The 144,179-nt window shown below is 43.3% G+C and overlaps 2 protein-coding genes across 2 annotated transcripts; one reads left to right on the forward strand and one right to left on the reverse strand.

Moving 5' to 3' along the window:
• The first annotated feature begins 12,688 nt into the window (after nucleotides 1–12,688).
• Nucleotides 12,689–97,829, forward strand: CPXM2 (carboxypeptidase X, M14 family member 2). Its single transcript, XM_077258469.1, has 15 exons — nucleotides 12,689–13,287; nucleotides 13,573–13,906; nucleotides 29,565–29,663; nucleotides 49,962–50,071; nucleotides 52,212–52,351; nucleotides 65,327–65,411; nucleotides 67,727–67,877; nucleotides 69,664–69,752; nucleotides 70,015–70,138; nucleotides 75,200–75,396; nucleotides 75,681–75,860; nucleotides 77,063–77,360; nucleotides 87,461–87,600; nucleotides 93,053–93,152; nucleotides 97,546–97,829. The coding sequence occupies exons 2-15, from the start codon at nucleotides 13,591–13,593 to the stop codon at nucleotides 97,794–97,796; spliced, it is 2,280 nt and encodes a 759-aa protein (XP_077114584.1). The 5' UTR covers nucleotides 12,689–13,287; nucleotides 13,573–13,590; the 3' UTR covers nucleotides 97,797–97,829.
• Nucleotides 97,830–120,411: 22,582 nt separating this feature from the next.
• GPR26 (G protein-coupled receptor 26) lies at nucleotides 120,412–129,318 on the reverse strand. Its single transcript, XM_077257055.1, has 3 exons — nucleotides 128,291–129,318; nucleotides 126,144–126,257; nucleotides 120,412–121,260 (listed from the first exon to the last, which is right to left on the reverse strand). Exons 1-3 carry the CDS (start codon nucleotides 128,956–128,958, stop codon nucleotides 120,975–120,977), a joined length of 1,068 nt encoding a protein of 355 aa, XP_077113170.1. The 5' UTR covers nucleotides 128,959–129,318; the 3' UTR covers nucleotides 120,412–120,974.
• Nucleotides 129,319–144,179: the final 14,861 nt, after the last annotated feature.

Here is a 144,179-nt window from a genome sequence, read left to right on the forward strand (position 1 = left end):
GCTGCAGCGATAGCGACAACGATGCCGATCGCTGCAGCGTCGCTGTTTGATCGCTGGGGAGCTGTCACACAGACCGCTCTCCAGCGACCAACGATGCCGAGGTCCCCGGGTAACCAGGGTAAACATCGGGTTGCTAAGCGCAGGGCTGCGCTTAGTAACCCGATGTTTACCCTGGTTACCAGCGTAAAAGTAAAAAAAACAAACAGTACATACTCACCTGCGCGTCCCCCAGCTTCTGCTTCCTGACACTGACTGAGCTCCGGCCCTAACAGCACAGCGGCTTTCACTTTCACTTTAGGGCCGGCGCTCAGTCAGTGTCAGGAAGCAGACGCTGGGGGAGGTATGACGCTGGGTGAGTATGTACTGTTTGTTTTTTTTACTTTTACGCTGGTAACCAGGGTAAACATCGGGTTACTAAGCGCGGCCCTGCGCTTGGTAACCCGATGTTTATCCTGGTTACCAGTGTAAAACATCGCTGGTATCGTTGCTTTTGGTGTCAAACACAACGATACACGGCGATCGGACGACCAAATAAAGTTCTGGACTTTATTCAGCGACCAGCGACATCACAGCAGGATCCTGATCGCTGCTGCGTGTCAAATTAAACGATATCGCTAGCGAGGACGCTGCAACGTCACGGATCGCTAGCGATATCGTTTAGTGTGACGGTACCTTAAGACAGTTTTGTAAGTGTTACATTCTTTTTGCCATTTTACAGGTTTCAACTTTTTTTTTTTTTTTACTTGGCAGCACATTTCTATTATATAATGAAGATATAGCAAAATATGCAGGATTCTATCTGTACAAACATCATAAATATATTGGTTACTTGGATGTGTTCTGGTTCATCTATAGAAAGTGACGATATTGTATAGTTGTTGGCTTTGGTCTGGGAGGTGACGTAAAAAAAGATTGCCTAACAAAATGGTCAGAAAGTTGCTATAATCCAAGCTCCTCTTAAAGAGAAACTTTCAACAGTTTACGTATGTGAAACTGCCCACATCATGGAACAGTGACTGCAGAGCTGAGTAACAGATATATATTATTATTATTATTTATTGTTATAGCGCCATTTATTCCATGGCGCTTTACAAGTGAGATATATATATATATATATATATATATATATATATATATATATATATATATATATATATATATACACACACACACAGTACAGACCAAAAGTTTGGACACACCTTCTCATTTAAAGATTTTTCTGTATTTTCATGAATATGAAAATTGTACATTCACACTGAAGGCATCAAAACTATGAATTAACACATTTGGAATTATATAACAAAAAAGTGTGAAACAACTGAAATTATGTCTTATATTCTAGGTTCTTCAAAGTAGCCACCTTTTGCTTTGATGACTGCTGTGCACACTCTTGGCATTCTCTTGATGAGCTTCAAGAGGTAGTCACCAGGAATGGTTTTCACATCACAGGTGTGCCCTGTCAGGTTTAATAAGTGGGATTTCTTGCCTTATAAATGGGGTTGGGACCATCAGTTGTGTTGTGCAGAAGTCTGGTGGATACACAGTTGATAGTCCTACTGAATAGACTGGTAGAATTTGTATTATGGCAAGAAAAAAGCAGCTAAGTAAAGAAAAATGAGTGGCCATCATTACTTTAAGAAATGAAGGTCAGTCAGTCCGAAAAATTGGGAAAACTTTGAAAGTGTCCCCAAGTGCAGTGGCAAAAACCATCAAGCGCTACAAAGAAACTGGCTCACATGAGGACTGCCCCAGGAAAGGAAGACCAAGAGTCACCTCTGCTTCTGAGGATAAGTGTATCCGAGTCACCAGCCTCAGAAATCGCAGGTTAACAGCAGCTCAGATTAGAGATCAGGTCAATGCCACACAGAGTTCTAGCAGCAGACACATCTCTACAACAACTGTTAAGAGGAGACTTTGGGCAGCAGGCCTTCATGGTAAAATAGCTGCTAGGAAACCACTGCTAAGGAAAGGAACAAGCAGAAGGGACTTGTTTGGGCTAAAGAACACAAGGAATGGACATTAGACCAGTGGAAATCTGTGCTTTGGTCTGATGAGTCCAAATTTGAGATCTTTGGTTCCAACCACCGTGTCTCTGTGCGACACAGAAAAGGTGAACGGATGGACTCTACATGCCTGGTTCCCACCGTGAAGCGTGGAGGAGGAGGTGTGATGGTGTGGGGGTGCTTTGCTGGTGACACTGTTGGGGATTTATTCAAAATTGAAGGCATACTGAACCAACATCGCTATAATTCCACATGTGTTGATTCATAGTTTTGATGCCTTCAGTGTGAATGTACAATTTTCATAGTCATCAAAATACAGAAAAATCTTTAAATGAGAAGGTGTGTCTAAACTTTTGGTCTGTACTGTATATACACTGCTCAAAAAATAAAGGGAACACTTAACAGAATATAACTCCAAGTAAATCAAACTTCTGTGAAATCAAACTGTCCACTTAGGAATCAACACTGATTGACAATCAATTTCACATGCTGTTGTGCAAATGGAATAGACAACAGATGGAATTTAAACTAGTCCCACTGAGTGTTAGCAGAGATTCTTTTTTTGGGGGGTGTGTACTTTGTCCCCTGCATGGCATTGACCAATCATAAGCAGGAGTCATGCAGAGGATAAAAGATCATGCCCCCAGAAAGTCAGAAAAACATACTTTATCCTATGAGACATGTAATGATAAACAGCCTTGATCTCAGCATCTTCAGTGTAGAGTACATCTGAGCCGAGAGTGACTGCAATCACTTCCAGCTTTCATTTAATGGCAGTAAGCGCGGGGGAGGAAAAGTAAAGCTTAGCAAATTGTGATTACAAATGGCTCTGCTGCTCTCTTCTCACTCTTCTCCCTTCTTTGTACCCCCCACACTAACTACCATAAGATGAAAGCTACAAGAGGTGTTTGTAATCATACTCAGCTCTGCTGTACTCTACACAGTAGGGAAAGAGATCAGGGAAGTGTATTTTTTCATGTCACACATGTTCTTCTGATCTTCTGGGGGCGTGTTCTTTTTTCACCCTGTATGTTGCAACTTGCTTATGATTGGTCAACGTCATGCAGGCAAATAAGTATATGCCCATAAGAAAGAATCTTTGGTGTCACTTTATTGGGCTTATCATAAATTAAACCTAAACTTTACAAGCTAATACAGAGAGGAGAAATTAAAAAAATATGTTTTATTTCTAAAAATTGGATCCATCGTCCTGGCACTGGTTTTATCTATCCCAATCCAATCATTGACACAAGGAATACTGTCCAATTGCTCTTCCTTCCTAAAAGACAAGAGAGATAGCAGAACTCATTGGGCATTGGTCCTTATTGTTCATGGATGAGGCAGATAGGGAAAACCTGAGTTGGGTCTGAGTGGAACTGCCTAACCCCAAAAAATAGATTAGAATGTAACAAAGTTAACAACGGAAGAAAAAAAAAATCTGATTTGTTTTCTTGGTAGAAAGAATACCCATCAACAATCCTAATTCCAAGATTTAGAGTAATTTAGAGACCATTATGGTCCGTCCAAACTATTGTACGTAAATGATGACTTATTATCTATCCCTGGCTTGATTGACATCCCACTGACCTGGAAGCGCTCATTACCAGCCAACGCCAGACGCATGGGGTGCAGTCACAGTGAAGCGAGTGGCCAGGACTTCCAGGACTTAATATATGCAATGCGCAGATGATATATTATTAAAATAAATAAAAATGTGCATAAATACAAAAGTGAATACTGCTAATCTATATATATATATGCCATATACAATAGGATAAGTCAAAAGTAGGAAGTAGTAATTTGTTACTAAAGATGCCTCAGTCTAAACTATTCTTTACAATATGAAGTATAAAATGTAGCTTGGGCTGTATGTTAATTACCTCTTAGGAATCATGTGGGCGGTCCTTAGGAGTTATTCCGTCCTGGCTTGATTGAAGACTCACAGGTCAGGATATATTAGTACAACTCAACTTTGCGCATGCGCCGTGTAGAGAGGTGGACTGACTGCGCCTTCTTCTGTGCACGATAAATATGGAGGCATATATTGATTTACTTTTATCAATGCTCATAAATAGTGGCAAGATTGTTATGCAGTGCCTTACAGACATTATCAACGCTGTCCCCATTGGGACTCACAATCTATATTCCCTATCAGTATGTCTTTGGAGTGTGGGAGTAAACCGGAGAACCCAGAGGAAACCCACGAAAACACAGACAGATGTTGTCCTTGGTGGGATTTGAACCCAGGACCACTGAGCCACCAAATAAGTCCGTAAAGCTACGTGTCACTTACATAAAAGGATAAGTCAGAACTATATCTAAACTATCACACAGTACCAGCCTTTCTTACATGACCAGATATAAATGGCTGACCTCGCGGCTCTCGCCTCTCTCCCTCCATACAGGGATATGTTCCTTTCCAGCTTCTCAGCAGGAAATTCGTCTGGGGGAGTTTATGTTTTATTTTTCAGAATCTGGAGAATTTTGTTGCGATTGTATTATCAATGGTTTTTGGAGCAGCTGGCTTATCAAAGCCGGAGAGTCTAGTCCGGTAAACGTTTCTTTTGGCTGCGGCCTGCATTTTGGGGTCTTGGAGAGGACCAATCCGTCTAATGAACAGCAGCTGGAAGCAGTCTGCTGGCCCCTGTGTGCTTGCCGCTGTTGTCTCCACATGGTATGTGAGCTGCAGAGGTTTATGTTCTTTGGATCAGGCTCTACTGAAGGATTATGTGTCGGTAGTGCAGTCATCGCTACTGTAGCGCCAAGCCTCCCACGTGTAAAGTATTCACTGTCACTCCTGGATACTTTACGTCCTATCTGCATATTCCTTTAGCTTTAGTTGTTAAAGTCACTTTGTCAATGTGCTTATTCCTCCAAGAAACTGCAAAGTGGCTCAATCACTCCATTGCATCAAATATACAACTAAATAGCTGACGAGTCTTCCGAATTAAGTAGAAACTTTGGCAGAATGACCAAATCATGGCATACCATACTTGGTGGGAACATGACTACATTGACACATTATCCATCCACTGGGAACCACTTCATAGATTGAAAAAACTGCTGATTTGTGTTGGGTATCAAGGGGTCTTGTCCAACCTCCAACCTTGGTGGAGTCCATCCACCATCCAACCTTGGTGGGGTCCTACCTTTGGGATCCCAGTTGATCTTCTCTAAACAGCAACAATCCCTGGTGGCTGATGGGCAGAGAATTGCACCAGTGTTTCCTTCAAGTGTATCGGGCTTGGGTTATAATATACTTGCGTGATATTACTGACTATCTGAAGATCGGTGGAGGTCCAAGGAGTTGGATCCTTCCCAACCGATCTGCCATCGGTGACACATCATCACTTTTCCTAATGAAAATAAAATGTACAATTCTCCTCATCTGTATACTAGAAACAATTTTAATTTATTTATTTATTCTTTGGTTGGTTTTTAACTAGAAACTTATTCTCCAGGTCTTATTTTCCCAGAATAAATGGGTAGGTAACAAGAAAAACTAATAGTAAGGCCTCCTTCACCTTTCCGGTACTTGTGGCATCCAATTTTTACCGATACATACCACACTTACCTATTATAACCTATGCTGCTATGCACATGGAGCGGCCCCCAAACGCATGGCAGCGGGGTACTCGGTACCGGGTCCCTCGGTCTCGGTTCAAGGGGTGTCACGGTGGCCCAACCCGGTCCGTGACCCTGCTAAGGGGTGCCCAAACAAAGGTGTAGGTGAGAGTTTGTCAAGTGTTCGTGACGCCACCTGTGGTATTCGGTCAGGGTGACCGACGCTGCTAGGGGTCCGCTGGGGTGATGGAATGGCAGCTAGATGTTGTAACTTCCCACAGGTGAAGTATGTCCCCAGGGCGTCCCTTGATGAGTAGATGGTAATGGTGTAGGTCGCAGTAAATGACGAGGACACAGGGTTGCAGTCTCTTTACCTCTTTACTGAAGGCTTCGGCATCCGCAATCCAGAGCACTGCTAACAGGGCTGGCTGAGAACGGCCGGTCCAAAGGCACATCCAGAGTTCCCTTTGCAGGTGGAAATCAGTAGCCTACCTACTAGCGCCTGTGTGTTGTAGTACTTCCCTGCTGAGCACCACGGGATAGTCCTCACAACTGTCGTGTATGTTTCTGTTCTTTCTCTCCGTCCCCCAGATGGTTTGGATAGGACGCACCCGTATGACGGGGTAGGCCTGGAGTTATTTTATAGGGACCCTAGAGATGCCCCTCTCCCACAATTGCCTCCGTTGTCTTCATTAGGTGTAAAGGTAAGACAGCCAACCTAGAGTTAACTGCCCTGCCGTAGTTCAAAGTAAGGTAAAGATAGGTAAAAAAAAATTGGCGCGCACTCAGGATAATGGGGGAGCGAGGTGCTGGTGTACTGGGCTGTGGTAGCCCCACGTATATAGAGAATATAGTACACCGCACACTCTGTATGTATATTGCAAATGGTGAAGATACAGCTACTAGCGCCAATATTATTTCAGCAGTAACTGGTTCTACTGAGTTTCTCAGAACACCCGTAACCGACCTAAGAACCAGGGATTATGAAAAGATTAAGCGTAAGCTAGTCTCATATGACTTACATTGTACTACACTTGCCGAATATTATCGCCAGAGCAAAATTCCTAGAGGATTGAGATGCAATTTGCGACCTACATTATTCGCAGACAATCCCGAATTTTGTGAAAGATACAAACAGATCCTTAATAAATGCTCATTGGACATTATTGTCCTCACTATTGAATACCTCCAGAAGGAAATTATTGACGTTAAAAAAAACATTCAGGCCATCGAGACCCAGCTGACGACCACTCTCACGTCTACCGATTGGACTGCACTCAAAACGAAGACTGACAAAGCCATCACTGAATTCGAAAAGAGCCTACAGGAACGCAAGAGACTCAAGTTCCAGAGAGACAGCGAGGACTACGCCAACGACAGGGTATACAGATGGAGCGACTCCACCAACACCACAAATTGGCGACGTCGCAACAATTACAGGCGACCAGGGTCATACAGCTCCGGCAGCGACTCCTCTACCGGTTCCACCAGGCAACATTTTTTAGCCACAAGCCGCAGGGGAGGACGACACCAAACAGACCAACCGGACGAGCGCGGCGAAAGGATGGTGACCCGAAGCCAGGTAAGCCAACCAATCAAGTGGTTAACATCTCCAGCTATTCCCTGTCACCAGCGGAACTGACAGTCCTACAGAAAGGATTATCCTTTTGTCCAACACCCCACTGTGATCCATTCCAACTGGAAAAGGACTTACATCGTTTCTACAGGTCCATTAGACTTAAGACTCACTTTGGCAGTATGCCCACATTGGACCCAGTTCTGAGGTCCTCCAGATCTACTGACACTACTTCGGCACTATCTATCTCTTCTCTGGGGCTTCGTAATGTCAGCACCTTTTCACCTCCACACTCTGATCATTTTGAGTGCAGCCATTGATCTATTTGCTATATGACTTTTTTTGGCTATGCACCAGTTCATATTATATTGTTGTTCAGTCAGTTTTCTTATATTTAGTATATACTATTTTTCTGGCTTGAACGCCTCGCCCTTCACCATGCTGTGATTTTAATTACATCCATACACAGTTGGTTCTGAGCTTCCTATAAAAGCAGGCTTTACCATGTTATTAGCCATAGGTAAGTGTTCACACTAGGCAGTCAGCTCAGTTACCCATCCGATCTGAGATTACCTTGACGTTTGGTGGATGGGCTCACAACGTTTGGCCAAATATTGTGCTAAGAATCTCATGTGTTTTTTCATAAATTTCCCTAGCCATTATGCTATTCACATTTCATATATTGCACATTTTCCTTGTCTTAGCACAGTAAATTTTGAGTGCAGCCATTGATCTATTTGCTATATGACTTTTTTTGGCTATGCACCAGTTCATATTATATTGTTGTTCAGTCAGTTTTCTTATATTTAGTACACACTCTGATCATGCCATCGAAACTTTCATCTCCCTTGTAGATCGTGACATCAAATCCTTGTCACACGAACAGAGATTAGGATTTTTTCCGACACACACTAACATGACACTTGAGGAGAAACAGGCACTCTCTTCCATACGGTCCAATAACACTATTATCATAAAACCTGCTGACAAAGGGGGTGCTACGGTTGTCATGGACCGATCACAATACCGAGGTGAGATACTCAGACAACTTTCGGGCCATACCTAGGGACCCCACTGCAGCCATTACCATGAAAATTAAGGACCTCATTGAAGCGTACCTGGACAACGGAACCATCAATCGCAAGACAGCTACTTTCCTACAGAACCCCCATCCTATTATCCCAGTTTTTTATGTCCTCCCTAAAATTCACAAATCCCTCCATAACCCCCCTGGCAGACCAATCGTGGCCTCCACGGATTCGGTCCTCTCACCACTTTCCATATTCCTTGAAAAAATTCTGACACCTTTAACACAAAACACCAGGTCCTTCGTACTAGACACGAGCCAATTTCTTGAAAAAATTAAACAGATCCATCAGGTACCTCCCCATAGTCTCCTCGTCACTATGGACGTTAACAGCTTGTACACATCTATAACCCACGAGAAGGGCATACGTGCCACCAGAGAGCTTCTGGAGCAAACTGATATGTCTCGGAATGCCATATCCTTCTGTCTCGATCTTTTGAGTACGGTCTTATTCGAAAATTACTTTCTTTACGAGGACACATACTACGTCCAAGCGTGCGAGACCGCTATGGGCTCGAATGTGGCACCGGCTTACGCCAATGCATATATGAATCATTTCGAATTACACCATGTCTATAACAATGAATTCTTTTCCCAACATGTCCTAAATTACTGTAGGTACATAGACGATATCTTCCTAGTTTGGACAGGGTCATCCGGTACCCTTTGATTCATTTTTCTCCACCCTTAACTCAACTTTCCAAGAACTTAAATTCACCATCCACACCCATGAGACACAAATAGCTTTTCTTGATACCCTTGTATTGAAAGACGCCAACAGATTCCTTAAAACGGATCTGTATACAAAACCCACTGACTGCAACAGTTTGCTACTCTATTCAAGCTGCCATCCAACTACCACTAAAAATAGTTTACCCCGGTCTCAATTCAAAAGAGTTTCCCGCATAGTCACGGACCCCAAAACACGACAAATCAGACTAGCATCCATAGCGGAGAAGTTCAGCGACAAGAACTACCCCTCTACCCGTCTGACACAGGAACTCAGTAGGTCCCCTAATCCACCAATGAGTCCTGCACCACGCCAACCCCAGGAGAGGATACCGTTCGTGCACACCCATCATCCGTTCATGACCAAGGTGTATTCCGTCATCAAGAAACATTGGCCCCTCCTGGGTAGAACCCACCCTGAAATCCCGTCCTTCAAGGTGCCAGCGCTCATAAGCACGAGGAGACCCCCCAACATCTGTGATCAATTAGTCAGGGCCGACATGGGTAGTGTACATCGGGTACCAACCCAACAGTTCTTAAGCTCACGCCGCAATGGGACCTTCCCTTGCTTGAACTGCGCCGTCTGTTCGAACGTGATTAAATCTGACAATGTGACCCACCCTAGGACTGGGAAGTCTTACCCTATCCGCGGATTCTACACGTGCGATTCAAATTTTGTGGTCTACATCATTAAGTGCCCCTGCGGCCTGCTTTACATGGGAGAAACCACGCAGCACATACGTGATAGGATCGCAAGCCACAAGTCCACCATCAGATGTAACAAAATCTGGCTCCCCCTTCCTGATCATTTTACGAAGGCGAGACACACAGTGGCCCAACTTAAATTCCAGGTCTTGGAGCAGGTACCTCGTCCCAGACGGGGTGGTAATCACATTAAACTATTGAGGTCCAGGGAAACATATTGGATATACACACTAGATACCCTCGCACCTAGGGGCCTCAATAGGGAAATCGACTGGCTGCTTTAACCATCATTATAGCCTACTAATACTCTCCTCTTTTCTTACAGATCCATTGAATATCTTGGTGAGTGTCTCTAGTTATATGACAGTACCTTTGCCCATATTTGCCCTCCATTATATATACATTGCCTCCAGTCAGTCCTTATGCTAGTGCATTACTCTGGGGCGTTCCCCCATAACATCATATGTATACCTATTATGACGCCACCATTACCACACTATAACAGTCATTTTTACATTTTAGATTAGTTGCCCACACAGTATTGTTTTATTAGGCCGTACATATTTCCTATTATACTCCGCAGCTCCAAGCATCTTCATAGTACCGGACACTTGATTTCTCACTGCCCGCACAGGCGCACTAGTTTGCATCCAGCCGCTGACACTTCGGCAGCGACTGGGTTCCCTAGCAACCAAGCACACACAGGATCGCCGGCAGCGCCGCCGGCATCACTTCCGGTACCGCAGGTCCTACTTCCGGTTCGCGCATTTAAGGCACAACAGCGCCGGCCACGCTACACACCCACAGCAGGGCACGGGAGCGCCGCTTACCAACTTAATTAACAAGGTAATTTCTCCTCCACTACTTTACACGGGCCTTACCGCTGCCATCCCATTATCTTTATGGCCTCATATGCTACATGGCCCTTACCTCCCCATGCCTTACCTCTACACAGACCCCACAAGAGGGCAGCCTTAGCGTGTTCGCACGCATTACTACCTGGCAATTAAGGTACACTATATACCACTCCATCTCCAATACTATATTCTCTATGTACCTTCTTCACCTTACGTACTTCTACTATCTTATCTACAGTGTAAGCCTCCATTTCCAAGGATAATTATCCTCTCCTCTGTGCACATTGAAGGTAAATTACTTCTACTAATTGCTCTATGTACATTGTCATATGTTCTGGCTTTCTGAGCCTCAGTCTATCCCTGTGATCATGCTTTTGTTTATATTTCCTTTTGCGGGCATACGTGGTGTGTCACGAAGCAAGCATATCATGTTGCGATGCAGTTACTATGTTTTATTCCCTTTTTTTACCCGGTCCTTTGTTTCTTTTATCCAGGTTGGGAACTTTATTATTTGTGTCTTTACCCTATCCACCGATTTTGAATATTGTTTATTGTATATACTGTATGTTTATGTATTTTGTTTTTTCTATTTTTCCATAGCGATTGTATGATTAAGGCTCTGGCAGGGCCGAAACGTCATAATAATTACCTCTGGTCGCTTTTCATGTCACATAGTCAATTTGGTAATAAATTCTTCACCATTTGCAATATACATACAGAGGGGCGGGGTACTATATTCTCTATGTAGTTCAAAGTAATGCGTAGAGCCAATTACTTCCTCGGCGTTCCGGCCGCCGGCTACGCGCCTCAGTAGGATGTTGCCGATCTTGGGGCACGACTCCTCCTGGTTCTATCTCCTTTGTGCTGTGATCTCGTTTCTCACTTCTCCACAATATACTTCGCTTCGTGTCCTTTCTTAAGATGCCGCCGCAATGAGGTGCAGGCGCGGCTCCGTAATGATCTGTCTTGTGCTAGGCCACTGCCAGGATCCCACCCCTGACAGGGACCCCCCTGAGTCTTCCCAAGCAACTCTCTCTCTCACTAGATGTTACCTGGGCAAAACCCAGTCAGCTTCTCTCTAACTTCCTATCCGACTCCCAGTTTTACCAGAGTGTGAGGAGTGGCCTAATACATAGAACCTTTTGCTCCCCCTGGTGGCCGGAGTGTGAAGTGTAGTGTGTGACTGTGATACCTGGTCAGGTGAACTCCTTTAGTGCCATCAGACGTACCATCACTCCCCCTTGTGGAAGAGCGACAATACTGCAACGACCAGGACTCTGGGGCGCTGCACACATGTCCATGTTTTTACACGGACCGAACACACGGAGACATGTCCGCTTTTATCCGGCAGCACGGATGACAATGGCCAATACAAGTCTAAGGTTCCATGAAAAACAACTACAGCACACAAATGCAATCTGTATGCTGTACGTAACACAGCAAACTATAGGAGAAGCTTTGTTGCTTCATTCTTCTTTTATCCATACCAACACGGATGGCACACGGATGACACACTGATCCAAAACACTGATGGCACAAGTACTGGTTTTTTTTGGTACCGGGTTTATACAGACATGTGAAGCGTTCCTACCAAGAGAAAATGATACAGAATCTTACTGTATGTACAATTGTTGACATTGTTACTCCAGAAAAAATATTGCATTCTCTTTCAAAATTTTCGGTGAATTTGCAGCAGAAAAAAAACAGTTTGGGTCATAAATCACAAATCATAAGAATGAATCTCAGGGAATATAACTGGCACCAAATAAATACCTGAAAGCGAACCATTTGTGGTATCGTGAATATCCTGTTTGGCACCATAGTCTTCCAGTAGCCCAAATTTTTAATATTGCACATAGTTAGGTCATTAGATTTAGAATATTCCTGAAGTTTAATATAACAGTATAATAAAGAAAAGCTATAAAAGCGATTAATCAGTAACGTCAACGAAGTAAAAATAAAAATAGAAAGTCCTTAATTTTTATCAGTTCTTCCTTCGAAATTGTATTTTGTTGTTCTCCTAGAACTTTTGCTTGCTCTTCGAACTTTTCCTCATTTCCTTATCGGTAGTAACAGAATGTAGTCAGTGATTTGAGCCTCTCCCAGCCCCTGACACAGGAGGAGCAGCCTTCCTTCTCCATAATCAAAACCTAGCAAGTCTGCCTGCAAATAGCTGTGTCCTGTGCACCACTCAGTTAGTAACAGGACAGCCCCTGTGCACATAGTCACACAGACCTGGCACTGCTGGAAACAGTCTATCTGGAAATAATTTGCCACTTTGCAGTCAAGTCTCGTGCTCTGTTCAACAAGTGTCTAGAGGCTTCACAAAGACGTTTGCATAGGAGACAGAGTGGAAGTTAAACTAGGAGGTCTACTGGAAGATGCAGAAGGGTCTCATAAGAGACAGACATTGTGTATATTCAGATTTAGGCCTCCTAAAATGGAACTTACCTATTCTGAAGACCATTCTTGAGCAAGTGACCATTCTGGAGGTCAGAGGACCATTTCTGAGTAAGTAACTTTTCTGTACCTCTGAGGATATCTCTGAGTTAATGACTTCTGGATCTGTGAGGACCATCTGCAAGTGACTGACCTTTTTTGTCCACCTGAGGACCATCTTTAAGTGAGTGACCTCTCTGGATGTCTAAGGACTATCTCTGAGTGAGAGACCTCTTTAGAACTTTGAGGACCATTGCTAAGTGAGAGACCTTTCTGGACCTCTGACGACCATCCTTGATTTAGTGACCTTTCTAGACCTGGCAGTGGGTAAGTCTTTTTGTTTATTATTTTTTTTTCCTTTGCTTATGTGGTTTATATATGATATTGCTTTACTAAGAAATTAGTGGGGTTTTTTTGGTTGGTGCTAGATGGGGTGTCATTAATGCCTACTTGGGACTATTCTTACCAGGTTGTCCCACTGCAGAAGGACTATGTAATAAATTGTATGCAGTTCTGTTATCATGTCCCTGCTGTCAGTTTATTATGCTTTCTGAACTTTTCATCTTGCTTATATACATCTACAGATTTTATAATTTTGTTTGTATTCTATAGAATTATCAAGATCAAGACATGCCAGAAAAACTTGACTTCTTGGTCAGTATTTTGGGGTTCCTGTTGGTTCAGGGTTCTCTGGCAAGACTACCAGATGAGCAGGATTATTATCATCAAGAGATTGCATCAAGGGATCACTATTATTCATATCCGGACCCTGAGGAGGTGCAGACCCCCTTGGAGCCAGAGGGTGAAATGGAAGTGCCCCCAGAACCTATAGTGGAAGTGATCTATGAGAGCCAGGACACTCGGGAAGACATCTATCCAGTGCAGAAAAAAAATACCATTAAATCTAAGAAGATGAATGGAAAGGAGGGAAAAACTCAAAAGCCAGGTATTTACCTATGTCATGACGTGTGATATATACTTCTCCTTGCATATCGAGTCTGGGGTCCTGACACACAGATCATAGAGGTTGTTTTTTTGCGTTATTTCAAAAGTTACACATTTTGACATGACGATGATGATGATGATGATGATGAAGATGAAAGATGAAATAAAAAAAAAATATATATATAATTATTTTTTTATTTAATATTTCATAAACTGTGTAAAAGCATATATATATATATATATATATATATATATATATATATATATATATATATATATATATATATATATATGTTTTTACACAGTTTATATAGATATTTGCAGCTGGTCATGACATTCTTTCATCTGTAAGTTTTCTTTTCTTTTTTTTTTTTAGTTATTAAAGGGTTTAACCCATTAATCATTTTCATACTGAAAGTCCTGCAGGTTTATTAATGACTGGTTTTACCATACACATATGGCAGACAGGTTTTGAGGATTTCAATGGGGAGTGGTGTTAAGACTAAGAAGCTGCTCATAAGAGGATAGGGTTTTGTGCACTAAACTGCTGGTTACTCAGTTACGGTAGGTCACAGAGCAGTAAAGGGTCAGCCCCTTAATAAAAAATAATAAAATCAGCTGCTACTAGTCCCCCTAACCCCTTAGGTCCTATTCTGCAACTCCGCCGCCTTTCCGGTAATTGTGCATGTGCCTCAGTGGTGACATCACATCAACAATGCTGCAGCCAATCATAAGGCTTACTTCTGAGCCCTGGGATTGGCAGCAGCGTTGTTAATGTCGCCACTGTAGCCCGGACACAATTATTGGAGCACTGGAGGTGATGCAGCTTTGTACCCGAGGAAGGTGACTACCAGCTGATTTTATTATTTTTAGCATGGCCTTAATGAAGTAATAAAAATATGTTGAAAGGGAAAACCCCATTTACGAGGACTCACTCCACATGGTGTAGTTCCAAGGAGCAAAAAAGTTTTTGCGTTCTATGACTGTCATTACAGGTCAGACACATAGCAACAAAAAACATAGCAACAAAAGGGGAGAAGCCAGCCCTGTAGCTAGCTAGCAAGTGGGGAAGAGTAGTATTCAGTATAAACATGCACTATACTAGGGCTTAGTGAGGGCAATAGAGGTGTATATAGAAAGCTCTAGCTTTTACTGTTGTGTGTTGTTTATCTCGAATGAGAGACAGCATCCTATCCTAACTACATGAAGGTACCGCCATTTAGAAAGAGGGTGAGGATGATAGGGAGGGAGACACAGTTGAGTAGAGTCGAAAAGGCTTTTCCTGCAAGTGAATTACAAACTGGGTAAGAGATAACCTCCAGACATGGTAAATAGTGTAATAATAGCTGTAATGAGGGCATGGAAATGGCCACCACAGAGAAGTCTGAGGCCTAATGTCCATGTCTTTAAAAGGATTTTTACACCAGAAAGGACTAGGATAGTGAAAAACTGAAAGGTGTGGATATTCACAGACACCATTGCAGGGTATTGCTGCTGAAAGAGGTGACCGGGTTGTGACAAGCTCTGAGAGTGTACTCAGCTGCATGGAGAGTAACACTGAGACTGAGAGAAGGAGGTGTTGGTGAAGAGATTGCCAGCAGACTGCTAAAAGTGTCAGTAAGGGTTCATAAATGGCAGTGAATGGCTGCAAATCTTAGCTCACCATTGTTCTTAACACTTGTCTCCGTTCACATCAAGTGGCTACCCTTGTGAGACTATTGAAACTATAAAGCTGGTTGCCTCATGTGAGACTGTGTAACCATCAAGCTTGCTGCTTCCCTGTGAGTAAAGTTGGTGTGTTGTCATCCTTGGGTGGGGAGACACTCTACGACCAAGGGTCATTACATCCAATAATATTCTTAATGGGGCAGTCACCACCTAACCACCCCTTACACATTACTGACATACAGTAATATATAAGAGTTCTTAAGATAATTTCCTATGAATAATTGCAATTAGCTCATACCAGCTAAACGAGAGACCCATGTATCGTCATCTCGGTTTCAGGGTTATTACCCTTTATCAGTGCAGAGCAGGTCAGTGATTGGCTGAATGAGGCGCCTTAGATGCTGCTCAAGGGAAACAATGGTTCTCAATGATGAGACCAACTCAACATAAAGACTAAGGACTAGTCCTATGTTATATGGAGCTTTATATGGTTTATTATTTCTATTCTAATGGGTACTTTACTGCTTATACATGCCTTGAATGTTACTAGTGGATTATTCAAGAATTAACTATGCCTTTTTGGGTTTCTGGCATTCTCTATAAGTTGGCATACATAAGACATATCTCCTCTTTACATGGTGACTATGTCGATTTATTTCACTAGTTGCTATTTAAACAGTTGTGAGACGCTATAGTCCATTTATTGTAGGGGAGTGCGTGGGTAAGGTCCTTGGCTCATAGCCATATCCTTGTGTAATATAGTGGCAATAAGTACGTTTTAGTTTTTTTTATGTTGCTTTTATATGCTTTTTGGGGGATTTTTTATATGGTATATATGTATATAATCTATCCATCCTGCTATCTAAATATAATATATAGGAATATATATTTGTGGAATCTTCTTGCTCTATACACACGTTTTCCTTTTTTTGAGGTCTACCAGCAAAACTAGCCTGCAATGGTTTGGAGTTCAGCCAACTATGATGAGGGGCACAAACCCCAAAACAGCATTGTCTATAGATGGGTGTCTGGTTTGGCTGGCATAAGCTACTTGGCATTCTTTTCCCCCTTGGAGCATTGCCTTATAAATAAGCCCCATATTGAGTTGGGTCTCTCCAATGAGAACCGGTATATCCATCCCTCTGGTATATTTGTAATGACTTGATTGAATCTGTACATGTTCTGCTGTTGATGAGGTTTTAAATACCTATCTCAAAAAATTGCCAACATTATATAATTAGTAATCGGTGGAATGTGGCAGGCGCCATCATTTACTCAATATGTGTAATTCAAGGTGTCCACAATGTAGAAACCCCCATTATAACCATCGAGACAGTAGCCGATGGAAGTCGTGGAAATTTCCCGTGACCAGAGCTTGCATCCTTCTACCGCTAAAAGAAACATCTTTATCCTCAAGTTGGTACCCAACACCAAAACCAAATGTACTCATGTTTGATGAAGTTCTACTATAGGCACACGGGCTATAAAATATAGGAGCAATGTCCCTGCCCGGTCACATATTCGTGCTGTGGTGCATTGAATATCCATTAATTTAACAAGAAGGGAAACTTTGTCCAGTTTGGCGCTCCAGATCTGTGAAGTATTAATGCTGCGCTGTCTGAACCTGCCATGGAGGCATCTGCTGCACACTTCAGAGAGACTGTCTTAATGAGTTGCCAAGTGAGTCTACAGGTCCAGATGGTGAACACTTTAGAGGATGTCTACTAACGAGCGCGGGAAGTTTCTGCACGCTCTGGTGGCCAGGGACCTGCTCCACTTCTTACATCTATTAGATGTGACTTGTAAATTGATGATTGCACCAGAAATAATTTTTTTTATGGTGTAAAAGAGATAATTAAAACAATAATAATTAATCTATAATAAAAAAATAAGAAAAATATATGGTAACTAAAATATAAATGACATCTTCTTTTGCATAATTACATTTTATTCTTGCATTATTAAAGGGAACCTACCGGATTGAACATGATTTACAACCTGTAGTCTGCGTGTTATAGAACAGGAGGATCTAAGAAGATTGATATATAGTTTTGCAAAAGCATGTTTTGTATTTCGTTTAACTTCCGGTAAACTCTGGAGTGAGGAGTCCGGTGGGTGGAGCTAATCTGCAATCTGTTCTCCAGCTTGGTCTTGAAATATTTTAAATAAGGTCTTTAAATAACATACTTTAAATATTGTGGTATAATTGCTTGGAAGACTGGATATCTATTATTAAATAGAGCTCTTATACCTGATGAAACAGTTGTATTTATTTTGAAAATCCAAGTCCGAATGGCTGAATTAACCTGATGTTAAAATTTATATTTTGAGGTCAGTAATGTAATGAATTAGTGTCGCGCTGTGACTGTACATGATTAGGGAAAGGGGCCCTGCACCGTCCCTAGAGCTGGAGCCCTAACTATCCTTGCTCCCGAAACTACCTCTAATGGTGAGGAGGTTTGGGCCACCAACCTTATTGTTCTCCTGTTATACACTAAGCTGCTTGGGATAGAAATTCTAGTGTATAAACACGTAAGGCAAACAGTGATAGCAGAAAGCAAGAAACATACAAAAACACTCACCAAAGGTAGAGAGGTATACAGGGAAGGTAGGATTGTACAAACCAAATGGGAATGGGACAATGAGGAAAGCATACACCCGAAAACAGCATGCAACAATCTCCAGCAGCAACAACGACCTCCAACTTCAGCACTGCAACTCAGGAAGTAAACTTTCACTGACAAGGAAGAGAAGGTGTGACCGGATTTTATAGAGAGAGGAAATTAGCAGGTCAGGAGCAGCTGTGAGATGGAGCTGCATGTCTCTAACCAGCATAGAAAGGGTCATTAATCCCTTCTGCACTAAAGGAAACTAAATCCATTTAATTTGAGGAACAAAACACACAGACTAAATGTAAGACCTGTGAATCACAATACATAATGATCACCTAACCTCAGATTTCCCAGGAGGACGTGACACAGTCTTGATAATTAGCTCATGAGTCCTTGTCTATGCAGTCTCCAACCCACCCACTCAGCCTGACTGACAATTGCAGCTTGTACTGAGCAGTGGAAGATCTCAGCAGGAAGGAGGGATGCTGAGGAGCTGTCAATCCTTTCATAAAGGATTATGCACACATTCTGACAATAATTTTTACTATAAATGCAACATCTTTATTAGGTCTAAGAGATCCGTGTAAAAATATATATAGTTTGTGTTGTGAAATCTGCTGATCTGGTGTAATACATTACAGATTACCTGTACAGATTGACTTTTTAGGATTGCTATGTTCGGTAGGTGACACTAGAGTTCAAGTCCTCTTCCTCCATGAAGAGGCAATTTGCAGATTCATCTGGATCCTGCATCAAGGTGGATTCACTTAAATCATCTCACAAATGTCCGTTCTGTATTCTTCCAGCTTCAAAACAGTCATGGGTTATGGACACCGACATGGTAGCTTTCCTGGTAATGCCAAATGGCTGAAGGGGGCAATAAAAGTAGAGTTAGCCGCAATACGTGCAGATTAGATTAACATATGTGTCTCTGGCACCTGACTGTACTCCTTCCACCATGATCTAAAATGTGGATTTCAGCATATAAATCTGGGTTTACGTGACATTTGCAGTTGATCTCTGAAAACCTTTGGTTTTCTTATATTAAGTGGCATTTCTGGGGAAAATATTGAGTTTACTGTTCTAGCCTTGTATCTGAGCACCATGATAGAGTGATTGCTGGTGTCCCGTCAACACCTGGTACCTAGGTTACAGATCTCGCCATCCCTCTATAGACCAGGCTACAGGGCCCACCTTTCCTCTACAGACCAGGCTACAGGTCCCGCCGTCCCTCTACAGACCAGGCTACAGGTCCCGCCATCCCTCTACAGACCAGGCTACAGATCCCGCCATCCCTCTACAGACTAGGCTACAGATCCCGCCATCCCTCTACAGACGAGGCTACAGGTCCCGCCATCCCTCTACAGACCAGGCTACAGGTCCCACCATCCCTCTACAGACCAGGCTACAGATCCCGCCATCCCTCTACAGACTAGGCTACAGATCCCGCCATCCCTCTACAGACGAGGCTACAGGTCCCGCCATCTCCCTATAGACCAGGCTACAGGTCCTGCTATCCCTCTACAGACCAGGCTACAGATCTCGCCATCCCTCTACAGACTAGGCTACAGATCTCGCCATCCCTCTACAGACCAGGCTACAGGTCCTGCCATCTCCCTATAGACCAGGCTACAGGTCCTGCCATCCCTCTACAGACCAGGCTACAGATCTCGCCATCCCTCTACAGACCAGGCTACAGGTCCCGCCATCCCTCTACAGACCAGGCTACAGGTCCCGCCATCCCTCTACAGACCAGGCTACAGGTCCCGCCATCCCTCTACAGACCAGGCTACAGATCCCGCCATCCCTCTACAGACTAGGCTACAGATCCCGCCATCCCTCTACAGACCAGGCTACAGATCCTGCCATCTCCCTATAGACCAGGCTACAGGTCCTGCCATCCCTCTACAGACCAGGCTACAGATCCCGCCATCCCTCTACAGACTAGGCTACAGATCCCGCCATCCCTCTACAGACGAGGCTACAGGTCCTGCCATCTCCCTATAGACCAGGCTACAGGTCCTGCTATCCCTCTACAGACCAGGCTACAGATCTCGCCATCCCTCTATAGACCAGGCTACAGATCTCGCCATCCCTCTACAGACCAGGCTACAGGTCCTGCCATCTCCCTATAGACCAGGCTACAGGTCCTGCCATCCCTCTACAGACCAGGCTACAGATCTCGCCATCCCTCTACAGACCAGGCTACAGGTCCCGCCATCCCTCTACAGACCAGGCTACAGGTCCCGCCATCCCTCTACAGACCAGGCTACAGGTCCCGCCATCCCTCTACAGACCAGGCTACAGATCCCGCCATCCCTCTACAGACTAGGCTACAGATCCCGCCATCCCTCTACAGACAAGGCTACAGGTCCTGCCATCTCCCTATAGACCAGGCTACAGGTCCTGCCATCCCTCTACAGACCAGGCTACAGATCTCGCCATCCCTCTACAGACTAGGCTACAGATCTCGCCATCCCTCTACAGACCAGGCTACAGGTCCCGCCATCCCTCTATAAACCAGGCTACAGGTCCCGCCATCCCTCTACAGACCAGAGTACAGGTCCTGCCATCCCTCTACAGACCAGAGTACAGGTCCCGCCATCCCTCTACAGATACAGTATGTCCCACTCTTTACATAAAGACAGGTTTAAATAAAGAACAACTACGCCTTTCCTTATGATTCATCATGTCCTAGATATGAGGTACGAAATGATCTGCTTTGAGAAAATCTTTCATTTTGTGATACTCTGTGGGGTAATGTTTATGCTATATGTGTTTATATGTAGCCATCCATAGCCTATCGCCCATCCAAAATGTTGCTTGTATGTTGGAGTAATCTATTGGGAGTGTAAAGGGTAAAGTTTCTCCTTATAGAGCGCACCTAGTTGGTGTAGGGAGACTTAAAAGCCATACAATGCTCTACTGGGAAATTAAATATGCAAATACCCTACTAAGAGATTAAGAGGACAATTTGTATAATGAAACATTGCAGTCCTTTAAGAACATTTTTCAGTAAGAACGTGCTTAAGAAGCCTGAGGTACAGTAGGAGACATATGCTCTAACAATATCTATTATCTCTTTATCCTGTGCTCCAATGCACTGAAATTCATGTTGATGCACATGCAAATTAGTATATCCGTGCACTCTCAGTCCTTGGCTCCATTTGCTTGTGCTGTCCCCCGCTTTTTGATTGACAGTGGAGAGCAGAGGTGATGTGGTGCAGCAGAGTCAATGTCTCCACTGTCAGTCAAAAAGTAGGGGTGGCATCGGCAGAGAGAATGGAAGAGGAGTTGAGGACTGCAAGTGCATTGATATGCCCAACAGTACACTTGTGAGCCTAATTTGCATATGAATAAACATTAATTTCAGTGCAATGGAGCCACGAATAATGACAGAATAGGTCTCATTGGAGATTTATTTATTTATTATGCATTTCTTATATAGCGCTAACATATTCTGCAGCGCTTTATAGTTTGCACACATTATCATCACTGTCCCCAATGGGGCTCACAATCTCAATTCCCTATCAGTATGTCTTTGGAGTGTGGGAGGAAACCAGAAAATGCGGAGGAAACCCATACAAACACGAGGAGAACATGAGAGATGTGTCTCCTTGTCTGGTAGGAGAGCGCTGGTGCCCCTGCAGGTGTCCCCTTCCCCTGTTTCTTAAAGAGACCGCGCACGCTCACTTCTGAAAATGTCTCCAGCCAATGGCTGGGAGACATTAGGTATTTAAGGCACCTTCCCCAAATGGGAGGTGCCTTCGCAATGTTACTATCAGTGATTTTCCTGTTACCCATTTGTAAGGTCCCTGTACCTGTGCGCTCTGAATCTGATCTTTTCAGTCCCGTTTATCTGACCCTGTCTGCCTTGTCTGCACCTGATCCTGTCCGCCGTGCTGTATCTATACCCTAACCCATCCTGTGCCTAGTCATGTTCCTGATGTGTCTGAACCAGCATTTGTGAACCTGCACCTGGGATCCGTACCTGTGGCCATCCTGTGTTCCTGTACCTGTCGTGCCTGTGCCTGCTTCCGCCTCTATCTACCAGCCTATCCCTCTTGCTAACCAGTTCCTGGCCGGTCCGGCTTCCCTGCCCCTTTTGGGGGATGGCCGCCACAGGTCCAGGGTCTGTTCTGGAGTATCACCTGGTGTCCCCCTGGGCTGAAGTCTAACCCCATCATCAGGGGCTCCAGTGAAGAACCAGGTGTTGGCTTAGTTATGCCCCTCCAGGCTCTCCCCGGACGGTGGCACAGTGGTTCCACAAAAACGAGTGTAACACTGCCCTATCCTGATATCCCTCAGGTTTCTTAGGCATATTCTTACTGACAGCCACCGTTCAACTAGATCCGAGAAAATCTACGGATGGGCACGTCTGCAGCATTCTTTGTGCATTATCTATTAGTTTGATGTCTACATAAACAACATCACATGCTGACTAATCTGGACAAAATGGACCCGATCATAATAGGTTCAGAATGTAAAATTCTTTTGAAGCTTCTTGTTCCGGGACATTAAAAGTTGCATCATTCTCCAAGCCACAATCCTGGCAGAAGACTGAGCTGCAGCCATCCACATCACACTTATTTCCCCCCAATAACCTTCACTCTTCCATAAAACACCTGAATCTATTTAATGAGATACAGATGAGCAAGTCTCACATTTCTTACCTAATGCCATCAAGATAAGTGGAGCATTGACCGAGGAACAGTAAATCACTGCACAGCAATATCAGGACTCGGTCTTGTTAGTTCCTGGTGTGTGAGGAGTATGGTCCACAAGTAAAGCGGAGCGGGATGGATCACTAATATTGATGGAGAAGAGGTTGGCGCAATGTAAAGTTTATCAATAGTTTGAACAATGTCTGCTCTTTATATTATAAACTGTTGAATGGACTCTGGTCTAATATTAACCAGTGAACCACTCTCTACTGTGTAAACCCATGGGAACCGCTTTTCCAACTAGTCTCTTGTGCGACTCAGTCCTCAGCGGCTTTTAAAGAATGTTTTTCTTTAAAATGCCGATGCATTTCAGAGTCGAACATGCATGGCTGAAGTCATTCCGCCAGTGTCTGATACATGCTGTCCATAGAACTTGCAACATGACTCAGCTATCAGGTTCCCAAGTAATTATTTTGTATTCTGTATGAAAGTCATTTGCATTGACGTCGCTCATAATTTGGAACTGCATTGTTCACATTGATGTGTTTGTTCTATGATGGAGCAGGAAAGTTGGCTCTACTAATTGGTAGGTAAATAATTTCATTATAATATCCAATCTTCTTTTACATTAGGAATACTCGTTAAAGGACTGTTTTCAGGTTCTTAAATGGCTGTGTTTTGTTAGCGAGCATGAAAATAAGCAAGTTTGTAATTGACTTGCTTTTTTATCTGTTGTCATTTTCCTGCAATGACAGCTTATCTCTTCTAGTGTATGAAGTAGTTACATTCCAGGAGAGGAGTTAACTCTTAAGGTACCGTCACACATAACGATTTCGTTAACGATATCGTTGCTTTTTGTGATGTAGCAATGATATCGTTAACGAAATCGTTATGCATGACAGCGACCAACGATCAGGCCCCTGCTGGGAGATCGTTGGTCGCTGCTAATGATCAGGACCTTTTTTTGGTCGCTAATCACCCGCTGTCATCGCTGCATCGGCGTGTGTGACACCGATCCAGCGATGTCTTCACTGGTAACCAGGGTAAATATTGGGTTACTAAGCGCAGGGCCGCGCTTAGTAACCCGATGTTTACCCTGGTTACCATTGTAAATGTAAAAAAAAACAAACACTACATACTCACATTCCGGTGTCTGTCACGTCCCTCGCCGTCAGCTTCCCGCACTGACTGTGAGCGCCGGCCGTAAAGCGCATAGCAGTGACGTCACCGCTCTGCTGTGCTTTACGGCCGGCGCTGACACAGTCAGTGCAGGAAGCTGACGGCGAGGGACGTGACAGACACCGGAATGTAAGTATGTAGTGTTTTTTTTTTTTTACATTTACAATGGTAACCAGGGTAAACATCGGGTTACTAAGTGCGGCCCTGCGCTTAGTAACCCGATGGTTACCCTGGTTACCCGGGGACTTCGGCATCGTTGGTCGCTGGAGAGCTGTCTGTGTGACAGCTCCCCAGCGACCACACAACGACTTACCAACAATCACGGCCAGGTCGTATCGCTAGTCGTGATCGTTGGTAAATCGTTAAGTGTAACGGTATCTTTAACATCCCAGTCAGCTCTCTGTAGCCCATTGATTCCTGAATATCAATTATCTGCTGACTTCCCTTCCTCTTCCTCCTCTTCCTCTTAGATTCTGAAGAGATGAGTTATAAATCTTGCAAAATCACCAGCCTGCAGCTTTCAGAGCAGGTCTCCTAAATTTACCTCTCTGCTGTCTGGAACTGTCAGTTTTTTCAAATACTCTGTTATCTCTATGTAAAGCAGTGTACATTCCAGAACAAACTACTCTAAGCTGAATGTGTTACAGCAGATCCTGTGCTGAGCTTTATAGTGCTTCTAATAATACAGCTCTGCTACTCACCAGAACAATCACGCAAGCAGGAGGAAAGCCCACCCTTCCAGAAACCAGGAAGTAAGGAGACTGCTTTGTTCTGAGCTGCTCAAGAGACCACTTGAAAATACCCATTTAATAGATATGAGCAAACTTCCCAAAATTTGTTTGGGGTCTGATAAGTCAGGAAAGTTTGATTTGGACTGAATCAATTCTGCATAAATCAAAGTGTTCCAGAACTTCCAGTTGTCCTGAAAAGACGTGTCTAACACTCTGAGGTCTCCTAGGATCCAACTATTTTCAAGCTCATTAGTAGACAGAGAGCCTAAGTAATGTCAACGTGACATCACATGTGTGGCTACGGGGAAACGGACGGTTACCGGTGATAACAAACAGCCTGTTTAACTTCACTCTGCACTGACAAACTTGTTATGCTTTTTAAAGTGAAAGAAAAAAAAAGGTCCAACAAGTTTCTCATTTTTTTAGCAGCAGATGCCGAAGTTGAGAAAGGCTCAGTCACAGAGCTGAAACGTTGTATACCTTTGGCATGAAATAAATCATCACTTTTTTTCATATTTACATGGAAGCGTAGCTTGTTTTTGCATTCTTATATCTTGGTTTTTTGGGGGTCTGTGGACTTGTTAGCTTGCACCTGTTCTTGCTTCCTTTCCTTCTTTCCTTACCATCCTTCATCCCTTTCTTCTTTCTCTTCCTTCCTCCCTCACTTTTTTCTTCCCTTTTTTCTCTTTCTTTCTTTCTTTCTTTCTTTCTTTCCTTCTTTCCCTTCCTCCCTTACTTCTTCCTTTTTTCCATCCCTTACTTCTTACAGTTACTTTCTTTCCTTTTTTTCTTCCTTCCTACTTTTCCTTCTCTTCTTCTTTCATCCCTTCTTTTTTCCCTCCATCCTTACCTTACTTCCCTTGGTTCTTTCCCTTCCTTCCTTTCTTCTATCCTTACTTTCATTGCTTTCCATCCTTGCTTTCCTTCCTCCTTTCATTCCTTCCCAAAAAAGAAAGCAGAGGTAGCACTGCAACAGTCAAAGGGGTGCAAATCCCAGGATCTTCGATCAAATCCTCTCTCTATTTATCTATCTATTATTATCTATCTATCTATTATCTATATATCTATTTGTCTATCTATTATCTATATATCTATGATCTATTATCTTTCTATTATCTATCTATCTATTATCTATCTATCGCTCTATTTATCTATTATCTATTTTCTGTCTATCATCTACCTATCGATCTATCTATTTATCTATTATCTATCTATCTCTATCTATTATCTATTTATCTATTATCTATTTATTTATCTATCTATTATCTATATATCTATGATCTATTATCTATCTATCTATTATCTATCTATATCTATCTATCTATTATCTATATATCTATTATCTATCTCTCTATTTATCTATTATATATCTATTATCTACACTCACTGGCCACTTTATTAGGTACACCTGTCCAACTTCTTGTTAACACTTAATTTCTAATCAGCCAATCACATGGCGGCAACTCAGTGCATTTAGGCATGTAGACATGGTCAAGACAATCTCCTGCAGTTCAAACCGAGCATCAGTATGGGGAAGAAAGGTGATTTGAGTGCCTTTGAACGTGGCATGGTTGTTGGTGCCAGAAGGGCTGGTCTGAGTATTTCAGAAACTGCTGATCTACTGGGATTTTCACGCACAACCATCTCTAGGGTTTACAGAGAATGGTCCGAAAAAGAAAAAAAATCCAGTGAGCGGCAGTTCTGTGGGCGGAAATGCCTTGTTGATGCCAGAGGTCAGAGGAGAATGGGCAGACTGGTTCGAGCTGATAGAAAGGCAACAGTGACTCAAATCGCCACCCGTTACAACCAAGGTAGGCCTAAGAGCATCTCTGAACGCACAGTGCGTCGAACTTTGAGGCAGATGGGCTACAGCAGCAGAAGACCACACCGGGTACCACTCCTTTCAGCTAAGAACAGGAAACTGAGGCTACAATTTGTACAAGCTCATCGAAATTGGACAGTAGAAGATTGGAAACACGTTGCTTGGTCTGATGAGTCTCGATTTCTGCTGCGACATTCGGATGGTAGGGTCAGAATTTGGCGTAAACAACATGAAAGCATGGATCCATCCTGCCTTGTATGGAGCATCTTTGGGATGTGCAGCCGACAAATCTGCGGCAACTGTGTGATGCCATCATGTCAATATGGACCAAAATCTCTGAGGAATGCTTCCAGCACCTTGTTGAATCTATGCCACGAAGAATTGAGGCAGTTCTGAAGGCAAAAGGGGGTCCAACCCGTTACTAGCATGGTGTACCTAATAAAGTGGCCGGTGAGTGTATCTATCATCTATCAATCAATCAATCTATTATCTATCTATCTATTATCTATATATCTATGATCTATTATCTATCTATTATCTATCTATTATCTATATATCTATTATCTATATTTCTATCTATTATCTATCTATCTATTATCTATCTATCTATCTATCTATCTACATATCATCAGCTGTAATGGAGAACACACTTTTCTGCTTGGAGCTAGACATCTTTTAAGCAGACATAATTCTGGATGACAAAGCATGTGATTAGCGAGAATGACGGTCTCCGAGCGTGTATAATATTTAGCGCACACATTAGAGCTTTGATTGACAGATCTGGTATCAGTGTGTCAGCCCAATGTGATAGAACATTTAAGTATAATATGTTCAAGGGATTAAGTAATAAAGAATTTCCGCTGTAATCTCGGCTCTTCAGCTGCCAACACTATAGTACAATTTATTATGAAATTGTTCAGCGTCTGATCCGTCTCACCCATCGTATAGTGCCAGATAAGTATCACGGTTCATCAGAGATGAAGACTGCTGACCTTCCTGACATAACAACCCTTGTGTACCAGCCCTAATCGTGCACTATACTTATTCACTGTCTGGAAAGTGAAGGGTAAATAACAGGATTGCAGAAAGTTCTGTTCTATACAATGGAACCAACCCCTCCATGATCAGTTCCAGGGTCTATGGGAGGAGAGATTTGAGGGTAAGGTGCTTTGGACTCTACGACCTATCCTTTACCTTTTATGAAAATTATGATAGAGATTGGGTTCCCTATGAATGTGGAGGGTTAGTCTTCCACATCCCATCCCATCCCAAGTCGTTCCCTATGCTTCCAGAATGGATATGGATCGCTCCCATGGGGTACTCGGTACCGGGTCCTGCGGTTCACAGGGGGATGTCACGGTGGCTGGCCCGGTCCGTGGCCCTGGGACGTCCGTGTAAAAGGGAAAGTTCTTTAAAGGGATAAAGTTTGTGTTCATGACGACACCTGTGGTATTCGGTCAGGGTGACCGACGCTGCTTTAAGGGGTCCGCTGGGGTGATGTTATGGCAGCTAGATGGTATACCTTCCCACAAGTGAAGTGTATCCCCAGGGCTTCCCGGTTTATAGATGGTGGATGGTGAGAGGCGCAGAGAAGAACGAGGACACAAGGCTGCAGTCTCTTTACCATTACTGAAGACTTCAGCATCCACAGTCCAGGGCTCCGGATCACAGGGCAGGCAGAGTCCGGCCGGTTTGGAGGCAAGTCCAGAGTCCCCTTGTCCAGGTGGAAATCAGTAGCCTTCCCTTGCGCTGCAGTGTTGTAGTCCCTTACTGCCTATGGCTTCACATAAGGGTCTCACAGATGTAATGTCTTTCTCTCTGTCCCCCATAGTTGGATAGGACAAACCCGTATGACTGGTGGCTTGAGGCTGTTTATAGGTTCTCTAGCATGCCCCGGCCTCCATGAGTTGCCACCGTGCCTCCTGGGTGTAGGGCAGACAGGTAACTTGCAATTAGCTGTCCTGCCGGTCTCTGGAGCAAAGCATAAAGGTCCTTACTCCCTCGGTGTTCAGGCCACCAGGATTCTGCGCCTCAGAAGGAGGCAGCCTGTGTAGGGCTGGTCCCCTTCTGCTATCGTCTCCTTTGCTACGACTTCCTTCATGCTCGCTGCAATACAGTTCTGCCTTCTGAATGTCTTTTTCTGGGAGCTGCAGCTCTGAGGGCATGCACAGCTCCTTTGGACCCTCTGTCCACCTCAGACTACTGTCTGGAACTTTCTAACTCTCCCTACAGACTACCAGTTATATATATATATATATATATATATATATATATATATATATAGACCTAGTAAATAGGAGCAGAAGCTCCCCCTGGTGGTCTGGAGTGTGAAATGTGTTGCATGTTTGTGATACCTGGATGCAGTTATCCTTCTTTTCCTCCAAATGTAATATCACCCTCCCTGAGAGGAAAGCAATACCACTGCGATGACCAGGACCCTGGGGCGCCGCAGATACTAATACTATGTCTTCTCTGAAGTGCCAGATTCATGCCGTCCGCACTATAGGCAGCATGAATTGACTGACAGGTTCCCCTTAACTTTGTATTTTATACCTTTTGGAATGATGCACATTGATTGTGTCGATTTTAGGCCTTCCCAGTGTTGGAATGTAATATTATACATAGGCATTTGCACATGTTCCGCCATATGTGGCTGACACTGTATTTGGGAGATCGTGCCTTCTAGGTAAGGTGATCCCATAATAGGACATGTAATAGAAAATGTTAAAATTCATACAAAATCTAAAAAAAAAAATCCCTTATACCTCATCCAGGTATTCTTGTAGGGACACAGAGGTACCGTATGGCTAATCGGACTTATGTGTGCTGCATTATGGTTTCTGATAACTTGGCTTATATATGTTTATATATGTGTTATATTATAGTAGTGTGAATGAGCCTGCAAAGAGATTCCTGGGCAGAGTATGTGACTGTTCTTATAATCAGTGAAACATATCAAGACGTCCTTTTCTTTTCTCCTCAGCCAAAAACAGTAGCAAGAAGGCAGAGAAAAACAAGAAAACGGCTGACAAGTTTGTTTTTGGAACAGGCGAGGAGAAGATGACCCAAAACGTCAGAGAAAGTGCGTGAGAAAGTCATTTTATTTTTCTTTTCTGCATTGTCCATATCTGTAATATGTATTCTTGACCCTGTAACATTATTGTGAGCCAGTCTTAAGCAACTATTTTCCGAATTTTTACTACTTTTTCTCTTTTGCACCAAAGTCTATCATTAAAAAATTCTAAATTCAAGTAGTTTTTTCTTAGATTTGTGCATTGGAGATGCATGTGATTGCTTTATCAAGTAGCCAAGAATGTTAGAACACATATTTGCTAGTGAAGGTCACATTACAGATGAGTCCATCATAACACTCGCTCATAATAGGTTCCTTGGAGAAACAGTTTTCTTTCCTCTAGAGAAGGTCTAATTTACATGTTTTCTTATGGGTTATTGCATTTTTTTCAAGGGGTTATCCAGGACTATTTAATTTTTTTTACTATGTGCCTAAGAACTAACAGGCATGTAAATGCTTAGTTTCTACCTTCCTGTTGTCCCTGCCGCCGATCTCTGCCGGCACAGAGGCTTCTCTTCCGCTCTGCTCTGTTGATGGCCGTACTTATCAAAGCTGTATTGATTGACAGCTGGCTCCCTGCTGCCTAACTGCAGGGAGCCGCCGGCTATCCATCACCATGACGATGGCAGTTATGCTGCTTCAACAGAGCCGTCTGGTGACCAGTCTTACCCGATGCCGGTACAACAGGCAGTTAGTTGCCTCTGTTAGTAACTGCCTGCCTTTTAGTATTTAGGCCCATAGTTAAAAAAAGGAAAATAGTCCTGGTCTTCCTCTTTAACCAAGGTGAGCCCTCCACTGCTGACGCGTATGTTAATACCATGCCTGCCACACATCGGTGGCTTTTTGTGCCTGCTCGTATTTATAAGCAAAGGATACGCTCAATATACAGAAACATAAACTATTCCTCACTGGGTTTCAGCAATGTGAAATATGGTCATTTCTCCATAAAAGAATGAAGTGTTTTAATATTGGGCTTTAAAGTGGATGTATTCCCCTTTTTTGATCCCGAGTGTAAAGCTTCTCGATAAGACCAGTCCCTGCTTTGTTGCTGACCTTGAGCAATTCATTAATTATACAGATGACAGTCCGTCAGTTGAATGGTCGCCATAAAGTGCTACCTGTGGAATGTTTGGCTTCCAGCTCTTCCTGCAGCAAAAATCAACTGGATCTGCAGAAACCCTTTAGTTGCCATAGTATCAACTGCTTCTGGGCAAATTTTCATAAATCCATGTATTTTTGTTTAAAAAGCAGTTTCGCACTAGTGTTTCATCAAAAAATTGTGTACCGTTTGACTTCTACAGTCTATGTATGTGCCACAGACTGCAGAATGAGTGAACAGTGAACTTGTCAGTGAGCTTGTTCTGGTGGAACAGTTTCTAAACTCTCTTTTTCTGAACTTTCTTCTATGCTGATTAATAACCAAATAAATATTCAAATCAGCTTAGAAGATGCTTTAGATGAAAATAAATAAGGGATTTAGACCTGCTGGAAGGAGGCGCTCACTGACAGATCCACTGTTAAATAGGTGTTTCCCGAAAATCCGAGCCCTGTCTTAAATGGAGTAGAGACGCTTATATCCTACCTGTGCTTCAATTAAAATCAGGACTGTTGGAAAGAGACGAGTAGGGCACCGTCTCCATTTAAGAGCCCAATTCTTAGGATCCCGAGCCCTCAGGTTCACTGTGTGTCCCAGCAATTGGATCCCCAGCAATCAGTAATTTAGCCAATTTAGTAGACAATATTCTTTCGATTCTCAGAACATCCCTTTAAAAGGGTTGCCCAGCCTTAGGCTACAAGTCTGCAGACCACTTGCATGACTGAAGGCTTGTGAATCCTCACAGGTTGTGCTGTCAGGATTCTCCAGTGTCGGCATCTGGAGTGAAGAGAGTGTGACCGGAGGTATGTGATTTGTATATATGCTGTCACATGCCAACTAGACATGAACAACCTCGTTCCATACAAGTGTTCCATACACAGTCTAGTCGGAATGTGACCGAAAGTATTCAAATCACATCTTTGCGGTCAAATTACTGCAGATCCTGACAGCACACACTATAAGGATATGCAAGTACGCAGTCTCAAAAGTGGTCTCCACACTTGTAGCCCAAGACCGACAACCCCTTTAATATCCCTTAAATAAATTTTCTGCACCTGGATATGCAGCGCCCCAGAGTCCTGGTCGTTGCAGTACTGATGCTCCGCTGCTAAGGGGAGTGTTGGTACGTCTGATGGCACTGAAGGAGTTCACCTGACCAGGTATCACAGACACCAATACACTTCACAGTCTGGCCTCCAGGGGGAGCTAAGGGTACTATGTATTAGGCCACTCCTCACAGTCTGGTAAAACTGGGGGTTAGATAGGAAGTTAGACAGAAAGCTGACTGGGTTGGAACCAGGCAACATCCTGTGGCAGAGGGTGTTGCAGGGGAAGATTCAGGGGGGTCCCTGTCAGGGGTGGGATCCTGACAGAGGCCTAGCGAACAGAAAGAACGTTACGGGACCGCGCCTGCACTTCATTGCGGCGGTACCCCAAGAAAGGACAAGAAGCGAGGTTTATTGTGAAGAGTGAGAAACGAGATCAACGCAACAAAACACCAGTAGGAGTCGTGCTGTAAGACCGAGGCAACATCCTACTGAGGCGCGTAGCCGGTGGCCGGAAACGCCGAGGAAGTATTGAGCTCCAGGCCTTACTTCAAACCTACGGCAGGACAGTCAGTTATAGGCGGGCTGTCTCACCCAAATCACCTAAGCAAACATAGGGGGCAACAGTTGGAGAGGGGCGACTCTAGGGTCCCGGAAGAACTCCAGGCCTACCCGTCATACGGGTGCGTCCTAGCCATATCATCTGGGGGACAGAGAAGAACATCAGAATCAGTTGTGAGGGAACTTCAGAAACAGACACAACAGTTGTGAGGACTATCCCGTGGTGCTAAGCAGGGAAGGACTACAACACACAAGCGCTAGAAGGTAGGCACAGATTTCCACCTGCAAAGGGAACTCTGGAAGTGCCATCGGACCGGCCGGTCTCAGACAGCCCTGTTAACCGTACTCCGGATTGAGGATCCTGAAGCCTTCAGTAAAGAGGTAAAGAGACTGCAACCTGGTGTCCTCGTTATTCATCGCGACCTGCACCACACCACATCATTCTCAACTCTCACTGGATGCCCCTCAGCAGGGTCACGGACCGGGTCCAGCCACCGTGACCATCCCAGAACCGAGACAGAGAGGCCCGGTACCGGGTACCCCTCGGCCCTGCGGCAGTGGGGGCACTCCAACTTGGCGTCACGAACAGGATCTACTTAAGCCTGAAGAATCAGGTCATGTGTGCCTTGGAACTGTGATTTATTGTGCTTGGACTGTGACTTATTGCAAAGACTGTGTATTGCCACTTGCCGCCAAAAGTTCCCGCCAAAAATCGCCGCCATTGCAGCGCCACAGGGAGCGCAGAGGAAGAAGAAGGGCATACCATGGGAGGAGACTACCAAAGCGGCGCCAAAAGTAGCGACCGCCCCCTCCGACTTTTGCTGCGAGATGACGACCTGCCCAGAAACAGAGAGGATTCGCCCCCTGGTTTGCAACGGCAAGAGCCGAGACCAGAGTGGCCTCGGCCTCGAAGAAATGGCGGAGTCAGATGCATGCACGGCTGCCGATCTCAAGACAGCGAAGGTGACTAACGAGTGCCTGAGCGATGATGCAGTGACCCCGGATTATCTCCACCGACCGGAGACGGGCCGAAACCCACCGCAGTTGAAGGACCCGAACTCCTTGGAGCCGCCGGCAGAGGAGCCGAGCCCACCTATCCCGACCACGGAGCCAGCAGGTGCGGAGCCATGTCGGGAGGCCGCCTTGGAGTAGCCGCAGTCCGGGCTGCAGCCGATTGCAGTGTCCTTGTCAACGGAACAGATCGACACCGGTGGAATCACATCAGATGCAGGTATGGGAAGCGTCCCTGTTCCCCCGACCAATCCTGCTCTCCTGACCGATACCGCTCTCGCGACCGCTCCTCACCCCGACAATGACCGGTTCCTCTCAGCGGAGCTGGTGGTGCTCACCTCCGACATGATGGGGAAGCTGGTACCTCCGCTACCGACCAAGATGGGGGAACCCCTAGATGTGAGCGCAGAGGGGGTGATCTTCCAGTGGGACACCCCCGGATTGGGCTAGATGGAGCCTGGGAGGAGGGCCTCACCCTTGCTGTGCTCACTTGGGAACAATATAAACAATGCTTGATCCTGCATTGGAAAAACCGAAAGGAGACAGAACAAATTGACCCACCAAAAGTGCAACACCCAAAACCTGCGCACGTCAGGAAAGACGTGGAAAAGCGGGGAACTGTGCTGGCCTTTCACCCAAAGCGGGGTTGGGGCTCCATACAGGAACCGGGACTACCGACTGACGTCTTTGTTACCAGTTACAATGTGAAGACTCCCTTCCGCAACCGATATGGTGATCCATTATTGCAAAGGGGGACCAGGTGACCTACACCCGCCACCGGAGTGCACAAGGATGGTGCGCTCGGTACGTCCAACGATGTGGGCCTATGGAGGTGTCACCTGTGGCCCCGACCATGACCGATCCGGACTTGACAGATCTTGCTACTATCGCCACAGTACGCCTTGTTGCGGCTACCGAGCTAGCAACCAGGGTTAGCCTTCGAATCCAGACACCGGGTGATCTAACTGCACCCGAGAGACCAACCACCGACATTGACACCGCATCAGCCGGAGACCAGGGACCGAAGTCTCTGCGGTCAGGAGACGTCCACTATCGGCTGATGTCCTGCAACTTACTATGAAGCCATAAGTGCTTTACAAACTGTATATACAGTTAGGTCCATATATATTTGGACAGAGACAACATTTTTCTAATTTTGGTTATAGACATTACCACAATGAATTTTAACCAAAACAATTCAGATGCAGTTGAAGTTCAGACTTTCAGCTTTCATTTGAGGGTATCCACATTAAAATTGGATGAAGGGTTAAGGAGTTTCAGCTACTTAACATGTGCCACCCTGTTTTTAAAGGGACCAAAAGTAATTGGACAGATTCAATAATTTTAAATGAAATGTTCATTTTTAATACTTGGTTGAAAACCCTTTGTTGGCAATGACTGCCTGAAGTCTTGAACTCATGGACATCACCAGACGCTGTGTTTCCTCCTTTTTGATGCTCTGCCAGGCCTTCACTGCGGTGGTTTTCAGTTGCTGTTTGTTTGTGGGCCTTTCTGTCTGAAGTTTAGTCTTTAACAAGTGAAATGCATGCTCAATTGGGTTGAGATCAGGTGACTGACTTGGCCATTCAAGAATATTCCACTTCTTTGCTTTAATTAACTCCTGGGTTGCTTTGGCTTTATGTTTTGGGTCATTGTCCATCTGTAGTATGAAACGACGACCAATCAGTTTGGCTGCATTTGGCTGGATCTGAGCACACAGTATGACTCTGAATACTTCAGAATTCATTCGGCTGCTTCTGTCCTGTGTCACATCATCAATAAACACTAGTGACCCAGTGCCACTGGCAGCCATGCATGCCCAAGCCATCACACTGCCTCCGCCATGTTTTACAGATGATGTGATATGCTTTGGATCATGAGCTGTACCAAGCCTTCGCCATACTTTTCTCTTGCCATCATTCTGGTAGAGGTTGATCTTTGTTTCATCTGTCCAAAGAATGTTCTTCCAGAACTGTGCTGGCTTTTTTAGATGTTTTTTAGCAAAGTCCAGTCTAGCCTTTTTATTCTTGATGCTTATGAGTGACTTGCACCGTGCAGTGAACCCTCTGTATTTACTTTTATGCAGTCTTCTCTTTATGGTAGATTTGGATATTGATGCGCCGACCTCCTGGAGAGTGTTGGTCACTTGGTTGGCTGTTGTGAAGGGGTTTCTCTTCACCATGGAGATTATTCTGCGATCATCCACCACTGTTGTCTTCCGTGGGCGCCCAGGTCTTTTTGCATTGTTGAGTTCACCAGTGCTTTCTTTCTTTCTCAGGATGTACCAAACTGTAGATTTTGCCACTCCTAATATTGTAGCAATTTCTCGGATGGGTTTTTTCTGTTTTCGCAGCTTAAGGATGGTTTGCTTCACCTGCATGGAGAGCTCCTTTGACCGCATGTTTACTTCACAGCAAAACCTTCAAAATGCAAGCACCACACCTCAAATCACCTCCAGGCCTTTTATCTGCTTAATTAAGAATGACATAACGAAGGGATTGCCCACACCTGTCCATGAAATAGACTTGGAGTCAATTGTCCAATTACTTTTGGTCCCTTTAAAAACAGGGTGGCACATGTTAAGTAGCTGAAACTCCTTAACCCTTCATCCAATTTTAATGTGGATACCCTCAAATGAAAGCTGAAAGTCTGAACTTCAACTGCATCTGAATTGTTTTGTTTAAAATTCATTGTGGTAATGTCCATAACCAAAATTAGAAAAATGTTGTCTTTGTCCAAATATATATGGACCTAACTGTAGTTAAATGTTCGTCTTTCTATGTGTCTTGCTGCTGCTGCAACCCGACTACGGTTAACTCTTAAAGGGATCCCTTAGTTTACCCGGGATCCCTATTTTCCCTTCTTGTTTTGCTTCCCGTTTATCACTGTTGAAAAGAACTGCTGGATGATGAACACTGCATGATTACAAACTTGTTGTAAATAGTTTGCACCTTCTTAAAGGTGCTCCCTACTGGTTTTACAAGGGAAAGGACTCTTTGCGAAGAAACTGTTCCTGGAAACAGTACAGGAATCCCTGCCTTACACGAACTCGCAGCTTGAGAAGTTGCACTACCTCCAAGAGACTTGGTCCCCTCTTAAAGGGAACGTTCACCAATAGCGCTTAAAGCATAATGTTGCCTTAAAAGAAGTACTGATAGTATTTATATGAAAAAGTTATATGTAGTTAGTTGCTTGTAGGAAATGTTTAACAATGTGTTAAAGAATGAGGACAGGAAGTGAACCCGTACGGGGTTAATTGATGAGTCCTCCGAGGAGCCATACAGAGATGGCTCAGTGGTCTTGTGCTGAGAGAAGGTTGATAAGTCCTATACTGTGTATAGAAAGAGAAAGGCAGTAGGCCCGGATGAGAATGGGGCGGTCCTGCAGAAGAGCGAGAGGCAGTAGGCCTGGGGCAGATAGACAGGCGGTCCTGCGAATGTAAAGTTGGAAAAATGAAGAAAAGTTGATTAGCCTTGTAGTGTTTTATAGTAAGCCTTTAGTGGATTCAGCTTATACGTCCTTAGAGGCAAAGTTAAATTATTGTTCAGAAATTGCACTAAGTAGAATACCCGACTGGGTAATAGAAGTTATTTATTGTATGTTATTTAAAGTATTTAACCATGTTTGTAACGTTCAAGTGTTCTCACCTCCCATAAAGGGAAGCTCTGTTCAAATTTACTTGTTTTTGCATTTCTGAAAATTGTATGTCTTTTTGCTGACATGTATTGTTGTTTTCTTCCCAGTCCAGGAGTACTGGATTTAACCGGGGGGGGAGTGCAGTGCCCCAGAGTCCTGGTCGTTGCAGTACTGATGCTCCGCCGCTAAGGGGAGTGTTGGTACGTCTGATGGCACTGAAGGAGTTCACCTGACCAAGTATCACAGACAGCAATACACTTCATAGTCTGGCCTCCAGGGGGAGCAAAGGGTACTATGTATTAGGCCACTCCTCACAGTCTGGTAAAACTGGGGGTTAGATAGGAAGTTAGACAGAAAGCTGACTGGGTTGGAACCAGGCAACATCCTGTGGCAGAAGGTGTTGCAGGGGAAGATTCAGGGGGGTCCCTGTCAGGGGTGGGATCCTGACAGAGGCCTAGCGAACAGAAAGAACGTTACGGGACCGCGCCTGCACTTCATTGCGGCGGTACCCCAAGAAAGGACAAGAAGCGAGGTTTATTGTGAAGAGTAAGAAACGAGATCAACGCAACAAGGAGAAAACACCGGTAGGAGTCGTGCTGTAAGACCGAGGCAACATCCTACTGAGGCGCGTAGCCGGTGGCCGGAAACGCCGAGGAAGTATTGAGCTCCAGGCCTTACTTCAAACCTACGGCAGGACAGTCAGTTATAGGCGGGCTGTCTCACCTAAATCACCTAAGCAGACATAGGGGGCAACAGTTGGAGAGGGGCGACTCTAGGGTCCCGGAAGAACTCCAGGCCTACCAGTCATACGGGTGCGTCCTAGCCATATCATCTGGGGGACGGAGAAGAACATCAGAATCAGTTGTGAGGGAACTTCAGAAACAGACACAACAGTTGTGAGGACTATCCCGTGGTGCTAAGCAGGGAAGGACTACAACACACAAGCGCTAGAAGGTAGGCACAGATTTCCACCTGCAAAGGGAACTCTGGAAGTACCATCGGACCGGCCGGTCTCAGACAGCCCTGTTAACCATACTCCGGATGGAGGATCCTGAAGCCTTCAGTAAAGAGGTAAAGAGACTGCAACCTGGTGTCCTCGTTATTCATCGCGACCTGCACCACACCACATCATTCTCAACTCTCACTGGACGCCCCTCAGCAGGGTCACGGACCGGGTCCAGCCACCGTGACCATCCCAGAACCGAGACAGAGAGGCCCGGTATCGGGTACCCCTCGGCCCTGCGGCAGTGGGGGCGCTCCAGATATGTACTGTGATACATAGAGGCAGTAGAATCCAAATGGTCCAACATTTTTAATAAAACCCTATTGCAAAAATAAGCTTTAGTCCAAAGTGCATGCATTTAAGTAAAAAAAAAAGATGTTTAGGCCATTTTCTCACGTATTTGGTCAGTATTTTACATCAGTATTTATAAGCCAAAACCAGGAGTGGGTGATAAATACAGAAGTGATGACGTGTTTCTATTCTACTTTTCCTCTGATTGTTCCTCTCCTGGCTTTGACTTTCAAATACTGATGTAAAAAACTGACCAAATACTGAACATGTGAACGTGGCCATAAAGAGAGCGACAACTTATGGTGCAGATGTTAGTTGCCCCATTCTACCTCCATGTTATAAACTTTCATCTATCAGCAGTACAGGGGGCAGAGACTGCTGAGGCTGAAAACTCTGCATTGCATTATCCCCTTCCCATGCTCCGTGGAAGTGATGCCTTGTAGGAGGTTGAGATTAATCGCCCCGTCGTATCGTTAATCTCCCGCACTTTTCCTGCTTATAGTCACAGACTGTTTAATAAATACATCTTCTGCTTCTGGCTGCGGAATCTCTGAATCTTTTCCACAGTTTATCTTACGTATAAGCTGAGATCTGATGTAGAGTGAATGGAAAATGTTACCGTCTCCTAAAAAATGCCTATTGCCGTACACAACATGAATGAGCATGACAGCTTTCTTCTGCGCTAGCATTGCCTAGAGGATTTTGGGTTCTAACTCTGGTTTGGGGGCATTATACGTTACTTTGTGATAATGACTAGTAATCTACAGGGCTGCAGGAATCGTATGAATCTTTTATATATTCCTTCTGCTAGAAAATATATAGTACAGCCATATATTAAAATTCACACTGCCGAGGAGTATAAGAGCGTATTAAAGAAGTATTTCTATGTGAATTAAAGGCATGACTTTTGGATATGGGATGGACCCCACTCCATCTTAAAACCACCATAACAACTGTAAACCTAGGTACTAAAATAAATACACAAAACACATAATTTTGGTTGTCAAAATGGCCACAGCTTTTATTCAAATCACAGGATTAAATAATCACAGTAGGAGTCAGGTGGAGTGCTAGTACATTGGGATTCACAAGTACTGCGATATCCCCAGCTGTCTGACATACAGCACCAGGACAGACAGCCATAAAGGGGCGGCACGCACTGGCTTGCCATTCAAGCAGAGCCAGTAAACTTTCAGGGCACCAATGACCCTATTTTCCTCACTCCTGTGCTTAACCACTGTGCCCGCCCCTGATTGATATTACCATTACAACGTCCTTGAGGCTGGCCACCAAAGCCGAGCCTGCTCACCGCCATGAGGTTTTACTTCCTCCATTAGTTAAAATGAGTCCACCTTAACTTGTCTGCAACTTCCACCTGACTCCTAAACTGCAAAGCCGTGACGGGTTATAAATTCCAAGTCTCATTTGCCGCTTTTCTTTTTTTTTTTTTAATAATTAAATCATTTTTGTAAAATTAAAAACTAGAAGTCCCTGCAAAAGCATTAATGGGACTAAACTTGGCAAACCTCCGACTCACAAAGAGTCATCCTACAGCGCTCAGGAGAGGAAAAAACCCCTGTGGAGGAAACCTCCAGGGAACCATGGCTGAAGGATTGCCCTTCCCTTGGGCTTAGAAGGGTACCACAAATAATAACTCTTTATAGCCAATATACAATTGAACCTGGAACAAGATATTCAATGACAAATTAAAAAATACAATAAAGCATCTATCATTATACAAGCAATAATTAAAAAGTTTTAGGACAGAGATTATAAACAGGGCTGGAGGGCGGGTAATGTTTCCTCCTGTCCATCCTGTGAGAGAAAGAGGGAGAGCCAGAGTTGTTTCCCCTATATAAGCCCCACCCTCCTCACAGTAATACACCAGGCACAAACACCTAAACTCCTTCCTCTTAAAGCAACAACACTCTTGATTAAAATCTACACTGCAGTACAAACAAAAGCTGCAGGAGTTCTCGGTCCACCCATCCCCAAGTCATGTCCACCTCCGTCTATTCTCCGGTGGTTTCTATATTAGATTAGATCCATGAAGTGGATACAGGAGGAGGCCTGTTGTCAGAAACTTGTACTTGGATTATGGCATGTGTATATGTTTTGAACATACCTAAAGCATAGAAAATATGCAAAAAAAAAATTAACAGCATGGTCCATTACATGTCACAGTGGGTGTTTAATATGGTTCCATCTGGTGTTTGGAACCGTAGTTTGGAATTGTTTGGAACTTCATCTGACCCTGTCCTGCCTCCACCTGCATTTGGCCAGTTGCTATTGAAGCGTTCCTTTATTTTTCCGCAAAACCTGCAGAAAAACATTTTCTTGCTGCCCTCAGCCCCACAACCACTTCAAATTACATCTGCTCTTGGTGAACAGACCAGTTTAATATGCCCAAAAATGTTTTAACTCTCTTGCTCTTTAATTTGCCATTCATACTTTTTGAATGAGTGTTTCTCTTTATCTACATTCTGATAGCATTATAGGTGCTGGAACTTCCATTCCTCTCTTTTCCAAGCATGCATTAAACCCCTCATTGTCCAATGGGCTAGCTGCCCAGGACTAAAAGCCCACCTATCTGTTATGCTTGTATGCAGTTTGAAATATAGGAGAGTAGAGAGACAAAGCCTTGCCCAAACTTCCTGTAGGTAGATAAAGCCCCACCCACACTTCCTTTAGATAAAGCCTCACCCACACTTCCTGTAGAGAGACACAGCTCCACTCACACTTTTTGTAGAGATAAAGCCCCACCCATAGTTCCAATGAAGAGATAAACCCCCACGAATACTTTCTGTAGAAAGATAAAGCCGCGCTCGCACTTCATATAGATGGATAAAGCCCAGCCCACACACACTATACATACACAAATCTCCACCCACATTTCCTTTAGATAAATCCTCACCCACACTTCCTACACTGCGTGCAGAATTATTAGGCAAGTTGTATTTTAGAGGATTATTTTTATTATTAATCAACAACTATGTTCTCAATCAACTCAAAAGACTCATAATTATCAAAACTTAATATTTTTGGAAGTTAGAGTGGGTTTTTTTAGATTTGGCTATCTTAGGAGGATATCTGTTTGTGCAGATAACTATTACTGTGCTGAATTATTAGGCAACTTAATAAAAACCAAATATATTCCCATCTCACTTGTTTATTTTCACCAGGTAAACCAATATAACTGCACAAAATTTAGAAATAAACATTTCTGACATGCAAAAACAAAACCCCCCAAAATGAGTGAGTGACCAATATAGCCACCTTTCTTTATAATGACACTCAGCAGCCTCCATCCATAGATTCTGTCAGTTGCTTGATCTGTTTACGATCAACATTGCGTGCAGCAGCCACCACAGCCTCCCAGACACTGTTCCGAGAGGTGGACTGTTTTCCCTCCCTGTAGATCTCACATTTTATGAGGGACCACAGGTTCTCTATGGGGTTCAGATCAGGTGAACAAGGGGGCCATGTCATTATTTTTTCTTCTTTGAGACCATTACTGTCCAGCCACGCTGTGGAGTAGTTGGAGGCATCTGATGGAGCATTGTCCTGCATGAAAATCATGTTTTTCTTGAACGATACCGACTTCTTCCTGTACCACTGCTTGAAGAAGTTGTCTTCCAGAAACTGGCAGTAGGTCTGGGAGTTGAGCTTCACTCCATCCCCAACCCGAAAAGGTCCCACAAGTTCATCTTTGATGATACCAGCCCATTCCAGTACCCCACCTCCACCTTGCTGGCATCTGAGTCGGAGTGGAGCTCTCTGCCCTTTACTGATCCAGCCTCTGGCCCATCCATCTGGCCCATCAAGAGTCACTCTCATTTCATCTGTCCATAAAACCTTTGAAAAGTCAGTCTTAAGATATTTCTTGGCCCAGTCTTGACGTTTTATCTTGTGTTTCTTGTTCAAAGGTGGTCGTTTTTCAGCCTTCCTTACCTTGGCCATGTCCCTGAGTATCGCACACCTTGTGCTTTTTGTTACTCCAGTAACGTTGCAGCTCTGAAATATGGCAAAACTGGTGGCAAATGGCATCTTGGCAGCTACACGCTGGATTTTCCTCAATTCATGGGCAGTTATTTTGTGCCTTTTTTGCCCATCACGCTTCTTGCGACCCTGTTGGCTATTTGCCATGAAATGCTTGATTGTTCGGTGATCACGCTTCAAAAGTTTGGCAAATTCAAGACTGCTGCATCCCTCTGCAAGACATCTCACAATTTTGAACTCTTCAGAGCCCGTCAAATCTCTCTTCTGACCTATTTTGCCAAAGGAAAGGAAGTTGCCTAATAAGTAAGCATACCTTATATAGGGTGTTGATGTCATTTGACAACACCCCTCCTCATTACAGAGATGCACATCGCCTGATTTACTTAATTGGTAATTGGCTCTCAAGCCTGAACAGCTTGGAGTAGGACAACATGTATAAAAAGTACCATGTGATCAAAATACAACTTGCCTAATAATTCTGCACGCAGTGTATATACAATTCTGATCACGCTTCCTGTGGAAATAAAGCCCCAACCACACTTGTTTTAGATAAATCCACACCCACACTTCCTTAGAAGAAGCTCCACCAACACTTCCTTTAGGTAAAGCCACACACACACTTCCTGTAGAGAGACAAAGCTCTACTCACACTTCCTGTAGAGATAAAGCCCCACCTATACTTCCAAAAAAGATATATAGCCAAACCCACACTTCATTTTGGAGGATATAAGCCACACCCTCACTTAAAGGTAAAGCCTAGTCAACACACATTATAGAGAGACGAATCTTCACCCACACTTCATGTAGCTTGATAAAGCCACTCCTACACTTCCTGTAGATGAAGCTCAGCCAACACTTTCTATAAAGATAAAGCCCCACCCATACTTCCTGTAGAGATAAAGCCCCACCCACACTTGTTGTATATCGATAAAGCCCCACCCAGACTTCCTGTAGATTGATAATGCCCCGCCCAGACTTCCTGTAGAGATAAAACTCCACCCACACTTCTTGTATATAGCTAAAGCCCCACCCAGACTTCCTGTAGATTGCTAAAGCCCCACCCAGACTTCCTGTAGTTTAATAATGCCCCGCCCAGACTTCCTGTAGAGATAAAACTCCACCCACACTTCTTGTATATAGCTAAAGCCCCACCCAGACTTCTTGTATATAGCTAAAGCCCCACCCAGACTTCCTGTAGATTGCTAAAGCCCCACCCAGACTTCCTGTAGATTGATAATGCCCCGCCCAGACTTCCTGTAGAGATAAAACTCCACCCACACTTCTTGTATATAGCTAAAGCCCCACCCAGACTTCCTGTAGAGTGATAACGCCCCACCCAGACTTCTTATGTATATATATATATACACTGCTCAAAAAATAAAGGGAACACTTAAACAACAGAATATAACTCCAAGTAAATCAAACTTCTGTGAAATCAAACTGTCCACTTAGGAAGCAGCATTGATTGACAATCAATTTCACATGCTGTGGTGCAAATGGAATAGACAACAGATGGAAATTATTGGCAATTATCAAGACACCCTCAATAAAGGAGTGGTTCTGCAGGTGGGGACCACAGACCACATCTCAGTACCAATGAATTCTGGCTGATGTTTTGGTCACTTTTGAATGTTGGTTGTGATTTCACACTCGTGGTAGCATGAGAAGGACTCTACAACCCAGACAAGTGGCTCAGGTAGTGCAGCTCATCCAAGATGGCACATCAATGAGAGCTGTGGCAAGAAGGTTTGCTGTGTCTGTCAGCGTAGTGTCCAGAGGCTGGAGGCCCTACCAGGAGACAGGCCAGTACACCTGGAGAAGTGGAGGGGGCCATAGGAGGGCAACAACCCAGCAGCAGGACCTGTACCTCCGCCTTTGTGCAAGGAGCAACAGGAGGAGCCCTGCAAAATGACCTCCAGCAGGCCACAAATGTGCATGTGTCTTGTGTCTGCACAAACAGTTAGAAATTGACTCCATGAGGATGGTCTGATGGCCCGACGTCCACAGATGGGGGTTGTGCTCACAGTCCAACACCGTGCAGGATGCTTGGCATTTGCCACAGAACACCAGGATTGGCAAATTCACCACTGGTGCCCTGTGCTCTTCACAGATGAAAGCAGGTTCACACTGAGCACATGTGACAGATGTGAGAGAGTCTGGCGATGTTGTGGAGAGGATCTGCTGCCTGCAACATCCTTCAGCATGACCAGTGTGGCAATGGGTCAGTAATGGTGTGGGGTGGCATTTCTTTGGAGGGCCGCACAGCCCTCCATGTGCTCGCCAGAGGTAGCCTGACTGCCATTAGGTACCGAGATGAGATCCTCAGACACCTTGTGAGACCATATGCTGGTGCGGTTGGCCGTGGGTTCCTTCTAATGCAGGACAATGCCAGACCTCATGTAGCTGGAGTACCTGCAAGATGAAGGCATTGAAGCTATGGACTGGCCCGCCAGTTCCCCAGACCTGAATCCGATTGAGCACATCTGAGACATCATGTCTCACTCCATCCACCAACGTCACGTTGCACCACAGACTGTCCAGGAGTTGGCGGATGCTTTAGTCCAGGTCTGGGAGGAGATCCCTCAGGAGACCATCCAGCACCTCATCAGGAGCATGCCCAGGCTTTGTAGGGAGGTCATACAGGCACGTGGAAGCCACACACACTACTGAGCATCTTTTCCTTGTCATGAGGCATTTCCACTGAAGTTGGATCAGCCTGTAATTTGATTTTCCACTTTGATTTTGAGCATCATTCCAAATCCAGACCTCCATGGGATATTCATTTTGATTTACATTGATAATTGTTATGTTTTACTGTTATGAACACATTTCACTGTGCAATGAATAAAAATTTGCAACCGGAATATTTCATTCAGAGATATCTAGGATGTGGCATTTTAGCGTTCCCTTTATTTTTTTGAGCAGTATATATATATATATATATATATATATATTTAAAGCCCTGCAAAGACTTGCTGAAGGTTGATAGAGCCCCGCCCACACTTCTTGTATGCATATATATATATATATATATATATACAAGAAGTGTGTATATATATAAAGCCCCAACCAGACTTCCTGTAGAATGATAAAGCCCCAACCAGACTTCCTGTAGAATGATAAAGCTCCACCCAGACTTCTTGTAGAATGATAAAGCTCCACCCGGACTTCCTGTAGAATGATAAAGCCCCACCCAGACTTCCTGTAGAATGATAAAGCCCCACCCAGATTTCCTTTAGAATGATAAAGCCCCACCCAGACTTCCTGTAGAATGATAAAGCCCCGCCCAGACTTCCTGTAAAATGATAAAGCCCCACCCAGACTTCCTGTAGATTGCTAAAGCCCTGCCCAGACTTCCTGTAGATTGCTAAAGCCCTGCCCAGACTTCCTGCAGAATGATAAAGCCCTGCCCAGACTTCCTGTAGAATGATAAAGCCCCACCCAGACTTCCTGTAGATTGATAAAGCCCTGCCCAGACTTCCTGTAGAATGATAAAGCCCCACCCAGACTTCCTGTAGAATGATAAAGCCCTGCCCAGACTTCCTGTAGAATGATAAAGCCCCACCCAGACTTCCTGTAGAATGATAAAGCCCTGCCCAGACTTCCTGTAATCCATCTTTATATCACTGCTGATGGCAGAAAGTGAACAGAAAGTTAAACAGAAGGGAGAAGGGATCTGCAGACAATATAAAGTGATTTTCAGATTGTCTCTTTATTGCATTATCTATGAAACTAGATCAATTTGACAGAAAACACAGGGACCATTGAATAAAAACAAGGGAAGAAATTGATACTAGAATTCATAACACTGAAGCCTGCAGCAACAGGTGCTTACATGTTCATTATTTCACTTGATGGAAAAGACTAATCTTTCAATATGTACTGATTTGAGGCAAGATGAAATATCTGCCTCCAGGACTAGCCTACCTTAGACATATGTGTCAGCTTTCACACCACTGAGAATAGCAGGGATACACCAGAGTGAGCGACAGATGTCATACAGAACTCTCCTTGTGATAGCTGAAAACTTTACACAACATTCATTTTCCCATACACGATGCACATTTATAGTGTAAATAAATGTTTGTCTGAATTTTATGATCCCATTGCTTTAAAGGATTCCTTAAAGATACACCTATCACGGGTTGTCACTGAAGATCGCAGAGAAATATAGTGACAAGAATTTAAAGGGGTTGGTTAGTGGATAATATTTTTTCAGATTGCTCAGACTGATAAAATAATTAAATGAAGTGACACTTCCTTTACCGCTCCCCTGCTGTTCCCTTTGCGTTGCTGACCTGGTCCCTACTGGTCTCAACTTCCTGGTCCTGGTCAGGAAATGCTCACTCAGCCAATCACTGGCAGAGGCGTGTCATCCATGTGGCCATTGATTGGCTAAGCAGGTATTTACGGTTATTTTCAATGTGTCAAGACATGACCAGGTAGTAGAGACCAGTAAGGCCAGGGCAAACATAGTAATGGGAATGAGATCAATGAGGGTGAGTATCAATTATTTTAGATTTTAGATTTTTTATACCAGTCTCAGCTCACTGAACAGCTGATCTAACAGAAAGTGCACGTCTGGTCACCCTGACTATTAAGATAGGAAGATTCAATCATAGCTCTTACATAACAAGCACAGAATTCCTCATTAGGGAACTGTATTAGAGATCAGAGGTGAATATTACAGTCATGAAAGATACAGTCATGGCCGAAAGTGCTGGCCCCCTTTAAATTGTTCCAGAAAATGAAGTATTTCTCCAAGAAAATTATTGCAATTACACATGTTTTGCTATGCACAGGTTTATTTCGTTTGTGTGTTTTGAGACAACACAAAAGTAACGGAGAGAAAAAAGGCAAGGTGGATATAATTTCATACAAAACCCCAACAATGGGCAGGACAAAATTGTGGGCACCTTTGTAAAATTGTGTTTCCAAAACTTTGTTTCAAGCACGTGATTGTCGTTCAAACTCACTTATGGCAAGTAACAGGTGTGGGCAATATGAAAATCACACCAGAAACCAGATAAAAAGGGGAGAAGAAGTTGACTCAATCCTTGCATTGTGTGTCTAATTTTGCCACACTAAGAGTGGTGAACAGAAAGAGGAGAAAAGAACTGTCTGACGACTTGAGAACCAAAATTGTTGAAAAATATTAACAATGCCAAGGCTACAAGTCCATCATCGGAGATCTTGATGTTCCTTTTTCTGAAATTTACAAGAAGTTTACAACACATGGCACTGTAGCTAATCTCCCTGGACGTGGACAGCAGAGAAACATTGATAAAAGGTTGCAGGACAGTCTGGTTGATGAATAAGCAGCCCCAAACAAGTACCAAAGAAATTCAAGCTGTCCTTCAGGCTCAGGGTGCATCAGTGTCAGCACGAACTATCCCTTGACATTTGAATGAAATGAAACACTATGGCAGGAGACCCGGGAGGACCTCACTACTGACACAAGGATATAAAAAAGCTAGACTGCGGTTTGCCAAAATGTATGTGAGTAAGCCAAAAGCCTTCTGGAAAAAACGTCTGGTGGACAGATGAGACCAAGAGAAAGCTTTTTGGTAAAGCACATCATTCTTCTATTTACCAAAAATGGAATGAGGCCTACAAAGAATAGAAGACAGTACCTACAGTCAAATATGGTGGAGTTTCAAATTTGTTTTGGGGTTGTATTGCTGCCTCTGCCACTTGGTGCCATGACTCTGTGCAAGGCATCATGAAATCTGAAGGTTACCAATGGATTTTGGGTCGCAATGTAGTGCCCTGTGTCAGAAAGGTGGGTTTGCGTCTTAGGTCATGGGTCTTCCTACACGACAACAACCCCAAACATACTTCAAGAAGCACCCAGAAATGGGTGAAAACAAAGTGCTGGAGAGTTCTGAAGTGTCCAGCAATGAGTCCGGATCTAAATCCCAATGAACACCTGTGGAGAGATCTTAAAATTGCTGTTGGGAGAAGGCGCCTTCACATATGAGAGACCTGGAGCAGTTTGCAAAGGAAGAATGGTCCAAAATTCCAGTTAAGTGGTGTAAGGAGCTTGTTGATGGTTATAGGAAGCGATTGATTGCAGTTATGTATTCCAAAGGGTGTGCAACCAAATATTAAGCTGAGGGTGGCAATCATTTTGTCTGGCTAATTTTTGGAGGCTTTGTGTGTAATTGCAATAATTTTCTTTGAGAAATACTTCATTTTCTGAAACAATTTCAAGGGTGCCAACACTTTCAGCCATGACTGTGTGACACCCATAATATACACACTGATCTTCAGCTTTCAGCTTTGGTCCTGGGTTGGGCAGCTACACTTCTAACTAGAGTTTCCTGTGTTGGCACGCTAAAGGCAATCTGTCAGCAGGTTTATGCTACCTCATCTCAAAGCAGCATAGTGTAGGAAATAGAGACCCTAATTCCAGTGATATATAAGTTTAAAGGCTGCAGCAGTTGTGACACAAAGTTCTCAGATGTAGGATGAAGGAAGGCTCAGAAAGCTGCCCCCTGCCCACACTATGGAGTCACCGCTTTCTATGCACATTGTCTATTCAAAGTAAGCTGCTTATCAGAGGATGGGCGTGCTCGGACTAGCAGTTATGTAAGCAGCAGTGCAGGCAGTGATAATATCCAGCTGATAAAACCTTGATTGTATGGAAACAACTGCACACAACAGCCTAATAAGTGACACATCACTTAATTCAGTGTTTAGCCCCTATATCATGCTGTCCTCAGATTACACAGCAAATACCTGCTAACAGATTATCTTTAAGGGGCTGATTGACTGCTCATTTAAATAATGAAGCCTCATTCTGTATCTATACATCAAGAAAGAAAATGGGGCTGGCTTGGATATTAAATTGAAAAGTCAGAAAAGTCAGCAAGCACCCTACTCATAAGCCTTGATGACATGCCAACACAGGATATGCTTTTATTTGTTGACCAGAAGTAAAGAAAGGACCAAGGCTGAGAGCTGAAGTTTTAAAAGTTCAAAAGTATTTGTCAAGTCTCACCATGTGAGGAGGACCCTCTAAGCACCAGGTCTGGGTGGGCACATAGACCCCGGGCCTTGATGCAGCAAGCTGAAAGGCACATGGGCAGAGCGGACTTGGAACACTCTGGAATCTCTGGAGACGCAGGGTGGATGAAGTATAACCCAGCAGGGATGGAAGCAAGTAAACACAGTACGCACAGAAGGTGGAGGACCCCAAACACAGCTGTCTAAAAACTCAATCCCAAGACTCAGGGGTGAATGTCAATGGACCTTAAATAGGTCTGGGGAGATGATGTCACTGATCCACACCGGGTATTCTGTAAAATCTGGCGTGGAGCACAACAGAGGGCAGCAGTCCCAGGGGAAGGGAGCGAAGCCCGGATACCTTGGGAATACTATTTAGAACACAAGTGTTTATTTCCCTGCTTTCATTTTTTCTAATCACAGATAATTTTACTAATTACTACTAAATCACAGGTTTTCAGAGTTGTCTTGGTTTTGATGTAATAAGGGTCATCCAGACACGTGACGAATAGTAATTTTCCTCTCTACAGTAATGAATTTTGTCATATTTCATTAGATACTCAGGTGCTGTCTGAGTGCCTGCTAAGAGCTCTGGTTATCCACTCGTTGTACATGTCCATGATTGCATATCACTAGTTTTCTGGTTTATCCTGTAGGTTGCCCCCCACTGGGCCTGGAGACCCTGAAAGTAACAGACTTCCAGCTTCATGCTTCAACAGTGAAACGTTACGGGCTGGGAGCCCACAGGGGCCGCCTCAATATCCAGGTGATTTGCAAATTTTGCTCTTATCTTTTATATATGTGCATAAAGTGCATTCGTTGTAGCTATGATATATATATATATATATATATATATATATATATATATATATATATTATTTTTACCTACTGGTACATTGACAGATATCCACTGCAGTGCTGTCTCTGTGATTTAGGAGCGCATGGACAAAGTGCATCTTTCTAAACTTTTCAGTAGTTAAAGCGTATCTGTCACCTAGGGCCGGACTGGGTATGAACTCACCCGCTTCCAAAGCTAGAGGGTCTGTATTACAAATGCGGCCCTGCCTGACTGCAGGAGGAAATCAAAATGTGCTGTCCTTCCAAACTGCGTACTTTGTCCTGATTAATACGCTAAAGCGGTGTGCCGTGCTACATAGACTTAATGGTGCATGATATAACCAGTGCGGGGAGGGGGAGTTACGTTTGGAATCTGTACAGTTTAGAGGGAACACCTAGGGAAAAGGGGTCTTAGGGAAACTTTTCAGCATCAGCAGCAGGGAAGAGGGACCTTGAGGATCTGTCCATCAGGCTAGTTGGGTCGAGATTCAGCAGCAGCAGCAGCAGAGGTGAGGAGGGACACTGAGGACCGGTCAATCACATTAAGCGGTTTAGAATAAACTTTCAAGTTAGATTATCAAAGTAAGTACACCCGCCTCATCAGGTCTAATATAAATTATATCATTACGTGTAGTTTGTATTGTGAAATCTGGTGACTGATTCGCCTTATTTACCATTCGCTATTCTCATGGTCTTTCCTGCTGAATCATGATAACCAGGATTTATTTGTCTCGAGTAACCATAGATACCGTACTTAATGGAGAACATACCAGTCAATAATATGGTAAAAATCCCAATAATGGGTTAATTTATCAGGAAATAATAGGATAGGACCGTATCGGACAAACTGCATATTCACTATGAACATACCACCCAGAAAAAAGCAGTCATAAGTCCCATTATATGAAAATTACAAAAACTTTATTGGTAACAACAGGCATAAAACAGCAGAGAGAAGATCCCCCACATCACCCTCAGCACGTGCAATAGGACAAGAATGGGTGCATACAATAATATCTACCAATGGCAGTATTGTCAGATAACAGTCTTAAGTATACATAGGTAATCCAACAGAATAGTCACATACAGTACTGACATATAATGTCAACTATATATAGTTCAACCCTTGAGGAAGGCATTTGCCGAAACGCGCGTCGGGGTGGACGGGAGCTGGGAGCATATACACTTATATTATTTGGCCTACCGGTATGTATACCACATATATATATGTATATATAGTTGACATTATATGTCAGTACTGTATGTAACTATTCTGTTGGATTACCTATGTATACTTAAGGCTGTTATCTGACAATACTGCCATTGGTAGGTATTATTGTATAGTTTTTCATATAATGGGACTTATGACTGCTTTTTTCTGGGTGGTTTGTCTCGAGACAAGCTGCATTGTTGTTAAAGATTTTATTCATTGTCTGTGACGTCGATGTCAGGAGGTGAGAGGCACTTGGCTGTTTGCCATGTATTAGCAGATATGGCAGGTATACAGTACATGCATCCTGATCACACAGGGGCACAATACCTGCCGGCGGTGCTCACGGGATGGCAGATAGCCAATTGATCCCATTAACAGTAGAACATCTGATGCAGAATTAAGAGGCATCACTGGGAGACCCCTCAATTATCGGATGAGGAATTGCATCCATTGGGGGGCAAGAATATAAAGGTGGAAATACACACCCGGCTCTTCTTTCTGGGTGGTTAAACTTCGCTCCATAATGGGGTCTAATTTCAGCCTTGTTATGGGATCCTGTATTTTTTACAACATAGATTGATATCAATGGTTTAGGACCAGTTGATATTGATTATAGCTTTTGCTTCACTCTTGCAATATCTTAGTTTATTGTTTATTCCTAGTTTAGGTTTTTCGTAGAAGTTTCCATAAGACATTATAACAGACCAAGGCAAATTGTTGCATTTTATCACTGAAGGAGATGATTTAGGCCTAGTTTTCCCATATGGTCTAAGCTTATATTTTTCCTATATATGAACAGTTATATTCTTTGAACAAGTTTTAGACTTTACCTTGATCTGTGCTTGTTATATGACAGGCAGGGGTCAACGAAAACGACCTGTTTGATGGGGCTTGGTGCGCAGGAAGGAGCGACCTGCACCAGTGGCTGGAAGTAGACGCTCGAAGACTCACCAAGTTCACGGGGGTCATCACACAAGGCAGAAACTCACTCTGGCTGTAAGTATAAGATCACTTTTAGATGACAACCTCTTGTGCTGCGGATAGATCCACCGCACATCAAATCCTCCTACATCCCATACCAGTTTCCATAGAGACAGTGCTAATTATTATTTGTCTGTAATTATTCAGTTTGCAAGTTTAAGTGCAAACCATTTTTATCCCTTTTGCAATCTCCTAAAAATATACTCTGCTACCTTGTGGTATAATATGGTCTTGAGATATTATCTAGTGCATGCCTGAGTTTGTATAGATAATGAGTATCGGGCATTAGTGTTGTAACGTCTCTCCTTGTAGAGAGAGACATGCCAGTGTAAGGAGACTTAGAGGCCATGCAATGCTCATCTTGGAATTTAAATATGCTAATTGCCTCTTGATGTTGCTCCTTAAACAACAGAGGTCCGTCATACAGCCAAATCAAATCTTTTGCTTTGCGCTTAGGAGCGGTAACACCCCGAAACACGTGTCTGCAAAAAGAGTATCCTGTTTGGCTGTGATAAGGCTCATTAAAGGGTCGATATTGACTTTTAGGATTACTATATTCAGTAGGTGACATAGTAGCTCAAGTCTTCTTCCTCTTCAAAGAGGAAATTTGAAAAGTTGTAGTATAAAACTTGAAGTATAAGTCCCCATAAAGAAAACCTGTTACTTGTCATAAATATAGATTTTTAAAAAGTAAATGCTGCTCTTCTTCTGAATTTGGCATTGTTTTTTTTGTGTTCCAGCACCTTTCAGTTCCAGAGATAGTGCCCTCTCATCCCTGCATGTAAATCTCGTGCTGTTTTAGCCAAGTGGGCGTCTTCTTAAGGACCACACCCATTTGGCTATACAGGGAAAAAGGGCCATATCTCAAGACCAGAGATGTGCTAAAAAAAAAGATAATGTTTGATTCAGTGGGATTTACGCAAGGTAGAAAAAAATACATATTATGGAAGTGACAGAGCACTACTAATAATGCATTATTGATTTCAATGGGTACCATGTAATATCTATTTTCACATGTGGTGACACTGCAGAGAATTATACACTTGTCACCTTTCTTTTTCAGTCCATGAGGGTTTCATTGCTATAACAGTTTTTTTCTCAATCAGGTATTTAAATCACGATTGCGCCTTTTTTTATAATTTATTTGGCTTTTTATTTATGCAATTTTTATACTACTATTTTTTATCTTGTTTTTGTAAAATCAGGAGGAAGCGTAAAAAAAAAAAGAAAATAAGTTTGTTTTTACATTTTTAACATTATTTTTCATACACCTTTAAAATTCATTTTTAAGTTGTTACCTCGTTTCCTAGAGAGTCAGTTCTATGTAACGAGAGCATATGTGACCCAGACTGTTCGGTGTCACAAGTGCTTAAAGCTGACTGAGGTCCAAGAAGAGAGACACCCTGTGAATAGCATTAGGGAACCATTCTCATAAAAAGTTGTCCAAAATAAATAACCTGTTAATTTATTTTTGTCTAGTAGAAATTGCAAGGAGAAAGTGTGGAGGACTGTAATCTCAATACGCTTTATTTGCTGTTGCTGAATCAGCTGCTTAGAAGAGTTAATGGACTTAAAAGTGTATTAAAGTCTATGTACAGGATTTTTTTTATTGTTCAGTTGCTTCCTAAATGAAAAGATTAGCAATTGTCTAAACGTTGCTGCACAGTATCTGTAAGGCTTTTATCTGTCTTTACAAAAAAATTACAAACGTTAGAGATAGCAGCAGGTTAAGGGAGGGGATTGTATACACATCTCATGACTATGACTAAGGGCAGTACTGCCTGAAACGCGTCAGCTTGTTTTTATGATGCACTAATAAAGGACAAGATTTTTATTCTATTTTCATGTCCTCCATTCAATATTTCCATGAGCTGGACAAGTGAGTGATTTGCATATATGAGACAACCCCTTTAATCAACAATCCAATAATCAATCTAAAGTTTATCAATAAAACGATATAACGAACTAATATAAAAAAATAGTAATTTGCCAGTGGATTAATAAAGATGCTTAACAGAAGGTTGAGGTTAGGGCTTGGCTCACAGTGGCGCCTTTTCATACTCGGAACTTATGACTCTATTAATATTTTATAGAAAATTTTCCAACATTGCTTTACTGTTTGACTGTCTCGACTGTTTCCACTTGGTGTGTGAATGTCATTGCACATGTTTTTGAGCTTTTGCTCATTAGATCTTCAGTGCCGTGATTTATAGACTGTCTCCACATCCCATGCATTGGGTACAATAAAACTTCCTAAAGATTTATAGAAGTTCAGCTGAGAATCGTAAATGTCTTCGAAGAAATTGGATAACTGGAAACACATATTGAGATTTCTTGGTGGACAAGTTAAAGCTTCAGCATCTTCTCTTGTACCCGTTTTATGGCGGCACTGTGGTTATTATTTTATAGACAGGGCATTGTTTTCTTTTGTGGTGGCCCAAAACATCTCCATTATCTGCAGAGAGAGTTCATACAGCAGTCCTCAGACTGGTTGTATGGCTACGTACTGAACATCCACATGTCGGTATGTGTTCTAGGTGCTTTTTATTTTTTTCCCATAGACTTTTATTTTATTTATTTTATTAGCGCCAGATTGCGCCGGATGGCCTTACGTTTCATCCATTTTTTACCGGATCCGGCAAAAAATTGACGGTTTGGTGGCCGGACAAAATGGACAGAGGAAGCCTATGGTGCCGGATCCGTCAAATGCAGGAATCCGGCTACGGATTCCGGTTTTCAAACTGAGCATGCCCAATTTTTTGAATTTTCCATTCTAGTCTTTCTGGTCTCTCTCTCTCTCTCTCAACATACCTGATCCAATTGGCCAGAACAGCTAGTCGGATCCGGCATAAAACCAGATCCGTCGCATCAGGTTTTTCACTATTTTCAATGGATCCAGCGATCCATCACACCGCCGGATTCAGCCTAACGGCGAAAACCGAATGTGTGAAAGTAGCTTGACTCGGAGAGAGTCGTTACATGGTGATAACACCATGATTAAAACTTCATTTTCCGTCTAACAGATCTTCAAGTCAACCGGCTGCACAAGGTTTTAACACTATTTATCTGCAAATTAAAGGTGTATCTGCAGATAAATAGCATTTCTGGTGATATCAGGCTCCCATTAAAGGAAGCATCATTCACAGACGATCCATTATGCCTGGGTCAGCATTGAAGGAGCCTTTGTGTCCTACTGTACCATGGTGTCTTGGTTCTGCCAATCAGTAGAGATCCCGATGTGCCACTTTACCATGAAAAGAGGCAGTTGTGATTACAATTGCAAATCAGATATCATCTGTTTGGGGGGCCATGTAACTGACCCTGACGGATACATTTACTATTTTGCAAATATATTTTGCCACGTGGCGCGTTGCAAAATCTACAATGATCTGCAGTAAGATGATTCTAGAAGTTGTTCTAGAATGTCAGACCGTTCATGTAACAATCTATGGCTGCAATTTGCCCCTAGATATACTGTATACTGCCGGGTATGTCACTTAGCTTCTGTATCTGGAGGTATTAAACTGATGCTGCTAAACTGTGAAATATTAGAAGTTACTTGATCTAATCGAAATACATCGAAAAACAAGTCAGTGCTGAATTATGAAGAAGTTCTAAAAATCTTAGGCATAGGACAGGTCATGATGACCTTTGTGTTATGGGCCTTCGATGTAGCAGATTACTACAGTCAATCATCTGCTGTAGGCGGCATTATGAATTGATTGTTCTTATCTATTGGAACATAATTTAAAATATTCCTTTTGGATTGTTCGTATCTCTTAGCCACCTTTGTTGCATGTGATAAAGAATCTGGCCAACAGGGTGGCTAATAATTGATATTTTGAAATGAAGCACTGAAGATGTGTCATTTTGAATTACCGTAGTCATGTCAATAAGTTGGGAGTACTGGTGAAGGAAAGCTGCTTGTCTAGGCGTTACATAACAATTTTGGGCTAGATTTCACTTTGCAGAGACTTTAGTTGTGTATCTTATTTCAAACTTTGTTCCTATCGCTGGAGCAACACAGCAGATCCATGTGTGAAGCACAGTGAGGCACAAGAAATGTAACAGGCTGCACACTGCGCAGCATTAGCATCTCGGGGGCAGACTCTCACCACTGCATAGAAGAGCATAGGGGATCCATGAGCAACAGCATTACATAGTCTACAAATAAGGGGAAGCAACCTGTAAGCAATTCAGTGTCTAAAGCAGAATAAAACAGGGCTAAGGTTGTAACCCAGTGCACTTCAGAAATATTGCTATGGAAGACCCAGGCAGATTGTGTCTGATACTTTATTACTCATGATCCCTTAGTGCTCGAGGTCCTTACTCCTGTATTACAAAAACTATTATGTGATATACACGTGGCACGCTTGCAGCCAAAAGTAGCTGGGATCTTCAAAAGATAGAGGCGTAGCTGCTACGAGCATCTGTTAAGGCACAAAACAATTTAGCTGCTATTGATTCAACTGATGAAGTGTATTCTCTAATCCATTTGTCAAAGTGAACATTGTAACAAGGTGGCACGGGGTGGTAGCCATGACCGAGTCTCTCAAAGCAACAGTCCAGAAGCACTCTGGCCCCTTGCACAGAAAATGTCAGTTCTAATCCCAGCCCTGGGTCACAGTGGGTTACCTCAGACTTCAGCTGTTTTCCACAATGGGACGACATCCTCCGGATGAACCACGCTTCACACTGTATAGGGCCCAACAGGGGCAACTTGTATTTTAATAATAAAGGTGTAGAAATGAACAAGAGATGAATGATTCCTATTCTGTCCCTATACACAGCAACGGCTGCAGCTAAGTCCATGACTCTCAGCAAGCTCTCTGGAGCCAAGGTCTCTGGTGGGGCACCAACACAGACCTTGTGCCCTGTTCCACTGCCTGGCAGTCCTTGGCAGTTTGAAGTCCACAGCCGGGGATTACTTCTGTCCCAGATGGGGATCCACATATACCCCAAACAGGGGTTCTCACTGTTCCAAACGGAAACACACATGCCCCAGACGGGGACACACATATGTCCCAGACGGGGGCTCCTTCTCTCTTAAGCGGGGACACACCTGTGCTCCAGACACCCTGCTTGGGCTCTGACCAGGAAGCATGAGCTTCCTGCTCCCTTGAGGCTGCAACTCCAGCCCCTTAAATTAATCCCTTCTGTCCCTGCCTCTGGCATGTGCATAACAAGCACAGCACAACAATCATACGTGGCAGACACACCACCTTTGACAGTGTATAACAAGCCTTATAACAACATAAGGCATAAGTGGTACATAGCATTATTGAACAACAGCGAAACTTTAACATGTTAACATCCAGGTACACCATCCGGGTACCGCATAAAGTGCACAGGACCAGCATGAAGGAGAAAGGGAATACCGAGGATATCCGCCACCTCGTTACAGCATTATGGACAGAAGGCGATTCAGCAGCAGGGCAAGACAGGATGTGGATCAGTGAGTATCAGGGCATCGGCATATGCAGAATGGGAGGCAGACAAGTATAGTAGCGACAGATAAAGTTCCGAAAGTGTGGATATAGACAAGAATTGTATATTTTTGATCGATCCAGGACTTGAAGCCTTGAAGCAGACAAATGGTTAATGGCAGAACTATATGTAGTATAAGACAGATAGTCAGTGACTGAGACCTATGCAATTGGTTAACCACAGACAGCAGCACTGAACATGCAAGCAAGATACTTGTTTATGGAGGCAATAAGACACAGTTGCAGCAGGCTTCTAGTGTGAAAAGCAACAGAAGTAGAAGTGACAATAATTCATTATGCTTACAGCAGAGAAATGGTTAACTGCAGCAATGTTAAAAAGCCAAACTAGATAATTGATTGCAGAGATGATAACACATTGCTGCAGCAGAGTTCTAGTGTGAAAAGCACCAAAAGTAGCAGAGAAGAATTAGTTAGGCTTACAGCAGACAAACGGCTAACTGCAGCAATAATAAATAGGCAAACTAGATACTTGATTGCAAAGATGAAAACACTCCATTTAAGCAGAGTAGCAGCATGAAGAGCACCTACTAACAGTGGAGAAGAATGCAAATAGTTAATAAATAAGCAGGATTTTGTTGAAGAGAAGATTAGCAAGCCTAGAAATGTGGATGGTGAGGCAAACTCATAAAGTACAAGTAGCAACTGAATGCCAATCCGACTTAATATTCAGACAGCACACAGTCCTCAGAGCTGGACGTAAAAGGTCATGGGTGAGGATGTCAAAGATAGATGTTGGGTCACGGCAGAGACCAGGCGCAGACATGCACAGGTAGGCAGAGTACCTTTGTTCCTATGTATTACACAATATACCTGTGTGAAGTGGAGTTATATTCAGAGTCTAATGACTGTAATCCAGCCTGGAATACTGCAGTCTAGAGCTAAGCAGGACCTAGAATAATAAGCCCCGATATAGGGCATATGTCAGAAGAGTGTGATGTTATTCTTTATACCTATTATGCTCTATTTATCCAGCATACTATTGTGCAATATCGCTCATAACATGAATGAAGAAAACAAATGAGCAGAGATTAGCATACATTGCTGATTAAAAGCAGAATGCATCTGTTCCCCGAGCCGCTCCGTTTTTTTTTCAGTTTTGCACCTTGTCATTCCTTTCACACCTCGGTGTATTTTTTTCGGTAGATAACACTTTATATATCTCTTAAGATTTAACGCAATGAGCAGATTGACTGCTAGAAATTAGATTAAATTTGGATTTAGCTCTAAGAAGATTTCAAAACATTTTTAGAGATGCAAATCATCAATATACGAGTTCCTATATTCATGATAAAAGAGTTTTCCTGGTACTGCAATGCTGTGCTGTGATGTCTTGTCATCGACAGCGACATCTATGATATGGAAAAAAATATTTTTACATGTTAGCGATTGCTTTTAGTTAAAAAAATTACATGAAGTTTAAGGCTGCAATCCTGATTCCTTCACTTTTATTCAGACCCCCCCTTCCCTGATATACAGTTTTTCAGCTTGATTTAAGTTTCAGATATTTTTCTTGTGGGAGTATCTCTCCCAGTAATATAGGCTGCATGTGAGTGTTAAGTCTGTGTGTGCCTTGCTTTCAAGCATGAGCACAGCTTCTATCCTGCACCTATTTGCTCTCCATGTGATATCTTCCTTGTCTACAGCCTGTTTTCTCTGCGCTCCGTAAGATAGTGTCTCCTCTCCATGCATATCTGTCTACAACAATCTTTTTCCTGTTTTTTCTAATGCTGGGAGAAGGGAAGGGGGAGCAGAGAATCATCAGGAGATGAGTGAATATATTTGAGTGGAATTGAGCTCTATTCAAATTTTGCAAAAATCTGCATTTGCAAAAATGTGGATTTTTTACAATTCACTTTCATGCAGATTAATGATGCTCATAAAGTGGAAACATTTGGGGAACCTGATGGCCTCTAAGCTTCCTGACATTAGCTGCCTTGTCATCCCACTTCTTTTTCCATCACCCAATTACTATGATGGGTCCTCCACCTGTGGACAGATAAGGCATGTAGGTTGAGAAGAAGCTGCTCACTGAGATGAGTGCTTCTCTGCTGTGATGCTAGTCACTACTCATGGACAAGCTGCGAGGCTGGGTAATCAAAAGGTCCACTGTCAGAAGCAGGAGGGTACCTTATAGACAAAGGGGTGAGACAAAAGAATAGTAAGGTCACAGTCCAGGGGTCGAAAGCCAAGAGGGTACGTCATAGACAAAGGGGCAAGACAAAAGAATAGTCAGGTCATGGTCCAGGGGTCAAAAGCCAGGAGGGTACGTCATAGACAAAGGGGTGATACAAAAGAATAGTCAGGTCATGGTCCAGGGGTCAAAAGCCAAGAGGGTATATCATAGACAGAGGAGTGATACAAAAGAATAGTCAGGTCACGGTCCAGGGGTCGAAAGCCAAGAGGGTAAGTCATAGACAGAGGGGTGAGACAAAATAATAGTCAAGTCATGGTCCAGGGGCCATAACCTAGGAGGGTATGTCATAGACAGAGGGGTGAGGTAAAAGAATAGTCAGCTCACGATACAGGGGTCAAAATACCAGGAAGATAGCGGATCAAGCAAAGGGCTGAGGCAAAGGGATGGTCAAAGCATGGTCCTAGGACAGGCAGCAGTAGATCAGGACACAGAGCACAGTGAAACAAGGCAAATATACACCAGTGAGCAAGAAGCTACAATTGGCACTTGAGAGCTGGCTAAATAGCCAGGTAATTATCCGAACAGGAGACACCTGGATGAAGCTCAGGCAACACCCTACTCTGACAACTCAGCATGCCGCTGCTCTAGATTGGTCGGCAGACAGTAATTCACTGCGTCCAGACACACTAAAAGGTGGAATTGTGACACCCGGGTTGCAATTCCGTATTGATCCCATTGCACAAACCTTACTCCTCTTTCCTATTAATGCAAATGAAGGGAATAAGCGATGACACCTGTTCTGCTCCAGTGCTGCCTCTACTTATCGCTGTGCCCTGCAGTCTGAGGAGTGAGGAATTAACAAATGGGCACTTGCATGCACAGTGCTGATATGCTGATTTGCTTGTGCTGCCAGCTTCATCATGATGCACCATGCAATAGGGCACACTAACCCTCTGGACCCAGTCACTGTCTAACCCCCTGTGACCCTGACCATTACGGCATATTTGGAATTTATTTTTTTACTACTTCATGCTTGGAAAATGTAGATGCTTTTCCTTAACATCTCTCTGAAAACACAGAATTTTGCAAAACCCCAAAAATTAAAAATTGCTACTCGAGCTACTTGTTACGTTTCTATTGATAGCAATAGCCCAACGATTTTTGGTGGTGAGATAAATAGTGTAGTGGTATCCCGTGCCACAGTCTACAGCTGGAGAAGACGGCTATCATATTTACAAAGCGTCTAGTCATACGGGGACTTTAGTGTCCTCTGACGCTCATGCATCATATACCACACCTGGAAACCCTTCAGCATTGCTCAGGTTCTTACGTGCCATAAGTGAAAGAGTCTGAAGTGTTGCCAGATATGATAAGCAAATACTGATTTCTCGCTTCAGGAACAATTTTATGTTACTTTACTAAATATTTTACATACTTTCTTTGGAAAACGCTCATTCAAGTTTTGACTGTGTTTGGAAGATAAATTAAAGAGTGACGATAAAGGACATACTGATAAGAGGCGGACATGGCGCTACTATAGTGCCCTTGGGGTGAGTGTTTCCAGTCTCGGTTGGTCCAATTTTGACCTTTGCAGTGGGGCATCCTCTAACAGAGTGTCTTTGGTGTGCTACTTTGTAGAACCTAGAATATAAGGCATAATTTCAGTTGTTTCACACTTTTTTGTTAAATATACAGTATAATTCCACATGTGTTAATTCATAGTTTTGATGCCTTCAGTGTGAATGTACAATTTTCATAGTCATGAAAATACAGAAAAATCTTTAAATGAGAAGGTGTGTCCAAACTTTCGGTCTGTACTGTATATATACTCACCTTCCGGCTGCCCCCGGATCCAGCCCAGGAGTTAGCGATGCTCCCGGTAGCTCCCGTTCCCAGTGATGCTTTGCGACAATGACCTGTGATGACATAGGGTCTCGCGTGATCCTACGTCATCTGGGGTAATTTTGCAAGGCATTACTGGGAACGGGAGCTGCCGAGAGCATTTTGAGGAGCGGGAAGGCGGGAAGGCTGCGGGGGACGCCGGAAGGTGAGAATAGCACGATTTTTAATTTTTTTAATTTTTTTTTAACATTATATATTTTTACTATTGATGCTGCATAGGCAGCATCAATAGTAAAAAGTTGGTCACACTTGTCAAAATGGGCCCCACGTCTCGCTAGGGCCCCGGCACTTGCCCAGGTGCGCTGGGTGCTGACGCCGGCTCTGCATGCAGCTGCGGGGACTTGAACATATTTTTCGAGCACACCGAAAACACTTGGTTAGCACTCGAGCATGCATGGGTAACACCTTATCCGAGCACGTTCACTCATCACTACGACTGACCCCTGTATTGCATAGATAGGGAGACTTATTAATGCTGGTGTACAATCGGTACCGCCATTTATCGAGTGCCAAGCTCCTGGTTGAAGAATGTACCATGGGCTAAAAACAATACCAGGTCAAATTGTTGATGAGATATTAACCAATTTGTTCCGTGGACTGCAATTCTGAAGCAACAGATCCTTTTAAAGACCTTTTTTAAAATTTGTTTAGTATTGGGATGTAAAGTTTGTGACCAATAAGGTAACAATGGGTTGCAGCAGTCAAATGAATGACATACGGCATGTGTACTATTTTTTTATGTATTTATAGCAGGAAACTGGCATATGAAAAATTGGTAAATCTGCTCACTGCATTCAGCCACGGCCATAGCCAAAGAATTGCAATGCACCCAACTGGGTAAAATGTAATTTCGTCATACTGTGTAGCTTAATGGTCGTGGACTGGTAATATTAACTACAGCGCCGAGCAATATCATTGACACAATATGCCAAAATGACAAATGGTGAAATAGGAAACATAAATATTCTGGATATCTATGGAGAGGGTTTCCGATAAGGACCAGCTTTTAATCTTCAGTTAGTCGTGTCAAAGTACTTACGCGATGGTTTTTGCATCGATAAATAAACAAGATATATTAAAGAAGAGTTTTTACTTTGTTCAGGAACTTAAGGTAGAAGATTTTAGCTAAACGATAATATAACACTTTTAGTAGTCAACATCTACTTATGTAATTTGAAAAAAACAATTACCATAATTATTTGTAAATAGAATCACATATCTTCTTATCAAGCTCATTGTACATACATTTCTCCATTTATCACTGTTGGTTTTGGTTTTTCGGTCACTAAAGGTCACACACAAATGACATCGACCTTTGACAGGATTTGGGCTACCAAAAAAAGTACTACACTACAAGTAGCGTGGGGTCTGTTGGACTCCAAGCACCTTGCTGTGGCACGTATAGTCGACGCCGTGTCTCGCGATGCACTAAGGAGGGATGGATGGCCCAGCTAGGAAACTACTGAAACGAACGGTTACCTACCTTCCATACTTGCGGAAATATAATGACATCAACCTTTGACAAGACTTGGGCTACCAAAAAAGTACTACACTACTCCTGGCGCGGGGTCTGTTGGACTCCAAGCACCTTCCTGTGGCACGTATAGTCGACGCCGTGTCTCGCGATGCACTAAGGAGGGATGGTTGGCCCAGCTAGGAAACTACCAAAATTAACGGTTTACCTACCTTCCATATTTGTGGAAATATAATCACATCGACCTTTGACAAGACTTGGGCTACCAAAAAAGTACTACACTACTAGTGGCGCGGGGTCTGTTGAACTCCAAGCACCTTGCTGTGGCACGTATAGTCAATGACATGTCTCGCGATGCACTAAGGATGGGGGGTGTCCCAGCTAGAAGCTACTGAAACGGACAGTTACCTACCTTCCATACTTGTGGAAATATAATGACATCGACCTTGCGACTAATTGAATGTTAAATAGATGATTAGTCTCTGGTCACATGGACCTTATTGACATTTCAGGCCTTTACACATTACATGGCTCTGTTAACTTTCGGCAGAAAAAGTGCATCATAACTCACACAACGGAACCAAATGGGCCCCATAATAATCATGTGGCTCCCCTTACTTCCGTTTGCGCCAGTTATGCAATGGATGCTTTTTTTCACTTAATGCCTTTTGTTCCAAAAAAACAGAACAGACAAACGGTATGTAAAAATGCAAATGTGAACGTAGCCTAATGCAAAAAAAAAAAGAAGAAGCAAAACCTTCATTATAATTCGGTATGGTTTGTCAGGAATCGCTGGGTCTCACAGATTACAAGAGTGGCGGTAACTTCTAAATCCCCGTCTTTGCAAAAATCTGATCCAATTGCATGATAACTAGGCTTCGTTATTCTTATGGTGTGTGACAAAATTTGCCACATTTACACAAGTAGCTAATGGTCCAGTGAAATATTCCTGCTTCACGTTAACCCTTCGCCTGCTGTAAGCAGCTCATTATTTAATGATGCTTTCCTTTGAAATGCTCTGCAGTGTTCTGCGCGGGGATAGTGAGGGGGAGAGCAGGTGTCGCGGGGGAGCGATCTGTCTCTCTCACATTTTCTATTTACAAGGCACCGGCTGTTTCTGTACAACAGACTGGAGATGTGACACACAAATGAGAAAACACACACACATGCCCAATACGGGTCCTGCGCCCTGATCTGCCATGACACAGGAAGTTCTGATGGAAGAAGAAAGAAATAAAATCTTCCTGAGATTTCACCTGGAATTTACTTACTTTTCTACATTCTGCATTCAGTGGAAACTAAAAAGAGGAATAGAACCAACACAAGGGTTACATGATTAGATTACAAAAAGTATCAGGGCAAAGGAAATATTAAAAAAGTATATTACCTATATTGCTGGATTAGTGTAAACAACGTCTCACCGAAAAAACTAATACCATAAAAATAATTTTTATTAAACTGCTTTTTAAAAAAAATATAACCAATGACCTAAAAACAAACACCAAGCAATAATTAATCAACTATACTAGACAACACTCGCAGGTGGGCATGGGGGATGGGTATCCCTGTTACACCCTAATAATCCCTATCTGTACCCTACCTGTCTGCGGAGGTTGGCACCCTCTTGGACGCAATGTGGCGCCCCCGCTCCTCGGCGGCTTGCCCTTATCTCCCTAGCAAATCCCTTGTATATACACCAATAGGGGATTCACGAAAAATGCCACTACACAGGGATACAGCACACAATGACTTTTCTTGATTATAACCAAAAAAAAGGGGAGTAGGACAGCAATATACAAAACCAACCAAAAAAAAGTGCAGTGAATAAAACCAAAGACAATGAAGGATCCTGCCGCATTTCTAGCAATGTTTCCTGTGTGAATTCTTGTATCTAACTCTTCATAGAAGCTTTGTAACCCATCTTGTATCTATTGTTTTTTGTCCATGTCTTCTGATGAATTTTCTCACCCTAGGAGTGACTGGGTCACCTCTTATCGAGTCATGGTCAGCAATGACAGTCACAGCTGGGTCTTTGCAAAAAATGAAACTGGAGATCTGGTAAGAGAAGTTTTTTTATGTTTTAAATAGAGATGAGTGAATCTACCAAACGTCGCTTTGCCAGATTCGCTCAAATTTGGTGGGAAATTGTATTCATGCTGATTTATTTTTCCATGCAAATTAAATTGGTGGTAAAAGTTATTTATTATGCTCTGAGGTCTCTCCATAACCCAGAAGGTAACAAACCGAGAACTTAAAAATTAAAAAAACACATTTTGCCTTTCACCTGTCCTATTGCCGTAGCTCCCTGCCAAGACCTACACTGGCTCACTTCCTTCCTCCAGCATCGGTCTTCTCTTCCACCTTCATATTTACTTTTTCCTTGTCTAATGCACACACCATGATGAGCTTTACCCCACTTGGGTCCTAGTCAGTTCTGGCATTGCCAAAGAGTGAAGACGGAAGAGAAGACCGATGCTGTAGGGAGGAAAAAGCCAGTAAAGGCCCAGACGGGAAATTGTGGCACCAGGATAGCTGTGGGGCTAAGTGAGTACAATGTTTTTACTTTATTTTATAATCCATTCTCAGCCCTTAAAAGAATCAAGAAATCATTCAAGCAAAATTGAAATGCAAAAACTTAGGGTCCCAGCAAATCCAAATTTTTGGTGAAATTCTAAGCAAAAAATGTAAGCAGTTCTTCTTTGTTTGATGGCTTGTGACTGTCCATCATCCTCTTGGTTACATTCCAGAGGTTTTCAATGGAGTTCAGGTCTGGAGACTGGGCTGTCCATGATAGGGTTTTGATGTGGTGGTCTCTTAATTTTTGCCAATTTTTGCTTTAAGCTTTACTTATCTATAATGTTATTTCTCTCATATACAGAAGTGGTTAATGTTATTACATAAAAAGGCTAAATGGAATTTTGAAAAAGATCTCAGAAAATCCGCAATCCTGCCAAGTTTCATCTGGAAGCAAGACTATTTCCATAAACCTTCATTACTGTGGGTTTTATTAGAAATTGTTAAGGGCAGAAAACTTATATCCTGAAAGATTTATAGATGGGTAAACAGGGTTGCCAGGTCAGGCATTAAAACCCCCAATACATATGAAATACGTATGACTGGCGGCAATTAGCTGAGATGTATGATCCAGGCTTCACTTACCTCCAGCAGCTCATTAGGAAACTTGTGAAGTGCAACACCGAAAAGTCATAATTCTTATGTTTCACAGCATGTGATCAGGTTTAATAATTCAGCAGGGTAGGGGCAATGTTTTATAACACACCGAGACTTTGTCTACAATCCAACAGATTGCTGACAGGATAGTCGGCCGCCGGTACGGTAATGACGAGTTGGTCCCCGATTTATAAATGCAGTGAATGATATGAAATATCTGTTAAAGAGAATCTTTCACTGGAATTTTACATTTAAAATGAGTATTTAACGTTGCTCCTCTGATTCTGGAACAGTTGTTCATGTTTTTCTGTTCCTCCACCGTTCGAAACTCATTCCGCCTGGTAATAAAGATGCAGATTCTCCCTTTTCCGCCCGTTATGATCCTGTAAGCCAAAACCAGGAGTGGAACAATCAGAGGAAAAGTATAATAGAAACAAGTCACCACTTCTCTATTTATCACCCACACCTTATTTTGGCTTACAAATACTGAAGTAAAATACTGACCAAATACTGAGCGTGTAAATGTGGCCTAAAAGTGGGATTTAGACAAACCTCCAGTGGGGCTATAAAGGGAAATGACAGTGTCATTGTATTAATGATCTCTTCATTATTTTCCATTGAGTAAGGCTTCAATCAGATTTTCGTATTGCACGTTACATGTTCTATCTGTGTTTTTCACAGATACAACACGTACCCATTATAATCTATAGTCTATGGGACTATTCACATGTCTATGTTTTTTCCAGTATCACTCATGAAAAGGGTCAATAAAAGTCTATGGGTCCATGAAAAACCGATGACACAGCTCCATTTTTTTTGTACCAGTGTCATCAGTGTCCATTTTTCGCATTAGTGTGTCATCAGAGTTTTTTTTTCTTGCATGGGTGAAGAAATAAATTACAAAATTTCTCCTATACTTTGCAATGTTCAATACGGACATCACAAGGGCTGTTCACTGATGCCATCCATGAAACCGGAAAAAAATGGACATGTCTCAGCACAGATTATAATGGGTACGTGTTCTATCCGTGAAAAAAAAAAACGGATACAACATGTACGTGCAACACGGACGCGTGCATGAGGCCTTAGGCAGCATACACATGGCCGTGCAACAATTTGAACCAGTCCTGCGTGGTGCGAATGTGCATTACGTTACCTTTGGTGGCTTTGTGAAATGTTGTGTATATTTTCTGTCTTTACAGATCTTTACAGGGAATAGCGAGAAGGAAATTCCCGTCTTGAGTGAGTTTCTAGAGCCCTTGGTCGGCCGCTATATTCGGATCAATCCACGCTCTTGGTATGAAGAAGGCAACATATGCATGAGGATGGAAATACTGGGATGTCCTTTGCCAGGTTAGTTAATTAGAGTCAAGTCACCATCTACATTGTCTACATACCATCCAGGAGCTTGTTAATATTTTTTTCGTAGTAATAATAATAGTTACTAGATGGTGGCCCGATTCTATCACATCGGGTATTCTAGAACAGGGGTCCCCAACTCCAGTCCTCAAGGCCCACCAACAGGTCATGTTTTTAGGATTGGATTTCCTTAGTCTTGCCCAGGTGATGATTGCATCACCTGCGCAATACAAAGAAAATCCTGAAAACATGACCTGTTGGTGGGCCTTGAGGACTGGAGTTGGGGACCCCTGTTCTAGAATATGCATGTCCACGTACTATATTGCCCAGCCACGTAGTATTTTGCCCAGTCACGTAGTATAATGCTCCATGCAGTTATGGCCCCATAGATGCCCCATATAATGCTCCATGCAGTTATGGCCCTATAGATGCCCCATATAATGCTCCATGCAGTTCTTTATGGCCCGATAGATGCTCCATACAGCATTGTGCCACATGTAATGCTGCTGCTGCAATAAAAAAAAAAAATCACATACTCACCTCTCGTCGCTGCTCCTCAGTGTCCCGTCTCTCCACACTGACTGTTCAGGCAGAGGGCAGCGCGCACACTAATACGTCATCGCGCCCTCTGACCTGCACAGTCAGTGCAAGAGGACGGGAAGACGGAGCGGCGCCCGGCGGATGGAAAGCGGACAGGTGAATATGAAATACTCACCTGCTCCTGGCGCTCCTGACGCTGTCCCTGCCTGTCCCATGGTACCGCAGCTTCTTTGCGCAGGGCCTGTGGTGATGTCGCGGTCACATGACCGTGACATCATGGCAGGTCCTTGTCGCACACCAAACTTAGCACTGGAACCTGCTGCTTGCATGGACCGGTCACCGGAGCGTCTGAAAGGCGGCGGAAGGTGAGCATATAATGATTTGTTATTTTTTTAAAATTATTTTTCACATTAGATGTTTTTACTATTGAGGCTGGATAGGCAGCATCAATAGTAAAGACTTGGTCACATAGGGTTAATAGCGGCGGTAACGGAGTGAGTTACCCGCGGCATAACGCGGTCCGTTACCGCTGGCATTAACCCTGTGTGAGCCGCGACTGCGGGGAGTATGGAGCGGGCACCGGGCACTGACTGCAGGGGAGTAGGGAGGGACTAATCGGAATGTGCCCGTTGCTGATTGGTCACCACAGCCATGACAGGCAGCTGGCGAGACCAATCAGCGAATGAATAACCGTGACGGAAGTTGCCGACAGAAAGACGGAAGTACCCCTTAGACAATTATATATATAGATGTTTTAAATGATTGGATTTTAAATGTATAATATTTCCCGTCAAGATGTTTGTGTTATTATGAAACCCGTCCTCACCTTTCAGCTCCCTCCTCTCCGCTTTGTTCTCCCAATATAGAAGATGAGCTGTCAGTATTACCACAGGGCACAGGACATACAGGCAGGGCATAAGGGCAGGACAGGAAGTCAGTGTGAGGTGACATCAACCAATAGCTGCAGGACAGGAAGTGATGTCAGAAAAAGGGGCTGTCACATTGGCAACTTCTGCTGCACAGCCCAGTAGCACACAGCAGCGGTCACTGTCGTCAGTATTGGCCAATAACTATAGTCTAATGACCCAATTGGCATTTGCAAATAATTTGATTTTCAATTTAAGGTATTTCTGATTTATTTTTCTTTTTACCATGAAACTTTTGAAAAAATGCCACTTATGAGCTAAAACAATATAATGTCTCACAGTTAGTAATATTATCCCTATTATTTTATGCCTAGATCCCAATAATTATTATTACAGAAGGAACGAGATGACAACTTCTGACAACCTGGATTTCCGACATCACAATTACAAGGAAATGAGACAGGTATGGCCAGAATTTTTCTATCACTTATGTGTAGTAAATTCAGCCGTGCTTTATACACATTGTTTGTGCATTATATTCCCTTGATTCCCTTGTTTGGTTTATTTCTGAATATGATGTGTATCTCTTTAGTGTCATCAACTCCTTATTTTGAGGCCTACACAATATATTGGGTTTCACCATCACTTACTTTAGTATTGGAAACCCAATACTTACACTTCTAACTTTTATAACAAGGTAGCTTTTTGATTTTTCTTTTTTGCAGTTGATGAAAGTGGTGAATGAGATGTGTCCTAACATCACTCGTGTGTATAACATCGGCCGCAGCCACGAGGGGCTCAAGCTTTACGCCATTGAGATGTCGGATAACCCCGGGGAGCACGAAGTTGGTTAGGAGAATAAACACACTCTATGTATGTCCTGCACCTTCCCGCCTGTCTCTTCTACGACTGTTCTCACTCTTATCATCTCCTTTGGCTTTGATGTGTTCATTTCACCACAGGAGAGTTGGCAATTTATGGGGGAATAACGTCTGGTTTTTAGGAACTTTGGCAAACTCAAGGAAATCAGTAAAGCACCTTCAGTTCTTCTGAAATGTTCATGGAGTTTGTTCACCAGAAACTAAATCTGTACAGCTTGGCCAAATATAAGTAATGATCTGTGGGCGCCTGGAGTTACCAAACACTTCTAAAATCTTACCTAAACTTTATTTTCATTTAGTTTTCTCCCAGACATTACACATACTGTATTTTGGATAGAAATCAAGAGAACAAATGGAAGCTTGATTTAAAAAAATATAAACCTAAACTTTATTGGCAACAATAGCATATTAAAAAACAGGCAACCGTCACCTAATGACAGTGCAATACACACAAAAACAATTGCAAAAGACACCAGACAAATAAGTCTACCGCACAAGAATGATATGTAGTGAGAAGATACAATCCATTAAATATAGAGGTGCAGGCAAAAAGATATATATATCTATATAAATTCCAGGCAATATGCCCTTGACAGTATAAGTCCTATCAGGAGTAAACCATAAATATGGAATGTCCGTGGGCAGAGGGCTTAACCTATAATAGGTACCCCATATCAAATGCCTGAAATGTCAGATGATAAAAGACAAACATGCCTCACCTAGGTGCAGGTAGACCGCTGCACGTACCCCGACACGCGTTTCGCCGCTGTTCGCCTCGCTTTTTCAAGGGGAAGTGTAGTCTTTACTGCCTACAGGGCCTTAAATAATTAAAATATCAGACCACCTGACCGATCACATGGTACCAATGCCATGAGAGTCTGGCGCATGCGCGCGTCGCTGTCTGGATCCACCCGCCCCCGCCCGGACATATCCAACACCGGGGCCAGACGGGCACCAGCTGGTCCCATCCACACCAGATGCAGGAAGTCGCCGGAGGGAGGAGGGTGGAGCCGCGAAGACGGCGCGCGCACGCGCACCACAGCCATGATCGAGTAAGGTCCATCTCCACCCCACACATCAATCAAAGGAGGAGGGCAGAGCCGCGAGGAAGGCGCGCGCATGCGTGCCACAACCATGGTCAGATGAAGTCTGTCTCCACCCCGCACATCAATACAGCCAATGGTGAATATATCCACTAATACAAAGACATTCTCCCAAATACGTAATAACAATTCATGGCACTGGGTATATGTCATCCACCCAGCGTTTTCATACAGTCCATAACTTGATGCGTGAGATGATAGGGGGACGTCTTCATATGTATATCAGCATAGGAATAGATGTCACACTTCCTCCGAATGGCTATATATTTCACCTCACTCCTAAATAATTGTCCACTTGTTAAGGTATATCTCCTGCGAATGGGAGAGAGAAGGAGATGGACCACAAGAGCCGGACAGGCGCATATGATAAGCCTAAATATAATACAAAGACATATAAGCATTAAAAACAACATATGTACAATAAAATACAGGAAAATGGGAAGAAAAAAGGAAAAAGACAACGAAAAGGGGAGGAAGGGGAAAAAGGAACCAAACCCAACCCCACCATAATTATATGACTCTTATAGGTAGGAACCAAAATTGAGGGATTCATTTAGTCCAGCCTTCCTCGCGGCTCTGCCCTCCTCCTTTGATTGATGTGTGGGGTGGAGATGGACCTTACTCGATCATGGCTGTGGTGCGCGTGCGCGCGCCGTCTTCGCGGCTCCGCCCTCCTCCTTCCAGCGACTTCCTGCATCTGGTGTGGACGGGACCAGCTGGTGCCCGTCTGGCCCCTGTGTTGGATATGTCCGGGCGGGGGCGGGTGGATCCGGACGGCGACGCGCGCATGCGCCGGACTCTCATGGCATTGGTACCATGTGATCGGTCAGGTGGTGTGATATTTTAATTATTTAAGGCCCTGTAGGCAGTAAAGACTACACTTCCCCTTGAAAAAGCGAGGCGAACAGCGGCGAAATGCGCGTCGGGGTACGTGCAGCGGTCTACCTGCACCTAGGTGAGGCATGTTTGTCTTTTATCATCTGACATTTCAGGCATTTGATATGGGGTACCTATTATAGGTTAAGCCCTCTGCCCACGGACATTCCATATTTATGGTTTACTCCTGATAGGACTTATACTGTCAAGGGCATATTGCCTGGAATTTATATAGATATATATATCTTTTTGCCTGCACCTCTATATTTAATGGAGTGTATCTTCTCACTACATATCATTCTTGTGCGGTAGACTTATTTGTCTGGTGTCTTTTGCAATTGTTTTTGTGTGTATTGCACTGTCATTAGGTGACGGTTGCCTGTTTTTTAATATGCTATTGTTGCCAATAAAGTTTAGGTTTATATTTTTTTAAATCAAGCTTCCATTTGTTCTCTTGATTTCTATCCAATCATTATATGGAGGTATATGTTATGGGTTGTCACTGACAGTAGTCACTAAAATGAACCTGGAAATTTTGATATACATACTGTATTTTGTAACATATTTTATTATTTTATTTTGCTTTGTACTCTTCGAAATGCCATGGTGTAGGGTTGTTTCACATGGACAGTTCATGCTCCTTTAGAAGATGCTTTCAACTGCTGCTCAGCAAGATCCATACAATATGTCCAAGCAGTCTGTATATGGGAATTCTCTTGACGAAGTACAAGGGTGGAGAGCCATGAAGCTCAGACCAGTAAACCTGGATGAAAGAGATCTTAAACCCTAGGCTAAATGCATAGAACCGTCTTATGAATTGGCCCAGTCTCATCCGGAGACTGTGGTCTGTGTGCAGTTATGTGTTCTTGTGGGCACCGAGGATAGGCACATCTTTGTATGGTTTGGCACAACTAAACCCATTAGATGCTTGTTGACAGAACAAATTGATATGAATAACTTTAGAAGCTTTTGAAGGGCTGTCACTCTTCAGTATACATTTTAGATTTTAATACCCGATTCCCTGTTTGAGCAGGAGATAAACATAGCCAGGTATCTTCTATGGCTCCATTGTGGCAATATGTACGCAGCTGACCTGTAGATTTCAACTAGTTACCATGCGGATATCTTCTGCCATCTATTAAATCATATATCTATATTATTGAAAGTCCACTAAGCTCTCCTGTGAGTGTCTGTTCTGTGGTTTTTAGGAACCGGGAGATGGAATTCCCTGGGCTTCTATAATCCGCACCTTTATTCAATCATATACTGTATAACTGAGAAGAAGGACTATGTGCCAGGACAAAACATAGTGATACAAATTACCAAGAATATATAACAGACTATTTTTTAATACAAATTCTAACAGCAATTAAAATGCAAGTAATTTCGGCAATGCAGACAATAAGCTAAAATTGGTGGGTGAGCAACAATGGGAATCCCAAGAGTAAGCAGTATAGATCACATAATTGTGAAATGTCGATTAACAGTATGCATGAATGAGTATTCAATAGTGTACAGACATGTAAATACACAGAGTCTAGACAAAAAATGGCAATAAATAAATAGCCCAAGGCAAATATAAATATAAGTAATCAATGACAGAGGAGCTCACCCACCAAACACCCAACATGCGTTTCACAAACGCTTCATCAGGGGCTAATCTTAGGTGCAGAAAAACGTGACCAAATGTACATGTTTCAGCCACGGGGCGTTCGGGAGCTAAACAGCTAAGAAATTCACGGTGAGGACGCATGCAATTATTCCACACACTGCAGGGATTTGTCGATCTTGGTTCCAGCGGGATGGCTTGTGAATTGCTTCCTGTATACAGGCAGGAATTTGTATTGGAAAAAGGCACCTTTTTGCAGTGCCTTTCTTTCACAGTCTTTTCTTTGACTATTGGTTATGATTGACATCCACTGGTTTCAGATTGTTGCCAATTCTTCTCTGGATCTTGTTTTTTTCCATATGATTCCTTATGTCTCATCTGTGCTGTTACATCCTCTTCTCTCTGCTTATGTCTGTGTTATAGATCTAGAACTGACATGTGTCATGCTAAGAAACGATGTATATCTTATAGAGGATGGGACCCCAGCCAATTAATAAAATGTATTTATTTATTTATATTGTGTATGTTCATACTTTTTTATTTTTATCAATTAATAAAATTCAAAGAGCCCTGATCTGAACATCTTCGATTCTGCAAGGAGACACAGAAGAATTTATACAATTCTCCAAGATGTTTGGAACAATTTCCCTGCCAAATTCCTGCAAAAACTCCATATTCGCGCCTAGAAGAATGGACGATGCCATTTTGAAGGCAAAGGGCAATCACCAAATATTGCTTTGATTTAGATTTCTCTTTTGCTCATCTTCTTTGCATTTTATTAATTGATAAAAGTAAACTATTATCACTTCTATTTTTTAATGCATTCTTACTTCGCAGCATTTTTTTTACACACCTGCCTAAACTTTTGCACAGTACTGTATGTACAATCACAATAGTCCAGCATTATATTGTAATGTGTGTTTCTTTGGTTCATCGCTAAAGCTGGTGTAAGTTATCCTGCTCGATCCTACTTGAAACCCATTTGTTGCCAGATTTCCCAATTCAGACTGCACACATTATTAAATAGATCTCTTAGACCTGATGAGGCTGGTGTATTTATTTGAAAATTCATGTATAATCCTGAAATCAGGATGTTCAACTCTAACTAGATTCATAAATTGCTCATTTTATTAGCAAGGAGAAAAAACTTTAAGAAGCAGATTATACAACCATTCTGACCTGGATTTTCATCATAAGTACGCCAGCCTAACCAGATCCAAAAGATCTATTTAATAATATGGCAGCTTGTTTTGTGGAATCTGGTAACAGATCTGCTTTACATAGCACTATATATGACATAATAGGAATTCCCAGTGCTTAGGTATTTCATAGGTCTGATATTGCGCCGTCTATATGAAGATGGCCAGTGCATTTAATTTGCCATTTTATGTTGCGTGTAACATGAACTGCTGGCGCGGTGTCTTTATTTCTATTTATCCAGGAGAACCTGAATTTCGATATATGGCTGGAGCTCATGGGAATGAAGCCTTAGGACGGGAACTTCTTCTGTTGTTGATGCAGTTCTTGTGCCAGGAGTACCTGACAGGCAACAAACGTGTTAGACATCTCATCACCAACACACGTATTCATTTCCTTCCATCCATCAACCCAGATGGGTACGAGAAGGCTGCCGAACTGGTGAGCAGTAATATCTGGACACTTGATTAATCAAAGGGGAAAAGCTTCACCTTCAATCTTGGGTGGAATTCCAATCAAGAAAGTTGGAGTTATCGGCCTCCACACTCTGTAGAAGACTTTTTCCACAATTTGGGGAGACGCTTAAGTTCCTTTATTGTAAAAATCCCACTTTTTTAACCCTTCTGACCTCTTCATGATGCAATGAGAGTTGAGGTTTTGCAAGAGATGATTAGGCGCACGTTAGGGCACTTCTGTAATGCCTTTCTAATGTCTTTTTATTTTAGGGCTCCGAATTGGGTGGATGGTCTTTAGGTCGTTGGACAGCTGATGGGATTGACATAAATAACAATTTTCCAGACTTGAACTCGTTGTTATGGGAGTCAGAGGATCGTCCTAGGAATATGCGCAGAGTTCCTAACAATCACATTCCTATCCCTGACTGGTATCAGTTCGAGAATGCCACGGTGAGTCACAGTGCCCATTTATATACATATAATACTCGTTGGCCGACAGTTATTCCTTTCATCTTGCCACTATTCTTTCCAACGCCTTGCATGTGCTTTCAATGGGAAGATAATTGTGGAGGAACAAAAGATCGGTCATGTTTCAATCCAACACGCTCCATCGGAGGATGGTCGGCAAACCCCGATATACATTAGATATTTGTCAGATCTTGTTGAAGTTGGTGAACTTGGCCAGCACGTTTTGGGAGAACCCACCAGAGAGCTGAGATGTTTTAGATAGAAGGTCCTTTAGCTGCGAAGAAAGGCAAAGGTTCCTCGCTAATTTATTTGCCGTTGGTATGAACACATGGAATCTGGCACACCATGTTTAATGGACATGTGGGACCTCTATGTGTATCTGTATTGTGCCACCTTGGAGCAACATGTTGTCTTACTATATCTATTTAATGTGGAAAATACTAATTTTTGGATGCATATTTAAGTGCAGAATCGGCCCCTATGTCATATTCCAGATCCATATAACACATACTTCACCTGTAAAATGGTTATGTACATGAGGCTTAAAAAGAAACCATCATTTTTTCCATAAATTAATAGTACACATGAAAATAAAAACTCTTTTGTAATATCTCTTATCAGAGAAATCTGCTTCTTTCTCCTCCTGATATTTCATTCTCAAAATTCTCAATTCATAGGTAAAATCTGTCTTCAGTGAATACAGATGTTCCCATTACTAAGATAGGACATGACAGTTGGTGCTCATAAAGTTCTATGGAGAACAGATTTTGCCCATCAATTCAGAATGAACGCAGTACATTTTTCCGATAAGATATATTATACACTTGCTTATTTTCATATGTACTATTGATCTATGAAATAAAAATCAATGAGGACCTGTCACTTGCTGCAAAATGGAAAATAATGTCAGTATTAGTAGAGCTCAGGGAGTTTTACGAAGTATTTAACTCCATTTTTTCGAGCAAGTGACATACCCCGTTTAAATTGATGGTAACTCTTTGAGCATAAATCTCTCCTTGTGTTTAAGACATTTAATTTCCCAGGTTCCGCTTATTATTTTTTTTAACTTTTGGAATCTGTACCATCAAAGTAAAAGTTGTTCCTCATCACATTGTCAGGATATGCGATAACTTGTAGAAAAATGTATTTATGGAATGTTACGGTTTTATAATTATCGCATATAGGTTGCTATAGAAACTCGGGCCCTGATTACATGGATGGAAAAGATCCCTTTTGTTCTGGGTGGAAACCTGCAAGGAGGAGAGCTGGTGGTGTCTTATCCCTTTGAAATGGTTCGCTCGCTATGGAAGACCCAAGAGTATACGGGAACCCCTGATGACCATGTGTTTCGCTGGCTGGCATATTCTTATGCTTCCACTCATCGGCATATGACGGACTCTAGCCGGAGGGCATGTCACACTGAGGATTTTAACAAGGAGGAGGGAACTGTGAATGGAGCCTCATGGCATACGGTGGCAGGAAGTATGTTGTTCTCTTCATTTCTTGATTTGTGTAGATCTTTCAAAACATGATGGTGTTGAACGTTGTAGGGTCTACGGGTGTTTTCTCCTCAGTTGTCTTCTGTTCCAGTTACTTGATTGGCCCTGAATTACTTTTATGGCTGCATAACAACATATGCTCCATGAGGGATCGAAATGCCATAATTCATACAGTGGGACCAGATATGGCACCCTACTACATTTTGTATGACACATCTGCCGCTTGTGACTGTTATGTCTCACCTGGAAAATAGATTATGGAGCAGCACAGACCAATGTTGTTAGTGCAGTGAGGTGGACAGGCTGCAGCAATGGAGGCTGTATAGACTGGACGGTAACTAGCGGGAAGCCAAAAACTCAAGTCGAAGTGAGATCGGAAAATTATGGTTGAGATAATGGCACAGTTAGAGGAGACTTGTCGTCGATCTAGCAGATTTCAGTAGGTCAGGAGTCTCAATTAGGAGATGTCGTGGAGTTGAGTGTCCCAGCAGATCTCAGCGGTATGGCAGAACTGTGTACGACCAGTGACTCGCTTGTAGTAATATAGCAAAGTCACGTGCCATACCAGAGATTTGTATTTCAGGAGAGAACAGTAAGGAAGTTTGTCAAAAAAAGAAGAAATATTTGCGGTAGAGGCTAGCATGCCAACCACCTGAAAGCTATGGCTGCGTGCCGCCACTTGAGTCGGCCTGTAAAGCCAGAGAACGTGTCCTCAGAGGTGCATGCTGGAGCAGTACAGCAGGGGAGTCAGTGCTGGAGCAGGGACCGGTGAGAAACATTGAGGAGCGGGTGTTAGAACTCTCGGATTCCCATGGAACTGGACACTGAGAAGGTTGTGGATACTTTGGCTTTCTTCCTACAACTCAATGCTCCTCAATCCTCCACCACTGCGCAAACATAGACACCCATACTATTAATGGAAACACTCTAAAGTAGTCACAGCACTAATGAGGCAGAAACAAATAATTAGTTTTAAGAATGATTATAGGTCCAAGTGATCAGGAACATAGTCAAGAGATGCGCCATTACATAATATGGTGAAGACACATGCTGGAAATGACCAAAGTGTCCTAAAACAACAATCATCCAACACTCACTGATCTTCATTTAGTTCTTTTATTAGTTTTACTCTAATAGCTCTTAGCAGATGATTACTATTTATGTCCTAAGTTTCCATTTTCATGCTTTTTGGGACGTCTCCCAGTTAATGGGTGGTTTATAGGCGGCAGGACTCATAGTAAATGAATTCCAAGCCGTACAATGAGGAACAAACAAAAAGAAACAAAGGAAGACAAAGAAATGCTGTAGTTTACAGGACCACCTGGTGAGTCAATGAAATTAGCTGCATTCTAGAATCCGGGCAGAGAAATGACAAAATGGAAATTTCCCTCCATAAATTTGATTTACATGTAATGGTGGTGTAAATAGCCGCTATTATTACAAACATATGGACTGCAACAAAGATGTAATAAAATGCCAACAATTGGACTGGGTTGAATTAGCCTTCATCTGCATTACACGTGTTTACGAAATCGCTGCAGAATTGTGAAAGAAGTTGGAAAATGCTTCAAACTTGCAAACTTTTTTGTTAAATAGTGAACTCGATAGTATTTCTAACATTTTGGCATATTTATTTAAGAATGCCAATATTCTCTTATATTATTATTATTATTATTATTATTATTATTATTATTATCAATCTACATGTAGCCAATTACAACAGCCTATATTCCGCAGATGGATCTGCAGGACAGTGGTGGGGAATGGGATTATATTTATATGATCAGCTAAGGGTTCATTCTCCTGTGTGGAGCTGATGGCTAGTAACTTCCATAGACTAAAGCTGCATTTACACCGAAAGATAATCGTGAATCAATGCTACTAAAAATTCCCATTTCTTGATTATCTTGCCATGTAATCTGGCTGCTGGTCACCCGGTGCACTAACAAAACACTCGTCTATCGGGTGAAATGATATTTTATGTAGTGTAAAATATCATCATCCTGTGTAACCAGGAACCACGGCGGCCTATGTACAGGGATCTATTACAGATTGCTCAGTTCACATTGTTACTGCAGTCTGCCTGTGTAAACAGGCTATTAAACAATCGCCGATTGTTAAAGGTTCACCGATCGGGGGTCATTGTACGGTCCATGTAAATGAACTCTTAGGGTATGTGTCCACGGTCAGTAAACGCTGCGTGTTTGACGCTGCAGCGTCAAACACGCAGCGTCCAGATGTTCCAGCATAGTGGAGGGGATTTTTTGAAATCCCGTATCCACTATGTGTGGAAACCCGCACGCGGCGGGCCTGCGACTTCGGTCATGCTGCGCGTCTTTTCAGATCGCAGCATGTCCGTACACCTTGCGGGGACGCAGCGTCCCCGCAAGGCATAACACAGGGCGCTATGGGAGGGGGGCGATGATCCCGGATGTGTACAGTTAACACATCCGGCATCATCGCGTCCAAAAAGGGGGCGGGGCTTAGCATCCTGAACGTGGACACGCAGCCTAAAGGCCGGCGTCACACTCGGCGTAAGACAATACGGTCCGTATTTTACGGCCGTAATACGGAGAAATGTTCCCAAAATAGTGATCCGTAGGCAGGGTGTGTCAGCGTATTTTGCGCATGGCATCCTCCGTATGTAATCCGTATGGCATTCGTACTGCGATATTTTCTCGCAGGCTTGCAAAACCGACATCTAATGGATTTATGTGCTCAAATGTTCGGGAAAACATATATACAGTATATATATATGTCATTGAGACACACATATATATATATAGTCTGTATTTATATTTACTACAGCGCGATATCTGTGAAAAGCCGGTAATTCAATTGCCGGCTTTTCATTTCTCCTTCACAAACCCGACATGATATGAGACATGGTTTACATACAGTAAACCATCTCATATCCCCATTTTTTTTGCATATTCCACACTACTAATGTTAGTAGTGTGTGTATGCAAAATTTGGGCGCTGTAGCTGCTAAAATAAAGGGTTAAATGGCGGAAAAAATTGGCGTGGGCTCCCACGCAATTTTCTCCGCCAGAGTGGTAAAGCCAGTGACTGAGGGCAGATATTAATAGCCAGGAGAGGGTCCATGGTTATTGGCCCCCCCGTGGCTAAAAACATCTGCCCCCAGCCACCCCAGAAAAGGCACATCTGGAAGATGCGCCTATTCTGGCACTTGGCCACTCTCTTCCCATTCCCGTGTAGCGGTGGGATATGGGGTAATGAAGGGTTAATGCCACCTTGCTATTGTAAGGTGACATTAAGCCAGATTAATAATGGAGAGGCGTCAATTATGACACCTATCCATTATTAATCCAATTGTTTGAAAGGGTTAAAAAACACACACACACATGATTTAAAAGTATTTTAATGAAATAAACACAGCGGTTGTTTTAATATTTTATTGCTCTCTCAATCCATTTGCAGACCCTCACTTGGCAAAACAATAAACCCACAATATACGTACCTTCTGCTGACCCGTCACGTCCCACGAGGTAATCTATCTGAAGGGGTTAAAATAATTTACAAGCAGGAGCCCTGCAAATGCAGCTGTGCTCGTGCTTGTAATTCCCCGGCGAATGAAGGAAATGTAGGTCATTGACCTACATTTCCTTCAGTCGCGGTGATGCGCCCCTGCTGGATGTTCTCATGAACTGCAGCCTGGGAACTTTTTCCCACGCTCCAGGTCATATGAGGACATCCACCAGGGGGCGCATCACCGCGACTGAAGGAAATGTAGGTCAATGACCTACATTTCCTTCATTCGCCGCTGAATTACAAGCACGAGCACAGCTGCATTTGCAGGGCTCCTGCTTGTAAATTATTTTAACCCCTTCAGATGGATTACCTCGTGGGACGTGACGGGTCAGCAGAAGGTATGTATATTGTGGGTTTATTGTTTTGCCAAGCGAGGGTCTGCAAATGGATTGAGAGAGCAATAAAATATTAAAACAACCGCTGTGTTTATTTCATTAAAATACTTTTAAATCATGTGTGTGTGTTTTTTAACCCTTTCAAACAATTGGATTAATAATGGATAGGTGACATAATTGACGCCTCTCCATTATTAATCTGGCTTAATGTCACCTTACAATAGCAAGGTGGCATTAACCCTTCATTACCCCATATCCCACCGCTACTCGGGAATGGGAAGAGAGTGGCCAAGTGCCAGAACAGGCGCATCTTCCAGATGTGCCTTTTCTGGGGTGGCTGGGGGCAGATGTTTTTAGTCACGGGGGGGCCAATAACCATGGACCCTCTCCTGGCTATTAATATCTGCCCTCAGTCACTGGCTTTACCACTCTGGCGGAGAAAATTGCAGGGGAGCCCACGCCAATTTTTTCCGCCATTTAACCCTTTATTTTAGCAGCTACAGCGCTGAAATTTTGCACATACACACTACTAACATTAGTAGTGTGGAATATGCAAAAAAAAGGGGATATGAGATGGTTTACTGTATGTAAACCATGTCTCATATCCTGTCGGGTTTAGGCAGGAGAAATGAAAAGCCGGCAATTGAATTACCGACTTTTCACTAACACCGCTGCGTATTTCTCGCAAGTCACACTGCTGGTCCGTGTGGAACCCGTATTTTTTTCGCCCCCATAGACTTTCATTGGCGATTTTTTTGCGCAATACGCTGACAAACGCAGCATGCTGCGATTTTGTACGGCCGTAGAAAGCCGTATAATACTGAACCGTAATATACGGCTGATAAGAGCAGCCCCATTGAGAATAATTGTGCCGTTTATTTTGCGAGTTTTACGGACGTATTTTCTGCGCTCTTACATCCGTAAAACTCGCCAGTGTGACGCCGGCCTTAAACAGCAAAAAGGTAAGCATGTGGATCTGGGTTGTGTAAGGGGCATTGGTGGCTCACACTATGGGACACTGATCGGGCACTATCATAGAGGCATTATGTTTGGTACTTTTATATTGGGCACTGTTATAGATGATCTGTTGGTGGGCATTGGGGACTGGAGTTATATAGACATTATGCCTGCTTCTATTGTACTGGGCATGGTTGTAGAGGAAGTATATCTGTTTCTGTAATATTGGGCACTGTAATAGAGACATTATGGCTGGTACTGTTATATTGGGCACTGCTACATTTATTTTTTTATTTTACTTGCTTATATAGCTCTATTAATTCAGCTGATACTATTATATTGAGCGCTGTTATAGAGACATTATGTCTGTTACTATTATATTGGATAAATTATGACTTATGCTATTATATTGGGCACTGTTATAGAGAGATTATGTCTGATATTATTATATTGGGCACTGTTATAGAGAGATTATGTCTGATATTATTATATTGGGCATTGTTTTAGAGACGTTATGCCTGATACTATTATATTGGGCACTGTTATAGAGACATTATGTCTGATACAATTATATCGGACACTGTTATAGAGACATTATGTCTGATACAATTATATCAGACACTGTTATAGAGGTATTATGACTGATTCTTTTATATTGGGCACTGTTATAGAGACATAATGTCTGATACTATTATATTGGGCACTGTTATAGAGACATTATGACTGATACTATTACATTGGGCACTGTTATAGATAAATTATGACTTATGCTGTTATATTGACACCGCCTCCCCTGCTGCGCTGTGTTACGGCGGCCTCCACTTCACCCACACCCCTCGTCTCGGCAACAGACATGGTAGAGGAGTGGGTCTTCTCCTTTCTTCTAACTGCACCTTTAACCCAATCCCACCTCTACCCTTCCTTATCCTCCCCTCTTTTGAAGTCCTCTCTGTCGGCATCTACTCTCCCTCCAACCTCCAAGTGGCCGTCATATACCGACCTCCAGGCCCAGACACTGCCTTTGACCAATTCTCCACCTGGCTTCTTCACTTTCTCTCTGCTGACATTCCCACCATCATCATGGGTGACTTCAACATCCCCACTGATACCCCTCAGTCAACAGCCTCCAAACTTCTGTCCTTTACTTCATCTTTTGGACTTACTCAGTGGTCCTCCGTAGCCACCCATACAGACGGAAATACCCTAGACCTGGTCTTCACCCGTCTCTGCTCTCTATCTAACTTCACCACCTCCCCTCTCCCTTTATCCGACCACCATCTGATCTCCTTCTCATCCCTGTCCTCCTCACCGGTCACCTATGTCCAGCAAATGCGCACCCCCACAGAAACCTTGCACACCTAGACTCCCACACGCTCTCTGACTCTATCCTACCACTGGCATCCATATCCTCACTCCACGACACACACACTGCCACTGCTTTCTACAATGCCACTCTCACATCAGCTATTGACACGGTCACCCCTCTCGTTCATGGCAGAGTGCGACGTATCAATAGACAACCCTGGCACAAAAGCACCACTAAAAAGCTCTGGCAAATGTCGAGGGTTGCAGAGCGGCATTGGAAGAAAACACATTCGCAAGATGACTTCACTGCATTCAAACAGGCAACACTCGCTTTTAAATCTGCTCTCACCTCTGCTAAACAGGCCTACTTCACAACCCTTGTATCCTCCCTATCCTACAACCCCAAACAGTTATTCAAAACCTTTAACTCCCTCCTCCGTCCCCCACTGCCAACTCCAAATTCCCTCATCTCTGCTGAGGACTTTGCCACACACTTTAAAAATAAGATCGACCAAACAAGGCAAGTCTTCATTGTTCAACCACCACAACCCCTTTGTATACCAGACCAATGCCCAAACCCCATAACCTCCCTCTCCAAGATCATTGAAGGGGGGCTTAATTGTCTCCTCTCCAAATCGCACCTCACCACCTGTGCGCTTGACCCCATCCCATCCCACCTCCTACCCAACCTCACCACCACACTTATCCCATCCCTAACCCACCTCTTCAACCTATCACTAACTTCTGGCACCTTCCCTTCTGCTTTCAAACATGCCACAATCACGCCTATCCTTTTTAGCCAACCCTCGACCCAACAGCTATGTCCAGCTATCACCTAATATCGCTGCTCCCATTCGCTTCCAAACTCCTGAAGCAGCACGTCCACGCTGAACTTTCCTCCCACCTTTCATCTAGCTTGCTCTTTGACAATCTACAATCTGGTTTCCGCCCCCATCACTCAACTGAGACAGCCCTGACCAAAATCACTAATGACCTACTTACAGCCAAAGCTAACGGTCAATACTCTGTACTCCTTCTTCTAGACCTGTCCTCTTCTTTCCACAGTTGACCACTGCCTCCTACTACAGATCCTCTCCTCCTTTGGCATCAAAGGTCTCGCCCTATCCTGGATCTCCTCATACCTTTCCAACCGCACATTCAGCATCTCCCACTCCCACACTACCTCCTCATCCCACCCTCTCTCTGTTGGAGTCCCCCAAGGCTCTGTTCTAGAACCCCTACTCTTCTCAATCTACACACTTGGCACACTGGGACAACTCATTAAGTCCCATGGATTCCAGTACCACCTTTATGCTGATGACACTCAGATCTACCTTTCTGGCCCAGACGTCACCTCTCTGCTGTCCAGAATTCCGGAGTGTCTATCAGCCATATCCTCCTTCTTCTCCTCTCGCTTCCTCAAACTCAATGTGGACAAATCTGAACTCATCATCTTTCCTCCATCTCATAGATCTTCCATACCTGACCTATCAATTACCGACATCATGCTTTCCCCCGTACCGGAAGTCCGCTGCCTCGGAGTAACCCTTGACTCTGCCCTGTCCTTCAAATCGCACATCCAAGCTCTTTCCACCTCCTGTCGCCTCCAGCTCAAAAATATCTCCAGAATCCGTCCTTTCCTCAACCGTCAATCTACTAAAATGCTTGTGCATGCCCTCATCATCTCCTCGACTACTGCAACATCCTTTTCTGTGGCCTCCCTACTAACACCCTTGCACCTCTCCAGTCCATCCTTAACGCTGCTGCCCGACTAATTCATCTCTCTCCTCGCTACTCCTCCATTTCCCCTCTCTGTAAATCTCTTGACTGGCTCCCATTCCATCAGCATATCCAGTTCAAATTATTAATACTGACCTACAAAGCCATCCATAACCTGTCTCCTCCATATATCTCTGAACTAATCTCCCGATATCTTCCCTCACGTAATCTCAGGTCCTCCCAAGACCTCCTTTTCTCCTCCACACTTATCCGCTCCTCACCCAACCGCCTCCAAGACTTCTCCAGAATATCCCCCATCCTCTGGAATTCTTTGCCCCAACACATCCGACTATCAACCACATTCGGATCCTTCAGACAGAACCTGAAAACCCACTTCTTCGTGAAAGCATACAGTCTGCACTGATCCCGCTGCTTCCTCACCACTACTGAAGCTACCGCCTCACCAACACCGGAGCTACTACAACCCTCAACCTATTGTCTCCATATCCACCATCCTGTAGAATGAAAGCCCGCGAGGGCAGGGTCGTCGCTCCTCTGTATCAGTCTGTAATTGTTAGTTTGCTTACTGTAAGTGATATCTGTAATTTGTATGTAACACCTTCTCATGTACAGCACCATGGAATCAATGGTGCTATATCAATAAATAATAATAATATTGGGCACTGTTATAGAGAGATTATGTCTGATACTACTATATTGGGCACTGGTATAGAGGCATTATGACTGATGCTATTATCGTATATACTCTAGTATAAGCCGAGATTTTCAGCCCACTTTTTTGGGCTGAAAGTAACCCTCTTGGCTTATACTTAAGTCATATCCAGGAGTCGGCAGGGGAGGGGGAGCGGGGCTGTGTAATAATACTCACCTGCTCCTGGCGCGGTCCCTGCACGTCTTTCCCCCGGCGCCGACAGCTTCTTCCTGTAGTGAGCGGTTACATGGTACCGCTCATTACAGTAATGAATATGGACCCGACTCTACTACCATAGGGGTGGAGCCGCATATTAATCACTGTAATGAGCGATACCATGTGACCGCTCACTACAAAAAGAAGCTGCCGGCGCCGGGGAAAAGATGTGCAGGGACCGCACCAGGAGCAGGTGAGTATAACGCAGTGCGCGATATTCACCTGCTCCCTGTTCCACCATCGGCGCCGCTGCGTCTTCCGCATCCTCTGCAGTGACGCTCAGGTCAGAGGGCACAGTGACGCGATTAGTGTGCGCCGCCCTCTGCCTGAACGTCAGTGCAGAGGATGCAGAAGACGCAGCGGTGGTCGGTGGTGGAACGGGGAGCAGGTGAATATAGCAAGTGCCGGGGGCCTGAGAGGTGAGTATGTGATTTTTTTTTTTTTTTAATCGCAGCAACAGCATATGGGGCAAATATCTGTATGTAGCATCTTATGGGGCCATGTGCAGCATTATATGGGGCAAATATCTGTATGGGGCCATGTGCAGCATTATATGGGGCAAATATCTCTATGGAGCATCTTACGGGGCCATAATCCACATTTGTGGAGCATTATACGGGGCAAATGTGTCTATGGAGCATCTTATGGGGCCATAATCAGCATTTGTGCAGCATTGTATGGGGCAAATGTCTGTATGAAGCATCTTATGGGGTCATAATCAACAATTGTGCAGCATTATATGGGGCATATTTTAATACGGAGCATCTTATGGAGCCCATCATAAACTGTATGGAGCATTATATGGGGCGTATTTTGTATGGAGCATCTTATGGGGCCATCATGAACTGTATGGAGCATTATATGGGGCTCCTGATTCAATATGGATATTCAAAAGCACTTAAACTACTGATGTCTCAATTAATTTTACTTTTATTGGTATCTATTTTTATTTTTGAAATTTACCAGTAGCTGCTGCATTTTCCACCCTAGGCTTATACTCGAGTCATTAAGTTTTCCCAGTTTTTTGTGGCAAAATTAGGGGGTCGGCTTATACTCGGGTCGGCTTATACTCCAGTATATACGGTATATTGGGCACTGTTATAGAGACATTATGTCTGATACTATTAAATTGAGCACTGTTATAAGTATAGATTCACCAAAGATTATTCTACCTTTTCAGTGATTTATTTTTCCACAATTGCCATATTTTTTCTAATTTTCCTTTATCTTCTCTATATTGTAGGACTTTGTTTCTTATATGACCGATGCCTGTTTTCTTATTATTAGGTATTAATGATTTCAGCTATTTACATACCAACTGCTTTGAGATCTCCATATATTTAGACTGTGACAAATACCCGCATACAAGTGACCTGGCAGAACAGTGGGAGAATAACAGAGAGTCCTTAATTGTCTTCATGGAACAGGTTAGTGTCTTGTCCTTTAAAATATTCCTAATGTGTCTGTACAATATATTGCCCTGATTTAATCAATTTATGATTTTTTTTATTTTTTTCTCTCGTCTACTTTGCACCAAATTGAGGAAAATTGTGCATAATTGATGAGTTTCACACAATTCACACAATTTCACACAAAACATTTTTCTTGGTTTGTTTACTTTTATTTTTAAGCCTTTTTTGAATAAAATGTCACTTGACCCTTTCAATAAACATTAAAATGTCATGTGTTAGTTTTCAACTGCACAAAAAACAGAAAATTCGACCGGCTTTGTACTGTTTTCGGCTACCAGAGTAAAACTGCGCCCAAAAAATTTGAAACATTTAAAAAAGTCATAAATAATGAATTACCCGAAAACATCTGGATAATAAAAAGCGCGGCTATATTTTTGACCACAGCAAAAAACAAACAAACAAACCATGAAGGCTGAAAAAAATAGCAAATAAATGCTGCAAAAGTCATAATATATTTGGCATGACTAGAAGTCAAATTAGTAGTAAAAAAATAAAATTGTGAAAAGGCGATTATTTTTGAAAAAATAGAATTAAACAAAATATCTAAAAGTAATTGTTCCTATAACGTAAAAATCCCCTAAGTATTTTTTAACTCCTTCTTGACTGGGCTATTTTTCCTTTTTCTTTTGTTTTAATTTTTCCCTCCCCATAACTTTTTTATTTTTCCATCCACATAGTCGTATTAGCGCTTGCTGTATGCGGGACGAGTTGAACTTTTGAATGACACTATTCATTATATCAAGTGATGCACTTAAAAGCAGGAAAAAAATTCCAAGTGCGATGAAGTATCGGAGTATTTTATTTACCATTTTCACTATACGGTAAAACTGACCTGGCAGTATAATTTTTCATGTCAGTATGATTATGTAGATACTAAGCATGTATACTTTTTTTTTTATTTAAATGGTGAAAAAAAAACTTTGCCATTTTCCAAGACCCGTAACGTTTTCAATTTTCACGATATGGGACTGTGGCTTATTTTATGCTCCCTGAACTGACTTTTTTTTACTGATACCATTTTGTGGTAGGTATGATTTTTTGATTGCCTCTTATTGCATTTTATTGCAATGTAGTGTCCAAAAAAATGTAATTTTGGCATTTCTTTTTTTCTTCGTTGCGCAGTTTACTGACTGGATTAATTTATATTTTGATAGATCTGACTTTTACAAAAGCAGAGAAACAAAAAAAGCTCTTTTTACTGTATTTAATTGTCCTTTTATCAGACTTGAAATTGCAATTGTTTGATGCTTGTGCTATACATAGCAGTGCATCAGCGTATAAAGAAAATCCTAATCTCCTATGAACGCCGGCTCATAATTATGGGTATGAGGGTCTTCAGAAGACCCTGGATTTCATAGTAATCCACAGTCGCTCCTTGATCACATCACGGGTTTGCCAATAGGCACATGTTAAATACCGCTGTCAGAGATTGATAGCAGCATTTAATAAGTGGGCAGAGCATCTCTCCATCTGAGGCTGTTAGAAGCACATGATGACTGGTGAAATCAGCCATCATCTACTAAGAAAGTTGCAGGCTCAGTGTGCGAGCCCGCATCAAAATTAGGGAGCCGGCATAGGACGTACTAGTATCTTATAATCTTATATGTTTGTAAGGGGTTAAAGCAACTCACCAAAAAGGAAATAAAATTCAAAAAACATCTCAGAAAAAAGGCAGCTGTGTATACCAACACCAAGACACAATATTAGTGCACTACGGGATGCAGCAGGGCCCAAATAAAGGTGGAGGCATCACAGGTATAAAATGTCTGTGTGATTGGCTCCCTACGCAAGTCTTCTCTATATTCCCCCCCCCCATTTTTTTTTTAATGCTCCTATTTGAAATTTCAATAAAAAAGTTGAAAATCTTTATAAATTTCAAGGACAAGTAACCTAGTATTATACCAAGCAAATAAATAAAATCTGTATCAGTGTGACAATATTGTATGCTGTGTAACAAGAGAAGAGGGTGTGAGATATCATGACATTGGACATGAACCATACTGGAACTTGCAAAAGGGGGATAACCAGGGACACTTGTGGGGTAGGTGGAGTCTCAACCAATGGGTAGTGTAAAAGTTACCAGTATAGGTTAACTGGAGCATCCTGTTCTTGCTGGTATGAAGACACAAGGGCTAATGGGGCCGTTGCTTGTTGAGTGACACGAAAATAGGAAAACACGTATTTGGTAGACGCCTTGCTACACTCATGACGAGAGCTTTAAACTAGAGCAATATGAAAAATTAATTCATTGAATCTATATTGTGCAAAAAAGTCCAGTCTCACTGTTGGGAGGATTTAAGAAACTATTTCGTACTGGTGGAAATATGCAAATTGTCTCTTCAGAGAGGAAGAGGACTAGAACTCTAGTGCCACCTATTGGAAGTAGCAATCCTAACAGTCAATGTCGACCCTTTAATGAGCCTTGTCACATGACTTAGGATAATAGCCAAACCAGAATCTCAATTTGCAGACACTGTGTTTCGGGATACTGCCCCTCATCAGTACAAAGTGGGGATCGAAATATGTTTTGACCATTTGGGTTCCTTGATGATGGGCAGGGAATTCCAGTGTAGAAGACATTAAAGAGGTTCTGCCATGAAAGATACAGTCATGGAGGAAAGTGTTGGCACCCTTGAAATTGTTTCAGAAAATGAAGTATTTCTCCCAGAAAATTATTGCAGTGACACATTTTGTTATACACATGTTTAGTTCCTTTGTGTGTATTGGAACAACAGTGTGTATTGGAACAACAGAAAAAACTGAGAGAAAAGGCAAGGTGGACATCATTTCACAAAAAACCCCCAAAAAGGGTCGGGCAAAATTGTTGGCACCCTCAAATTAATATTTGGTTGCACACCCTTTGGATTAAATGGAAAGCAAGAGGAAAATCCAGCGAAGCAGCAGGTACTTGTGATTAAACTTTATTGCAAATCCTATAACTATGAGTAAGGCAGAAACGCGTAGGTTGTACAGCCACTGGAGGAACTGCCAGGAACTGTATTTTTTAACAAGTTTGCAATAAATCTTGGATTTTAATCACACGTACCTGCTGCTTCGCTGTATTTTCCTCTTCCTTTCCTGATCTACAGCCGGATCCCGGGCTCATCCGTGCGAGATTCACAGCAAGAACCGTGCTACTACGTCCTTGTGAGCTGACTCTCCTTTCCCCATTGCTTTTTTTGCTACATTCAGTTTGGGATAAATAACTCCAATCAATCGCTTCCTATAACCATCAACAAGATTCTTACACCTCTCAACTGGAATCTTGGACCATTCTTCTTTTGCAAACTGCTCCAGGGCTCTCATAATTGAAAGCGCCTTCTTCCAACTTCAATTTTAAGATCTCTCCACAGGTGTTCAATGGGATTTAGATCCAAACTCATTGCTGGCCAGTTCAGAACTCTCCAGCACTTTATTTCCCAACATTTATGGGTGCTTCTTGAAGTATGCTTGGGGTTATTGTCTTACTGGAAGACCCATGACCTAGGATGCAAACCCAGCTTTCTGACACTGGGCACTCCATTGCTAAAGAAAAGTCCAGCTCACCATAGTCGTTATCCCAGGAAGCTCGGAGCACGGAAACGCTGTGTCAGGGCGTGAGGAGGCCAGAAATGAAGAAAGAATTCCAGCTCAACGAGGCGATGAAAAGTAAACACTTGGTACTTTATTCACTTCATGTCAGAAGCATCATGATTAAGGGTGCCCTGTCACCTGAAACGCGTAGATAGTGTTTTTATTGTATTGTGCTGATGTCTTATCCTCTGCTTCTGACATGAAGTGAATAAAGTACCAAGTGTTTACTTTTCATCGCCTCGTTGAGCTGGAATTCTTTCTTCATTTCTGCACTCCATTGCTACCCAAAATCCTTTGGTAATCTTCAGATTTCATGATGTCTTGCGCACAGTCAATGCACCCACTGCCAGGGGCAGCAAACAACCACAAACTATCTTTAAACCTCCACCATATTTGATTATAGGTACTGTGTCATTTTCTTTGTAGGCCTCATTCTTTTTTCGGTAAACAGTAAAATGATGTGAAAAGTTCTATCTTGGTTTCATTTGTCCACAAGATACTTTCCCAGAAGGATTTTGGCTTACTCATGTACATTTTGACAAACTGCAGTCTAGCTTTTTTTTTTGTTTCTGTCAGCAGTGGGGTCCTCCTGGGTCCTCCTGCCATAGCATTTCATTTCATTCAAATGTCGATGGACAGTTCACACTGACACTGAAGCTTCCTTAGCCTGCAAGACAGCTCAAATTTCTTTGGAACTTGATTGAGGCTGCTTATCCACCATCTGGACTATCCTGTGTTGCAACCTTTCATCAATTTTTCACTGCCATCCATATCCAGGGAGATTAGCTACAGTGCCATAGGTTCTAAACATATTGATTATGTTGCGCATCATGGACAAAGGAACATCAAGATCTCTGGAGATGGTCTTGTAACCTTGAGATTGTTGAAATTTCTCAAAAATGTTGGTTCTCAAGTCCTCAGACAATTTTCTTCTCTTCTTTCTGTTCTCCATGTTTAGTGTGGCACACACAGACACACATTGCAAAGACTGAGTCAACCTGTCTCCTTTTTATCTGGTTTCAGGTGTTATTTTCATATTGCCCATACCTGTTACTTGCCGCAAGTGGGTTTAAACGAGCATCACATGCTTGAAACAAAGTTGGTTACTCACAATTTTGGAAAGGTGCCAACAATTTTGTTCCACCCATTTTTGAGGTTTTGTTTAAAATCATGTCCAATTCGCCCTTTTGTCCCACTGTGTTTTTGTGCTGTCCCAATGCACACAAAGTAAATAAACATGTGTATAACATAACATGTGTAATTGCTATAATTTTCTGGGAGAAATGCTTCATTTTCTGGAACAATTTCAAGAGTGCCAACACTTTCGGCCATGACTGCAACTGTTGGTTTGAACGCTCATCTGAGAGTGCATGTGTTCTCAGTGGCAATAAGCCACTGCTCCTTTAGCGTCAGCTGCTACCCTCGAGCAATGGGATCAAGCGTATGAAATCCAACTGTCTGATCTTTATCACCCTGATATCTGCTGGCAGTGGAGAGATGGATGATGGTCATCTGGTCATGCTGAAATTGAAATCTACTATGGATGGCCAAGCTTTAGAATTGATTTTAACAAATAGATTCTTTGCTAAATTGCTCAGCCAGGACCTACTAAAGGGTCTACACAAGTTACACATGTAACTCCCACTGGAAATGGATGCTTAGATAAGAGCAATCACCAGATATCACTTGGTGTTCTGCAGGGGTCCCCAAAGATTTGTATGTAGGGCATAATGTCATGCACACAGGTCAAATAAAACAGACATGGTGACCTCATGACACTTCTCCGTTAAATACATGTAGGAAATGAGTCCAGTAATTCTTCATTTTTTTTTAGGTCCACCGTGGAATTAAAGGAATTGTGAGAGATATATATGGACGTGGGATAGGAAATGCAATAATATCTGTGGAAGGCATCAATCATGATATACGTACAGGTCAGTCATTTAGACAGTTTGCAGCTCGTGACTGGGACACTTTTCCTGGAGGAAAGAAATAGTAGTGATAGGTTCTTTGTGTAGATGATGGAGCTGACTACTGATGTCTGAAATCTGCTACTCACCAATACGATATGTGCTCAGACCTGTCTATTGGTGGCCACAAAAAGGCCAAAAGAGGACATTACTGTATGAGTGTCATGGACAACAGACTGATTTTAAGTCAATCTCAAAGTCTTCCAGTTGGTTGGTAATAGCAGATCAATTTGTGGGACTCCAGTCAAGGTCAGTGGTACCTGGTAGCTAGATGAGAGGCCCATGAATCTCTTAATGTCTGGCGCGAAATTTGATTTTTCAGGGCTGGTGCGAAATTATTCCTGCAATATGATGCCAGCTATGGATAATCAAAAGCCACATCGGGGGACTCCGTGAGGTAAGGGATTCGCGGGCCTCTCATCTCATCTAGTGACCTGGATCTTGGACCAGGGTTTCGCAAATTGGTCCGTCTCATCTCTAGGTAATATATTTTCTCGTGATTTCTTACCAACATTACTAATGTGGCCCGACTTCATTGCTGGCCCATATTCTAGAGGTCAATTGGAGAGAATCCCAGAAAAATCATATGGCACAAGGCACGCCTTGGTCTCTGGTGCCATCACCTAACTTCTGCATTGGCAGGCTATTTACCTAGAGATGAGGCTAGCGGTCCTAACATTTATATGGATTATCCTTAGTTACTGGCTCTGTGCATAGAAAGTTTAACACTTGCTGCAATGCCAACCTTGGCCCCCGTTTGCACCTATGCCATAAATTTATAGTGGACCCACACCTACTATATGGATTTTTCCGAGAGCTCTCTCCCCCAGTCCGGCTTCCTTATCCGTGCCCCTTGCAATAGTTGAACTTCCCAGTTTCCAAGCTACACCTATTAATATTTGCTAGGATACACAACTGTATCCCTGTTATGCCTGTGCTGGCACGTGAAAGCATTTCTTACAGCTTATTACCCTTCCGACCTTCAGGACTCCCGGGACCTGGAGTTACAACTTCTCTGGAAATGTCTCACATTTTAATGACTCTGCCTTATGGAAAGCTATATTCATCCTCCCACCCCGCCTGTACCCCACCTCTGGCACAGACGGCTTCCTTTGTAGCTCACTTCAAGACCCTTTTGTTGCATAGTTAGACTGACATAGCAATGCTGCAATACATTGCTTTCTTTGATTGATGTCCGTAAAAAGCTTTCTAATATCAAGGAACGAAGAAGATGAAAGGATAAAAAGGCACGTGAGATATCTACATACTGGACAAACCACGAGCGTGCCTTACGATCTTTTTTTTTTTTTATAAAGTAACTCCACATTATTGTGATCACCTGTTCTGCACATGCAGGAAATATACAAGTATTGTTTAATTATTATCAATTATTGATAAAATAATGTAATTTATCATATGAGAGAAAATTGTATATGATTAGAAGAAAAAATAATAACAATAATATTAAAAACCAAAGCCGGCATTACTCTGCAAAACGCTTAATATTGGAAAAAGATATAAAATAAAAAATAAAAGGTCACAAGGCCTCCTTTATGAAGTTGTAGAAGTGCATTAGATGTAGTGCGGACAGAAATGTTGGGTAGATCTTGCAGATTTGGGATTTTTCTTCCTTTTGATGCTTTTTAAACGTTATCTATCTGCACCAGATCAAGAGGGATAGGCTTAGAAAGTGCTCTGTCACGCCCAGAGCACTTAATGCCTAATTTGCATATGAATGGTAATGCTAATTGCTCAGGAATACCAGATGGAAGATTGATTGATTTACATTTTTCAGTGAGGGGAGTTGATACAAATTCTCTTCAAGTGATTCTTACCCTTTTTACCAGGGGGGATAGCTCATGTATTAATTGGAGCTACAGTGTTTTGGCTGCAGATTGCTTAATGCTCCCATAAAACTAAAGAGGATCGTTATTCAACAATGACTTCCATAAAAACAACCAGTGAGATATAAAGCCACAGGACGTTTTGCAGTAGCCAATTTACTGTGCATGTGCTTTCAATAAGGAGGCTTATCTCTGGCGAGAACAAAATGATTGGGCATGTCGAAATCCAACAGCCTGACCATTTCTGCTGTCAGGGGAGAGTCAGGACAACCCCACACACATTAATTGATTGATGTTCCCCCTGACATCAGTAGGTTTGATCAACATTTATCTAACGTTAAATGTAAGCACCTTTCCACAATTAGTATGTGCAGGTCATTACTGTGCTGTCTTCATTCACGGTAAAGCACCTGGAACCTAAGCACTAATTTAACTCTCCCACGCTTGTTTCTGGTTTTTATTTTTTCCATAGAAAAGTAGTGAAGCATTGTCTTACTCAGAGAGCTGAAGACGAAATATGTCCTAGAATCTACCTTTCCATTCCCACATCTGTTTGTTTTGGTGTTTTGTTTTTTAGTATTTTATAATGAGCAAAATTGCATCTGGGTTCCAATCCTTGAACCTGCACTTTATGGTTGGCTTTTCTGCCACAGCATATACACCTTTCTCTGAGTGTTTAGTTTATGTTATCTTGGCTTCAGTCATTTTAGGATGACAGTTTTTTTTCATTAACTCATTTGTCTGCCCTATCACCTTTTAGGTGCCGCTTTATACATTTTCCCCCTGCTGGTTTTTCCTGCTGGTGATAGTCTCATTTTGGTGTTCAGTCATACTGCTGTAGTTGAAGCCAGTCAGGGGAAGACCAGCTAGGGTTTAACTCTTTGCTGTTTATGTTCTTTACTCTGTACCTATCTTCTGTTTCTTTTTAGAAAGTAGGCAGCATATCATTTAACAGCATGTGCTTAATCATTTATTTTGTATTTTGTTTTATTCACTCTGGGATCTATCTATTTCAGCACACTTTCCCTTATGTAGGTAATTTGCACTCTGCTCTCTGTTTTTTTTAAGAGGACCGTGAAGCACTCGATTGCCTTTCAGGCAGGATAAGTCTGAGCTTCCATTGTCTAGTCCAGAGGTGTCAAACTGCATTCCTCGAGGGCCGCCAACAGGTCATGTTTTCAGGATTTCCTTAGCATGACCTGTTGGCGGCCCTCGAGGAATGCAGTTTGACACCTCTGGTCTAGTCTGTGATTAGGGCCATGTCTGCTCATACAAGAACCACAAGGGACTGCAGGGTCAGGATCTCTAGTCTGTACAGGGACAGTCAGGGTCAGTGGCAGTTTGTAGAGTGTTACCTTTTTTCCTAAGTGAGTTGTTATACTATCATAACAAATGGATGAGTATAGATTAAATAGAGGTTCAGTCGCTTCTAATTTGGGTCTTCCCATATCTGCGATTGGAGTAAAATGGAGAGTAGCATGCACTTATGTATCATTCAGTCTGTAGTTATATGCAGCCACCAGCCTGGTCAAATGACACTCTACCTATGAGACATCTATAGCATAAGAGTACCAATCAATACTTACCACCTTCATGTTGGTGCTCTGCTCTCTCCTGGGCAATGGCAATGGCAATACATCCGGTGGTTTACAGATCTGTCCTTCTTTAGCTTTCCTCTTGTCATATCCTGAGATCAGTGCTATGAGAGGGTCAGTTTAAAAAAAAAAAAAATTGGGATTTTGTGATACTCTGTTGGAAGATGTTTATGGTATTATTCCTATTAAGTCCATCCACTGGCTTCATAGCACACCGTAGTAGACTAGTAGACCAGCATGGCAACATGGTGGCTCAGAAGTTGGCACTGATGATTTGCAGCACTGGGGTCCTGGGTTCAAATTCCACCAAGGACAATATCTGCTAGGAGTATGTTCTCCCCGTGTTTGTGTGAGTTTCCTCTCACACTCCAATGACATACTGATAGGGAATCTAGATTGTGAGCCCCCAATGTGGACAGAGCTGTGGAATATAATGGTGCTCTATAAACAAAACATAATAAATAATTTTACAGTACTTTGCAATGATATAGAATTTCACAATATTTTATACGGTATCAAGTGGTAGCAGGTTCAAGTCCCCTAAGGGGACTAATAAAAAAATGCACCAAAAAAAAATAAAAAATATTTAGAAAAAATGATAAAGGAAGCAAAAATTGAAAAACCCAACCTTTTCCTCTAAGGCACATAGCAAAATGGAAAAAATACATACCCAAACTAATAATATGTAAAGAATATTTACTCCAAAACGAAAATTTAGAAACTGAAATTAGCATTTTTCAGTTGCTGCACTTTCCCCAAAATATGCAACGTACAGTTTTAAAGCTGTTGTTATTTTTGTAACTTAGATGATCGCCTTTTATATCACTTTTATGTAGGAATTCAGAAAATGAATCTTTGTGATGCTTTTTCGTTCTGCCACTAAAGATTGCTCTTCTTTTTATTTTCTTTGGAATATAGCAAGTGATGGAGATTATTGGAGACTTCTGAATCCAGGAGAATATGCGGTCACGGCTCGAGCCGATGGCTTTACGCCTTCCACCAAGAACTGTGCTGTGGGATACGAGATGGGAGCCACACGATGTGACTTCACCCTAGCCAAATCCAACCTGGCACGGATTAGAGAGATCATGGAGAAGTTTGGAAAGCAGCCGGTCGGCATGTCTTTGCAACGCAGAAGAGTCCGAGTCAGAGCAAGTCGTCAGACTTAGATTTTGGTTTGGCTTGCGATGTAGAAAAAAGAAGTTGGAAGCAACATACGTTGGCCACTTATTATGGAATGGCTGAATAGACTAAAGCGGTGGAAGATTCTTCTCCAGTCTTCTTGCTCATAGATAAGATCTTCTTGAGGACATCTTCTAATTATGGCACCTTATGACAATTGCTTGCTTAAAGTCTACCGATACGAAAATCTTCTTTCTCTTCGAGCTGTAGGAATCTCCCATGGACCCTTAGATCTTGAGTAAGACCTTCACGATAACTATATGGCAAGAGTTTCCATCAGGTAGTAAGAACTTTGGGATTAGATCTTCAGATGTTACATCCTTGACAGATGGTTGTGTTATAAAACACTTAACAAAAACTTTCACTAAGTTGTGACCCTTTATCACCAATATTTGTCCCTCAGTCGATGGCTTCCAATGTGCTCCGATACACTCTCCATACCTTAAGACACAATGTCCTCATCCAGGTACATCAGTGGACAAGGTATATTCTCCATTAGATTGGCAAATTTTGTGTCTACCGTGACGCTTTGAAGATTTTTAATCATGGGACTAGATCCAAACTTTATCCTTGGGATGTTAGAATATACAAAAAAAAGTGTACTAGATGAAGGCCATTAAAACCTAGTCAAAAGCACCTTAAACCATTGTCTAAATTCCTTCTAAGTTCTGTAAATTGCAACTCTGCATTCAAAGTGGTGCATAGTGGCAAAAGTCATAACGAAGCAGAAAATAAGAAATGCAAGAACCAGCGCACTCCTAGGGTCATTGTATCTGGATTCGACCACTGTGCTTCAGATGATAGAATTAGCTTTCTCTCGGCTTTTTAATTGTTTCTTTCCAGTGACTGTTCCTAATTTACATGATGTTTAATCTGTTTTGTTCTCATGTTAGACAATGGTACACAAGACATTAATCTGCTGGCTGGTGGCAAGGCCTGACAGCATTTCCTGATTGAAATTCTTCAGTTCTTGCGCTTTATATAAAATACATGTTTAAAGTCTGATATCTTACAATTTTTACAAATAAAGGTGATGCAACTGGGAAAACCAGTAGCATGGGTCACAAGTGTCTGTTACAAAGGAAATTAATGTGCAGTTTAGTAAATCTCCACTGCGCTTTCTCCCCCATCTGAGAGCGACATGATATAGGTAAAGAGACATTGATTCGAGTGATGTATCACTTATTGGGCTGCTTGCTGTAGTTTTGATAAAATCACAGTTTTATCTGATTCCGATCTACCAGTACCTTGCTTGCTGAGCTGTGTATAAGGGGTTGACAGTTCAGGAACGCACCGGTCCACAACCTCCTGGATTCCTGCAAGTTGGGATCAGTATTCTCTTGCTTTCTTGACAGTTTCGATCAGAAACATCATCGTGCCACCAGTCTGAACTGTGCATTCTCATATGCTTCTGCAGCACTGAAGCTGGCCGGTTCCAGACAGATTCAGAGCAGTGCTTACAAGCTCCTTTGGAAAGAGCATGCAAACCCTTCGCTCCTTGCCTAACAAACCGATCACCATTGATGGACTGCAGAGGTAGCTGGCCAATAAAATTGAAAATATCTCAATTTTTTGAGAACAGAGAGGATTTTTAATAAGAAGTAAATAGCAAAGTTGTCTATTGTTACCATCATTCTGCAATTTTACCTAATAAAAAATCCTATTAAAGAACATCAGAAAAACCCTTAAATGACTCGCCATAGATGTCAGAGCTCTCTTTTTATGATATTAAGATCTGAAAAAAAAAAGAAGCTTCAAATGTTATAAAGGTATAGTGGAAAATTAGGTCTGGGTGAGATATTTAAAATAAAAAACAATGAGAAATGTGCTAAAATATAAAAAACAAACAAAACTCTCCTCTATAATTCCCTGATGCCTCATTGCTAACACTCTGATGGTCCAACTGGTTTAATCTGCAGCAATTATGTTCATACATCCATGTGACCACTGTAACCAGTTACTGACTTCAGATATCATGTACAGCACAAGACCACTATTTAACTAAATACAAAAAGCAACTGGAGGCAGAAAACCAAAATTTGTGGTTTTAATGGCCCATTGTGGAGACTCCAGACTCTGCTAAATCTTTCTGAAGTTCCCTAGCTCTCACTGAAATTTTGCTTGGTCTTCCAGACCTTATCTTGACCTCCACTGTTCCTGTTAACTGCCATTTCTTAATTACATTTCGAATTAAGGAAAGGGAAACTTGAAAACGCTTTGTTATCTTCTTATAGCCTTCTCCTGCTTTGTGGGCTTCCACCATTTTCAGAGTGCTAGGCAGCTTCTCAGAAGAACCTATGGCTGCTGTTTTTGGCGCAAGGATAGAGGAGGCAAGGTTTTTAAAAAGCTAACAATTTGCATCACCTGGTCTTTCCCATTGATGATAGTGAACAAGCCATAACCCTAACAGGCAAATTAAGGTCTGAAACCTTGGTCACAGTTATCTCAGCACACAAATCTCCAAGGGTGCCCAAACTTTTGCATCGGCCCATTTTCCTTTTTTATAATTTTTAAAACGTAAAAAATGACAGTATTTTTTTGGCCTAAAATACAAAGAAAATGTGTCTTCTTTAATGTTAGGCCTTTTAGAGATCATTTCATCTTCAACTTGCTTAACTGTTCACGATAACAGTAATTTTGACCAGGGGTGCCCAAACTTTTACATGCCACTGTAGAATATTTTCGGACACCAGGTATAACATAACTTCTGTATGTTTCTCTACCACTGGGTCCTTGGGAATCACTGGTAAGTACAATGGTTCTACCTCGCTGGTACGCTGTAGATTTAGCAACAAGTAGAAAGCAGCTGCTCGAATTTCACCAGAATTCGTTCCCCCTCCTGTGAAATAACGCTCAGCAGATGTGCTCGCGTTGGCTCACCCAGTATGGAACTAATCCGGTTTCCTTTTCTGAAGCGAGAACAGACTTTTATAATGTCTCAAGTTAACCTCTTTTTACAAGGAAAGGCTGTGAGATGGAGAAGAATAGAGAAATCTTCAAGATGCTGCGCCACATTTATGATGCCAGAGAAAAGGTGAAAGACAAGATGCAACTTTGCGAATTCGAATAAATCAATTAATCCTATTCTTAATATGGAAGATGTATTTGTATTTATGTATATTTTAGTGGTTTTATTGGAATTATTGAGTTGAGTTTGACTATCAAGCCTTAAAGGGGTCTTCCATTATTTTGATATTGATGACTTTTCATGCAGATAGGTCATCAACATCTAAGGAGTGGACAACCCTTGCAAACCTGGTAGAAGGATGGGCCTTTGTTTGACCATCTGGGAGATCAGATTTCATTTGGTTATCCATGAGAAGAATGGAAGATGGAAGGGGCGGATGTTACCCATATTGTACTTGCAAAAGAAGAACAGATACTTTGAGGACAATTGGCAGTAGACATGGAACAGGTGGACACTTCACTCCAGGTGCCATCTTTTCCGTTTTTACAAAGGTGGAGCATAAATGATGCACTGTCCCACCCAACGGTTATGACGGAGATCAGCACAGGAAGAGGAAGTTACATGTAACTAGCGCCCCCACCGCCGCAGGGCCGAGGCGTACCCGGTACCGGGCCTCTGAGTCTCTGTTCTGGAGTTGTCATGGTGGCTAGGCCCGGTCCGTGACCCTGCTGGTGGGGAGGCGACGTACTATGAGTGATAGATAAAGATGGTGGTGGTGGTGCGGTGCAGTAAATAACGAGGACACCAGGTTGCAGTCTCTTTACCTCTTTACTGAAGATCTCTGGGTCCTCAATCCGGAATACGGTTAACCAGGCTGCGCAAGTCCGGCCGGTCCAATGGCACCTCCAGAGTTCTCTTTGCAGGTGGAAATCTGTGCCTTCCTGCTAGCGCTATGTGTTGCGGTCCTTCCCTGCTGTGCTTACGGAAAGTCCCCACAACTGTTGTGTCTGTTTCTTAAGTTCCCTCACAACTCGATTAGATGATGTTCTGCTAATCTTCCGTCCCTCCCTGATGTTACGGTTAGGACGGCACCCGTATGACGGGTAGGCTCGGAGCTCTTCCGGGACCCTAGAGTCGCCCCTCTCCACAAGTTGCCCCCTATGTCTTCGTAGGTGATTTAGGTGAGACAGCCTGCCTATGACTGACTGTCCTGCTGTTGGTTTGAAGTATTGCTTGAAGCTAGATTAATAAATACTTCCTCGGCGTTCCGGCCGCCGGTTGTGCGCCTCAGTAGAATGTTGCCTCGGTCTCACAGCACGACTCCTACTGGTATTCTCCTTGTTGCTTTGATCTCGTTTCTCACTCAGCACAATCTATCTCGCTTCTAATCCTTCCTTGGGCACCGCCGCTATGCTGAGCAGGCACGGTCCCGTTACGTTCTCTTCAATTGCCAGGCCTCTGTCAGGATCCCACCCCCGACAGGGGCCCTACCGAATCTTCCCCCACAACACCCTCTGCCACAAGGTGTTGCCTGGTTCCAACCCAGTCAGCTTTCTCTCTCTAACTTCCTGCCTGACCCCCAGTTTTACCAGTATGTGAGGAGTGGCCTAATGAATAGAACCCTTAGCTCCCCCTGGAGGCCCGGCTGTGAAATATATTGGTGTCTGTGATACCTGGTCAGATGAACTCCTTCAGTGCCATCGGGCGTACCATAGCTCCCCTTAGTGGCGGAGCCACAGTACTGCAATGACCAGGACTCTGGGGCGCTGCACTCCCCCCCGGTTAAATCCAGTACTCCTGGACTGGGAAGAAAACAACAATACAGGTTAGCAAAAAGACATACAATTTTGTTGAGTGCAATAACAATAAGTATACTTGAACAGAGCTTCCCTTTATGGGAGGTGAGGACACTTTAACGTTACAAACTTGGTTAACCATTTTAAATTACAGGCTATAAACAACTCCTGTTACCCAACCGGGTATTCTACTCAGTGCAAATTCTTTGAACAATAATTTAACATTGTCTTTAAGGACGTACACTCTGCCTCCACAAAAGACCTTCTTATAACACAGTATAAGGTTAATTAACTTTTTGCATTCTCCTTCTTTAAATCTGCAGGACCGCCTGTCCTAAAGGCTCCAGACCTACTGCCTCTCCTTTCTTTACAGGACTGCCCCTTTCAGCCCGGGCCTACTGCCTTTTCAACTACTATACACAGTATAGAACATAACATTTACTTTCAGTTTGAAATCACTGAGCCATCCCTACATGGCTCCTAAGGGAACTCTCTGACCAACCCGTACGGGTTCACTTTCTGTCCTCATTTTTCTATCAACATTATCAAACATTTCTTACAATCAACTAGTTGGATACATATAACTTTTACATGTAAGCATCATCATCATTTTCCTTTTGGTCAAGACATTATTGCTATCTATCTGTCTTAAAGCAATACCATTCTCTAAGTACACAAGTGAACATCCCCTTTAAGAGGGGACCAAGTCTTTATGAGGTAGCACATCTTCTCAAGCTACCAGTCCATACTCAGCAAAGGCTCCGGTGCGGTACCTTCGCAAAGAGTCCTTCTTTAAGTAAAACCAGTAGGGAGCACCTTTAAGAAGGTGCAAACTATTTACAAGCAGTTTGTATCATGCACTGTTCATGATGGCGGCAGTTCTTGATAACAAAGGAAAAGAATAGAAAATAACCAAAAAGCAGTAGGGATCCCGGGTCAACAAAGGGATCCCTTTAAGAGTTAACCCTAAACGGGTTTAGCAGCAAAACAGTAGAACAGTAACTATTTACAAACATTAAAGCATTTTTGCTTACTTGAACCATTCAGGAGGCAGCACCGGTGGAGGCAACCCTTTTGGGTATTGCGAACCGCCCGGTACTGCATAAGGGGGTCTGTTATCCCAACTGGGAGTCTGGGTACCCACAGTCTTCAATTCTGGTGCAGCACGCGCACCACCCACCTGAAGAGGTGTCTCCTTGGCCACGAGGGTGGTGGAGGTGACAATGCTGCATGTCGTGGTCTTGACCATAGTGCACGTGGGGGTGACCTCGGTGGTCCTGGTAATGACCAGGGGCTGTCCACAAGGGGGCACCTTCGCTACAGGGGTCAGCTTCACTGGCATCTTAATCGGGGGTTTCTCAGGGGTCTGCCTCTTGCGAACATTCAGGGCAAACCACCCCTTTTCCCCAAAGTGCCTGGTGTACGAGACTTCATCCCCCGGGTAGAGATCCCGGTCTGGGTGGCCCTCTCTGAGATGCGACTCGACGTCTCTGCGGTTTACAAACACCTCCGCATACAGACCTGTGTTATGACCCCAATGGCAGAGGGTCTCAGAAGTTATTACCAAGTCTGCAAACACAAAAACCAGCTCATAGGGCAGTGGTAACTAGGCTGACCGTATACCTGATCCTAGCACCACAAATAGCAGCAGCTGGGGAACGTACCTACGTTGGTTCTAGACGTCTCGCGCCAGCCGGAGAACTAACTAACCCTAGAAGGGAAAAGATAGACCTTTCTTGCCTCCAGAGAAAAGACCCCAAAAGTTGGATACAAGCCCCCAACAAATAATAACGGTGAGGTAAGAAGAAAAGACAAACGTAAGAATGAAGTAGGTTTTTAGCAAAGAGAGGCCCACTGACTAATAGCAGAATATAGGAAGATGACTTATACGGTCAGCAAAAACCCTATCAAAATTTCCACGCTGAATATTCAAGAACCCCCGAACCGTCTAATGGCCCGGGGGGAGAATATCAGCCCCCTAGAGCTTCCAGCAAAATCAGGAATCACATTTAGTACAAGCTGGACAAAAATAAGAGCAATGCAAATAACCAAAAAATAAGGAAGCAGGACTTAGCTTATTTTGCAAGAACCAGGACCAGCAGACAGGAGCAAACAGAAAGGAACTGATTACAACGATGCCAGGCACCAGACTGAAAATCCAGGAAGCTTAAATAGCAACACCCCTGGACTAACGAGCCAGGTGGGTACCAAGCTGAGGAAAGAAACTCAAAGTGTCATGTCGCTAGTGACCACAAGAGGGAGCCAAAAATCCAATTCACAACAGTACCCCCCCCCTTAAGGAGGGGTCACCGAACCCTCACCAAGACCACCAGGACGATCAGGATGAGCAGCGTGAAAGGCACGAACCAAATCGGCCGCATGAACATCAGAGGCGACCACCCAGGAATTATCCTCCTGACCATAGCCCTTCCACTTGACCAGATACTGAAGCCTCCGTCTGGAGAGACGAGAATCCAAGATCTTCTCCACCACGTACTCCAACTCGCCCTCAACCAACACCGGAGCAGGAGGCTCAACAGAAGGAACCACAGGCACAACGTAGCGCCGCAACAAAGACCTATGGAACACGTTGTGAATGGCAAACGACACCGGAAGATCCAAGCGAAAGGACACTGGATTAAGGATTTCCAAAATCTTATAAGGACCGATGAAGCGAGGCTTAAATTTAGGAGAGGATACCTTCATAGGAACAAACCGAGAAGACAGCCACACCAAATCCCCAACACGAAGTCGGGGACCCACACCGCGGCGGCGGTTGGCAAAACGCTGAGCGTTCTCCTGTGACAACTTTAAGTTGTCCACCACATGATTCCAGATCCGCTGCAACCTATCCACCACAGAATCTACCCCAGGACAGTCAGAGGGCTCAACATGTCTCGAGGAAAAACGAGGATGAAAATCAGAGTTGCAGAAAAATGGCGAAACCAAAGTAGCGGAACTAGCCCGATTATTAAGGGCAAACTCAGCCAATGGCAAGAAGGTCACCCAATCATCCTGATCTGCAGAAACAAAACACCTCAAATAAGCCTCCAGTGTCTGATTTGTTCGCTCCGTTTGGCCATTAGTCTGAGGATGAAAGGCAGACGAAAACGACAAATCAATGCCCATCTTAGCACAAAAGGATCGCCAGAACCTGGAAACAAACTGGGATCCTCTGTCAGACACGATATTCTCAGGAATGCCGTGCAAACGAACCACATTCTTAAAGAATAAAGGAACCAGATCGGAAGAGGAAGGCAGCTTAGGCAAAGACACCAAATGGACCATCTTGGAAAAGCGATCACATACCACCCAGATGACAGACATGCCCTGAGACACCGGAAGATCCGAAATGAAATCCATGGAAATGTGTGTCCAAGGCCTCTTCGGGACAGGCAAGAGCAAGAGCAACCCGCTGGCACGAGAACAGCAAGGCTTAGCTCGAGCACAAGTCCCACAGGACTGCACAAATGACCGCACATCCCGTGACAAGGAAGGTCACCAAAAGGACCTAGCCACCAAATCTCTGGTGCCAAAAATCCCCGGATGCCCTGTCAACACCGAGGAATGAACCTCGGAAATGACTCTGCTGGTCCATTTATCAGGAACAAACAGTCTGTCAGGTGGACAAGAGTCAGGTCTACCAGCCTGAAATCTCTGCAACACACGTCGCAAATCCGGAGAAATGGCTGACAAGATTACTCCCTCTTTAAGAATACCAGCTGGCTCTGAGACTCCAGGAGAGTCAGGCACAAAGCTCCTTGAAAGAGCATCAGCCTTCACATTCTTTGAACCTGGTAAATACGAGACCACAAAGTCAAAACGGGAGAAAAACAATGACCAACGGGCCTGTCTAGGATTCAGGCGTTTAGCAGACTCGAGATACATCAGATTTTTGTGATCAGTCAAGACCACCACACGATGCTTAGCACCCTCGAGCCAATGACGCCACTCCTCAAATGCCCACTTCATGGCCAACAACTCCCGATTGCCAACATCATAATTCCGCTCAGCAGGCAAAAACTTCCTAGAAAAAAAAGCACATGGTCTCATTACAGAGCAACCAGGGCCTCTCTGCGACAAAACGGCCCCTGCCCCGATCTCAGAAGCATCCACTTCAACCTGAAAAGGAAGTGAGACATCAGGCTGGCACAAAACAGGCGCCGAAGTAAACCGGCGCTTCAGCTCTTGGAAAGCTTCCACGGCTGCAGGAGCCCAGTTAGCAACATCAGAACCTTTCTTGGTCATATCCGTCAAAGGTTTAACAACGCTAGAAAAGTTAGCGATAAAACGACGGTAGAAGTTAGCAAAACCCAAGAACTTCTGAAGACTCTTAACTGACGTGGGTTGAGTCCAATCATGAATAGCTCGGACCCTGACTGGGTCCATCTCCCCTGCAGAAGGGGAAAAAATAAAACCCAAAAAGGGAACCTTCTGTACTCCAAAGAGACACTTTGAGCCCTTAACAAACAAAGCATTCTCACGCAAAACCTGAAACACCATCCTGACCTGCTTTACATGGGAGTCCCAATCATCAGAAAAAACCAGAATATCATCCAGATAAACAATCATAAATTTATCCAGATACTTCCGGAAGACATCATGCATAAAGGACTGAAACACTGAAGGAGCATTAGAGAGCCCAAAAGGCATCACCAAGTACTCAAAATGACCTTCGGGCGTATTAAATGCAGTTTTCCATTCATCTCCTTGCTTAATGCGCACAAGGTTGTACGCACCACGAAGATCTATCTTGGTGAACCACTTGGCACCCTTAATCCGGGCAAACAAGTCCGACAACAGAGGCAAAGGATACTGAAATTTAACAGTGATTTTATTCAGAAGCCGATAGTCTATACAAGGTCTCAAAGATCCGTCCTTCTTGGCCACAAAAAAGAATCCCGCACCAAGAGGGGAAGAGGATGGACGAATATGCCCCTTCTCCAGAGACTCCTTGATATATGAACGCATTGCGGTATGCTCAGGTACAGACAGATTAAATAATCTTCCCTTAGGAAATTTACTACCTGGAATAAAATCTATAGCGCAGTCACAGTCCCTATGAGGAGGAAGAGCACTGGACCTGGACTCGCTGAATACATCCTGATAATCAGACAAATACTCAGGAACTTCCGAAGGAGTAGAGGAAGCAATAGACACCGGCGGGGAATCACCATGAATTCCCTGACAGCCCCAACTTGACACAGACATTGCCTTCCAATCCAAGACTGGATTATGGGTCTGTAACCATGGCAGACCCAAAACGACCAAATCATGCATTTTATGCAGAACAGGAAAACGAATCACCTCCCGATGTTCAGGAGTCATGCACATGGTTACCTGTGTCCAAAACTGCGGCTTATTTTCCGCCATTGGCGTAGCATCAATACCTCTAAGAGGGATAGGATTTACCAACGGCTCAAGAACAAAACCACAGCGCTTGGCAAATGACAGATCCATAAGACTCAGGGCAGCACCTGAATCCACAAACGCCATAACAGGGTAGGAAGACAATGAGCAAATTAAAGTCACAGACAAAATAAATTTAGGTTGCAAATTACCAATGGCGACAGGACTAACAACCCTTGTTAGGCGTTTAGAGCATGCTGATATAACATGTGTAGAATCACCACAGTAAAAACACAACCCATTCTGACGTCTATGATTTTTCCGTTCATTTCTAGTCTGAATTCTACCACATTGCATTAAATCAGGTGTTTGTTCAGACAACACCACCAGAGGATTAGCGGCTTTGCGCTCCCGCAAACGCCGGTCAATTTGAATAGCCAGTGCCATGGAATCATTCAGACTTGTAGGAATGGAGAAACCCACCATCACATTCTTAATGGCTTCAGAAAGGCCATTTCTGAAATTTGCGGCCAGAGCACACTCATTCCACTGAGTAATTCCCGAAATTTTTGGCAATACACTTCAGCTTCATCCTGGCCCTGAGAGATAGCCAGCAAGGCTTTTTCTGCCTGAATTTCAAGATTGGGTTCCTCGTAAAGCAACCCGAGCGCCAGAAAAAACGCATCAATATTTGCCAATGCCGGATCTCCTGGCGCTAACGAGAAGGCGCAATCCTGAGGGTCGCCCCGCAAGAAAGAGATAACAATTTTAACTTGCTGAGCTGAGTCTCCAGACGAACGGTGTCTCAGAGATAGAAACAATTTACAATTATTCCTGAAATTCCTAAACTTAAATCGGTCTCCAGAGAACAGTTCAGGAATAGGTATTTTAGGTTCAGACATAGGACTACTGGTAACAAAATCTTGAATGCCCTGCACACGAGCAGCAAGCTGATCCACACTAGTAATCAAAGTCTGGACATTCATGTCTGCAGCAAGCTCAAGCCACTCAGAGGTAAAGGGGAGGAAGAAAGAAAAAAAAAACAAAAAAACTCAGAATTTCCTTTCTTATTATCCCACTTCTGCAATGCATTAAACATTCACCTTCGGCCTGGCATACTGTTATGACCCCAATGGCAGAGGGTCTCAGAAGTTGTTACCAAGTCTGCAAACACAAAAACCAGCTCATAGGGCAGTGGTAACTAGGCTGACCGTATACCTGATCCTAGCACCACAAATAGCAGCAGCCGGGGAACGTACCTACGTTGGTTCTAGACATCTTGCACCAGCCGGAGAACTAACTAACCCTAGAAGGGAAAAGATAGACCTTTCTTGCCTCCAGAGAAAAGACCCCAAAAGTTGGGTACAAGCCCCCAACAAATAATAACGGTGAGGTAAGAAGAAAAGACAAACGTAAGAATGAAGTAGGTTTTTAGCAAAGAGAGGCCCACTGACTAATAGCAGAATATAGGAAGATGACTTATACGGTCAGCAAAAACCCTATCAAAATTTCCACGCTGAATATTCAAGAACCCCCGAACCGTCTAGCGGCCCGGGGGGAGAATATCAGCCCCCTAGAGCTTCCAGCAAAATCAGGAATCACATTTAGTACAAGCTGGACAAAAATAAGAGCAATGCAAATAACCAAAAAATAAGGAAGCAGGACTTAGCTTATTTTGCAAGAACCAGGACCAGCAGACAGGAGCAAACAGAAAGGAACTGATTACAACGATGCCAGGCACCAGACTGAAAATCTAGGAAGCTTAAATAGCAACACCCCTGGACTAACGAGCCAGGTGGGTACCAAGCTGAGGAAAGAAACTCAAAGTGTCATGTCGCTAGTGACCACAAGAGGGAGCCAAAAAATCCAATTCACAACAGACCTGGCTCTTTAATGAAGCCCCAGCCTCCGCGGAGCCTGAAGGTGACGATGGTACCCTGCCTGCGCGGGGCCTGGTGAGCGGTGGGGTCCTTGCGGGCCCGATCCTTGACTACCAAATCTTTCTGGTGGTAGGCCTCTAGCCCGGCCTGGTATTCTTTCTGTTTCTCCTCCCATTGCTGCTCTAGCTGGACCTGGTATTCTTCCCAGCTTAGGGCCTGTACCATCTCTCCCTCCTGGGTCTTCACCCCGGGGAACCCCATAAGGTTGGATCCTGGGTTCACCCAACGGCACACTGTGCGCTCTGCATGGACCTCACACAGCAAGGCAGTGGGTGGAATCGGGGCCTTCAGGCGATGTTCCATACCCGTGGGCTCCTCCCATGGCAACAGGCGCTGAAGTCTATGGGTTCCGGGGGGAGGGGGTGCTGCAACGGGGCCCACTAGCAGGTCCTCGGCTGGCGGGACGGGGTCGGCGGACTCACCAGCTAATGCAGGTTCCTCCTGTGCGGCGGGTTCCTCTGACGGTGTCAGCGAGGATCGCGGCAGCAGTATCAGATCCGATGCCGGAAGACTGCTTTCCGGCGCCGCCTGGTGCGGAGCCTGGGCCTTCACGTTCAGCTGAAGGAGCTGGTCGATTAAGCTCTCCATCTTGGCCTGCAGGAGTTCGGTGCTGTCCGCGGAGAACTGGCTGCTGCGCTCATCCGGGTAGTTGGGGGAGACTTCCGCTTCAACCCACTTTCGGGTCCAGAGCTGCTGGCCATGGCGTCCTTCACGTGGGTCGCTTCCTGGTCTTTTTTTCCGCTCTCTCCTTCGTGGGCGTTGTCGTTTTCTCGGTCTCCGCCCTCCATTGAGGATCAGGAGGCGGATCTCTGCTGCTGACGGACACGTCCTCACGGTGCAGAAGTATTTAGACTGGGTGGCCATTGTCCTTCGCGCTCTTCTGCTTGTCCATGCCCACTCCACGCCCTTCTTCTCCTGCGCTCTCCTCAGCGCTGTAATGGCGGCAGATTTTGGCGGTAAATGGCGCGGCACAGTCTTTGCAATAAATCACAGTCCAAGTATAATAAATCACAGTTCCAAGGCGCACATGACCTGATTCTTCAGGCTTAAGTAGATCCTGTTCGTGACGCCAAGTTGTAGCGCCCCCACTGCCGCAGGGCCGAGGCGTACCCGGTACCGGGCCTCTGAGTCTCTGCTCTGGAGTTGTCACGGTGGCTAGGCCCGGTCTGTGACCCTGCTGGTGGGGAGGCGACGTACTATGAGTGATAGATAAAGATGGTGGTGGTGGTGCGGTGCAGTAAATAACGAGGACACCAGGTTGCAGTCTCTTTACCTCTTTACTGAAGATCTCTGGGTCCTCAATCCGGAATATGGTTAACCAGGCTGCGCAAGTCCGGCCGGTCCGATGGCACCTCCAGAGTTCTCTTTGCAGGTGGAAATCTGTGCCTTCCTGCTAGCGCTATGTGTTGCGGTCCTTCCCTGCTGTGCTTACGGAAAGTCCCCACAACTGTTGTGTCTGTTTCTTAAGTTCCCTCACAACTCGATTAGATGATGTTCTGCTAATCTTCCGTCCCTCCCTGATGTTACGGTTAGGACGGCACCCGTATGACGGGTAGGCTCGGAGCTCTTCCGGGACCCTAGAGTCGCCCCTCTCCACAAGTTGCCCCCTATGTCTTCGTAGGTGATTTAGGTGAGACAGCCCGCCTATGACTGACTGTCCTGCCGTTGGTTTGAAGTATTGCTTGAAGCTAGATTAATAAATACTTCCTCGGCGTTCCGGCCGCCGGTTGTGCGCCTCAGTAGAATGTTGCCTCGGTCTCACAGCACGACTCCTACTGGTATTCTCCTTGTTGCTTTGATCTCGTTTCTCACTCAGCACAATCTATCTCGCTTCTAGTCCTTTCTTGGGGCACCGCCGCTATGCTGAGCAGGCACGGTCCCGTTACGTTCCCTTCAATTGCCAGGCCTCTGTCAGGATCCCACCCCCGACAGGCGCCCTACCGAATCTTCCCCCACAACACCCTCTGCCACAAGGTGTTGCCTGGTTCCAACCCAGTCAGCTTTCTCTCTCTAACTTCCTGCCTGACCCCCAGTTTTACCAGTATGTGAGGAGTGGCCTAATGAATAGAACCCTTAGCTCCCCCTGGAGGCCCGGCTGTGAAATATATTGGTGTCTGTGATACCTGGTCAGATGAACTCCTTCAGTGCCATCGGGCGTACCATAGCTCCCCTTAGTGGCGGAGCCACAGTACTGCAACGACCAGGACTCTGGGGCGCTGCATAACCACCGATGATGACACGTAACTTCCTGTCTGCCAAAAAGTGGGAGAATGTAACGAGACTGGCAACCATGATCACTGCACTGAGCTGTGTTCTTACTTAGTGGTGCACCTTGGAATGCAAAAAAGATAACTAATGACTCGTGTTGAGCGATACCGTCCGATACTTGAAAGTATCGGTATCGGAAAGTATCGGCCGATACCGGCAAAGTATCGGATCCAATCCGATACCGATACCCGATACCAATACAAGTCAATGGGACTCAGGTATCGGACGGTATTCCTGATGGTTCCCAGGGTCTGAAGGAGAGGAAACTCTCCTTCAGGCCCTGGGAACCATATTAATGTATAAAAGAAAGAATTAAAATAAAAAATATCGCTATACTCACCTGTCCGACGCAGCCGGGACCTCAGCGAGGGAACCGGCAGCGTTGTTTGTTTAAAATTCGCGCTTTTACTTGGTTACGTGAGGTCCCGGCTTGTGATTGGTCAGGGCGGCCATGTTGCCGGGACGCGGACCAATCACAGCAAGCCGTGACGAAATTACGTCACGGCTTGCTGTGATTGGTCCGAGTCCCGGCAACATGGCCGCCATTAACCAATCACAAGCCGTGACGTCACGGGAGGCTGGACATGCGCGTATTTTGAAAAGCGCGCGTGTCCAGCCTCCAGTGACGTCCCGGCTTATGATTGGTCACGGCGCCATGTTGCCGGGACGCGGACCAATCACAGCAAGCCGTGACGAAATTACGTCACGGCTTGCTGTGATTGGTCCGCGTCCCGGCAACATGGCCGCCATTAACCAATCACAAGCCGTGACGTCACGGGAGGCTGGACACGCGCGCTTTTCAAAATACGCGCATGTCCAGCCTCCCGTGACGTCACGGCTTGTGATTGGTTAATGGCGGCCATGTTGCCGGGACGTCACTGGAGGATGGACACGCGCGCTTTTCAAAATACGCGCATGTCCAGCCTCCCGTGACGTCACGGCTTGTGATTGGTTAATGGCGGCCATGTTGCCGGGACGCGGACCAATCACAGCAAGCCGTGACGTAATTTCGTCACGGCTTGCTGTGATTGGTCCGCGTCCCGGCAACATGGCCGCCCTGACCAATCACAAGCCGGGACTTCACGTAACCAAGTAAAAGCGCGAAATTTAAACAAACAACGCTGCCGGTTCCCTCGCTGAGGTCCCGGCTGCGTCGGACAGGTGAGTATAGCGATATTTTTTATTTTAATTCTCTTTTTTACACATTATTACATTAATGTTGTTGCGATACCCGATACCCGATATCACAAAAATATCGGATCTCGGTATCGGAAATTCCGATACAGCAAGTATCGGCCGATACCCGATACTTGCAGTATCGGAATGCTCAACACTACTAATGAGTAAAATTGAGCGAAACGCCCAAAACTTTTTTTTCCCCCAAAAAAGATTAGCTTTAATATGCTCCAAAAAGACATTTAGTATACTCTGAGATCTCTCCGGACTCCAATGAATAAAATAAATAAGGACCTGCGAAGAGGGTCAAAAAGTAAAAAAAGATAACAGTCACCTGTCTTGGACCCCTCCATAAACTTCCCTTATGCCGCTTCAGTTCCCTAATCCTCCGCTGGCTTCGGAAAGTCTTTGGATTGGTTTAGATCCAGATGTTCTGAGATTGACCAAGTCTCACATGGGCAAATGTAGCACGACGCACAATGTTACCATCAAAGACATGCGTCACACCCCACGTGACCATGTGAGATGTAGCCATTGCTGGATGATGCATGTGGAGGATCAGGTGGGGAACTGCGGTAGCAGAAGAGGTGAAGAGTGAGGCAAGGACAGGGGAGTATTATATTGTATTTTATAACTCATTTTGGGCTCCATAAAGAATCCAGCCTAGTGGTCGCCATTTTGCTGTTTTTTTTGTGCAAATCGAATCCCCCCAAAATTTGAATTCTCGCAAATGTGAAATTTTTGGGAAATTGATAAGAAATTTGATTAATTACAAATCGATTTGTTCATCTCTACTAATGAGATACAAGAGCACAAAAGTGCAATATGTGCCTGTGAAGACTGGAGTTATTAACTCTTACATTTCCATAACAGGCTATGAGACCATTATAACAACTATTAGTCCAGGATCACATGCGAGAGAATCGGGCTAATTATGCTAAAGACGCTCGGCTCAAACTGTGATCAGAGATTAAGCAGAGTGTCAGCTTCCGGTGATCCAATTGTCTCGCATTATAGAATTGTATCACAGGTGTGGAGAAGATGGAGAACTTAATTGCTCCATCTTCTCCATTGTTTGTATCTGCAGAAATCGGCTTGCACTCACACATCCGAGTGCAGTCTGACGTTTTACATGCACCTATAGAATGAAATGAGTGACCACAATCTCATTTGCGGAGCTACTTGCAACATAGTATAACAATCCGCACTGCCCCATAGCATAGCAATAGGCCGAGTGCTATCCGATAAAACATCATATAGCGCTCGTCCGAATTATACGCTCATGTGAACAAGCCCTTACTATGAAGCTGACACTATATGTACTACTGTGAGCTTTGACTGCGGGGGTGCATGAACCGCACCTGCATACAAGGATGTGTTTTTGCAAGATTTGAGATTTGCATGTCCTGTTTTCTCGTAAGATTGTCTTGCCGCGCGGAAAATTTTTCACATATGATCACAGTTATAAGAGATTTACCAGTGAGAAAACCACATGTTGATACGAATATTTGAGCGGTGAGGTGAGAAGGTGATAAAACTGAAATTGTCTCAGATTAACGTGGGTGCGAAAAATGAGAAATTCCTTGGCATTACGTTGTATAATTGTTCTCAGCAGGTTATAAGCTGTCACTGTATAATGATAGACATGGCTGCTAACGTTGGAATATGAGTCTCAAATCTCACAGAAAGTAAATGCACTAGGATTAAGAAATCGGTAGCAGCAAATATGTTGCCAGTGGGGGGACTTGGGTTCCTGGGGTCAAATTGTTCCAAACAGAGATGTCCTCCTAAATTACGTCATTGGAAATGTGAGAATGTTCCATGTCCAAAGATGAATCACGGATGAGACATGACATCTATGTGGAAGGAAGCAATACGGCCACCCAACTGGATGTCGTACTTTAGGACATGGACAGCTCTAGAGTCTAGAAGAAAGTTGTCCACTAAGACAAACCAATCATACTAAGAGAGGACCAAGTTCTGCCACAATAATGGGTACCAAAGGTCCAACTTAACATGTTCTATATAGATGAGTTCTTTACTTTGGTGGTCACAAGGAACCCAACACTGATACTACATCAGTAGACCATTTGGATTTCTTGTAACTTAAAAGACAATGTCTTGACAATGTCATGGATTTACCGTGACAGAGAGGAGACAGAAGCCTGCAGCATCTGAGTTCTCCTACTCCTGCACTGATTAGAAGAACTTCACCTTCTTATTAAATGGTGTAAATTTCTTTTGGCATTGCAGGGGTTAATCTGCTCACTTGAGAGCTCGTGAAGCTAAGGCTCTCAGCTGTGCACTGTTAGCCACTCCCATATCCTATATAATCTGGACCCTGGCTAGCACTCATTGTCAGATATAGCTTATGTGGTATGGCTGGAGGTTGTTGTTGGTTGTTATTGGAGTAGGTGTTTGTTGGATTTATCTTTGACTGTTGCTGGGTTTTGAGTGTGTGAAGAATCCCTTTCTTCTCCTACTTTGATTTAACCCCATCCTCTGTTCTTTATGTGAGTATATTTGTATGATTGGTATTTTCCTTTATCCCTGTTCGTATTACCTTGTTTGTCAGGTTGGTGTATTACTGTACACTACTACTCCCCTCTTCCCTAGGTGCGGGAAGGGTACTGACTAAGGGCGGCTTCAGGAGCTAAGGCAAGGGCGTGGCTCCGGCACCTTCACATTAGAAGTAACCCGGGGCACAGGGCGAGCTAGGGCACCCCTAGCATTAGGGACAGGGAAAGAGCCTCTGATCCTGAGACACCTGACAACAGCGTCGTGACACACAACTTGTGAGTTGTAATACTATTACACTAAGTGCAAAAGAAATATATTCCAGCAAAATGGATCCTAAAAAAAAAAATGATATTTACAGAAAACCATGTAAAAATCCCATCCCACAACTAGTAAAACTGCAGAGTAAAGGCAATGTCTGAAATGCGTCTGCGTAGTGTGTGATTGGATTTTTACATGGCTTTTCTGGAAATATCATTTTTTAAGGATCCATTTTACTTGATTATATTTCGTTTGCACAATTGGACTTGACATGCTACAAGTTTTCTGTGCAATGTGGACCTTTTCCCTTCAGGTGAGCTGATTTTTTTTCTTTTTCACCATTACATTTACTTACGTTAGGTTGCAATCCTAGGTTGTGATGTGTGCGCGACAGCCAAAGCCACTGTGTTTCCCCATATTTATTTCACTGGGCATATTGTACATGTGTTTAAATGGGTAATAACCTTTAGGGGCCATATTTTTTGTAAATTCATTATGTGTATTTGGGGCTAAAAATATAGTATTGCCAGGTTTTTTGCTTCCCGGCATATTTGATATAGTTTGTGGTCATAAATCAGCTGAGAGGAATAAAAAAAAACAACATAAAAAAAGGTAGAAACTTTACTATTAGACCATCAAAATAAGCTCACTGACGGATTCTCAGTTAACTCATTCTATAAATGATAAAACACAGCCTATGGAAAGAAAATGGTGCAAAATTTTTAATGATAATTAAAAAATTATTTTTAGACAAAAATACACATAATTAAGTATTAAACAAGATTGTCACCAATGGTGGATGACCCCATTAACTATCCTTGATTTTTTTCTATAAATTATTTTGGTGCCACAAGGGGCTCCAGATATTATATATGGGATATGGACAATTAAATTAGGGTACGATACGGCCTTATATTAAGAAGAGGATCTCCAGCCTTCCACGATGAAAGAGAGAAAAACAGTCCACGTCTATACTGACTTTAAAAGATTCTGACATGTATCACTTACATGGCTTTTTTTGTTATTGGGTTTCATTAAAATTGTTGCTCTATTCGGCTTTTACAGGCTCTTTGTCACCCCGCTCACTGATGGCTGCAGAATCAGTTAACTGAGAATCAGTCAGTGAACTCCTTTATCTGTCTTCTCCTGAGCTCCTCTCAGCTGATTTATGATCACAAAGTTCACTTGAACTTTAAGGAAAGGAATCTTCAACCTTCTACAATGAAAAATTCTCTGTTTTGTTACATTTAGAATAAAAAAATATATTTTTATGTAAGAAGAAGAAAAACTGCACCTCTCCTGCATTTGCAATGACCATAAAGCATATGGACACCTTTTGGGGCATTTTTTTTTTTACTTAAATGTTATGTATTGTGACTCTTAGCTAGAAATTATTTTTGTAGGTAGGTTTCATTGAATATTTTACACCGTGTGGCTTTTAAAATGCACATTGCTCGCTGGTGAATAGGTTAACTGGGAATCCATCAGTCAGCACTTTAGGTCCGGGGAGTTATTAAAGGGATTATCCAGGACATCAACATTGATGGCTAATCCTTAGGATAGGTCACAAATGTCTGATTGGTGGAGGTGTGACACCCATCAACCCCGCCGATCTGCTGTTCCTAGTGTCGGCGGCGGCCGTAACGGAATAGTGGCCGCGGCCAGGTACTGCACGTCCACCCCTTATTGATTTGAATAGGTGGCGGATGTGCAGTACCCGGCCGCAGCCACTATACAGCTGACGGTGCTGTGGAGCTCTGTAACTGAGCAGTTCCAACTGCTGCCGACACTGGGAACAGCAGATCGGCGGGGGTGACGGGTGTTGCACCCCCACCAATCAGACATTGGCGACCTATGGATAGGCCATCAATGTTAAACCCCTGGACAATCCCTTTAACTCTTATCTTGCTTTGAGCTCCTCTAAGCTGATCTATGGCCACAAAATTCAGTTTAACCTTGATGTGGTCTGTGGTTATAAATCAGCACAGAGGAGTTAAAAAACAAACAGAAGAGTTACAAACTCTCCATTAGAAGGCGCTCACTGACAGATTCTTAGTTAACTCATTTTGAAGATAGATATATAGATGGATAATAGATAGATAGATGATAGATAGATGATAGATAGATAATAAATAGATAATAGATAGATAGATGATAGATAATAGATAAATAGATAGATAATAGATAGATAGATGGATAATAGATAGATAGATAATAGATAGATAATAGATAGATAGATGATAGATAATAGATAGATAGATGGATAGATAGATAGATAGATACATAGATAGATACATAGATAGATAGATAGATACATAGATAGATAGATAGATAGATAGATAGATAGATAGATAGATACAGTGCCTTGCGAAAGTATTTGGCTCCGTGGAACTTTTCAACCTTTTCCCACATATCATGCTTCAAACATAAAGATACCAAATGTAGATTTTTGGTGAAGAATCAACAACAAGTGGAACACAATTGTGAAGTTGAGCGAAATTTATTGGTTATTTTAAATTTTTGTGGAAATTCAAAAACTGAAAAGTGGTGCGTGCAATATTATTCGGCCCCTTTACTTTCAGTGCAACAAACTCACTCCAGAAGTTCATTGTGGATCTCTGAATGATCCAATGTTGTCCTAAATGCCTAATGATGATAAATATAATCCACCGGTGTGTAATCAAGTCTCCGTATAAATGCACCTGCTCTGTGATAGTCTCCGGGTTCTGTTTGAAGCACAGAGAGCATCACGAAGACCAAGGAACACAACAGGCAGGTCCGTGATACTGTTGTGGAGAAGGTTAAAGCTGGATTTGGATACAAAATGATTTCCAAAACTTTAAACATCCCAAGGAGCCCTGTGCAAGCGATCATATTGAAATGGAAGGAGTATCATACCACTGCAAATCTACCAAGACCCGGCCGTCCCTCCAAACTTTCATCTCAAACAAGGAGAAGACTGATCAGAGATGCATCCAAGAGGCCCATGATCACTCTGGATGAACTGCAGAGATCTACAGCTGAGGTGGGACAGTCTGTCCATAGGACAACAATCAGTCATACACTGCACAAATCTGGAATTTATGGAAGAGTGGCAGGAAGAAAGCCATTTCTCAAAGATATCCATAAAAAGTGTTGTTTAAAGTTTGCACCAAGCCACCTGGGAGACACACCAAACACGTGGAAGAAGGTGCTCTGGTCAGAGGAAACCAAAATCGAACTTTTTGGCAACAATGCCAAACGATATATTTGGCGTAAAGGCAACACAGCTCATCACCCTGAACACACCATCCCCACTGTCAAACATGGTGGTGGCATCATCATGGTTTGGGCCTGCTTTTCTTCAGCAGGGACAGGGAAGATGGCTAAAATTGATGGGAAGATGGATGGAGCCAAATACAGGACCATTCTTGAAGAAAACCTGTTAAAGTCTGCAAAAGACCTGAAACTGGGACGGAGATTTGTCTTCCAACAAGACAATGATCCCAAACATAAAGCCAAATCTACAATGGAATGGTTCACAAATAAACATATCCAGGTGTTAGAATGGCGAAGTCAGAGTCCAGACCTCAATCCAATCGCGAATCTGTGGAAAGAGCTCACCTAGCTTATCCATGGTTTTTTTTCCCCTCTTTTTTTTTTTTTTTTTTTCTCTATACTATGTTGTGCATAAATATGTGATTCTTCAGAATTTGTTTTAGTCTTTGCCTGATGAAGAGACGTATGTAGTCTCGAAAGCTTGCAATTTGTTACCATCTTTTCAGTTAGCCATTAAAAGGTATCAACCACTGAGGACTCTCAATTCTAAATATTTTGGAAAGAGCTGAAAACTGCTGTTCACAAATGATCTCCATCAAACCTCACTGAGCTCGAGCTGTTTGTCAAGGAAGAACGGGCAAAAATTTCAGTCTCTCGATGTATAAAACTGATAGAGACATACCCCAAGCGACTGCAGCTGTAATCCCAGCAAAAGGTGGTTCAACAAAGTATTAAGTTAAAGGGGCCGAATAATATTGCACGCCCCACTTTTCAGTTTTTGAATTTCACAAAAATTTAAAATAACCAATAAATTTTGTTCAACTTCACAATTGTGTTCCACTTGTTGTTGATTCTTCACCAAAAATTTACATTTCATATCTTTATGTCTGAAGCATGATATGTGGGAAAAGGTTGAAAAGTTCAAGCGGGCCGAATACTTTCACAAGGCACTGTAGATAAATAGATAAATGATAGATAATAGATAGATAGAACACAGCACAGAGGCAGCAGAAGACACAATTTTTAACAAAACCCAAATGCAAAAATTAATTTTAGCCCAATATAAGAAAAAAATTTAATTTTTAAATATAAAGGTATCATCTAAATTAATTAAGCCCTCTCCATGTTTGAACACCAGTCAGATATTTTTAATATTTTTCTTTAAAAAATAGTGAATTATTTCTATTTTCCACTGATAAGTTGAAGTTTCGATATTAAAATTTATAATGACAAGTTTCAAATATGTGACATCAATTTATACACATGATTGTCAAAACGATCATCACATCCACGTCTGGCCAATCACATCGGTCTCAGTCACACCGTGGCCACGGCAATCACATCGGTCTCTTGATGGTGCGCTGCCCTTCTGTTATCCATTTTGATGCAATTTTGTCCTGGAAATTATTACTATTTTATTTAGTTTTTTTATTATTTTTTTTCTTCAGTTTTTGATTTATAAAATTAGTTTTAAGCTGGAATTGTAGGAGTTCTCCGGAAATGGGATTCAGGCAGCTCTTTATTATTAAGAGCCACCTTTGAGGCTTTAAGGGCAAAGCCCTCATGATAAGTTAAGGCAATAAATGACGGTAGGCAGGCGTCAGAAGCCGTCCTTTCTTTGTAACAGATCTCATATCTGTAGATAGATATTGGTCCCCGGCGATTTGGGGTTTTCATATTTTTTTTGTGTCATTAACCAGAGGTTGTTGGTACCATGTTTCCCATATGAGAATTTACCCTTTGTACTGAGTTCCCAGAACTGGGTACCATGTTTCCCATGTAAGAATTGGCTCTTTGTACAGAGTTCCCAGAACTACGTTTCAGCAGTTTGTTGACCATGTCCCGGCAGCAGTTCTTATATTGGTTCCTTGTCAGGCAGTATACAAAGGGATCTGACAAAGCTTTGCTGTAAGCGAAACACCGGCTGATGATACCCCATTGAGCGCTGATGGTGGTGGAAGAGGAGATCTCAGCCAACCTAAAAGTGAGCAAAACACATGGATACAGTAGATTATTATAACCAAAGACACTACATAAAAAAAATAGTTAGCAATTTATAAATATTGAATTAGCAGCAATTCTACAAAGATTTGTAATGTACTCAATGCAATCCTACAGAAGATATCACAGCAGCTTTTTGTTGTGTATTAATAAGTCAAGTTGTTTACCGATACTTCACCTGACCTCTTAGACTAACACTAAATTCAAACTCAAAAGTTTACATACCCCGGCAGAATTTCTGCTTTCTTGGCCTTTTTTCAGAGAATATGAATGATAACACCAAAACTTTTTCTCCACTCAGGGTTAGTGGTTGGGTGAAGCCTACTGCAACACCCTCATCTGTGGCCTCCAAGCTCACTCTCTTGCACCACTCCAGTCTGTCCTCAACTCTGCTGCCCTGCTAATCCACCTCTCTTCTCGCTACTCCCCTGCTTCTCCCCTCTGCAAATCCCTCCACTGGCTCCCAATTCCCCAACAAATCCAGTTCAAACTACTAACACTGACCTACAAAGCCATCCACAACCTGTCCCCTCCCTATATCTCTGAACTAATTTCCCAATATCTTCCCTCACGTCATCTCCGATCCTCCCAAGACCTCCTACTCTCCTCCACAATTATTAGTTCCTCACACAACCACCTCCAAGATTTCTCCCGAATATCCCCCATCTTCTAGAATTCCACGCCTCAACACGTCCGATTATCCACCACCCTCGGATCCTTCAGACGGAACCTGAAAACCCATTTCTTCAGGAAAGCCTACAGCCTGTAATAACCATCCTGCCGCTTCACCACCACCCGAGCTGCCGCCTCACCACCACCCGAGCTGCCGCCTCACCACCACCCGAGCTGCCGCACCCCCAACCTTCTGTCTCTTCCCCATTATCCCATAGAATGTAAGTCCACAAGGACAGGGTCCTCTCCCCTCTGTACCAGTCTGTCATTGTAAATTTGTTTACTGTAAACGATATCTATAACTCTGTATGAAACCCTTTCTCATGTACAGCACCATGGAATTAATGGTGCTATATAAAGAAATAATAATAATAATAATAATAATAATTTATTGTCAAACTACTGTGTTTTCTCTTTTTAAATCATAATGACTACCCAAAACTTCCAAATTACCCTGATCAAAAGTTCACATACCCCATTTCTTAATACCGTGTATTGCCCCCCCAACATCAATGGCAGCTTGAAGTCTTTTGTGGTAGCTGCGGATGAGGTTCTTTATTTTCTCAGATGGTAAAGCTGCCCACTCTTCTTGGCAAAAAGCCTGCAGTTCCTGTAAATTCATGGGCTGTCTAGCATGAACTGCACACTTGAGATCTCCCCAGAGTGGCTCAATGATATTGGGGTCAGGAGACTGAGATGGCCACTCCAGAACCTTCACTTTGCTTTGCTGTCGTGAATGACAGGTTGGCTTGGCCTTGTGTTTTGGATTGTTATCATGTTGAAACGTCCAAGTACATCCAGTGCGCAGCTTCTGGGCTGATGATTGCAAATGTGCCTCCAGTATTTGCTGATAGAGTATTGCATTCATCTTTCCTTCAACCTTGACCAAGTTTCCTGTGCCTTTGTAGCTCACACATCCCCAAAACATCAGTGATCCACCTCCATGCTTTACAGTAGGAATGATGTTCCTTTCATCATAGGCCTTGTTGACCTTTCTCCAAATGTAACGTTTATGGTTGTGGCCAAAAAGTTAAATTTTGGTCTCATCACTCCAAATTACCTTGTTCCAGAAGTTTTGAGGCTTGTCTCTGTGCTGTTTTGCGTATTGTAGGCGAGATACAGTGGGTACGGAAAGTATTCAGACCCCTTTAAATTTTTCACTCTTTGTTTCATTGCAGCCATTTGGTAAATTTAAATTCAAAAAAGTTAATTTTTTTTCATTAATCTACACTCTGCTCCCCATCTTGACTGAAAAAAAACAGAAATGTAGGCACTTTACCTGGCTCTTCCCATTTGCCCTGAAACGGTGGCAAGTGGGCTAATATTTGTGGGGTTGATGTCACCTTTGTATTCTCTGGTGACATCAAGCTCAATGGAGAAGCATCAATAAGACACCTATCCATTACTAATCCTATAGTTATATGGTAAATAAAGACACAGCCAGAATAAAGACTTTAAATTGAAATAATCACAGAATCCTTTAATATTCTTAATTAAACCATACTTACTGCATTGCCCATTCCACCGAAGCCCTAGATCTGCTGTAAGAGAAATAAAATAAAAAAGCAACAGTATACCATTCCTGTCCACCGAGAAGATAATCCATAATATCCCACGACGAGTCCAGCTCTGCTATGCCAGGCTGAACGGTGGCATAATGCCACCATCCAGCCTGACATCCAGACACAGCGGAGCTTTTAGATGACCACCGGAGATAACTCGGTCTCCCGTTGGTCACCTGCACAGCAGTTCTCACGATCAGCTGATCAACTGACCGTGAGAACTTGTCAAGTGACTGGAGATAACCCTGGCGGTCACGTGCACGGCAGTTCTTGCGGTCAGCTCAGCTCATCGCGAGAACTGCAGTGGAAGCGAACTTCCGGCTGTGGCACAAGGTAAGACATTATTTAAATTAGTTCACATGTGTAGTAAGCTGCGTACCCACACTTAATACGCATGTGACTATAAAGATAATGTGGTTTTACCGCATCTAATGATAGTGAATGGGAAATTTACGCTGCGGAGATTGAGCGTCTCCGCATCGTAAATAGACATGTTGCGGTCTGGAAAAACGCACCACATGTCTGCTTACGCAGGGATGCCAGGGGGCATCTCTGAGCGCATAGTGGAGATGGGATCCACTATGCTGTAACACCTGGCCGCTGCGGGTTGGACGTTGCGGATTTACGCAGCATCCAACCCACAGCATTTACTGACCGTGGGGACATATCCTTATGCACACACACTGATTACAAGCAAATAGGTCACAGGTGAGAATGTTACCTTTAGTAGCCATTCAAACCCATTAGTGTCAACTTCTGTGCATGTTATCAGCACAGCAAACCCTCATCAAAATCACCAGGGTATGTAAACGTTTGATGAGGGTCATTTGGATGTTTTGGGTTGTCATTATGTTTTAAAAAGAAAAAACACAGTAGACAATAAATGGCTTCACCCAACCACTAACCATGAGTGGAGAAAAAGTTTTGGTGTTATCATTCATATTCTCTGAAAAAAAGGCCAAGAAAGCAAAAATTCTGCCGGGGTATGTAAACTTTTGAGCACAAATGTGTATCTATGTGTTCACTGTGTGTAAGTAGATAGCCGACAATCAGTGGTGGGGGCGGGTTATACACAGCTCATGAATATGTAGGACTATATGGCAGCAAGTTTACTAGTCCTCTAGTTATCATCTGCTGATAAAATAGTGATGACATCAGAACTACAGCAGGCAACCCAGTGACTGACACATGGCTATGTCCCTGCTGGAGCCTCACTGATCAGCTGTAATCTATGATTAACCCAGCAGTAAGCGTCCAGTTGTTCTGCAGCGCCACCACAGGGGAAATTCAGTACTACACAGTTGTCAATAAAATAAACGTGCTGTGTGTGTAGTGCAAGAACATGCTGTGTCCTCCTGTTTGTAGCTGCTCTTCACTTTGACTAATAAATAAGGGTCTAGACTTGGTGACCTCCTCAATTGTTTTCCAGAATTCTCCATCAATTTACTTAAAAACAGGTTTACTAAACTGGTCAACCCCAACTGCAGGATGTATCATGGTAAATAACAATAGAATGAAGAAGCTCTTGGAAAAAACAAGGTAAGAACAGGATGCAAAAATATCCTGAGCTCCCTCTAGTGGTGTCTGCAGGAAGCCAGAATTTTATCTTTTTTTTTAAATGGAATTTATCACCAGGTTTTCCCAATATAAACTGGAGCGAGCCATCAGCTTTAATGCCTCTTTCACATTCTAGCAAGATGTATATAAGTCCTCAACCCTCCTTGTTTATCCCCGCCATCGCCATCCTTCTGCTTGCTTCACTTGGATGTCTCGTAATACATCATCCACGCAGTCTTCCCCTACTGTGCCCACGCTCTGCCCTGCAGGCCCAAGACTGGGTTCAGCACTGAATCTCCTCTGCTGCTCCGGGTGTCTGTTATTTTATACTGTGAACGGCGCTGCAGCCAATCAGTGAGCTCAGTGACTCTGCGCAAATTAACGGGTCACTCAGGGGCGCTGAGCTCACTGATTGGTTGCAGCGCTGGTGACATGGCATGGACTGCTGCAGATAAAAACGGATACGGAGAACAGTGGCAGAGACTTATAGTTTGACATGGGGAGGGCAAGCAAAGCCCAGTTTCTTTGGTGCTCAATATGGGGGACATTATTATAGGAAGGGGCCCAAGATGGAGACATTAGTAAGTAAAGGATCCAGGAAGGTGATGTTATTACATGATGGGAAACACTACACCCGGATGGGGGGGGGACATTATTACTAGAAGGGGCCGGGATATGAGGCCATTATTACTGGAAGGAGCCAGGATGGGGACATTATTACAGGATGGGGCCAGGATGGGAGACATTATTATATGTGGGGTGAAAACACATGTCTTTATAGGATCTAGAATACAAGGGCCCACACATCTGACCAACATGCAGGTGTGGGGCCCTGGTCCAAATTTTGCACTGGGGCCCTTCAGAGACTAGATAAACCACTGGCAAGAACATGCTGAGTCCTCTACAGTTAGCGATGCTAATACATAAGGCTCCACAACTGGGGACCCCATCAATCTTCCCAAAATTGTCGATTAATGTGATCACTAAACTGGACACCCCCCACACCAGTATTTATCATGGGTCATAACAATACAATGAAGACGCTCGTGGAGCAGTTGATTTGCTCTACCTGGTGATTACATATGGAGTGAAGCAAAGCAGAAATGTTCCTATGAATGTGATGATTTTTTTGGTTGCTCGCTGCCTCCTCCTCTTCTGTTCCTCCAGGCATCTCTGTCTCACGCTAAGAGAAAACAACAGTCCGTCAGAAAAGCTTTCACAGAGCAAAAGAGAAAAAGCAAAACTAAATTATTTAAGCTTGGCCTTTATCAAAGAAATACAGAGTTTGGCCAAGTCCTTTTCATGGTCCCAAATCTGCGACTAACATTCCATTTTACAGAGCATCTCCTGTTTAGAAAGTGGCTAATGTGTAAGAAAGGAGAACTTGATATACTATTTATTTCCGTCAACTATATGGAAAAGTAAAACACAGAAGTGGCAGAGTGGATTCAAGGTACAGACATATGGGAATGCTGGAACTGGATGGACCCAAAAGGATGAGGTGAGAAGCTCCCATGTGTATGATGATACAAAAGATAATATAAAACACCCCATTTATACAATGTGTTCAAAAATCAACCAGTTCTGGCATTCCAAAATACCATTTCTTCCTGTGTGAAGGTGGGTGAGGCGCTTGGGGAAGTAAAAACTCTTTACAATTAATATGCAAATATATATATATATTTCATCTCAGCTTATGAGTATGACCAAAATAAGTATGATGGGTGTAGGAAAGAAAGAAAGAAAGTAAGAAAGAAAGAAAGAAGGAAAGAAGGAAAGAAGGAAGAACAAAGTAGCACTGTGGATGATTGTAGCCTCAAGGCACTTGTATCACAATTTATTTAATAATACCAAAATAAATAAATAATAAAATAAACCAAAAGATAGAAAGATAGATAATAGATAGATAGATGATAGATATAGATAAATAGATAGATAGATGATAGATATACAGTAGATAAATAGATAGATAGATAGATAGATGATAGATAATAGATAGATAATAGATAGATAGATAGATAGATAGATAGATAGATAGATGATAGATATAGATAAATAGATAGATAGATAGATAGATGATAGATAATAGATAGATAGATAGATAGATAGATATACAGTAGATAAATAGATAGATACATAGATGATAGATGATAGATAGATAGATAGATAGATAGATAATAGATAGATAGATAGATAGATAGATAGATGATAGATATAGATAAATAGATAGATAGATGATAGATAATAGATAGATAGATAATAGATAGATAGATAGATAGATAGATAGATAGATAGATGATAGATATAGATAAATAGATAGATAGATAGATAATAGATAGATAGATAGATAGATAGATAGATGATATATATAGATAAATAGATAGATGATAGATAGATATATGATAGATGATAGATAGATGATATAGATATATAGATAGATGATAGATAGATAATAGATAGATAGATAGATAGATAGATAGATAGATAAATAGATACATGATAGATGATAGATAATAGATAGATAGATGATTAATTGATAGAGATAGATGATATAGATAAATAAATAGATCGATAGATAATAGATATATGATAGATGTTTAAATGATAGATAGATAGATAGATAGATAGATAGATAGATAGATAGATGATAGATGGATGTTATTATCAGATGATGTAACAAATTCTACTAAGCTATTACTATTATAAGTTTATTCTTTTTCATATATTCTCTATATTCTCACAGCAAGTCAATATTCTGCTACCTTAGAACACAGATCCACCTTCCATTACTCAGTAAAGTTACCGAGAGATGAAGTCTCACCATACACACCATACACACCATACACACCATACACACCATACACACCATACACACCATGCACATCCTGCTGATCCTCTGTGATTGACAGGCAGTATTTCCACTGTATGAACCGCTGATGTCATGCAGCACACATGTCCCTCTTACATAACCCAGAACATCAGCTTCCCCCATGTATTTATCTGAATGTTATTTATATCTCCCAATCTTCATCCTATTTTCTTATGACCTGACTCAGCAGCCATTCATCACATAAGACAATGGATCCCTAGCACAATGCCATCATGTATAGCTACTTTTTCTCCTATAAGTTCCCTGTATCCAGGATTATGTTTTGATAAATCTTTTCTGCTATTTCTCTGTTGCCAGTTGCCCAGTATACAAGCAGCTAGTAATACCTGGGGTGCAGATCTACCAGCAGGACCAGAGTTTGCATTGTGATCACATCAATCCTTCTGCAATGGGAACGAGCCACCTTCAGCACCTGCAGGTAAGTGACACAAAGCACCAGGAAAGACACGAAGAAGCTCAGCAGGTGGAAGAGGACCATGAAAGCCAAGAAGGAAGCTCCCTCTTCAGGGTTCTTGTTGAGGAGGGTGCAGGAACCATAGGTGTGGTGGAAGCCCACCCAGGACAGGCAGAGGGCTACAGTTGGGAAAGCTAATGAGTGGATCCAGGAGTAGAGGAGGATGACAGCAGCATCCCTGTACCTCATCTTGGAGTGATAGCTCAGAGGGAAGACGACAGCCACCCAGCGGTCAATGCTTAGGGCTGCCATGCTCAGCATGGAGTTACTGGTCAAGAAAGTTTCTAAGAAGCCCACTGCCCTGCAGAGACCCTCTCCGCCGAGCTGGTGACCCCTGACGGCTCCCACCAGTGTCAGGGGCATGTTGATGGCAATGAGCAGCAGGTTGCACAGGGTGAGGTTGAGGGTGAACAGTCCTGGCACCTGTCCTCGGATGTCAGCGCAGCCCAGGAAGCAGATCAGCACCATCAGGTTGGACAGCGCCGCAGCCACTATGAGCGCAACCATCAGGGAGCAGCCAAAAATCCCCCACAGCTCCATTGCTGGAGCCCTCCCAGATCAGACATGCTGGTCTCCAGAGCCTGATCCCATCCTGCCGGCTTCCACAGCAGCTCCTTCCTTCTTTCCTAGAAGTTCTTCTTGTGATGAAGGCACTAATAAGGCTCCTGGAAGAAGCCTGTCCATAAGAAGCCTCAGCAGCAGCACAGGTGCGATGGTTTATGTAATATTCATTTCCTCTGAATCCCTCCCAGCAGAACCAGACATGGAGCCTATTGTGCAAAAAAAAAAAAGAAGACGAGCTTGCACTGGTAGGGGAGGGTCTATCCAAAGCAAGATGCTTCTCCCTCTGAGCATCAATCCAGCAGAGGAGGCAGAGGAACCTTCCCAGCTAGATGCCCCTCACCAGTGAGCCCACCACAAGACTGCAAGGGCAAAACACTACCCAATACTTATACCTGAGATAATATGCACATACTATACTAAGTCCACATGAACAGGCGCTCCATTATTAATCAAACCTTATAGTCCATGACGGTGGTCACCATCGGACATGAAGAGATACCAAACTTAAAGTTAAAACCTACAATGTTTTATTAATGATATTTAAAAATTAAATATTAAAAAGACAGGCAGAAAAACCTCCAAAGAAAATGGGGCAGATACAGCAACTCAGATGATACAATGAATTATTAGAGTCATGGGCTCGTTAATACAAGCGCTTGTCATACACCCCCAGAAGAAGCGTATAGCGAAACGGCGCCCGTGGGGTGGACACAGCTCCTGAGTTCACTCCCCTCTACAGGTATAACGCTGTGAATGATATTTATGTTCTGGAGGAGACTATCTGGTGGATTTTGCCCCTTTCTTTGGGTGAGATAGTTGGGGTGGGATTAGGGGCTTAGGGATCACCGTAATCCACTCCAGACCTCTTATTATCCTCTTGTCTCCTCACCGTCTTCCACTCAGGATATATCGGGATTTATTGAAGCCTGATATGCCTATTACGCATTGTTTGCACTTTATTTACCAACAGTATTAACAAGCCTATAACTATCTGACACTAATACTTCAGTGAGTCATCTGAGTTGCTGTGTCCGCCCCATTTTCTTTGGAGGCTTTTCTGCCCTGTCCTTTTAATGTATAATTTTTTATATATAATTAATAAAACATTGTGGTTTTTAACTTTTAGTTCAGTATCCCCCAATAATATGCCGATATAGAAATTAAAACCCTACATCTCTTCCCCAAATCCCCTCTCCCCCTAGTCTTCATTTTTGTTCTGCATAGGACATATCTGGCTTTTTGTGAACTACAAAGATAAGATAAAGGGTTCCTAACTCGTGGAGATGGCACATGTGTTCTCCTTTCTCGGGAAATCATCTGAAAAGATTCTATAATTTGCCACCAGGGATATAGGAGACTTTTGCTGTTAAAATGATAATATGGACTATCCTATGACTTTTTCTTTCAGAGTAGTGAAATACTGTATATACTTATCCAAGGATCACTGGTGGACACAGACAGAAGAGGCGCTTGTACAAGAACAATATATGGGAGTTTTGCAGTCCAATAGTTCATTATAATGCACAATTCAACCTGCTTTGTAGGTGGAAATGGGCCCCTTACCTCTTGAGCCCCTGTGCGGCTGCACAGATTACTCCAATTGTATGTCCGTCCATGTCAACGATCTGGTTTGCTAAACTGCCCTTCCTTTTTTTTTCTCTTTTTTTTTTGTAAGTTTAAGCCATGACTATAGGTAACGGGATAGGCAAGCAAGAAGAAATCCACATTTAGGACATTTGCGCTGATACTTCAAGGTTACCGGTCACACCAGAAGGTATGTTTGCAAGTTGATCCGGTCAACTTCAGCGCTCCTGTGATGCTGTAGAGGCACTGCTGACTATACTAGCAGCATCAGAGAGTGCACAGCCATGCTACCAGCCCCAGCTGTCAATCGTAGGAAGCACAATGCCCCCAGCAAGCAAGGAGAGGTCAGAGTGGCGGCGGACCGTATTTTTTTTTAATTAACTTAATGTGCGGAGATTCCAGCATCCAATCAGAGTGCAGAAACCATCCAAAACGTCCAGACACAAGGGCTTCTGTCATTGGCTGCCTAAGTCACATGTTCCTCTCCATATAAAAAGCAGGTATGTTGTTTTTGTGCCATTTTGTCAGTGTAACAGCGCAGAGAGGCTGCCTCTGCTGCTGCAAGTAGTCACATAGTTAGCTAGGTGGTTTATTGTTAACTAGTTCAGTTAGATAGGATCCTGTGTCAAATCGACTTTCCAGCATTTAAATCGTTTGTGCTAATTGCTTGGTGCATCCAGGAGTCCACATTTCAGAATCTAAATCCTTTGTGCTAATAATGTGGTCCAGACACCAGGCCACATTTCAGAATCTAAATAGTATGTGCTAATAGTGTGGTCCAGCCAGGAGTCCACATTTCAGAATCTAAATCCTTTCTGCTAATAGTGTGGTCCAGCCAGGAGTCCACATTTCAGAATCTACTGTAAATCCTTTGTAGCTGATAGTGTGGTCCAGACATCAGTCCACATTCCAGCATCTAAATCTTTTGTGCTAATTCGATTGTCCAGCCACACTATCTCAGCCAATAAATACAGATTGCTAATCTACTGACAGGTGACTGACAGGTGTAGGTCTAGGTTTGGGTTTGTGAAACAGCTGGTTAAAAGAGGGTACGGGTACATCCAACATGAGTGGGAAAAGCAAGGTCGTGGTGGAAGGGGAATAGGCTCTGTGTTCGAGATGTACATAGGATAGGTGGTAATGTTACTGAAAGCTCTACTGAACAAACACCGGCTCGTCCTATCCAAAGACAACTGACAACTTCTGTTACTGGACGAGCTACTCGACTCCCTTTTTTTGGCAGCCGCACAGGAGTACGCCATGTAGTTGAGGGCCAGCAAGAGCATGTGCTCCAGTGGATGGCAACAAGCACTGCATCAAGTATCCTTTCCTCCTCTTCCTCCACCTTAACATCACACATAGTACAGTCCTCAGAGGTGGCACTCCTATTACCATTGCTTCCCCCGGTGTCACAACTCTCCAACTGACCAACAGTACAAATAGTATACACGTGCAGCATGGATACATGGAACAAGGCCTGGGACAGAGCTTGGACCACCATTTCTAGCTTAAACATTGATCAGTAACAGGTGGATGAGTGACAGGTGTAGGCCCGGTGCTCTGAGAGCCCGGGAAAATTTAGGCAACACACATGAAGTAGACCCAACTTGGAGTTCAAACATTTCCAAAAATTAGGAGCAGACACCAGGAAAAGTGGCATCAATTAACCCACAGTAGAAATCTGATAATGGCACAGCAGCAGTCAGACATGGGCCATTTATGAGCTAGGAACTGGGCCAGCATTTATAGCTTTGAATTTAAGTACAAACTAAGAGGTGGGTGAGGGACCAGTGTAGGCCAGCTGTGCTGGGAGCCCTGATACCTCATGCAACAGCTCAAACTGCTTTATCTGCTCAGCCACACGCAGGAGGCACAAATATCAGCTTAGTAGACTACTAAGGATAGCAACACAGGTAGTTAACTGAAAGTTAACGCAAGTCTGCCGGTCTGGGAGCCCTACTTAAATGGGCAACCCACCAGATGGAGACCCAACTTGGAGTCCAAGCATTTCCAAAAATTAGGGGCAGACACTGCTAAAGTGGCATTAATTTCCCCAGAGTAGAAATAGTATAATAGGGCTCTGACACCCCTTCCACCACAGGCAACCCACCAGATAGAGACCCAACTTGGGGACTCCACAATTCAAAAAAATTATTGCCACACACCACTAAAGTGACATCAAATTCGCCAGAGTTGAAGGAGTAAAATTGTGCAGCATTTTTACAACTTATGTTACTGGACAGGCTACTCAACTCCCTTTCTTTGGCAGCCGCATAGCAATATTATTATTATTTATTATTATAGCGCCATTTATTCCATGGCGCTTTACATGTGAAAAGGGGTATATATAACAAAACAAGTACAATAATCTTAAACAATACAAGTCATGACTGGTACACGAGGAGAGAGGACCCTGCCCGTGAGGGCTCACAGTCTACAAGGGATGGGTGAGGAAATATGAACATGAACTGATGCAAACCCTCAAAAAAACTGTGCAATCCCAGTTGTGAGGTAGCAAAACATGAAAAATGCCAAGTGGGGTGAATACTTTTGCAAGCCACTGTACGTGAAAGTAAGTAGGGAATTTGGAGAACTGACCCTGATAAAGACATATAATAAAACTAATCAGCATTGCCCCAGTATCCATCAAAAATAATTGATCCATCTCATCAGATTAATGAGAAGTTTGATTTCTACAAAATAAATCATAACTGAAAAGTCCCGCTTATGACACTGATCCATATAATGTTTTGTCTTCTTGCTACACAAAGCCACCATGGATTCCTCTGAAGTCTGCTGTTTGTTGATCTAGCTGGCATTAACAACATGCAGAGGCAATTTGGAGCCATGCTGCCCGATATAATGCCAACTGCGTGATGCAGATGGTACAAAGCAAGAAGTAAAAATCCCCGCACTGAAGAAACAGATTGAATGATGCATGGCTGTCTCTGCGGAGAATGTTTCCTGTCACATCCTAATTAGTTGACTTTGCAGTGTGGTATTTCCAATAAATAACTGATGTAAATGTTATAATCATTCATCTCTGCAGTCATCAAATCCCAATCTCAAATAAAAACATTTCAATTAACTACAGAAACATAATTGATAGTTAAGACTGCAGGTAAACCTGGCACATTGTAGGGATGGCTTCAGGAGAACATTATGGTATATAGTATATATAGTTCTGGGATCCCCACAAGTTACTAGAATGAGGTGTTAGCAATGGTGGGAAGGCACTGGGAAATTAGTGGACTCTGCCTAGTTTTGGAACGATCAGCCCATTGCAGTCTATTGCCCACCATGGAGCCTCAGGAGAAAGCTGAGCAGAATCCATTAGTGGGAAGTTTTTGGAAAACTATATAAAGAGATCAGTCTACCCTATGCCACTACAATCTCGTATAGAGAAAATGGATGCCACGTGTTTACCGCGACAGGAACCAGAAGACCACAGAGTCTGGTTTCTCCTACTCCTGCGCTGATTAGAAGTACTTCACCTTCATATTAAATGGTGTAAATATCTTTGAGCAGTGCAGGGGTTAATTGGCTCTGTTGAGAGCTCCTGGAGCTAAGGCTCTCAGCTGTGCACTGTTAGCCACTCCCATCCCCTGTATAATCTGGGTCCTGACTAACACACACATTGTCAGAGTTAGCTTTTGCTGCAAGGCTGGAGGTGGTTGTGGGTTTATAGGAGGAGTTTGGTGGATTTATCTGTTACTGTTGCTTGGTTTTGAGTGTGTAATAATTCCCTTTCTTCTCCTACTTTGGTTTAACCCCATCCTCCATTCCCTGGTGCATCCCTCTGTTATATGTGTGTCTATATTTGTATGCTTGTTTTTTATCATTATCCCTGTTCGTACTACCTTGCTAGTCTGGTTGGCGTATTGCGGTACACTACTACTTCCCTCTTTCCTGTGTGGGGGAAGGGTACAGACGGGGGGGGGGTGGATTCAGGAGTTAAGGCAAGGTTCGTGGCCCCGGCATCTCCACCATCAGAAAAAGGGTAAGCTAGGGTGCCCCTAGCGTAGGGACAGGGAAGGAGCCCATGGTTCCGGGACACTCAACAACAGAGTCGTGACAATGGACCACTCAATTAGATCAGCTTATAAGATGTAGACTATACAATGATTAGCCACCCGCCTAATAATGTGCAGATCACCCATTGCAGCTCTGTCTTGTCAAGGTATGAGCTCAGCAATATCTGTGATGGTGACTTGTGATATCTCACAACAAGATGTTTGGATCAGTGCTGTTAGTTGCTCCATGCAGGTTCCATAGCAGACTTGTTTTTCCAGTAAATCCCACAGATGATCTATCCCATTGGGAAATTTGTCATCCCCTTGATCTCTTTGGCATGTTCCTCAAACCATTCCGTTGGCTGAAGCATTATTCTGCTGAAAGAGGGCACTATAAATATTAGGTCCCTTGAAGACAGTGTAGAATTATAAGAATAATGTGCGATTTTACTGCATTTTATTGTGCCATGTGAAGTGTGTACTGTGCCATGTGGTTTTTAGTAATGTAATGTAACTAATGTATAGTGTTGTAGGTACTAATGCTGAAGCGTGACTACTGCAAAGGTAATGCCTATTGTGAGTAACATGCACTCAGCTCAGGTGTAGGAACGTATAGGGTATAGTTTAGGGCTTAGGTTACAGATAGACAGTTACTGTAGGTACATTAGGGCAAGATACAGTTAATATTTTGGAACCAGCCCAGATTTGGAGGGTGATGGTCAAGTACAAAGGGAACCACTTCCTGGTTTAGTCAGTGAAATAATTAGTGAACGTGTTAGTTGAAGGCAAGGTGAAGTTCAAGGTTCAGTGGGCTGAAGCATGGTGTGGACAAAATGTTCTGGCAGTATGAAGTCATACAAAACTCCCTGCAGAGATTCCTGCAACGTCCAGAGTTCAAGGCTCGATTTGGGGGCTATGGAGAGCACTGACATCCCTCCCATACAGAGGAAACTGGACGTGGAACCGCATGAGGGAAGCGTAGCGGATCTCTGGAATACTGCGGTGCCGGATGGGGAATCCCTACAGCCATCAGGACCTGTTAACGTAGGGATAGTCCGAGCTGAACATAAAAAAATGTTTGAAATGTTCTGTGTTGATGGAACAAGAACTGTAGGGTGCTGTGCCCAATACTGTGTGTTAAAGACAGAACTGTCCAGTAAGGTTGAACTTGTTAAAATGAACCAGGTGTCCCCTGATGTGTTCGGCTGTTCCTGGAACTATGGGTGTGGAGACAGCGAAGGACTACGGCCAGCAAGTGAGTGTAATGCACCTTACACAGCACTACACATATGGACTGGGACACGAGTTGTTTGTATGTGTCAGGGTGTTGTGAAGCATCAGCTCTCCCATGGCTAATTTCCTGGGCACCTTACATGAGCATCACTCTGCCTCTAACTTCTTGTCTTCTTTCCATTGTGCATCCTGGGGCCAACTCATCTCCAGCTAAGTGACCCACCTGGCCGTCCACATGATGTAAAAGAAAACATGATTCATCCGACCAGTCTATATTCTTCCATTGCTCCGTGACTCTGGTCTGATGCTGTACACAGCCAAATATACAGCAGGCAGCGATGTTCTGCATGTTCTGACACTTTTCTATATAAAAGTGCCATCATAAACTCTTCCAGAGATTTGTCTTACTGTAGCTCTTCTGGGGCACTGGACCAGGAAGGCTAGACATTGCTCCTCAAAAGTATCAGTGACTCTTAAAGGGAATCTGTCACCTCATTTTTCGCATATAAGCTGCGGCCACTGCCATTAGGGGCTTATCTACAGCATTCTGTAATGATGTAAATAAGCCCCCGATGTAACCTGAAAGATAAAAAAACAAGTTACCGTATATACTCGAGTATAAGCTGACCCCAGTATAAGCTGAGACCCCTAATTTTGCCACAACTGGGAAAACTTAATGACTCGAGTATAAGCATAGGGTGGAAAATGCAGCAGCTACTGGTAAATTTCAAAAATAAAAATAAATACCAATAAAAGTAAAATTAATTGAGACATCAGTAGGTTTAGTGTTTTTGAATATCCATATTGAATCAGGAGCCCCATATAATGCTCCTTACAGTTCATGATGAACCCCATAAAATGCTCCATATTAAAATATGCCCCATATAATGCTGCACAAAGGTTAATAATGGCCCCATGAGATGCTCCATAGAAATATTTGCCCCATACAATGCTGTATAAAGGTTGATTATGGCCCCATAAAATGCTCCATAGATTATGCCCCATACAATGCTGCATAAAGGTTGATGGCCCCATTAAATGCTCCATAGATTATGCCCCATAAGATGCTCCATAGATTATGCCCATAAAATGCTCCATAGATTATGCCCCATATAATGTGGCATAAAGGTTGATGGCCCCATAAGATGCTCCATAGATTATGCCCCATAAGATGCTCCATAGATTATGTCCCATAAAATGCCCCATAGATTATACCCCATAAGATGCTCCATAGATTATGCCCCACAAGATGCTCCATAGATTATGCCCCATAAGATGCTCCATAGATTATGCCCCATAAGATGCTCCATAGATTATGCCTCACAAGATGCTCCATAGATTATGCCCCATAAGATGCTCCATAGATTATGTCCCATAAAATGTTCCATAGATTATGCCCCATAAAATGCTCCATAGATTATGCCCCATAAGATGCTCCATAGATTATGCCCCACAAGATGCTCCATAGATTATGTCCCATAAAATGCCGATAGATTGTGCCCCATAAGATGCTCTATAGATTATGCCCCATAAGATGCTCCATAGATTATGCCCCATACAATGCAGCATAAAGGTTGATGGCCCCATAAAATGCTCCATAGATTATGCCCCATAAAATGCTCCATAGATTATGCCCCATAAGATGCTCCATAGATTATGCCCCATAAGATGCTCCACAGATTATGCCTCACAAGATGCTCCATAGATTATGCCCCATAAGATGCTACATAGATTATGCCCCATAAAATGCTCCATAGATTATGCTCCATAAATGCTCCATAGATTATGCCCCATAAAATGCTCCATAGATTATGCCCCATAAAATGCTCCATAGATTATGCCCCATACAATGCGGCATAAAGGTTGATGGCCCCATAAGATTCTCTATAGATTGTGCCCCATAAAATGCTCCACAGATTATGCCCCATACAATGCTGTATAAAGGTTGATGGCCCCATAAGATGCTCCATAGATTATGCCCCATAAGATGCTCCATAGATTATGCCCCATAAGATGCTCCATAGATTATGCCTCACAAGATGCTCCATAGATTATGCCCCATAAGATGCTCCATAGATTATGCCTCACAAGATGCTCCATAGATTATGCCCCATAAGATGCTACATAGGTTATGCCCCATAAAATGCTCCATAGATTATGCTCCATAAATGCTCCATAGATTATGCCCCATAAAATGCTCCATAGATTATGCCCCATAAAATGCTCCATAGATTATGCCCCATACAATGCTGTATAAAGGTTGATGGCCCCATAAGATGCTCCATAGATTATGCCCCACAAGATGCTCCATAGATTATGCCCCATAAGATGCTACATAGATTATGCCCCATAAAATGCTCCATAGATTATGCCCCATAAAATGCTCCATAGATTATGCCCCATACAATGTGGCATAAAGGTTGATGGCCCCATAAGATTCTCCATAGATTATGCCCCATAAAATGATCCACAGATTATGCCCCATACTATGCTGTATAAAGGTTGATGGCCCCATAAGATGCTCCATAGATTATGCCCCACAAGATGCTCCATAGATTATGCCCCATAAGATGCTACATAGATTATGCCCCATAAAATGCTCCATAGATTATGCTCCATAAATGCTCCATAGATTATGCTCCACAGATTATGCCCCATACAATGCTGTATAAAGGTTGATGGCCCCATAAAATGCTCCATAGATTATGCCCCACAAGATGCTCCATAGATTATGCCCCATAAGATGCTACATAGATTATGCCTCATAAAATGCTCCATAGATTATGCCCCATAAAATGCTCCATAGATTATGCCCCATACAATGCGGCATAAAGGTTGATGGCTCCATAAGATTCTCTATAGATTATGCCCCATAAAATGATCCACAGATTATGCCCCATACAATGCTGTATAAAGGTTGATGGCCCCATAAGATGCTCCATAGATTATGCCCCACAAGATGCTCCATAGATTATGCCCCATAAGATGCTACATAGATTATGCCCCATAAAATGCTCCATAGATTATGCTCCATAGATTATGCCCCATAAAATGCTCCATAGATTATGCCCCATAAAATGCTCCATAGATTATGCCCCATACAATGCGGCATAAAGGTTGATGGCTCCATAAGATTCTCTATAGATTATGCCCCATAAAATGATCCACAGATTATGCCCCATACAATGCTGTATAAAGGTTGATGGCCCCATAAGATGCTCCATAGATTATGCCCCACAAGATGCTCCATAGATTATGCCCCATAAGATGCTACATAGATTATGCCCCATAAAATGCTCCATAGATTATGCTCCATAGATTATGCCCCATAAAATGCTCCATAGATTATGCCCCATACAATGCGGCATAAAGGTTGATGGCCACATAAGATTCTCTATAGATTATGCCCCATAAAATGCTCCACAGATTATGCCCCATACGATGCTGTATAAAGGTTGATGGCCCCATAAGATGCTCCATAGATTATGCCCCATACAATGTGGCATAAAGGTTGATGGCCCCATAAAGTGCTCCATAGATTATGCCCCAAACAATGCGGCATAAAGGTTGATGGCTCCATAAAATGCTCCATAGATTATGCCCCATACAATGCAGCATAAAGGTTGATGGCCCCATAAAATGCTTCATAGATTATGCCCCATATGCTGTTGCTGCGATTAAAATAAAAAATCACATACTCACCTTTCGTCGCTCAGGCCCCCAGCACTTGCAATATTCACCTTCCCCATTCCACCGCTGCGTGCCGCTTTGTCTTCTGGCTCTGACTGTTCAGGCAGAGGGCGCACACTAAACACATCATCACGCCCTCTGACCTGAACAGTCACAGGCAGAGGACACGGAAGACGCAGCGGCGCCTGGCGGTGGAACGGGGTCAGGTGAATATCGCACAATGCTCACCCTCCCCGTTATACTCACCTGCTCCCAGCGCGGTCCCTAGCAGCTTCTCACTGTCAGATGGTCTCCAGGTGCCGGCAGCTTCTTCCTATGTTCAGTGGTCACATACTGCTCATTAAAGTAATGAATATGTGTCCATATTCATTACTTGAATGAGCGGTACCACGTGATTGCTGAACATAGGAAGAGCTGCCGGCGCCTGGAGGCCATCGGACATGCAGGGACCGCGCCAGGAGCAGGTGAGTATGTGACAGCTGCCGCTCCCCCTCCCCCGCCAACCCCCTGGGACAACGACTCCAGTATAAGCTAAGAGGGGCACTTTCAGCCTAAAATAATGGGCTGAAAATCACAGCTTATTCTCCAGTATATACGGTAGATTATGCTCACCCAGGGGCGGTCCGGTGCGGGTCCGATGGGCGTCGCAGGTCCAGGATCGGCACCTCCCATCTTCATACAATGATGTCCTCTTCCCTGCTTCTGTCGCGGCTCTTGTGCAGGCAGCGGGAAAGCTCAGAGAGGCCCAGCGCCTGTCCACTGCAGTACTTTATGCTGCCCTCAACAGGGCAAATAAGTACACCTGCGCAGGAGCCGCGACATGAAGCAAGGAAGAGGACGTCATCGTATGAAGATGGGAGGCGTCGGACCCGGACCAGAGATGCCCATCGGACCCGGACCGCCCCTGGGTGAGCATAATCTAACTCATTTTTCTTATCTTTCAGGTTACATCGGGAGCTTATTTACAGGATTCCAGAATGCTGTAGATAAGCCCCTAATGGCGGTGGCCGCAGCTTATATGTGAAAAATGAGGTGACAGATTCCTTTTAAAGAAGCACTTCCATCTAAGTTTATACCCTCTAAATATATTGCAGTCATCATATACATCATCATATACAGCACTGTGTAATTTCAATTGCTCATTTTGCCTTTCAACCCAGTTAATTCTTCTCTTTTCTCTGCTCTATGTTGAAACAGAAAGTCGCTTTTGGAGCGCCCCCACGTAAGGGCAATCGGGTACTCGGTACCGGGTCCTTTGGTTCTCAGTGGGGATGTCACGGTGGCCTGACCCGATCCGTGGCCCTTTGAGGGGTGTCCAATAAAAGGAAGAGTTTTCATGGGAAAATGTTCGTGACGTGACCTGTGGTATTCGGTCAGGGTGACCGACGCTGCTTAGGGGTCCGCTGGGGTGATGTTATGGCAGCTAGATGGTATACCTTCCCACAGGTGAAGCATGTCCCCAGGGCTTCCCAGAGTGTAGATGGTGGTGTGAAGAACGAGGACACAAGGTTGCAGTCTCTTTACCTTTACTGAAGGCTTCAGCATCCACAGTCCAGGGCACCAGATCACAGGGCAGGCAGAGTCCGGCCGGTCTGAAGGCAAATCCAGAGTCCCCTTATCCAGGTGGAAATCAGTAGCCTTCCTCTAGCGCCTGTGTGTTGTAGTACCTCCCTGCTGAGCTTCTCGGTAAGGTCCTCACAACTATTGTAGATGCAATGTCTCTTTCTCTCTGTCCCCCAGATGGTATGGATAGGACAAACCCGTATGACTGGTGGCCTGAGGCTTTTTACAGGGACCCTACGACGCCCCAGCCCCCACAAGTTGCCACCATGCCTCCTGGGTATATGGTCGGGCAGCCAATGTGGAATTGACTGTCCTGCCGGTCTCTGAAGCAAGGCTTGGAGATGATTGCTCCCTCGGTGTTCCGGCTACCGGATTCTGCGCCTCAGATGGAGGCAGCCTTTTGCAGGGCAGAACTCCCTCTGGATTCCTCTCCTTGTGCTATGACTTCGTTTCTCACCCGCTACAATACAATTCTCTTTCGTGTCCTTCCTTAGGATGCTGCCGCACGTGGGGCAGGCGCAGCTCCGTGACCTTCTGTCTAGGCCTCTGACAGGATCCCACCCCTGTCAGGGACCTCTCTGTCTGCAGCTCTGTGATGTTCCTCCTTCCCCTCTGTCTGCCTGACAGGAACTGCCTGGGTGAAGCCCAGTCAGCGTCTGACTAACTTCCTATCCAGCCCACCAGTTTTACCTAATTGTGAGGAGTGCCCTAATAGATAGGAATGTAGCTCCCCCTGGTGGACTGGAGTGTGAAGTGTGGTGTATGGTTTGTGATACCTGGCAAAGAGATCTCCTTTATTGCCTTCAGACGTAACATCACTCCCCATGGTGGAAGAACGACATTACTGCAACGACCAGGACTCTGGGGCGCTGCACTTTCCCCTGCGTTTATCATTCCCCTATTCAACTCCTGTCCCAACTAATGCGTTCCTTCCCTTGCCAGGGACTTTTGCTGTAACTTATGATTCATGCACAGAAAAGAGACCTCCTGTTTCTACATATAGCTTAGAAGGATTCAGCTAGTCAGTTTTTAATCACGTGATGTCATAGTCCTAATGGAAAAGAGATTAATTAACTGGGTAGAAAGGTCAAATTATGCAATTGTACATGCACAGTGCTATATAATATGATGATTGCAATATATTGAGAGGACAACACTTTTAATGGGAGTTGTGCTTCTTTAACCCTTTTGTTGTTTCTCTGATTGTCTTTCCCTTGATGGCTTTTTGATGGTACTAACCACTACATGCAGGTAAAACCCCAAAGATCTGTTACTTCAGAGATGACTGAATCATCACAATTTTTCCTTGTCTCTCACATCCTTAAATTAAAGGGATCCTGTAACCCCAAAATCGAAGATGAGCTAAGCCCACCGGCATCAGGGGCTTATCTACAGCATTCTGGAATGCTGTAGATAAGCCCCCGATGTATCCTGAAAGATGAGAAAAAGAGGTTAGATTATACTCCCCCAGGGGCGGTCCCGCTTCTTACGATGATGTCCTCTTCTTGTAGTCACGCTGCGGCTCCGGCATACTTTGTCTGCCCTGTTGAGGGCAGAGCAAAGTACTGCAGTGCGCAGGCGCCAGGCCTCTCTGACCTTTCCCCTCAACAGGGCAGACAAAAGTAAGCCTGCGCCGGAGCCGCAGCGTGAAGACAAGAAGAGGACGTCATCGTAAGAAGATGGGAGGCCCCAGACCGGACCGCGACACCCATTATACCGGGACCGCCCCTGGGTGAGTATAATCTAACCTCTTTTTTTAATCTTTCAGGATACATCGGGGGCTTATCTACAGCATTCCAGAATGCTCTAGATAAGCCCCTGATGCTGGTGGGCTTAGCTCATCTTCGATTTTGGGGGTGACAGGTTCCCTTTAACCCATTGTTCCTACTTTCAACCCATAAACTTCAACTTCATTGACTGTTCACTTGCTGCCTAATAAATTGCACTCATCACAGGCACAATCAATCTGGTGAAAGGCTAGACAGGTCCACCAGGGTCTTCCTTGCCATTATCTTGATAGTATCAAGCCATCGGGTTGCTGGTCTTCCTCTTCACCTTGTTCCTTCTATTCTTTCGGCCATGATGTACTTTTTCAGTGATTGCTCTCTTCGCATGTTGTGTCCGACCATGACAAGTCATAGCTTAGTGATCCTTACTTCGAGTGACATGTCTGGGTCGATTTCATCCAAATTCTACAGTGCTGTGGAAAAGTTTTAGCAGGTGTGAAAATATGCTGCCATGTAAGAATGCGTTAAAAAAAAGAAGTGTTATCAGTGTATTTTTATCAATAAACAAAATGCAAAGAGAATGAACATAAGAGAAATCTAAATCATTATTTGGTGTGACCACTCCTTGCCTTCAAAACAGCATCAGTTGTTCTTTGTAGATTAGATAGACACACAGTTTTTGATGGAACTCAGCAGGGAGGTTGTACCAAACATCTTGGAGAACTAACGACAGATCTTCTGTGGATATCGCATGTGCAAATCCTTCTGTCTCTTCATGTAATCCCAGACAGATTGTATGATATTGACATCAGGGCTCTGTGGGGGCCAAATCATCACTTCTATGACTTCTTGTTCTTAACGACATTGGCTGTATGTTTCGGGTCTTTGTCCTGCTGCAGATTAAATTTGGAACCAATCAGATGCTGATGTTTTTACATGATGGATAAGCATTTGCTTGTATTTTTCAGCATTGAGGACAACAAGAAAATGGCAACATTTAGGACTGTAGAATAAGTGGTCGGAGAAGGAAACTTAGTGCAACCTCTGCAAAGTTCCTTTAAAAACTGTGTACAAGTGCACCTAGAAGAACTGATGCTGTTTTGAAGGCAAAGGCTGTTCACATCAAATGTTAATGGCTTTTAGATTTCTCTTTTGTTTGTTCACTTTACATATTCTTAATTTATAAAAATAAACTATTAACATTTCTTTTTTTTTTTTTTAATCATTCTTACTCTGCAGCATATTTTCCACACCGGCCTAAAACTTTTGCACAGTCCTGTATAACTAACCTTCATGCTCTTATATCAATATTAGTTTGCGATATGACGCAGATATGTATCTTATGTTTGCATTCATATAGCACAAACCCTAAAAACAAAGGAAGTGA

Source organism: Ranitomeya variabilis, chromosome 4 (assembly GCF_051348905.1).
Source record: "Ranitomeya variabilis isolate aRanVar5 chromosome 4, aRanVar5.hap1, whole genome shotgun sequence".
NCBI classification, from domain to species: domain Eukaryota; kingdom Metazoa; phylum Chordata; class Amphibia; order Anura; family Dendrobatidae; genus Ranitomeya; species Ranitomeya variabilis.

Excerpts from the sequence above, each read along its gene's own strand:
- GPR26 (XM_077257055.1), bottom strand. The coding sequence starts at position 128,958 with ATGGAGCTGTGGGGGATTTTTGGCTGCTCCCTGATGGTTGCGCTCATA. Across the intron at positions 126,258-128,290 it reads CTGGTAGATCTGCACCCCAG|CGTGAGACAGAGATGCCTGG; the intron begins GTATTACTAGCT and ends GTTTTCTCTTAG. Across the intron at positions 121,261-126,143 it reads ACTCCATATGTAATCACCAG|GTTGGCTGAGATCTCCTCTT; the intron begins GTAGAGCAAATC and ends GCTCACTTTTAG.
- CPXM2 (XM_077258469.1), top strand. The coding sequence starts at position 13,591 with ATGCCAGAAAAACTTGACTTCTTGGTCAGTATTTTGGGGTTCCTGTTG. Across the intron at positions 29,664-49,961 it reads GACCCAAAACGTCAGAGAAA|GTTGCCCCCCACTGGGCCTG; the intron begins GTGCGTGAGAAA and ends TTTATCCTGTAG. Across the intron at positions 50,072-52,211 it reads GGGGCCGCCTCAATATCCAG|GCAGGGGTCAACGAAAACGA; the intron begins GTGATTTGCAAA and ends GTTATATGACAG.